The 144,179-nt window shown below is 42.3% G+C and overlaps 3 protein-coding genes across 3 annotated transcripts; 1 reads left to right on the top strand and 2 right to left on the bottom strand.

Annotated features, from left to right (window-relative positions):
* Positions 1 to 30,749: 30,749 nt before the first annotated feature.
* arhgap35a (Rho GTPase activating protein 35a) lies at positions 30,750 to 94,007 on the bottom strand. The gene is made up of 7 exons (XM_080053605.1): positions 93,367 to 94,007; positions 50,093 to 53,942; positions 45,056 to 45,197; positions 38,894 to 38,971; positions 37,516 to 37,647; positions 35,752 to 35,857; positions 30,750 to 34,896 (listed from the first exon to the last, which is right to left on the bottom strand). The coding sequence occupies exons 2-7, from the start codon at positions 53,825 to 53,827 to the stop codon at positions 34,404 to 34,406; spliced, it is 4,686 nt and encodes a 1,561-aa protein (XP_079909731.1). The 5' UTR covers positions 53,828 to 53,942; positions 93,367 to 94,007; the 3' UTR covers positions 30,750 to 34,403.
* Positions 94,008 to 97,635: 3,628 nt separating this feature from the next.
* Positions 97,636 to 107,922, top strand: ap2s1 (adaptor related protein complex 2 subunit sigma 1). Its single transcript, XM_080053651.1, has 5 exons — positions 97,636 to 97,767; positions 98,484 to 98,633; positions 99,033 to 99,146; positions 105,849 to 105,908; positions 106,328 to 107,922. The coding sequence occupies exons 1-5, from the start codon at positions 97,765 to 97,767 to the stop codon at positions 106,427 to 106,429; spliced, it is 429 nt and encodes a 142-aa protein (XP_079909777.1). The 5' UTR covers positions 97,636 to 97,764; the 3' UTR covers positions 106,430 to 107,922.
* Positions 107,923 to 108,606: 684 nt separating this feature from the next.
* Positions 108,607 to 118,348, bottom strand: rab4b (RAB4B, member RAS oncogene family). The gene is made up of 8 exons (XM_080053826.1): positions 118,187 to 118,348; positions 114,539 to 114,619; positions 113,620 to 113,734; positions 113,346 to 113,408; positions 111,725 to 111,879; positions 111,448 to 111,543; positions 111,084 to 111,264; positions 108,607 to 110,950 (listed from the first exon to the last, which is right to left on the bottom strand). The coding sequence occupies exons 1-7, from the start codon at positions 118,200 to 118,202 to the stop codon at positions 111,146 to 111,148; spliced, it is 645 nt and encodes a 214-aa protein (XP_079909952.1). The 5' UTR covers positions 118,203 to 118,348; the 3' UTR covers positions 108,607 to 110,950; positions 111,084 to 111,145.
* Positions 118,349 to 144,179: the final 25,831 nt, after the last annotated feature.

The raw sequence follows: 144,179 nt of genomic DNA, 5'->3' as shown, positions 1-144,179 counted from the left end.
ACCAAATGCAGTAGGCTAATAAAAACTATATAAAAACGTCTTTCTTTGCACTGATGGTCTCGTTTGCTGTTAAAGGTAATTTATGATTATGAGAGGAAACATGAGGATGATTAAAAGATATTTAAATGTTACTCAGAGCTGCTTTAAGTGTAACAAGTTATAAATGGTTCCCACTTTACAATAAGGGTCACAAATAACATTAAGAAATGGTTAATTATGCTTAAAGGGATAGTTTGGAATTTTGGACATAGGGCCTGATTCCCAAGTTAGCCTGAGTGTTATTTATCATTGGAGACAGTTTTCAACACATTTCACTCAGTCCTTCTAGTTGCAGAGTTGGCTCGTGCTAGGCTAGCGCACGGGATTGGGGTCAAGCAGAGCTGCTACTAAAACAGTCTTACCCACTCCACAGTACACCCGAGGCTAATCAATTATAACGCTAGACTACAGATGTAAATGTCTGTGTTGATAGAATAATGTTAGAAATAAAAACAACCTCGCATTGCATGAATTGTCGCATTTTGAGGGACTACTTTCTCAGCAGAAGCGGAATTTTACTTTGCTATGTAACCGAATCACTACAGCAGAAAGTAAACAGAGCAGCATGGGACAGAAACTGAAACGAACGACTAGGCAACATGGTGCGTCAGTGTGCATCCAGGAATTGTACAAATAAACCCTACAGATGGACACCACAAATTTTCCACAAATTTCCAGTGCAAGATCCAGAAAGGACGCAACTGTGGCTTGTTGCTGCTGGCTTGGACATCAGTACACCGGCGGAAACTGTTCGCGAACAGTGTATTTGTAGCGATAATTTCAGACCGGACGACTTCGAGAAAATAACAATAAGAAATCCCTGAAAACGAATGCGGTGCCATATCCGTCTTTTCAAATGCACCAACAGGCACTGATGAACAGATAATAACTTTTGGTAGGCTACTCTAGCTAATAGCTTGCCCCTTTCATAATGTTAGCCCACTGATAGATTGATGATGACATGCATTTTGGAGAGTGACAACGTTAGCTAATGGTATAGCTACAGGTACCTGGCTGGGCTAATTGCAAACTCCCGTTGTTCTGTCCCGGTCCTCTACTGCAGCTCCAGCGGGGGCAGTCCGTCTCTAAAGACGCTCTTTCTCTTTCTGCCCTTTGAGCATCCATCTCTCTCAGTTCTTCATCAGTGTATTCCGGCTCGTACAGGTACGGTTTGGCGGATACAACAAATTCCTCATAATCATCTTCAAAAGCAGACGCATCGCTAAGTCCTCCAAACGTGGCCATATCTTGTTTATTGAATAGGCTAATAAAATTCCTTCGTGCACTGTAGGCTACTCTGCGTCTGTAGCAATGACAGCGGCAGGTGAAATACCTATTATAGATCCGGTAACCTAGGTATCAGTCCGCCGCTGCCGCATATAAACACTGCTGCTGAGACACACCAAGTCTCTCAAAATGCAATATGCAAGGTTGTTTTTATTTCTAACATTATTCTATCAACACAGACATTTACATCTGTAGTCTAGCGTTATAATTTATTAGCCTCGGGTGTACTGTGGAGAGGGTAAGACTGTTTTAGTAGCAGCTCTGCTTGACCCCAATCCCGTGCGCTAGCTAGCACGAGCAAACTCTGCAACTAGAAGGACTGAATGAAATGTGTTGAAAACTGTCTCCAATGATAAATTACACTCAGGCTAACTTGGGAATCAGGCCCTATGTCCAAAATTCCAAACTATCCCTTTAAGTGACGCTCAATCAGCACTAGTATGCCTTTATTAAGTGTTAATTCATGAGAAATGGTTCCCACTTTACAATAAGGGTCACAAAGTCCATTAATAAATGGTTAATTACACTTAAGTAATGCCTATTAAGGTTAATTATACTTCTGTAATGCTTATTCAGCACTGGTGTGCATTTATTAGGTGTCACTTAATGGATACATTGTTCCCACTTTACAATAAGGGTCACAAAGAGCATTAGTAAATGGTTAATTATGCTTAAGTAATGTTACAAAGATGACATTTGTTAACAGTTAATTAATGCTTATTATTATCTTAATCAACTTTTGGTTCATGCTCAAGTAATGTATTAACTAAGGTTAATATAGGATATTTATAAACATTAAATAATGTATTAATTAATACCTTAGTTAACATGAACACCATTAGTAAATGCTCACTACACACATTAGTTAACAGTTAACTAATGGTTAGTTTACCCTTATTAAGCATTAACTAACCATTAATTAATGTACCCTTATTGTAAAGTGTTACCGAGTTTTCTATACGCGATATGGAGTTTTGCTCGTACCACACATTTCACTAATCTACAGGTGGTAATATGTCACAAGATTGAGCAATGAGCCGACATAGGCAGGAAAGACAAAGACTGCAAGCAGGTAAACTTCTTAGACAAGGTTGTATAATGGGGCGCTTTTAGCCACTTGATGAGGGACCCCTAAAACATTAGCATAAAAAAAAGAGATTAAAAGAAGTCTGAGTTTAAAGCTTGGATCCTAGAATCGTCCCTGGTTGTATATTTACATTTTTAATGGGGAAGGGACTGCTTTCAACATGTTTGTTAGAGTGCAAGGATGCGCACAGTGGCCCTCATTTATCAACCTTGCATAGACCAGAAATGTGGGTGTACGCACATTTCCACGCAAACCTCGGCATTTATCAATATGGACGTGAGCGTAGGATACGCTCAAATCCCACGCCAGCTCTCAGCTCGTGTACGCAAGTTTGTAAACAGCATGGACTCGCAGTGCATGCTGTGCTGGGTAGCCGATTACTTTGTTGGACAATTATTAGAGGATAATACAAATGCAGTGTTTGCTCAGACCAAAATAAAGATATTAATCACTTAAAAATGTGCAGCTTATGGTGTGCAACTGAGTAGGAGCACTGATTCAATAGTGCACACACCGGCCACTTAGGAGCGCTGCATGGGACTGCGTAAGGGCAGTTGTCTCCGTCTGGAGCAGCTGGGGGGGGCACGGGGGCTGCATTCATTCAAAGTGTTAGTCTAAGTATTAAATATGTAGTAGGCCTACACTGCTCTTTATGATAAAAAATACACGGCACAACATTCAGCTTAACATTTTATTTATTTGACGCACTTTTTAGATAGTTCCTCTTTTAATGTGTCATTGATCGCTTAAGCGAGCGATTTATTTCCACCGTTAACCGGCACGTTTTTCCGATCTGCTGGTGGAGCAGGGCAGTGGGCGCTCTCACAGCTGATCGTTGCCGGGTCGGCTTGTGCAGCTGACCGCCATTTTGCGCTTTACCACTCGTGCGGTAAAGCGCAAAATGTGTTATTTTTTGTTTTTACAACCCTTTTGAGTAGGCTAGTGCTATCTAAAAGGGCCAATACATTCTAATCACTCAAATCTCTGCAGACCTGTATTTATTTTATGGGGACCATTACCGGACAGTTGGTGTGTCTGTTTCTCCTCTACCACTTATATTATGCCCGCACCCTCAGTTGGTTGCATTTCAGAACAGCAACACGCTTTTTTTAGTGGCGATTTTTGAGTCAGACCACTTTTTCTTCATCTATGTAAAGAATTGGCGACATATAATTGTATATGCTGTTTTATAGCATTTGAGCGATAGTAGCCTACTGAAATGCAAAATCCTCAGTTGGAGATCGTTTGTTGTCAACACCAACGCTGTTGACCGCAGCAGTTATTTCCTTCCTAACTGCTGCCTTCTGTCGTTCTTTGATGCCGCTTGTAATGCTCCGAAATTAAACTATTTTTTTTCTACTTTTGCTGTTATTCTGTCAATTTCTACTTCAGAGAAGTTCCTCTTCTATGCCGTAATGCGCATATCCATGTCGTAAAACCTTTGGGCGAGGCCTCTAAACTGAGAAAATATAGGGGCGTGATACGATCGTTTTCAGCCGCCGCATTTATCAATAATGGCCTGGTGTACGCTGAGATTGGCGAGATACGACTGTTTGATAAATCCCACGCGATACCTGGCGTAGGGAGGTATTTGAGCCAGAATCTGCACCAGTTTCCACGCAAGTTTGATAAATGAGGGCCAGTGTGTTTTTGGTGTGTGACACTGGATGTAAACATGACTTTTGCTTGTTGACAAGAAAACTCTACAGGGCACCTTGGCTCAGATGATAGTCCCAAAGTAGGTATATGGACTGAGCTGACAAATGCTTTTGGGAAACGGGGCCTAAATACAACCATTTGGCATGGCCAAGACCCGGGAACCACTAAAATGCTAGGAAACCTTTAGAGATCTTCTGATATTAACACATGATCTGCATCCTTTAATAAAGCCAAATTGGTAATATTTAATCCTACAAGGGAAAACGTTGGATAAATGTGGTCGGTAAACATTTGATTGCGAGAGGATTTTGTTGGAGGCAAATTTCCTGGGCACTCCTCTCACTACAGGATGACAAAAAAAATTACGTTTGTAATAGATGGAGGTCGGAGGCTATTATTCAATTAAAGGTCTAACATATTAAACAAGGGTTCTGTTGATAAGTGTTTGAAAAAGCAGAGTCAAAATGAAATATTTGAAGGAAAGCACCTCAAAATTGTACCAGAGTTCAGCGCGTCCGTAAATGTGCCTACTAGTTACATTCTTGTGTGAACAACCTATAGTCAACACGTGCTCAGACCCACCATCACATACACAGTGGCAAACCAACGCATACAATCCAACACACACATGCACACGCACAAGCACACGCAAGCATATACATGAACAAATAATCACACTCAGAGACTCACTCAAGTACTCTCTCCCAGCAATCTCCCTCCCTCCTTCCCCCCTTCCTTCTCTCCTCTGTTCGTTCCCCTTGCCCTCAAACACTACTCAGAATATTGATACATCACCCCCTCCTCCTTTCTCTCTCTTTCCCTCTCTCTCTCTCCATCTCTCTCTCTCTCCATCACTCACTTTCTCTACTGAATACTGATAGGCTGTCTACTCCGTGGTCTGAGTTTCAAATCTCAGCCCTCCCCTTCTTGCTCCCTCCGCCGCTGCACCCGCCGCTACACACACAAAAAAAACAGCAACATAAAGGAGGAAATAGCAGAAGTTAATGCACTGAGGTAGACATAAATTCACTTAAGTACCATTCCAGATTATGTCAAGCTAAAAATGGGCTTAACATTGTGGAAAGACGGGGGAGAGGGGTGACAGTGGAGGAGGGGGGGAGGAGGGCGAGGAGGAAAAAGTGCTGTTTTGGTTGGCTGTCTCGTCGCCAGCGGAAACTGGCCGGGCGGCTCGCAGCAGCACTGTATAGGGAACGGCCGGCCGGCAACAAAAGGAAAAAGACATGTGAAAAGTTCAGGCAAATGAAGACGCATTCAGTGTTTTTTTCTTGTCCCACTCCCACCCTCCCCGCCTCATTGTTGGGCATGTCGGCTGTGGCGCGTCCGAGGGGGAGAAGAAGGCAGTGAATGAGGTCGTCAAAGAGTCCCAGTGACCCCCCCCCCCCGCCCCTCTCCACTTCACATAGACACACATCTACACACATACTCAATAGCTTGAAACAGCTGAGAGCAGGAGAGGGTGCAACAATAAAAGAGACAGCACAGACAAAAATGTCCCTGGTTTTCTCGCTCATGGATGGGAAGGTGGCAGGGCCTTTCGGGGGTATTTTTGTGTGTGTTGAGTGTGTATGTGTGTAAGGTGAGTGTGTGTCTGCGCGGGAGCGAGTTTATGAGCACCGAGTCTCTTTGGAGGAGGCTTTCTGTCTGCATTAAAAGTGCAGCGCATCTGAGACACTGGGAGAGGGAGTGTGTGATTTTGTCCTCCAAGTCTTCCCCAGGCGTCCTTGAAGGAGACTGGCAGGGAATATCTGACTCCGCGTGCGAGTGTGAGTGTGTGTATGTGTCAGTATGTGTGTGTGTGTGTGTGTGCGTGCGTGCGTGCGTGTGTGTGTGTGTCAGTGAGTGTTTGAGCCCTCATAAGCTTTAGTACCGGAGGCTTGCCTCACGGAGCAGTATTACAGGTGTTCTCTTCACAAATCTGGGTGCTCCTGGAAGTAAATTACAACCGCAGGCTGGAGAATTAACCACAGGCCTGATGAATGAGAAACATAATTCAATCGAGTGGGTAAATATCCTTAGCGTGTGTGTGTGTGTGTGTGTGTGTGTGTGTGTGTGTGTGTGTGTGTGTGTGTGTGTGTGTGTGTGTGTGTGTGTGTGTGGATTAGCGTGACGACTGTTGAAGTCAGCAAGACCGTCACACCCATGTCTGGCCTTGTTTCTCTGCCTGTCTACACATGCTATTTACCGGTGGTCAGTTCATCATAGTGACAGAAAACTGCAGTTTTCAGAAACGCAGTGCAAGCAGGCCAGTGATAGAAGACACATTTAGAGCCATTACTTCAACTAAGTAGCAAAATATTTATGCAAAATAATATAAAATATTATATATAGGGGAGAGTGGCCTAAGTTGTGCAACTTTTCACTCAAAGTGACTTTAAAGTAAGGCCTTGACAGTAAAGTCTCCAACTCAAATATGTACATATATTTCAGGGTGTTGTGCATCCCTGGCAATAACAACTTTGGATCTGGAATAAACTGTTGAAGAAATACAGCTTTCGGAAAAAAAGTTGTCTTGATGCACAACTTGCCCCCGGTGTGGTGTAAGTTGTGCGGTTGGAGAGAATACCATGGGGTGAATTGTGCCATTGATATATATCTCATAAACTGTAATGCAAGATCCATTAGACTATCACTTATTTAAGGTGTATTTAAAGTAAATAAAGTAAATAGTTGACAAAGATTGAAGGACAATTTTCTTAAACGAGGCCTAGCAGATCTAATGGTTTTACCTGCAAAGCTCACAATGACAAAGTCACCATCATCATCTTTTTGGCCATCTGAACTCTCATCAGTGGTGTCGTTATGTGGAATTGAGATGTCACTCTCTTCTGAGCTACTGTAGACAATCACTTTCTTTTGGTGACCAGCGTATACAGCCATGCCACTGGCACAACTCTCAGAAATGTGCTTTGCACTAGTTGCTCCGTGCTTGTGGAACCAACTGCCACCTGACAAATGTGATTCCCCTACATTTCTGCCTTTAAATCAAGGCTCAAAACCCATCTGTACACCCTGGTGTTTCCTCCCCATTAACTATCTTACCCCTACACTACTATCTGTGTTTATGTGGATGTATGGGCTTTACGTCTTTTATTTTGGTTATTGTTATTTTACCTTCATTGTTTACCTACTGAATGCACTATGTACAGCACTTTGGACAGTGCAAACTGTCATAAATGTGCTTTAATAAATACATTTTACTTACTTACTTACTTACTTATAACTCACCCAGGCCCTTTGGCACAAATCACCCCAATCCCAGAAATTTGGATAATAAGCATGATGCAGCAATTTAGGGCTGACATCGTGCTAACTAGACTCAAAATGTAGCATACCAAAGCACTAAAACATGTGTCAAATGTTTTCAAACTTGTCTATAATTGTTCAGACACAATAATCAAAAAACCTTGATCATGGAAATTTTACTTTGAAAGGCAAAACACAGTTTTTTGAGCTTAAGTGTGCTTATATCTTATTCCGTGTGTCTCCCTTCTTTACAGGATGAGTCAAATGGATGGCTCTTCTTAAATATGTGGTCACATTTCCAATTTCTTCCACGGTTTTCTAGAAACAAGGGGTGGCACAACTTCCAAAATGCACAACTTAGGCCACTCTCCCCTACTATATAAAATATAAGTCCTCTGTTCAAAATATTAAGTGCAAGCATATGGGAGAACGGGGGAATGTGAGCCATCGGGTAATGTGAGACACTACCTATTATCCCCTGATATATGTTTTTCTCATTTCCCCTTGGCCATGAAAGAGAGGACCTCATGGTGATGTTGTAAGCATGTTTTTTTCACAAAAATGTATTTTTTGCATGTAAAGTAAATTTTCTTGCTGTCAACTTAATCGATTGTTGTGCCTAATCAAATTGATTCAGGTAGAAAAACTTCTATCACACATGTTGATGAACTACCAACATATGAAACCATGTGATAATGATAACTGAAGATTAGCCTGAATTGCTGAGAGAGGTAGTTTTGTCTCAAATTGTGGCAGTGGGGTAAAGTGAGACAGTGTCTGTGCCCTCTTTTAATGAATCTATTATATTTTAGGTAGCAAGGAGACTAGTTTGAAAAGACAAAAGACAATGTGGGCTGGAGGTGGGGGTTGATGGTTGAAGGGGTGTCAGCAAGGGCATGGTTTGGCACATATGGGGGACAAGAGAGTGACATTTAACATCAATAGACTCTGTAGAAATATGTCTTTATTCAATGAATGATCCCAATAAAACAAATGCAGAAGAAAAGACTCAAAAGATAAAGAAAAAGATAGCAGGGTCTAGTCCTGTGTTCTGAGTCCCAGGCGTTCTAGCTGGTTCTGATTGTCCTTTGCTCTGACCCCCAGACACTAGCTGGCTCTAAGGGTCCTGTGTTCTGACCCCCAGACTGTGTTTTAATCTAACTGGTTATATCTGTCATTTGAATGGTAATTATTAAATATGAATGATATGTTGTATTTGATAAGAGTTACTTTCAAGTGTTTAGAAAAATGTTTTGCTTAATTGACCAAACCCCATGATTATTTTACTAGTAAGACATTAGTTTTGTAATATTTGGTTTTCAAGCTAGCTGTCAGGATTCTAACTGTTACAATTTGTGTTGTTATGGTAGTTTCAGAGTGGAAAAAGTAAGTGGATCGCTTTACCCCCTTGATTTTTCTGGTCTGTCTCAGTTTACCCCACAGATGGGGTAAAGTGAGACACATGACAACTTTTTTTAAAACAATCATATTTTCACTGCCCTTTGTCTTGAATAAATTCTGCTAATGCCCATTTCTGGGAAACATCCTGAATTAATGGGAAATGTGTAAATTTGAGTGATAAATCATTTTAGCTCGCTTAGAGGGGAGCAAATGTAAAAAGTGTCTCAGATTACCTCGTTCTCCCCTATAAGTAAAACCATAAAAAAATTATTTATCAATAAGTAGAAAAACTGATTCTGCTTTATGGCCATTTTTAGTAGGCCTATGAATTAATTTTGTTGATTTATTGATGCACTTTTAAGTAGTTTATCTGTATAGAACATGCACAGCGTTTTAGAGGATTATCACATGTTTTTGTATAATAGTAATATATTGTCTATAAGTACAGTAAAGTAATACATATAATATTTCCCTCTGAGATGTGGTGAGGCAGTGATGGATTTACTTAAAGTAAGTAAAAGTAGCTCTTCATTGTACTAAATTATAACATATTCATAGAATGAAAATTACATGTTTTCTCAACTGGACAGTTATTGTTTTAGTTTTTTCTATGTAGTAAGTTTTATGTCCGAGAATAGAGATTGATCCGATTTAATATGTTTATTTCGAACCGTCACACAATACTCTCTGTTTTCGTAGGAAGTAAACAGAGTGAAAACTGGCAGACCCTTTACAGCTCAAACACACCGGTTATGTGCGCTGAATGAAAATGAAGTTGCTTTGCTGAAAGACTTCCAAAAATAAACCAGGCTGCATCGGACATAAACACGTCGAAATGTGATTTTCCAAAATACATATAACCAAAAAAACATACAGTACAAAAATATCTTTATTTTTTTATTTTGGAAAACATCAGTGAGTTAATACTGAATAAAATGATACACCACATGTTACCGTGTTATGATTGCCTCAAGTTTAAATTTAAATTGGTCCTAATCTAATTTATTACGAGATGATCGGTTATTGATGGTCAAATAGGAATTGGGATTTGGAAAGAGGCAATTTAAAGAAAATCCCAAAAATTCTACCATTTGTTTTTATAACAATCTGTTAAATAGTCTTTGGAAGTTATCATGTTGCATTACCAGAAGTGTAGGGTCCAGTATGATTTAAGCTTGACCCTATACTAGTTAGTTAAAGTAAGTATAGACTGAAATACCCTAAAATTAGTAGGATGTGTAACCTCAATAAAAACGCTTTTCTGTCCAGAAACAAAATGCTTCTCCACATTCCGTCAGTGAGTATTTAAGTCTATTATCATTTAGCGTATCAGAACAAAACATTTTCTTCACCTTCCCCTCAGCAGCGCACATGGATGATACGCATAAACTGCGGTTTAAAGATAACAGCCGTAGAGAAGATAATATTCCAAATCTATCAGACAATAATTATTTGAGGGCGTGTGGCCATTAAGGAGCCATTTCGCCTTTTGTTGAGTGTGCTCCTCCATATTTCATTGAGATGCGTATCTGCCTTTCACAGTGTCTGCCTGCTCCGCTATTCTCTATTCAACAGTGACCCATTGCTCCCTGCCATACAATCCTTCACCTTTCCGGGCTTAAAAGTAATTACCACTTTAATTTGCTGTCCGCTTTTGTGCATGCCTGAGTGTATCTGTAGCTGGCTGGAGTGCTTCCAGTGTGTGTGTGTGTGTGTGTGTGTGTGTGTGTGTGTGTGTGTGTGTGTGTGTGTGTGTACATGTATGCAGAAACTAAACAATGAAGCGATGGCATTTATATAAAAGTGAATGAGATTGAAACAATGACTTGATCATTTATTAGATAGACAGAAAATGAACTGACCACAATCCATTTCTGATATCTGATTAATTATTAAAGATTTTTATTAACCAAATACAAAGTATCCCAAATGTGAGGATTCCCTGCTTTTATCACTTACATCATGACATAAATTAGATATCTTTTAGTTTTGGACTTTTGGTCTGACTAAACAACTTATCCGAGGATGTCACATATGAGTCTAGGAACATGTGATTTTTTTTCAATTTCCTTTCATTTTACATACTTAACATTTCCATTAATTGGGAAAATGATAGACAAATGAACCTAAAATGAAAATATCAATTAGTTGCAGCCCCAAAACGTGAGCATATGGAGCTTTTGTGTGTACCCATTTAGAGTTTGTGTTTGTCCACACATTGATAAAACAAAAGGCATCTGCATATTTATCATTCACTTACACACATAACAATATATACATATAAAATGATATACAAATGTGTATCCATGTTATTAAGTTTATAGTAATATATTTGATTGTGTCGTGTGCATATAAATGTGTACATGTGTGTGTACTTAAAAGTGCATATAAACATGTGAGTTTTTGTATATATATAATTTTTTTTAAATGTGTGTGTGTGTGTGTGTGTGTGTGTGCATTTATGGTTTTGCCTCCCATTGGCCCAATTACTCCAGAACCAAAAACCCCTCTGCTCCCTTGCTTCCCCCTGTAAAATCCCTCACCCGTCTCACCTCACAGTCCCAGCGGTGGACCCCCGCAAACACCCCCCCCCCCTCCCCCCCTGTGTGGCCAGATTGTCCATCACAATACACCCAGCCCCTCACAGGGACCGTTTCCCACCAACCTTCCACTGTATACCTCCTGCTCCCCTCATCACCACAAGTCCCTCTAAATCACTCTTAATTTTTAACCCCCCCCCCTCTCCTCCTCCCATGTCTCCCCCCCCTCCCTCACACACTCCTCTATTCTTTCCCCTTCTGCCCTCCCTTAAGTCCCAGGTGAGCTGACGACACAAGGAGAGCAGAAACACTAGGCGAATATTAATGGTTTGATCTGAATATTAATAAACCATGCATCTTAATGATCTTTAGGGAGAGAGAGAAAAAAATAAAACAAAGAGCCACAGTCAAGCACTATGTATACTGCCCGACACACACACACACACACACACACACACACACACACACACACAAAGGCATACGCTGAAAGGCCAATGCAAACATATGCACACACTGAGCTGAACTATCTGTCCTGCCGCGCTGTGTAGATTAGTTAAAACAGTAAAGGGCCTTATCCTCCAACCTGCTGTTAAAAATGCCAGGCATCACGCTCAAGACAAATGTGTTGTCTTCTTTCCCCCACCCCCCTCCGCTCACAGTAAATGAAGACACCTCTCCTTTCCCACGTCCTTCTCCTCTATCTCCTCCTGTTGCTCTCTTCATTTTCTTTTTATCTCCTTTCTACTCGTTTAGTTCAGGCAGCAAACCCCCCCTCCCCCTGCCTTCCCCTCCCTACATCTCACACAGTTGCCCCATTTCACCCCCCTCCCTCCCTTTTCCCCTTCTACCTAACTCTTTCCTCCCCACTATCTCACCCTTTCTCACTCTATCATATCACTTTCTCACTAGATTACCCCCCCCCCCCCCCCCCTCTCTCTCTCCCTACTCCCAGCCTCACCTACTCGATATTCCAGCCTTGTTCTCCTGCAGTCTCCAGCAACACAACTTTCTGACCCACTTCCTCTCTCCTCCCTGGCCCCCTGATCAAAGCCTGCAGGACGGCATCGCCTTGGGCAGAGGAGAGGGAGAGCGCGAGATGGGGGGATGAAGGGATCGGCGCTGAGAGAAAAGAGGAAGAGACAGATAGAGCGCGGATAGAGCGGCACGAGAGAGAGGGAACAGAGAGATCACAAGGACGGGAAGAGGAGCCAGGTGCCCTCTCAGCCCAAGGACAAAAGCTCTTCCTGGCTGATCACACACACACGCACGCGCGCACACGCTGAGTCCTGTCAGGGCCGTCATTTTTGGTCATGTACGTCATGTGTAAAGATGCTGTTGACATTAATGTGGTGTGATAAAGCAAAAGAAAATATATATATTTTCTCTTTTTCAAAACCCCCGAACTCTGCTTTATGAGCGATGGCCATTAAAATTCAACAGGATGTTTAATAAATTACACTTTCAGATGACATGTTGTCCTATCTTGTTATTCTGTTTTGCATTCAGGCGTTGCTCAGGTGAGCACACTCACTGACAATGTGTATCTGTATCTCAGCAGGTGTCAGTCAGGGTAATATCTCTCAATTATTAAAGCCTTTCTTTACTTAAAGCTTTGTTTTCTTGAAAGTTATATATGTTTTAAATCTGCCAGTGGGGTAGTATTTTCCGTAATCATGTTGTATTTTTCTTAATTTTGATGAAATGAAAATGTGTGATCCTTCCTTTGCTTTAAGATAGGGACGCTCACTCCTAGAAAAATGACTTTGTTGATAATGCAGAGATTTATTTTAAATGTGTTTGCAGTGCACAGCCTTCTCCTCTGAGTTGTCTATGTCTGGGTTTTTGCAGTGTAAGGTCCGTCCCATCCCAGTGGCCGTGTCGGATGGGCGAGCGGAAAGCATGGAGGAACACCAGCCCCCATTTGTACCCAGAGCGAGGTGGCGTGTACTTTTAACATTCCCCACGCATCCCGACAAAGAGCACTAATTATAAATAAATTAGGGACACGACACGGTGTGCCACAGGGGGACCAGCCAGAGCAGTCACAGAATAGAGAGACTGATAGAGAGAGAAGAGGGTGTGTAAAAGAAACAAGGGAGAGAGAGAGAGAGAGGTAGGTAGGAGGGAGGGAGAGAGAGGAGAAGACAGAGAGAAGAGCAGACAGGAGAGATTTGGCAATGACATAGAGGAGCAAGTAGGAGAAGAAAGTAGATAAGAAAATAGAGGAATGAAGCACGGGGAGGCCTGGGGATAGAGGGAGTGGAGTGTAAGCGAAGCGGGGATACAAGGCCTGAATCCTCAAAATATAGCTTGAACATACATCCGCTGCCAACTACTGACAAGATTCTCTCTAGATGACGGAGGCAGCGCAATATGTTCGAACAGAGATAGAAAAAAGGTGGCAGGGAAATTAACAACCAAAATGAAACAGAGGGTGGCAGGCAGCATTTCCCCCCCAAAAGAAATATTGATCGGATACAAGATGAAGTCTGGGAAGAGCAAAATGAAAAAAAAAAATTTGGGGCCGTATTTGTGAAAATTGGATCGCCGATGTTTAAGAAATAGACAATACACATCTGGTTAAGTAAATTCTATACAATAATCATACGGTGGGAGTATCTGTGTGTTCTACACACACTGGTAGTCAACACTCCCAACCTGTCACTCAAGCTTATCTGAGATGACTTGTCAACCAAGCAAGTGCATGTCAAGAGACTGCTCTTGCTCATACGTGTGTGTGTGTGTGTGTGTGTGTGTGTGTGTGTGTGTGTGTGTGTGTGTGTGTGTGTGTGTGTGTGTGTGTGTGTGTGTGTGTGCGTGTGTGTGTGTGTGTGTTTGGGGAAAGATAGATTTGTTTCTGTTGCTTTGTGTCAGTGTGCATGCAGGTTTGTGTGTTTTGCGAGCGTGCACATGCTCACACCTGCGTTTTCCATGTTGCCCGGTGTGTGTTTAGCTCAAGTGTGCATGCAATGGTGCGTGTGCGCGGGGAGAAGAACCCTCGCCACTATCTAAATGGATCACAATTCAGAGAGGGTGCTGCCATTTCTCAGAAGCTGCCATCTCTGTGCAGACAGACAGATGCACAGGGAGACAGACTCGGGGGCGGTGTGTGTGTGTGTGTGTGGTGTGTGTGGGGAGGGGGCTGCGCTGTTTTGCACCACTCAAGGTTATGTCCTGCCTGAAGTTGAGAACTGATGACAGTCAACCACAGCAGGAAGATGTGCGGGAGCGCAACAGGAAAATAGCCGTTGGTCCTGACTTGCGGGCATTCCTCTGATGTGACGTGAATGTCTCCCAATGATGGAGGTGAACAACCTGCGCTGGACGATAAAGCCAGGAGACATTTATCGTCGGCGAAACAACTGCTTTGTGTCTCTCTGTTGGCCCGTGGGTCACAGGTCAGCCCACTGCGACACAGACAGAGAGGTCGAACTGACGCTGACCTACCATTGGCCACTGACATGTCGACCCCCCACTGACACCGCAGTAGCCATGGCTACTGAGCTGCAGACAAACATGATGTCAGTATAACTTGGGGGTGGTGGGGAGAGAGGTCACATAATAACTCATCTACGATTTCCCTAAACACACTCAGTCACACACAAAAATAATCTGCCATTAAAATAATCACTTTTCCCGTCGAGGAGACCTGCAAAGTGCAATATAATACAAAAGCGGTTGGCGTCTCCATTATCAAAGTGTATGCCTGTGTCTACAGCCTCTAAACTTTCGGCACAGAGGAGAGTTAAAGAAAGAAGAAAGGTAAAGAAGGGAGGGAAGACAAGAGGGGAGCAGCTTGTTGCATTAGCATTCCGCCAGCAGAGAGGCTGTCTGTTTGCCTCTGGCAGCAGCCGAGAGAGGGGGACACTCTCTGCATCCTCACACAGCTCGTCTATCTCTCCCTCTGTCACTGTCTATCTCTCGCTCTGTCTGTCTCTGCCTGTCTCTCTCTCACCCGGTCTGTCTGTAACATTTCTCCCTCCACTCCGCCACTGCCTGTCACCCTTTTTCTCCACTCTAGACCATTTTCCCAAGAAGTCTTCTCGTATTTCCCCATCACTCTATCTCATGCTGTCATCTTTCTGTTTGGCGTTCTCTCTGTTAATTTTCTATTTTGCCCCCTTTTTTTCTTCACCTTATTTTCATTTATCTGCATTCAGCATCCTGTGCCCCCCATCGCCGCCTGTAGAAAATTCATAACATTCGCTATTAGAGCGTATCAAGCCGAAAATGGATCAGACTGTATTGTGATATTGGCAGGTGTGTGTGTGTGTGTGTGTGTGTTGTTTTTCTTAAGCATCTGATCTATCAATAATGGTAGACATACATACATTAAATAAACACATATTTACTCATGCTCATTTTGATCAGAACGCACCCTCCAGAGACACACACACGCTGTTCCCCAATTCATTTCTGTAGTAATCACCTCATTAGATCATTCCATTAGAAAGCTTCATGCTATGCAGACAAATGGTTACGGTTAATCTGAATTGGAATTTAAATGTATGTTACAACGTGCAGTCGGATAGGTCTAAACACAGTCTTACTGGGTCAGTAACACAGGACGCCTATAGGTGAACTCCCTCCTTGTTGCCATGGCTACTTTAATAAACACAAGCCTTGACCATTCCACGCATGCAGATACATAAAAAGCGATTCATTAAATAGCGGCATGTTCATTTTCAATTATTCATTGAATGTATTAAAGGGTGCATTTTTGCATTAATTATTAATTTGAATTCCTTCTGTAAATGAACACAAGGAGGAAAAAGGGAAGAGCGTAGTCAAACCAAAGCATGAAATGTCATCTTCTTCCCTCACACTTTCTGAAGAAGATGTTCTTTTACCACCGTTCCCTCGCTTTTCATTATCAAACGATCGGCAGCAGGTTACCCAATATATTGTGTAGCACATAAGCGGTATAGGGCAGTGATTTTTAGGGACTTTACTCCCAGAAATCGGATTTCAAATGAGGCTCAAGTTCTGACCTTTACAACAGTCTTCGAATTGTAACCGCTTTCATACATAGACAAGGAAACCGTGGAGTGTTTCGGGCAAACAGTGAAATGTTATTGATCGACAAAGTCAACCCACTTGCCTAAATCTAGACGGAAAGACGAAAAGCCACCAAACAAACACCAACTGAGTTAAGTGAGGTTCATAATGGATGATACAAAGTGTCTGTAAAGTTCAATGGGTTGTTGTTGACTGCGATGGTTCGAACACCAAATACACTCAACGATTTCATTCATGCACTAGTGACTAGCCTATATCATGTAGGATTAGCTCTGTTCCCTATTTAGCAACTGCGTATAAAATTGGCTATAGTTGTTACCCTCTCCATCTGACATGAATGTAAACACTCAAGTAACACACTCAATTAAAGCTAAAAGCAGCTTTAATTAGATCGGAATTGTTTCATTTAATATCTAATTTGCTGGATTAAGTAAATATGTAAGTTTAATACAGCACCTAGGCTAAACAGTTGTCAAAAGGGTGGGTTCAAAATAATAGATAAAAGTGGCAGAGATAGAACTCAGAAAAATAAAAAAATAAAAACATGTGCAGAGCCAAAACAACAACATCGTGTCTGCTACTCACGGACTTAACTGTTTGTACTATAAACCCGTTTGACTGGGTTTTCTAAGAAGAGGGAAAAGTGCTTCTCGAATTGTCAAGATCAAGTCCGTCTTCTTTGACATGAAAGAGAATCAAACATTTAGAGAATTCAACTTTTGTCAGCGGTTTTCTTTCTGGGCCCGCCTTCTGAATACATCCAGCACAGTTTACTGTTTGCCTCTCGTGGTAAACAACAAACATTAGCTCTGCTATCAACCAAAGCCAGCGTAAAACATATTAAATAACAAAATTAAAATAAAAACTCTTAATGAAAACATTCAATCACGAAGGAACACAATTACCATATCAGTACAATGAGTACTCCCCGCATTACTCTGCTTTATCAAATTTAATTAGATTATTATACTAAGAAGGCTTAGCCTCCAAAATAGCTGCGGGTAAGTAAATCTTGTGCCGTTCAGGAGCCGAAGCTAAAGCCAAGCCAACTCTTGTGCTGCAGCCAGCGAGACAAAATGCATTCAAACAAATTAATAGTCCATTAAACAAAAGCAAAAGTCTGCCGTCTAATAGTGCCTTTAAAGCATATTAGCATTGGAACTACCGAGACACTCATTTGTCTCGTAAGGGAGTATTTTAAGCAGTGAGAAATTCGGGGATGAGCAAGCAGCCTTGTGACTCTTTTTCTTTACATACGTGAGGCATCTGGTGGAGGTCTTTATCCCTATACCGTGGCTGTGAGTGATGCGTCGCCCTAACCCGGACGTGATCAATTCTTTTTTTTTTTACCTCCCCCTTTTTCCTTTTTCTACATTGTCACTGAAACTCATCCTTCTCATTTAAAAGGTACTGTATCTCCCTTGTCTCAATTAATCTCACTCTCTCCCTCTGTTTGCCCTTCCGCTTTTACACTGCCCGCATCCCTGCATCCATCTCCCCCTTCCCCCAGGTCCAGCCACCACTCTGGTATTCCCAAAGTCATCTGCAATCAGACATCTTCAATGGATTAATTACACTGTCCTCACACTGCTTGATTGAGCATCTAACATCTACAGCCCTACCTCCTCAGACCCTGGGTGCTCCCTCCCTCACCTCCACCCACTTACAGACCTCGAATGCCTTCTTCTCGTTTCTTCCCACTTCTCATCCCTCTCTCCTTCCCTTCCGTTTTATCATTATCATATCGTTTTATCACTCTCTAAAGCTTTTTCTTTTCAACTCCAACCCCCGAAAGAATGACCACAACCTCTTCTCTGGGCTAAGGGAGCCCTGCTAATTGGACATCGATTGGCCTGGGCCCCCCCTCCATGATCTCCCCGGAATATCGGGATCACACTAATTGAAGAATTAACTTAGGTGAGACTTGAACCTGGAAAAAGCAAGGAGGGAGAAAGGCAAAGGGAGACAAAATGCCTCTTAACTTAGCTTAAAGAAATACAATAACACACACACACACACACACTCACACTGAGGTGAGTGCAGCCATCCAGGCGCATGCACAGGGAATCGCGGTCAAAATGGGGGAGAATACGTGAGGGCGATCAAAGCTCCTTTAAAAGATAAATAGGTATGGACATTTTGCCACATGGTAGGATTCACATAATATCTGATTTTGAGTAGCTTTTAATCAGTGGAGCCACCCATTAACTTCCTTAACAAAAGAGAAGAGGGGGGAAATTAAACAAACTTCATCTTGGGGGAAAAGTTGCCTACTTGTGTTTAGCACACACAGTGTCTTTTTTCTCATTCCTCCCTCCCAACAAGTACATGCACCTCACATCAATCATGGGTCCCACACCATAACCCCAGAAGAAGAGTGCTGCTTTGAGCCATTCTAAAATCATGATGGATGACAACTTCCCCAAGCAATCCCTCTGTGTGCCAGCATCATTTAACTAAAGGCATCAAGCTGCCCCGGCCAATACCACTCCCTCTGTTTCCACGGCCGGCAGAGCCCTGGACCTCAGCCGCTCAAAAAAAAAATAAAAGACTGTATGAAGTCTGCCGCAGAAGAATGAGCTTCACCAGAGTTTGTGATTTCGAGAGTCTGTATTGTTTTCCAACCTTTCACCAGCGCTATAGAAGACGAGAGAGGAGAGATATAGCGAAGAGGTTAAGCTGACCTCAGGCATCGCGCTTTGGAGCTGCTGGCTTACCCTGGAGTGCCAGATGACAAAACATTTAGCCCGATCTCACTCGCAGCTCACTGACAGGCTGAAACAAAAGAAACGCCCCGGAGGAATTGAGAATCATCGGAAGAATGTCAATTAATTTCACAGGACGGAGTTTGAATTGATTAGAATATAAAACAATCTTTCTTGAAAGCAAAAGGGAATTGATGTCCAAGGCCTTTCAAACAACGAGAGTGGGAAGACAGAAAAATGACAAAATGAAAGAAAGACAGATGATTTTGTGTGTGTGTGTGTGTGTGTGTGTGTGCGCACATGCAAATAACAGCGTATGTGCCCAGGTGCATGTTTGTGTGTGTGTGTGTATGTGTGTGTGAGCTCAGCAGTTGTGTTGCACGCTTGGCTGGCGGGGTGTGTGTAAAGTAATTAACATGATAGCCTCCCTCTCAGCCTGATAGCCTGTTCCCTGCAGCGAGGTCGTTCAGCAGACACCAACAGACACCTGAGCTGCATCTCAGACACAACCCTGGAACGCATCTCTAATACAAACACACACACACACACACACACACACACACACACACAAAAAAAAACATGTTCAACCCACATATGCCTGGTACCAACAAATACCGGGAACATACAGAGCTACCAGCAGAAATGACATGTTACATGTATACCTGTCAGCAGCACATTGTATGATGGCTGACAACTGTTTATTCAAAATAAACTGACATTCATTAATTCACCTTGACAATCGTATAGAGAAAATGTAAAACAAATATTTAAGAGACAAGGCTAAGAGACAAGAAGCTAGACAGAGATAACAACAACAAACTGTGTGTGTGTGGGGGGGGGGGGGGGGTTCATTCATAAGGTGTTGCCCTGAAAAAAATATTAATATGCAAAGACGTTATTGGGTGTACCTGGATCTGAACTACACAAGACATTCTGAAATATATCTTTCTTTAAAGAGGCATATGATCAGGTGACGGAACAGTTAAGTTATAAGTTAAATGAGTTTATGGGTGGTAGGATGGGCTAGAGGTAAGGGGGCCGACTCATAACCATAAGATGGCTGGTTAGATCACCAGCACCGGACAGGAAGGAAACACTAGGGCGGCTGGTGTTGCGTGTACAGTGCCCACCATCTCTACCATGTGTCCTTGAGCATGACACTTAAGCCCAAACTGCTCCAGGGGTGTGGCCCTGCTGCAGATCTTCGTCTAAAGTCCCTGAGTGATGATCCCCTATATGTAGAACTGCATGTGTGTGTTAGAAATGTAGGAGGGGTGTTCTGAATGTAATTTTGATTGCCATATGTGTGACTCACCTTGCTCTTAATGACAACATTAAGACTAAACTTAACTTAATCGCAAATCCTGATGAATCTACAGGAAATTATTACAAGAAATTGCCGCCGCCCTCTGCTTTATGGAGCTTCATAACACGTTTTAAACTCATTGTTTTGCTGTCTGGCCCACAACTTTCCCGTGGCTGTGCTCTCAATTCATGATGTTGTTTTCAGCTGCAGCAGGCAGCTGTTTTCAATGAAAAGCCCCAAGAACCAACTCAATACTACTGGCACAGCGTCAAACAGCAGACAATTAGCAATTAGCTGGTAAACATAGTGGAGCAGTTAGCAGCTTAAGAGAAAGATCTTTCCCAACTATAAGTGTGATTATTGGACTTAAATTTCATTTCCCTGAGTGTCCAGAAACCGCTCCCCAAATGAATGATAAAGTAAATATGTTACTGCTGGATAAGTAAATAAGCAACATGTCAATAGAGTTCAAAACTTCCGCTGCTCGCAAGGCCAAACAAAATCAGTTATTTTAAGTTCAAAACAATGCCAAGCTTGAGTCGTTTACCGTCAGTTGAGGCTGCCTAAAAGTATTCCCAGTGGTTAAATTTGGTTGCAAATGGCCGATGCGTTCAGGATTAAGGGCGGCTAGTTTACTTTAGCCATTTTCTTTTTAAAGGACATTCTAGCAATGCCATAGAAATGTGTTGATTAGATTTTGATCCTGCTAAAAGACAAACACACACAGGCATGGAAAACACGGTGGCGGTAATGAAACATCCCATATGACGACTGGTGGCCAACACAATGCTGACAATATCCTTCCCTTTTCTTCCAGTAGAATCTATTGTTTGCCTTTTCTTCATCCCTCATAACCCCATAACCTTCACTGTGGTCCTCTAATCCTAAAACTGTGGCTTGGCGCAGACCCCCAAACACCCCCTTCAGCCCCACACAGCCCTCATTTGCTAAAGGATTAGAGTGAGGGCAGCAGGGTCAAAGTGAGGCCACCACCAGAGACCCTAAAAAAAAGAAGAAATGCACACACACAGGGGACGACAGGCCCACGAATACACACACACACACACACACACACACACACACACATTGTGTATGACTGCTCTAAAGCACACCCAGTCTGAGGAGAATAATAGCATTATGTATTCACATAGGTGTTTCCTCCTCCCCAGACACGCACACCAAACACAGACACAAATTTGCATGAGCATGTGCAAAACTAAATGAATTGACCTTAACTCTCTAACAAAAAAAAACACGAATACACATTTGTGTGACTTTAAAAAAAACCCAGGGTCAAATAACATTTTCAGGGAGAGAGGAGGGCTGTTGATAAATCCTAACAGCTCCGGCGGCGAGGAGCCCACCTCCGAAAGAAGTGGAAGTGAGAGAGAAAGACAGGAGGGAGAGTCAGCAAGAGAAGGAAAGTGATTGTCAGGGAGAGAAGAAACATCACTCTGAAAACTTCTAAAGAGGGCCCTGCTCTGGGTTTTAAACGCTCTCCACCCTCTATCACTCCCTCTATCACTCCCTCTCTCTTCCCACTTTCCTCTCATCCCTTTCATGAATTAAAAGCACGGCCGGTCTGTGGGGAGAAGCATAGTTAATTCCGATCAGATCTTCTCCTCCCCCCTCTCCGCCTTACCCCACCCTCCTCCTCTCCTCCCTGGGCGACGGTTGCCGTGCAGTCTGACAGACGGAGATGGGATCTGACAGTAAACAGGCGTGTGGATGCCCGACGCGTGATTGACACGTAGGCAGGTCGACGGGGGCCCGCCCCCCTCCTAATCCTGCCCTGTCAGCTCTAATTGGGGAGGTGGGGCTCTGTGTCACCAAGGTGACTGATTGACAGGACCCCAGCTTTGCATAGATATGAGGGAAAGGTGGGAAGGTTCACGCATGGCATAACACTGTTAACACTACTATACTGCTAATAGAGATATGTGTGTGTGTGTGTGTGTGTGTGTGTGTGTGTGTGTGTGTGTGTGTGTGTGTGTGTGTGTGTGTACGTGCATGCGTGCACGTGCATGCGTGCGTATGTTTGTGTGGTTGCACATTCGCAGACGCCCAGATGCAGGTGAACATAACCAAGAACATGTCTCAGCACACAAATAGGCCCACAACATTAACCATGAACAAAATCCACATACATATAGGATGTCTGAATGCATCTGCAACACACACACACACACACACACACACACACACACACACACACACACACACACACACACACACACACACAAACACTTTGACATGCAGTGATGAAGAGCAGTGTTTGAAAATGCTACAAGTGCTGCGATATAGAACGCAGGGAGGAGTAATTCAGAGGTCTTCACTATGTCGAGGCCAACAAATGACATGGCAGGGGTTACACACTTCAACCTGTGGACACGCAAACATACAATGTGCTCATGTGTTAAATGAACTGTCTGTGTGTTGGGGTGATGCCTTCTCCACACATTTGATGTTGTGTACGGAAGTGGTTCACATCTTGGGGTCAGGACCCCCCTACAGGGTCGCAATATGATTAACAAGATAGTAAAGAAGAAACGAGCCATGCTAGCATGGCAGTGAGGCACAGCTATGCTTTGAGATAAGTGGGGGTCAGCCCAAAGACAAAGTTCCCACATTTTCTAAGATATAGATTTATTTTTTTCAAAATAAGGCCATATGTTCCCACAGCCCTATGTTCTAAGATAATTATTTTTTTCTTTTTAAAATTAGGCCCCATGTTAATGAAATTGGCAATTAGGTTCAGGCATCACAGCTGGGTGGTTAGGGTAAGGGGAGAGGTTAGAATAGAAGTGAGACCGACACACACACATACACCTTTCTCTATTATACTGTATAGTTTGATTACTTAGAAATGTGGGAACATAGGGCTGTGGGAAAATTGTAGATATACTGAGAGGTGATTTTAATAAATAGTTTTTCCCACACTGTCCAACTGTTTGCCCGTTTTATATTAAAGAGGGTCTCCTTTCCTAGAGTGTATTTCCACTAATAAATATTCAGTACTTTTATTTATTATTTTTTTTACTACTTTTTAGTCTAATATTTGCTTTTTTGTAGTGATATCCAAGACAGTTCATCCTCGGGCCTCTAAGAATTATGGATAAAAATATTTCTGAGAAGGCTTAATAACTCTGGATAAGCTGCTCACAATCTCACAGACTGTGATGAGGTCTTGCATGTTAACTAAACTAAAAAAAAGGTTGGGAGCCACCTCTGCTATAAGAGATTGTAAAAGTATGCGCTCCAAAGGACCTGAATTATACATTGTTAATTGTAATACAATATAGCTCATATCTTTGTAATGTGATTTTATTTTAGCAACAGTGTGTGTGAGTGCATGTGCGCACGAGCCTGTATATGTGCATGCGTACGTGTGTGTTTTTGATTGACAGCTGCCACTGACCTGTGCCAGTCAGAGTGCCATGCTGAAGGGCGGCGGGGTCGATCGCAACGGAGACGACCTTCGCCCTCATCTGCATCCTGCCTTCATTAGCAGAGCCAGGCATGGAGAATAACAACCCAATAAATTAATAAAGAGAAAGAGGGAGGGAGGGAGGAAGGAGAGAGAGAGAGAGAGGGAGGGAGAGCAGACAAGAGGAGAGAGCAAGGGTAAAAAAAATGTAAGGAGAGAGAGAGGAAAGGGCAGTGCAGGAGACAGTATGAGAGGAAAGAGCAGTGCACTGAAGTATAGAGAGCCGGGAGCGAGGCGATGGAGGGAAAAGCTAAAAAAAAAAAGTCTATTTGTATTGCTTGAAGGCAAAGGCTATGCGGACAGCTCAGGTAGAAAAAATTAAGCTAATGAATGCAAAATGAGTGGCAGAAGGAAATGGCCAGAGAAAGCTAAAAGATGCACAAGTGATATAATTTATCCCTGGCAATAAAATCTAGATGTTTGTGTGCAGTATATTGTGATAAACAACGAGTCAACCGAATTTGTGAGTTTACCCAAGGAGGACTGAAAAACAGCTTTTGCCAAAAACAATACCTCCGGGGCTGATTTAGAAATGTGGCTCCGGGCCCCGTTTAAACAGAGTATTGATACATAACCATCTGCACTGGTTTCTTAAATGCCAGTGAAGATAGAGATGCCCTAACTGGTCCACAGAGCAACATTTTGACAGGGCCAAATGTTCCATCTCCAAACCCCCTACCCCTCCTCTCTCTCGTTGGGATGAATTTGGCATGCTAACCACACAGCAAAATGTGTTAATAAAGTATGAGGTTTAATAATCTACTATTGTACTGGATACATTGCTTTGCTGGTCTTGTTCACAAGCAGACAGAGACCGAGGGGAAATACCTTTCCAAGACCTCCACACTTGTGGTAAAACCATAGATAGTATAATAAAGGGTAAAACCCACAGCAGAGTCCAGGGGAAGCTCGGCTTGTAAATAAATGATGACCAAGTATGTTACACACGGGATAGACTGTTGGTTGGGAGCTTACCCAGGGGGACTCTAGTAGGGATGCTTTCTCATCTTGTATAGCATGTTGTAGCCTATAGCACGCACCAACTTCCATTACTCTGTCTACGTCAGCATGATGGATGGAAACTCGACCTATCCTTATGCCAGGAGATCCATGTTTGAAGTTTCTCAGAGAGGAGGTGTTTTCAACAATGAACTGTGTATTTCAAACATACCAGGTGTTCTACATAGAGTAGAGAGGTGGTGGCTCTCCCCTGCTTTTTTGTCTGATGTAATCCAACAGCCCTACCAGAAACGCCAGTCTGAACTCATTTTAAGCTTGAAGTCATTTAACACTTCTGATTATATACAAAATATTGTAACAATTATTGTTTAGGCCGCTTTGGTCGAGCTGGAACATGACCATCTGGTCCTTAAAATGATTTTAACTGTAAATCCACTCCTTTGAGTTGACTGTTTAACCATTTTCCATTACTTTTCTCAAACTATGTAAACCATGTATCCATTACTTTGGGATAATGCTTTTATTTTTTTATTTTTACCATTTAGCCATTACTTTAAAGTAACAATTTTAACCATTAAACCATTACTTTGACCTTGAGTGCTTTGAAAGGCGCCTATAAATACATACATTATTATTATTATTATTATTATTATTATTATTATTATTATTATTATTATTATTATTATTATTATTATTATTACTTTGAGTTAAATATCTAATCATTTATCTATTGCTTTAAGCTAACTATTGAAACCATGTCTTCATTACCTATATCTGACTTGAAACTTCTCTGCTTCCTTGCTAACTAGTTTTCACATGCTCCTAACCACAACACGCGGTGCATTTTTCAATTATAGTTGAGCTACTCTGCAGCCTTTCCGTGGCCGCTGGCAACAGCAGAAGTACCTCCTTGGGTACAAGAACCCCTGGTTTGAGGACACATGCAATGGCAAAGAGATCTAACCAAGTTCCTGACTGGCTTGGGTTAGACAGTTTTAAAACACAGATGTTCATCGAGCCGACCGCAAGCCAAGTCTCACCAAATTTGGAGAGGGCAACAAACACAAGCGCTCTCGGGAGCAATGTGCAGACTGCTATAACCACCTAATAAACACATCGCGTCAACAAGATCCCATCTGTTGCAAGAGGCACAGGTAATGTGTGTGCCTGACCTTATTTTTCTCTTGTCTCTCTCGCTTAAAAAGTGCTGGCTGTTCAGGTTCGAGGAGTGTGAGCGGCACGCGGAGCAGGGCCTGCTGTGCTGGGGGAGAAAATTCTCAGGGCGATCGATGCTAAGGATTAAGTCCGGCTTTGGGGCTCAGAGGCCTGGATCTGAGCAGTATTCTCAGTGGGGCCCCTGGGAGAGCTGCAGAGGCAAGCTGGAGGGGAGAGAAGAGGAGGGCCAGGGGAAAGAGAGGAGAGAGAGGGGCTAACCTGGAACTGTCAGAAGGCTGAGAGAGGGTTGGCCAGACGGGGAATAGAAGAGCAGTCACGAAGATGGTCGCCACTTGACATTATGAATGTCTCTGAAACTGTCCGCCACCCGGTCCAATACACACACACCACCGGCCAATCTGATACGGACACACTGCAGAGCAAATCAGAGGGAAGATGAGATTTCACGTAACAAGAGAGAGAAAACACAAGACGATATCTGTAATTTAGCCTTTTACACTCAATCTATTAATTGTCTTTAGTTAAGTTACTTTATTGTCAATGAACACAAGGCTGCATTGAAATATGTCTTTCTTTTGCACATCCCCCTCTCAAGGCAACACACTCCAGAGAGGGTCCTCGCTCAGGGTCAGCCATAGTATAGCTGCACCTGGAGCAGTGCTGGGGTTAAGTGCATTGCTCAAGGACACAATGGTATAGATGGTGGGCACCATAGTTGTTATACCTTTAGGCCAAATTAGTCAGTTGTCTTCTAACTTGCAGAGTGTGGCACACCACCACAAAAGGCTCTCCCTCCATGTGTCTGCGTGTCTGCCTGTGATGCTCATGATTGGTCAGCCCGTTCGCCAGCTCGCCGCTCTCCCCCGGGTACTGACGGTTGGATCCATGATTCATTTTGCAACGAGGAGAGAAAAAAAGGGGGAGAGAGCGAGAGGGAGAGAGCGCATGAGAGAGAAGAAACAGCCAAGACCACTGGGAAATTATACGGCGGAGCGGTGTGGTGGATCTGGAATTAAACGGCATAATTAATCAAGCAAAAAAACAAGCACGTTGCTCATACATTTATTATTTGCATGTTTTCCACTTCAGGAGATGTAATCAGCAGATATACGTCCCCCCTGCCCCCCCGTCCACCCTCCATTCATGTCAAAGGGTCCTGGAGGCCTAGCGCCCATTTAGACCACTGACCCTAAAAGTGGGATCAGTTCTGCAATGTGCTTTATTTTTTACTCACTGACTATCATCTCCTCACAATGCCCTCTGCCTCCAAAGTAATCTACACAACAAGCAGAACAAATCCCACACAATCCTCTTTTTGTCTCACTGTCCTTTAAATTAAGGTGTCTGACAAAAAAAAAATTGGGTTCACAGCTATGGGTCTCTCAGTGGAGTTGTTTTGCATTATGCACTTGACCCCATGGAGAAAGAACTAGACACTTTCAGAAAGGTGGTATGGAAATATCACATCAATATTATGATCACTCATATAGCAGTAATGGGATGAGAAAACCGTGTAAAAACAAACCATATTAAAATACGTAAATCCCCCATGCCAAAGCAGCCACAATGATCACATTAGGCTGCATTGCCAATTAGCAGCACTTGCTTAACATCTGAATTGTAGGCTATGTCCATCATATTGCATTTTTTTTTACGCTTAACAGTTTGCAATTTCCTTAACGATACACCTGCAAGTTTGGCACAGATGATTTGGCTTAATTGAGGCTCCATGAGTGGTCTCCCTTACCAAAGGACTGATTGACAAATGATTCTGCCTAATATACATTTCTTACATGTTTTTAATGGTGATGTAGTTATTTAAAAGTGTGTGACTAATCGTGTGGTCATTTCTTTCTTTTTTAAACACAATTAACTTCACACATGTTGCAATATGATCAGTTCAACAAGAGTTAGGTTCCCCTTCTTAGATTGATTCCATTTAACAGTCTCTGGACTCCTGAAGATGAAAAAACTCTTCAGTAATAAATGAAATAATTATATAAATTAATAATATACAGGCGAGCCTAAAGTTGTTAAAATAAGTGTAAAATATATAATATAATATAATAGCCTATAATATAATATGTATATTATCATCATAGCTAAATAAGAGCATAAAAAGGAATGGTAAACAAGCCCAATAGGCTAAGCACAATGCCACTATCATACGCCTATAAACCAGTAGACTCAATCGGCTAAGATAACAGGTTGTTGTTATGGTAGCAATATTGACGTTTAATTTTCTTCACGGGATCACATCATGCTCCTCCATCTTTAACCCACATCTCCCGTGCTTCCAGCACAACGTGCAGCCATCTAACCCTCATCATGTCCATTATGCCCAAATACATCCGCCCAACACTTTGAAACGTTTCACTTTGCTGCTGGTCAATACCGGCCTGCTCCTGGAGCGCCGTCATCAATCGAGGTATCAATATGGAAATACCAGTGTGACCCAGACATTAATCAATGGGCTCCTCGGGGAGGACAGGGGTTGGGCCGGGGCACCTAAAATCATCAATGAGACGGATCGGCCCGCAGTCAGGCTCGGACAGTCCGTATTGATAAGAGCATTTCCACCTGTGGCGGCCGCAGCGGGGAGAGAGAGAGAGAGAGAGAGAGAGAGAGAGAGACGGCGGGCAGAATCTGAATTCAATACCCGCCGCCACAGCTGCGAGCTCGAAGCCCAGAAAGACACGGTTGAGCGGGGATACGTGCCTCGACTCATCATAAGACCCCAGTCTCTCCATATATGTCCCCCCTTTCCTTCTCCTCTGTCTACCTCAGGAACTTTTTTTTCATGCACTCGCACTAAAGAAGCACATCACGCTTCTAATAGAGAGCAACAATGACTCCAAATTAAGTTCTTTTGTCTTTATTCCGCGGCTCACTTTGCCGAGCTCCCCCTCCCCTCCCCTCCCTTCCCCTCTATAGCTACATTCTCTGGAGTTTACTCGAACATATTTCCTTCCTCCTCCCAACTTCAAGGGGGAAGCGGGGCTCGACTTCAATGAGAAAAGTCCTCCGACGCTCGTCTCACGCATTCATCACTCAACGTGAAGCGGCGGGGATTAAAACGTCGTCTCTACTGTTGACATCCCAACCTTGACCCAATCAATTAGGTCCTATGCTCGGCCCGGTTTGCCTCCTTTACCCGGATACAGCAGAGCGGTGGCTGATAGGTAGCACGGGACAAGTCAGCCTCCTAGTGGCGGGCTCGCGCACGCACAAGAGGAAGCAGCATTATGGTTTACTTTGCTTTGTTTTTGTGTGGTGCATGGTGTTGTGATAGTGAGAGACATTTTATTCAAGAAAACAGGTCGCTTTGGTTTAACAGCTTCATCTTTATGTGATATAATGGCGTTTTAGATGATTGTGATTTAGTTAAATGGCTCAATGAGCACATTAGAAATCTAATAGGCCTAGATGTATTCACTTTTCAAATTCCCCTCACCCTTGTGACTCATCCTGGCATTACTGACAACCAAGAGCGGTTACATCCCTACATCAGAGAGTCAAGCAATGTTGACGATCCCCCATATTTGACTTCCAATCGAATCCCACACCCCTCTCTCCCTCATGACACTTATCAAAGGTTAGAGTTCAAGGGTTGCGTGTCCTGTGTGCACACGGGCCTGCCCTTTTCATTCCAAATCAGCCGCTCTCTCTCTCTCTCTCTCTCTCAATTTTTTTCTTCCTGTGCCAGAGCGGGGAGAGATGCACCACAAAGGTCATGGACATGGATTTCCTTTGGTTTGACTCAATGAAAAGGTCAGATGAGGGCACCATTAAATGGCAGTGAGGCCTTCACATCGCCCTCGCAGGGACCGGAGTCCTCACATCGCTGGTAAATGGCACAGGCCAAGCTCTTCTAGGGCTGCTCCCACAAGAACCAATGTGTGTGTGTGTGTGTGTGTGTGTGTGTGTGTTTGTGTTGGGGCTGGGGGATTCTCCTGTGGGCCCTTGTGCCCCTATCTGGTCCCCCGTGGCTTTGGTGTGACCCTTTAACAGTGTGCAGAGGGATCAGAGCTACTAACTGTGTTGGCACAAAGACTGTCACGTCTGGGAAAAACTTTTTAGAACAGTGGGAAGAAACTACATTACACACACCTTCATATGATAGTAAATACTTTAAGCTATTCTTATTTAGTAGGCTATTATTCACTAACGTTACACAAACTGAACTGCGAAGTTCCAATTCAACAGTTGATTATGATAAAGTAAGTAGGGTAACTATCTGTGAAAAAATAGATCAGAGTTACTGTGTGTTTTGCTGCTCCACGTACAATGAACATCTAGAGCTCCTGTATCTTTATTGCTAGGGCAGATTGGTTAATAATTGAGTTTTTTTAAGCACCCCAGGTTCCTCCAGTCCATTACATGGAGCCCCAAACTTAGTTATCCCACTTCTGACATAACACTTCCAAAATGAACGTAATCTTTATCTCACATTGGTGACTCAGCATGGAGCTATGTACAAGAGTAAACAGTGAAAAAACTGCTCATGGCCTATTTCTGTGCTGCTTAGGGAAACTGGCTCAGCCTGTCGACTAATGCAGCCACTGACGATGGGTAAAATGTCATAAACTAAAAAGTTTGGGAACCACAGGTGCATTTATTTGATTTCGAAAATTGCTTTGGTAAATTTGGATAAGTGTTTTCTTATTAGAGAAAGTGCTCAGCGATAACTGCAGTGTGTGTGTCCCAGAATGTTGATCAGAATGACCTCTTCCAGGAGTCATTAACTACTCATGCGTAACAAAGAGACAAGAGGCAGAAGTTTTACAAGATTTGATTTATTAACTATGATACAGATCACATAAGGCCTTGCTGTATACACCATTCCCATTGAGACAAATTACCATACTCAGCAAATAATGACAGTTTTTTTTGTTTGATGTTATTTTTTCACTTTACAGTACTTTTTTTTTAATCATCATTTCCCCCCCTCCCATTATTTCTTAATATTTTTTTTATCATCTCTTAAATAGTGAGAGTGGTGTAGCCCTCTTCCTTGGTCGGGAAGAAATCATGCACTATACTGGGCTTATCTCTCCATCGTTCACAAAGAAATTGTTAAAAAAAAAATGCTTCGTCTTTTTTTTAACTAAAATAAAACATTAAAAGAAACTTTATTTTTCTATCACCACTGACTAAAGGGCAAACGTGTTAGACCCCCTAACATACCAATAAACAACCATTTGAATATACTTTTGCTTGTTTCTCATTTTAACTTAACAGACATCTGTCACCATTGTTGCAAAAAAAAGAAAAAAAAGAAAAGCAATGCAGCAACATATTATCGTTGAAACAAAGTCACATTTTTTTAATTCAATTGTTCTTCTAAACTGTCACTTTGCTTCCCATCTCTCCCTCGACCCTTTTTTCCACAGTCTTTGGCTGCCTCACAGTCAGTTCAGTATTAACACATTGATATACACAGGCAACGCCACTGGCCGGCGTTCACACACAAGTACCAGTGGTCACCCCTCCTTCCTCCCTCCGTCTCCCAAATAATGATCCCATTCACCCGTTGGCTGTCTTTCTCCCCTCCCCACTGCTCTCCCCCCCATCTCTCTCACACTTTCTCTGAGGATCAGTGTGTGTAATCTGGACGAGCTAACAGGGTTACACAGCGGGCTAATGACCGCAAGGAGATCTGCATTCCTCTTCTTCACGTTTGTTTGGATCACGCTGGTGTTTGGCCGTCTGCCAAGCACAGCTTGCGAGCATGTTAGCTCAAACCCACCCAACCAAACACACACTTAAATCCTCCATCTCAAACATACACACACACACACACACACACACACACACACACATACACCCACACAAGGTAAATAGGTAGTGTAGACTGATAAAAGCTCCTTTAAAAGTTCAGTGGTTGGTTAAAAGGCTTCCCCTCCTCCCTTTTGGGCAGAGAGGAGTCTGGGGAGACATGCAGAGATGCAATTCAGTGTCAAACAGAATAAGTGACCTTGGTGAGCATCTGCTTAACATTAACACGCATAAGTTCACATGCGCACACTCTTTTCTCCAGCTCACACAAACACAGAGACATGTATGTGTGTGCACACACACACACACACACACACACTTCAAAATGCTGTTTCGTTCTCCGTGAGCCCCATCTCGCTGGTTTCTACGGTAACAGCAGGCTAGGCCTCAGGAATTCAGTGATGCTCCATTCCAGTCATGCAGACGGATGAATGGACTGTCTGTTCTGTCCGCTGTCTCTCCCAGACCCAACTGTCTCCCTTTGGACAGAGGATGACTAGGGGATGTGGTGTCATTAACAGTGACAGCAGCGGGTCTCTAGTGTAGCGGGTACACTCTTGCACATTGTATTACGTGTCCACCGAGAGCAGGTCTGGGTTTCCCTTCCAGAGGCATACCACAGAGTCCTAAAAGGGCAGCGTGCTGGGGCCTGGAGCAGTGGTTACCAATTATTTCCAAGGATAAAAAGCCTCCCGCGCCTGTCAAAGCTTGGGTCTCACTTCCAGCTCTTACTTCCTGGCCTGCAATGCTACATTGTGCCTCAATCTACTAAATCTTCATTAACCTCCACGCACATATGGCGCCTGGAAAGTGGCATGTACTCCTCAACAAAGGGCTGAGTGCTTTAGTGAAGTGGAAACTGCAAAACAACAGCAATACATTCACTGCATGTCTAATCAACTGCAATGTATCCACATGCTTAGTTGACACAGCCTGAATCTATATAATCTCAATTGGTTTGTGCCAGATTTAAAACCATTGTGGTTGAGCTCTAACATTATGATGATGAAACATCTTGACAATTGCAACGATGAGAGAATGACGCTACAAATAAAACACAGTAGGAAAATGGTGCTACGCCCATGCAGTAGTGGGGGTGAGGTTATGGCTGCATTATCCATTTATTCCTCTAGATGTCAGTGGTGTTCCCAGAGATAGAGAGAGTGGACTGACAATAAAGTGAATGGTGGCTTCCATGTCATGGCAGCTCCAATTAAAAATGTGCCTTCAAAGTGCCCAGAAAAGTGCTTTTTTTCTTTCTTTTTTAGAACAAGGTCCTTACTGTAAAAACCTCAGCACCGAACTCGCTTATGAAACCAGCGCGGCATGAATGAAGCAACATGACAGGTGAAGGTCCAAACCTGGAATTATTCCCACTATCTATCTAATACAGGGAAATTCAGGTAAAACAAAAAGGCATGGATACATGCACACGCAGACAGATAAGACAGTCACACAGACACTTACACACAAGGCCACTCATTGAGTGATAGGCCTGGGCTTCTCAGTGTTTTTTTGTTTGTTTTAGTCAAATGAAGAACAGAAGTAGTAAAACATCACACTGAGACAGTAGGAATGTGAATGTAATATCAAGATTTAGACCACTTTCTTCATGTGTTTACAAATGCAGGGCAAGAGGTTGAAGTTCAAACCATGTTATAGAGAAAGCAAACAGGAGACTGAGAGGAGCCTTCCCAGAATGCCAAGGGTGTGAGAGCCCCCATAATCCTTTGCTCCAATTTGCTGCCAAGCAGATCCGGTCGGTCTAGATTTTTTTTTCTGTGCTTGGCACACTGCCATGACTAAAACTGAATTATTCTGCGTGCGCGCACGTGAGGAGTTGACGGAGGGGAATGTGTGAGTTGCAGAGGACAGAACATCCTGTCGGGTGAGTAGTAACACACGTTTCTTGCCTAGTCCTTTGAATAGTGATGAAATAAACAAACAAGTTCAGGACTTGCTCTGTGCACCACTTTGTCCCAGCCACGGCCTCCAGGTAGCTACAGCAGGTGCTTTTGCTTTGCAAGAAAAAAAAAGAAGAAAAAGAAAAAAGATGCGCCGGCCACCAAAATCCCCAGAAGAGTTAGAGGCTAAGGGATTGAGGAGAACAGTTGTCGGAGGCACACTGGCCATTGTGTGTTTGTGTCTGTTTGTGTGTGTGCTAAAGCAATCCCAATGTAACAAAGTTCACATTACCCCTGCACTTGACTTCCGAGTCCCTCCCTGAGCCCCTTTAACAGTTACTGGCAACATCTCACTCGACATGTGTGTGTGAAGCTTGTCTATAAGGCAAGGAGGGCAAGTCTAGATGGAGTGAGACTGAGAGATGAAGGGCTAAAGTGACGAGGAGGGAGAAAGATCATACTACCAGTCCAGAGGTTCTTCAGTGTCCCCTTTTTTCTATCTTGTGTGTGTCCATTTTTCTTTTTCTTTTTCAAAAAGCAACGGAGGCTCAAAGGTCCCCCTTCTTCTCCCAAACATGTAGGTTTCTCCCTGTACATACTGCATCTCACTCAATCTCTCCCAACTTCTCTTCCTACCTACTGTTTCTCATTTCAATGAAATTTTCTTCAAAACGTTCCCAAACTTAAAAATCTCTTATTCTGAACCTTTAAAAATCTCTCTGAATCCCGTAATCCGTCTTCTTCAGTTTTTATTTTATATTTTTATCCCCTTTTTCCCTTGATCATGTGGTTCACAGCGTGTGTTGTTCCGTAGGAGGGTGACGGGGGTGGAGGGAGGGCGGCAGCAGGGCTGGGATGGGGGACTGGGGGGTAGCGGGTGGAGAGTGGGGAGGGGACTGATGCTGCAGGAGGTGGTGGTGGTGGTGGTGATGGTGGATAGGGGGGCCGTAGTGTGGAATGACAGGAGGGGTGGCAGGGAGGACGTAGGGAGTTGGGGACGGAGCCGGCGTGGAGGTAGAGTAGCCTCCAGCCATGCAGGAGTAGGCTGATGTCCCTCCCCCGGATGAGAGCGTGGAGGTGGGGGAGCCCGGGTGGCCGTCGGCCGGGGGCTGATTGTAGAAGAAGTACGAGCACTGGTGGATGAAGCTCTCGATGATTGTCTGGTAGGTGCGCGTGGCGGTCAGGGCGTCCATGGTGGTGAAGTCTGGTCTCATCAGTGTGGGCCAGAAACAGATGGACAGGTTCTCGCTGGTCATCAGGTTCAACTTGTTGCTCTGGCTCACCCTGGGGCAACACAAAGACAAAGAAACCACAAAATGAAATCAGTTGGCCTACAATTACTTCCTTATTTCTTTACGTCCACAAAGCACTTCCTTATTCTTTAACAAAACATTTTTAAATGAAAGGGAAAACATTAGCTGCTTATTAAAACTAATGATCTCGCGATCACATTAGCTGAAGCTATTCGAAAAGACAAAGTGTTACAGTTGTTTTGTTTTTTATCCTAAACTTGCACGAATTAGGCAACAAAAACCAGAGGGTGACTATGTTTACTAAAAAGTTTAGATAAAACAATCGACTCAGGCGTATACTGCTATGTGTTCTATGGTCATTATGGATTACTCTTCCAAAGATTTCCCAGGTGGTATCATCAAATGTCTTGTTTGTCAGTCAAGAGTTTTGAGTGAAGAGCGGAAAATCTTGGAAACTGGAACTAGCAAATGATGCTATGATAATCCCAGTAGTAGAAACTGATTTATTGCCTGGCAACCAACTTATCGATTAATCGGCTGTTTACAACAGAGTCTACCATCATGCTCACAGCTGTGTGAAGCTACACTTGGGCAGAGTGGCACCAATGCTACTGCTAACATGCTCTTAATGTTAGCTTGCTGATATTTGAAAGTGTAATGTTTAAGCAAGTAATTATCTTAGTTGAGCTATCCATTCATTCCCATCCACGTAAAAAGATATAAAAATAACTGCATAAGCTAAGATCATGACTCAACCCATGTAAAACCTCTATTCCGTCACTGTGTTAAGTTCTGCTGATGTCGCCGTTAGGTCACTTGACTTGGTGCCCAGCAGTGTAGTCAGCACGGCTGTCAGAGGCCGTCTCTGACCCCGTCACTCACTCACTTGTTCAAGTGGCTGGTGACATATTTGAAGACTTCGTAATTCTCCTTGGGGAATCGGTGCAGAATGTCCTTCATCGTCTGGAAGCGCTGCTCCCTATCGCTGATCTCTGGATGGTGAGAGACAGAGAGATTTTAGAGGACGTAGGAAAGTGGCTGAAAGAATGAGAGATTAGAGCTGTTGTGGTGGCACAAGGGAAACGATGCGGAGGGGGGGGGGGGGTTACAATGGAGAAGAGGGGTGTTTGAAGAGCATACTGAAAGCGATTGGATTCAGCTCTCAAAACAAAATTGGTAAGCCAAAGTGATTTCATCCTACAACAGCACGAGTTTCACACATCCCAGTGATGTAAAAAACAGAGATTATTCAAAAAGGACTCCATTCTACAGTTCTCAGAAAAAAAATACTGGACAAAAGACCACACACATTCCAGAATAAAAAAACATACCACGCATACACCCATCACATTGTCCTACAGATTACTGCAAGTAACACACACACACACACACACACACACACACACACACACACACACACACACACACACACACACACACACACACACACACACACACACACACACACACACACACACACACACACACACACACACACACACACACACACACACACACACACACACACACACACACACACACACACACACACACACACACACACACACACACACAGGGTGTGTTCAGGCTGATGGCAGCGAGGAGTGAGTCAGAGAAGCTGACGTCACCAGCTAACACAGTCCATCCTGTGTGTTTGTGGGAGCGAGCGAGGCAGAGCGCAGCAGCGAGAACAGCAGATGTTCTCCTCCGCTTCACAAACGTGATTAACAATCAAGAGAATTTGGGTTTGTATTCCCTCAATGAGGTCAGTGTGCGGATCAAAAACAGATTTGAGGCATAACGACTTTATACGGCCCCAAAGTTCCTCCTGCTGTATATCCATCACCAGTTATCAAACTTAACTAACTACAGTACATACAGACGTATATAAAGCAACGTCACCATGACGATATGCAATCAAATCCACCCAACCGGTTCTTTTATAAATATATACGTTATTTTCCCCATCTGGTAAGAGCAAAGAAAGAAAGAAAAGCACAATTTCAGTCCACGCTAAGCAAATCTGCTATTTTCGACCGAAGGAAGGCTTTTTCTCGTCTCTAACTCCACCTCACTCCCTTTCCTCTATTGTGACACAGACTGCAGCAGCTTTATCAGGTCTCTGTCACGGCTCAAGGGTCTCGCTTGGGCCGTAAAAAAAACACACACACACGCACGCACGCACGCACGCACGCAGAGCTTGGTGAGTGACAGCCGTCTGGCGGGGGTAAATCTCTCCGGCACGATGCAAGACTAAGCTACGCCTTAAATCTCCATACCGACAGATTACAGGACACAAAGAGAGGAGGTGCAGAGCGCAGGAGCCCGCTTATTTATCAAACATATGACCGTTTTTCTCATGCCTTCGTCCGGACCCAGTTATCCATAGTGCTCCCGCAACCCTCCATCATGTGCAATCATCACCACATCATCCGTCCCCTGAAGCCTTGAATATTCTTTCCTCCATCCCCGTTCTCTCCTTCGCTCCCCTAGTTCTTCACCGAGTGGCAAATCTAATTCTCTCCATGGATGGATTTGGATTGCAAGAGTTGCGCTTGTTAGTTTAAAGAAAAAGTTACAATGAAGGGGAAAGGATTTAGGGCAGAATCCAATCCACCTCGGAACTCTTCCTCACATCCCTGTGACTTACTGAAGGCGTCCACCAGCTCTCCCTGCAAACCGTAGGGCACCAGAGGCTCAGGCAGCTCAGAGAAGAAGGCCTTCATGGCTCCGGCCACTGTGTTTATGGTGAAGTCTTTTACCACCAGGTCCAGGTTGCGGTCTGGAAACAGAATTACAAACAGACAGAAGACATGTAAAGAACAAACCACACATATCATGTTGGAGTTTCACATGCATACAATTAATAAGAGAGTTGGTCAAAATAGAAATAAGTTATAAAGTGCTGCTGTATCTAAATATAAAGTAGAAAGCAGAATAAAGTTAAATAAAATGTGGACGAAATAGAAAACTATACATGGAAATAAAAAATAAAAGTAATAATAACTGTAGTGAAATTGGATACTGTACATGTAATAGAAGTATGTTAAATATAATAATAAAAAAAAATGTATAGGCAAAATGGTCAGGTTAACATTATAAATATGAGCAGCATGGACAACGAGGCTCAAGCAGTAAAAGCACTACATTGGCGCTCTAGAGAGAGCTTGTGTGTGAGAGCGAGAGACTTCATTAAAAAAAGCTATTTTCTGATAACTTTTTAGTTTTTACATTTCATCTACTTCACTACAAAAAGAGGTATTTGTCGAAAGAAAAGAAAAAAACAACAGATATTGTGATCCAGTTCCTCAACAGTCTGAGGAGAGCTCCCAGTTTGAAGAGTGTTCCAAGTGCAGTGCTTCTCATGCTGCTTTCTCCTGTAATGAGTTGAGCTGAATCTTCTTGGAGCTGATGAAGTGCCATCTTCACTATGACAGTGAGACACCCACAATGTAGTTTCGCCTGTAATTGTCTTGTCCCATTGGCCCCAGGCTCAGAATGATTCAACACGGGGCTTCAACTCTGATTACCTGAGCTGGATTTAACCCCAGCCGGGCATGGACACAGATGTACACAGACGTACACACACACACACACACACACACACACACACACACACACACACACCATCTTGCTCTGCTACCTATCTCGGCAGCGACATGCTTCATTAACCAAACCAATCTGGAGGTAATTAACTGCCCACACAAGATAGACACACGCATGCGAGACACACACCGAAAGCACTTGTACGTGCACACGAGTGAACGCGCGCACGCACACAGGAGCAGGTAGAAGATTGAAGAGGCTGCTCTACAGTTTGAAAGGAAGCGAAGGCCAATTCTGTCAGTAGAATGAATGTACCCTGGTAAATTAAGGGGATCCAGGCTTTTTAAAGATGGAAGTTACACACAGACGCACACACACATGCACACATCTCCTTGGCCTTTTCTTAACAGCCAGCCTGTAAGTGTTATGCTGAAACAAGAATGAGAATGCGTACTAATATATTTGTGGTTGTGCTTACAAACCTTGGTCAAATTGCCGCTGCATGCTCTCCATCTCTGCCTTGTTCCCGCTGACCCTGTAGATGCCCTCTGTGGTTAACCCTAGTGGAGGCAGAGAGAGATGAATGTTATTAGAACAGTGTTTCATGTGTGTAATTTGCAAAAAGTATCAAGTATTTATACATCATTATGCGGGGTACAGATGAACTCAGAAAAGGCTGATAAAAGGAGAGCTATTGCAGGCTGCTCTAATGGTCCCCATGTCCCCTTCAATCCAAACACACCATTAGCACTATTTATTAAAGCCATAAAGCACTCCTGCAGGCCTGCTAAGAGCCCACTGGACAAGCTGAGGCTGCCCTGCTGCCGCACACTTTTAAATGACTTGAGGACGCCATGTACTTTTCCTCACACGCCCAGCTCAGGCCATGGGCGATATTTAAAATCAGGGTTTGTGGCCTGTTCTAGACACTTAATATTAAAATTGTATTCATATTTACTATATGGCCGCACAAATGTTAATGTGCTAGAAAAAAAAGATCAAGCGTTTAAGATTAAGCCCTTGTAATATTTCTTTAAAGCCATTTCTATTCAGAGTAGCAAAATACACACATGGGCCAAATGCAGCAGAGACAACAGTTTGTGAAAAACAGTACTGAACACACCAGTCAAGAAGGTTATACACAACTTCAGTTCATCATTTATGGCAGCGAATGCAAAGATTCATATAGAGTAAGGTGACTTACTCTCACGCAAACAACATGAGATAAAAGAGCAGGCATGCAACTGTCTGCCATTCCTCATACAATCATGCCTATCTGTTTCTCTTGTCTTCTGCTTGAACATGTATTTTTCCAGACATTGGAATGGTTTCGCAGCAGGTGCATTCTAGTGCGGTATGACTGAAGCAGTTAAATAAATACTTCTAAAGAAAGCCTGTGTGGATGTTATAACAAGATCATTTCACTGACTAAGTAAGTAAATATTTCCACATCAACATCTTGCGGTGGGACAAAAAAAAAATTAAAATCTCACCTTCAGCTGCAGAATAGCACAAATCATGTCTTCAACATCCCAGAATCAGTTTGTGTTTAGCATATCATATCATAACACTTACATTTTCTTAGTAGAGTGCCCTACATTGAATAAATGTAATTGTGTTCAAGAATCACCTTTAGTCTTCTATATTAGCAATACACCCATGTACCGGTACTAGTCAAAAACCCAGTCAAATCAGGACAGTCACAGAAAGGAAAGGCACATGGACAGCTGGTGTGAAAGAATGGTTGCTTCATTTTCTTTCAAGGTTTCACCTCCCCACCCTTGAAATTCTCCCTTCGTTCACACTTTGGGTGGTGATTCAGGGAGACAAAGAGCAAATCCGGAGGGAGCGAGGGAGATAGGGAGTGGCAGAAAAAGTGTAGAAGATGGAGAGAGGCAGGGAGGAAATGAGAGAGCTCTCAGTCAAGGCATACAGCATCGATCTACTCCTTCAACCAATCAATTATCCACAAAGGAACAAACACTAGGAAAACAGGGATGGGAGGAGAGATAGGGAGTAGTGTAGCAGCGGTTGGGGAGAGGGAGAGATAGGGGACAAATAGGACCAGCACTCAAGTAAGAGAAAGATAAGTCGGGCAGTGTGAGGACACGTGGGAATGAGGGACGGACTGATGAAAGAGAAAATGAGAAAACATAAAGAGATTAAGATAAGGAGGCATATATAGAGGTGTATGAAATGTGTTTGAAACAACAAAAAAGACAATAAGAAAATAAGAAGGGAATTGAAGCAGAGCAGGTGGAGGGGAGGAAAATTCGGTGAATAAAAACAGTTTTGCAGTGATAGCCTGGAAAGTTAAAAAGACAGACAACAGCATCCTCTTCCTCTATCGCTCTAGCACCAACGCTTCCTTTGGTCAATGTAAATAAATATCAACCCTTCCTGTGGCCAACAAATGTTTTACCTGCATCATCTGACATTAGCCCAGGTAATTCATTGCTTTTAGAAGCTTTTGTTGCCTAGGTCCTCATTCAAAACACACACACAAACAAACAGGAGGACAAACTCAAATTAAAATAAATAAAAAATTTACATTGATGGTGACAGCTTTCAACAGCACTCAAGTGGCCAAACAGATGCCTGCTGACCTGCACTCACACAAACTCTGAGAGTATGATGAATGCATCTGCAGTTAGTGGCTGTGCTCCTGCAGCATGTAACTGTCTGACAAGACTCCAGCTGATCCCACATCAGCCCAGACACCAGCGTCTCTCTCTCTCTCTCTCTCTGGGTTCAGCAGCCCCACAGGCTGACTTCATAGTTCACCATGAAAACAGCTAGTCGCTGGGTGCTGCCCTTTACGTCGCTATGGAGGCTCCTAAGGCAGATATGCCAGCAGACCCTAACACACATTCATCACCTCGGCACCAATGAGCACAAGACACTGCGCCTACCACGCTGGGAGAAAGCCAGAGCTGAGGAGAGATAACGACAGTCACTCTGGATTGATTTTATATAGTGGCTTTTCTACGAGAACGCACAAAAATAACACAGAACTCCACATCCAGCACCCCTATTATTCCCAGGGACAATGGGAGAGAGCTTTGAAGCACAATTAAGGAAAGCAACAAAAGAACTAAGACGTGTGAATAGAAATATATACAAAGAGAAAAAAGAAAATAAGTGTTTTTTTTTACTACATCATGTACTTCCAAAAATATGAACCACTGAAGCACGCTCGATAAAATATTATTTTTGTTTCCATAACTTTAAAAATCAAGAATTTTGCTGTGTCTGAGGGTTACAGAATGAAACCAAGCTTGTCATTCTCTTAAAAAATATGAATACAAGACTGAGAGAAGTTAAGAATAACGGCAGGAATGATGATGGGTTTTCGTTTATGCTGTCCGTGAGCATTTTCGAGAAAGGTCCAGGGTCGGCCTCACAACGTCAGTCATTTTTAGCTCAAACTATAGTGTCAAACAGTGTCAGCACTGTATGGTCATTTCCTGCGAGTGCCATTATACGCACCGATCGCAGACATAGATAGGGGATAAGTAAAGTCTGACTTAACGCAGCTACAATCAAAAACCAAATAGCACATTAACTAATTTCCCCTTCCAGTCGCAGTAGTTCTCTGTGTGGGTGTGCCATTGTGTACTGCATGTGTTGTATGTATGCATACAACTGCAATATTCCTGTCTGTGTGCATTTTCTTATTGCTTCGTGAGGCTACATTTCTCATGCATATACACAGAAATAACACAGGAGTAAGCTAAAAGACACAGAAAAGAGCTGAGCCAACGTTCTTCCAATTTCCTACCTTGTGATATTGATCGAACAGAGGGAGTGATGGAGCAGAACATTACCTGGCAACCCCCAAGCTAAAGCACAAACCGGTACGCACGCACACACACACACACACACACACGGTAGGAGAAAACGCAATGAATGGTGGGAAAAGAGATGGAGGGGATAGCAGGAGAGAGAAAAATGCAGTGAATTGTGAGATGTGGCAATAAGACACAGGGATATAGAAATAAGGGTTAGGAAAAGGATGAAAGAAATCAAATCTGACAAGTGAAGGTACACGGAAAAACGGAGGAAGAATGATGGCTGGACCAAGGAAAAGAAGTAGAGATAGAGGAGCGGAGGAGGGGGAGGATAAAGAGAGCTATGCATTCACCCTCAAGTATGCAAAGATCGGTGTGTATGTACAGTATGTAAACACGTCAACCAGTTTTTCTCCTTCATCCAGAACCAAGTGCTGTGACCACTTCAGTTCACACATGAACAGGGTAAAGTGGAATCTCACATGATGCCTTTTTATCTCGAGCTTTGCCCCTGTAGAAAAGCCGCAGTAATCCACAAATAAAAAGTCGAGACAGATTACAGTTTGGCATGTCGGTAAGCAACAGCAGTGGTTTGGCTTTAAGAAATGAGTGTGCACAGTGTCATTATATTTTACTTAGATGTACAGTACATTAAAGTTACCTCACCCACATTAGGTTGGCTATAAGCCAAACATTCATAGTCAAGTATAAGGACAGTAATTAAAGTTAAAGTTATGACCTATGAATTTGTTTTGTGAAAATAAAAATTTTGTGAGGCAGGTCTTTTAGGTAGACATTAGTAGTTAGTTGTGTTGTGTTTTACAATCTACAGATTTTCAGCAACATTTAAAAAGGAACGTTTCTTAAATACAATTTGAGAAAATAACAATTTAACAGCCAAATAAATACATGATGTATGAAAAATCGAGGTTAATAAAAAAATGTTAGGAGGCTAACTGACTTTAGTATCTTAAACCTGGCCAGGGCCCAGCCAAGGATATAGAGACGAGTGCAAATATATCCATACATATGCATCAACCCTGCTCTAAGTCGCCTCAGGTTTAGTGTAACAGCTGGTGGCAGACTGAGAGGCAAGCTGGCGGTCCTAGGGCAGTGGGGCACCAGAACAGCCTGGTAGGGGGTTTGGCATCTGGGCAACAGGGTGGCATGGTTAGAGGAGGCTATCTACTGTAAGCTAGGGTTGCCGGACGGGTCCCGGGATTTCGGGATTCCCGCAAAATGAGTCAGTCCGGGAGTACCGGAAATTGGCCACGGGACCCGTCCTCCCGTTGTTTTATTTTTTTCATTCTTTTAATTCATTAATAGTGGCCTTTACTAAGAAAATATACTCTCGCCATCATGGCCTTTTCATAAGGGAGGCTTTTGTCGTGTCTGGTAATACATTTTCAATGACATGCGAGTGGAGAGGGACGCACTACCGTTCTACAGACGTGGCGACAAGCGGCCGCACTAAACTGTTGTTACGTCTGTAACGCAGCTATTGACATGCGAGTGGAGAGAGAGAGAGTCCGCAGTTCTACAGACGGAGCGACAAGCGGCCGCACAGCTAAACTGTCACGTCTGTGCTCCTCTCTCTCTCTCTCTCTCTCTCTCTCACACACACACACACACACACACACACACACACACGCGCTGGCAGCCTGACACAGCTGAACAGTGTTTTACTTTTCTCTCCTCAATGAGATGGTGATATTCACCATTCTTCTGTATTCAAGTCAAGATTGTATGATGAACATAAAGCAGCCTGTTTCTTTTTCTGCTTTCTCTTGTAGCGACATGAATCTAATGAGATGAAACAGCTGGAGCATCGCTGTTCGCCCCGTTCCTTCCACCAAACACTAAAGTGAAACCTAGACCTAATCCACAAAGTAGACATTTAAACCAAACCAAACTGAATAACTAATCCACTTATTAACTAAACAAATGTTAACAATATGAGTAGATATTTAACAGCAGCGACACAGGGTTGTAAACAAAAGTTGTTTCCATGGTTACCGCACGGCGTTTCCTCGCGTCTCCACTGGTCCATGTCGAGTGCACAGACAGTCTCCTCCCGTCTGAAAACGCCTTTAGATGACTTAACTTTTAATGCCCTTAGTTCATTCTAGAGCTAGCATCCAGTCTGCCCTGGGCTTATGAGGCTATAACGTGCCCAATAAACCACTCAGCCGAGTACGTGGGTACAAAATAAAGTATTAAAAAGGCACTTCCGGTTTAATGGGAATTCCCGGGATCTCCCGGGAGGAGGCTCTTTTTTCCCGGGAATTGAAAAGGGTCAATTCCGGGAATTTTCGGCAACCCTACTGTAAGCACATTTCTGCTCCCGGAGGAGAGAGGAGCATAACCCACAGATATTATCACACTTGCCTTTTTGTTTTATTTCTTATCAGACCACTATATAATGTTGTCAAAAGGTACGTTAACAACACTGTAGCTTCTCTCATATCCCTGGGGGTTGCACACCTCTAAGGCCTACAGCTCAGCCAAGGGCTACCATTGACCATGAGGGAGCCACAAAAGAAAGCTCAGACGCACACATGCCCATAGACACAAAGGCTGCGTGAGACTTAGTGAGGACGGGAAAAAATCACTCTTAGTGGTGAAGACCTGACTATGTAAAACAATACCACCAGGGAGGAGGATTAAGATAAAGAAACAATGTATGACAAATCAAAGGAGGCAGGTATAGCACACACAGAGGCAGAATGGTCCTTTGAAATCATTTTACGTGTGAAACGTGTAATTCTTAAGATGATTGAATGAAAACATTAATTGATTCAATTAACAGCTGTGCTCTTTATAACAAAAGTAAAAGTAAAACTAGATTCTTACCTGTCGTTTCAATGAAATGGATGCACTTCTCAATGAAGACTGGGATCGGCTTCTCAGGAGTGACGACGGTGGCCAGTTGCATACCAAAGTAGTTGCTTTCGATGGGTTTTGAGATGGAATGCCGAGGTTTGGCTCGTGGTTTCTGGGGGGGGGGGGAGTTTTTGAGTAGAAAGAGCAGATTTGTGGGTGCACTTAAGAGAAAACACTCAACATGTATTTAAGCCTGACTGACATTGACACTGCTGACACAGGAAAACGTTTCCAAAATGACACTGAGCCGAGAGGCATAATTCTAGAAATGACTTCCTTTACATGGAAAAGAACATGACCTTATTTTAAAGTGACTGCGTTTTTTATGTTTGCATCTTTTTGAGCAAGAAGACACACGCGCACACACACACACATTCCTAAAAACCTTAAGCCGATAAGTAATCACACATTCCTGACTTGAACCCTGTTTTGTGCAATAGTGTGAGAGATACACATCGGTTCCCTCATCACTGTGGTCTCTTCTTCCTTTCCCTCCTCTCTTCTCTCCTGCACTGCAGTTCTAAGATAATTAAACTCACTCATTCATTGTTTAATTACTTTTGAAGTCCTGTCATTTTCCTATAAAGAGGCCTCTAATACACCCTCTGCAACATTCTCCTGCCGTTGTACAACTGAGGCATCAGCAGTAATTGTTTGGCGCTTTAATTGTGTTCGGTGGGAATGTTTTGAAGGCCCCTGAGGCCTGGATCTCTAGTATGGCTGTCAGGCCCCTGAGGGCTGTGTGCTGGCAGGCAGGGATGCATGGTTGGCTGGGCACACAGACTGTGGAAGCAGACCAGGCCTGACAGACAAGACACAGGAAAGGAGAGGTGCTCATTAGAGAGAGGGAGCCCGGCGTGCCCTCTGCTCCAGATACTGGCCTCATTGCACTCCACCAACCATGTTCGATACCACATATATACACACATTCACTCACAACAGTAGGCCAGGCCCACGCTAATTAAGACTGAGCACATCAACAGAGGCTCACCTGGCTATTTTTCTGTTTGAACTTTAAGTTGATGACATTATTCTGTTGTAAGTGTACGCTTTCTATCAGCTGCCTCTATAATGCCAAGTCACCATCTTTAATTAGGCTTCCACCCAAAACAGCCTGACCAATACATCTGTGTGCCAATAATACTGGCTGATATATGTGGTAGTAAAACAAATCATTATCAGCCAGTATGTCAGGAGATACCCACAGCATTTATATGTAACTTTTCTCTTACATTGTTCCCAATTCAAGCTTATTACAGTTTAATTGACTGTATATTTCCTTTTATCTTATTTATGTTTACCGTTCAACTTCGAACTGCCATGGGAAGCTATAAAAACATTTCTTCAACTACAGAATATCTTTAAACTGATCTTCACAAGACGATTATGGTAAAAATTATAATATGTCAATATGTTATTGTGTTGTTCTCAACTATCAATGACGATATGGTTCTCAAAGATCAAGTATCATTCAGGCTCCTCTATCTTAGGTGTTTATCTTTAATAAATTGCAAGGAAAAGGGCACGTTGCTTCACCAGTCAAATTGTCGAGCAAGTGTCAGAAACACAAAACACAACTCAGCAAAAACTGGCTGGCTTCCTGGCAGGGTCTGCACTTCATTGGTTTTAGCAAGGCCCCTGAGATGCTGATGAAGGCTGTGGCTGAAACACATCTAGGTTAAATCACCGCAGCATTTTCCAGCAAGTCAGGAACTGCTGCCCAGTTATCTTTCTAGTGTAAGCTCCACATGGGCTGATGCCTAACAGGAATTCCTTGACTTATCACTCCCAGCCCCCTCCCTGCTGCTGCCTTGCCCGATCCCTTCTGTGACATTTCTGTCAACATACAGACATCTACGTGTGACGTAAGTTAAGTGTGTATTCATGTGTTCACAAAAAAACAAATGAGGTTCTAATTGAATTAAAGGGGCAGCAACAATAGACGTGATGCTACAAAACAACAGCATCTGTGGTAGCAGGGAGCTATGCTGTCATAACTTAGTGCCAGCTTAGTTTTGTTTGCGCCAAGTAGCAGCTCATAATTTATTTGTGTTCTATCACAGTGACAGTGTTGTATATGTGCCCTATCTCAGTTCAGCAGACTGTCTCTATACTCTCCCCCTCCTCTCCTATGCCCACTTTTCTCTCACACCGTTGTCTCCCCCTGCAGTTTTGCCTTCTGGCCACTCCTTGTAGCTGCTGACTGAGACAGGATATGTTGCCAGCGCTGAGAGGACAAAACAGGCCTACCACTAAAGACAAACAAAACATATCCGTAATAATAACATACAGACACCATGGTGAGCGTCTACATAAACAGCACGCTGAAAGCCTAAGCGGTAATACAAAAAAACAAAACATTACTCGTATTTCTCCCTGGTTCCATTTCATTTTCTTTCTGGGGTTGGGTTTTCTCCTTCCTTTTGATTTTTCTCCCTCCCTTTTATTTCTTGTGCCAGGACACTAGACTGTAACTAGGTGACTGAGGAATTTGAAACATTCCTCTTACTGGCTGAGGAGGTTTGACAAAAGCTGCAGGAGAGAGAGAGAGAGGAAACGTTTCCGGCCCTTTCGCTAAGGGAGGGAGGGCGGGCTTGACGGAGACACAGTTGGTCATTGCCTGAGGTAAAAAAAAAAATTAGCAAACAGAGTCCAGTTTCAATTATTTTTTCCGACCCATGACTCCCAGTGGTGGACAAGCACCCTAAGGCTCCGACAATGAAAGTAGTTACACTGGCTAAACCCAAAGCTCCAACCTGAAACCAACTGAGAATCTGACTTTGAGTTAACCCTGACAAGCAACAAACAGGATGGGCGAGTTCTAGAACAGTCCTGAGTCCCTGCCACAACACATCTCTCCCTGCGATGACCAAATAACTCAATATCATGTCAGTTATCCTGGGGGGATTTCAGGCTGCAGCCCAATGAATATGGACTCTGATCTTTGAGACAGCTGCCATAATGGCCTGTAATGTGGATATTCAGATCCCAAAAATTCTGTAGGGTACAAATCAGAGGTATAACAGATATAATGACAATACCAATTTAAAGTCTGCTGGCTTATATCTTCTTGGATATTTGTTTTGAAACATGTAGGTTTGCAATGTGTCATGTGATACTTTATTGATCCCACTTGCCGCCTTACCCTGTCCCTCACCGCCACCTCCCACCCACTACAAGGGCAGGGCCAGAGCACAGGGTCGGCTAGAATTTAGAGCTACTGGCGTTTGCATACTTGCCAACGTCGGTCTGTCTGATTTATTGGTACTCTATCCATACACACTGTTTCATTAGGACAAATGGTATTGCATACACAGCAAGCTAAGTCAGTTGGTGAATAAAATAAGTGCTATTGGCATTTAAGAGCTGTGCAAGAAGCCAGCCTTCATGCAGGTACTCGGACATCACAGTTGAGTGTGTGAAAACATTAATCATCCCCCTAATGTTCAATACACTACTGATAGCCATGGTAATTATCATTGACACAGAAGCACTGTAACTCCTATTTAGTCGACACTTCTGCTCCAAGCCATGTGTGTGTTTGAACAGCATTCCAGTCTGATAAGCCTAACAGTGGAAGGTCAAAAGTATCGTCACAACACGTGTTAGAGATATGCACACCAATGACCGACAGAGGGGCAAACAGAGGTGGACAAACCAAATTAAATGAAGGAGGAGATTCCTGCTTGTGCAATAAAACCTCCAGCAGAAAAATGGAGCTGAAAGAGAGATATGAGGACAATATAACAGGGAGAGAGGAAGAGAAAGAGTTGTGACAGGAATGTGAGAAGCAGAAAGTATGAATCAGCAAATAAATAAGACAAGCACTGTGAATATGAGAGAATGAAGAGAATGAAGAAATGAAATCCAAGCTGACAGCGAAGGAGTTGTAGGAGCACGTTGACTGGTCTTGGCACTATACTTCACTGCAGTTCCACAACAGTGATTAGGAACACTGCATTGACTAGATGATGCTGATGTCAATGGCTAGATCAGTAATGAATGCATCCTTTGGCAACCAAGTTGTTAACAAAACGTAGCCATTCTACAAATATGAATGAAAGCAAGAGGATTTCATCATCAGCTTTTGTAAATTATTAGTTAAGAGTAGATGTTTTATTTCTGAACGAAAGACCAAGACTGTTGACATTACCTCGTATTTGTCATGCTTGTTCAGGCCTATTGTTGCCTGACCAGCTTTGATGAACATTAGTTTTATTTTCTCTTTGTGTACTGCTGTAGTGAGAATTTTAAGATGCTAAAAAATCTTTATGACATGAATGTCAAACATTACTACACCAGCTATCATATACTAGGAAGCACGATGCAACCAAGCAGACATATACATGTGCATGAACAGATAAATCAGCACAGCACACATACTGTGGCTCTGTCCCTATTCATTAATAGTTTCTGCCTTGTGGTGTAGAAGTTAAAGACCTACTTCACTGGTGGGAATATGAAGGTGTATTGAACTCTGAGATCCTATTTAGTATAAATGTGCAAAAGAAAATTGAAATTGGTTCATCCTAGCCTGAGAAAAGGCAGAAAGAGTGTTTTATGGTCTCACTGTCTAACCCTACATTTTTCTTACTGTGACATCACAGTAAGAAAAATGTAGGGTTAGGATTAACAGGACAGCTGGGCTAAGGGAAGACTGAGGGAAGAAAAACCTCATTCATTATATTATAATAGTGATTTTATTGTGTATGTTGTGTTTTCCACTGAGCTAAATTTGCAAAAAGTAGAGAGATTATACCTTAAGTCATTAGTTGTTCCCTGACTTTTATGATAAGAGTTATTCACCAGCCAATAACTAATTATAATTGGTATTGTGGACATTTTATACATTCTGTAAATAAACAAATGCGCTTTTATGTACTGCAAAGAAATTTGTGGAATAGTTCAATCAACTAAAAATTCAAATTCAAGATTTAACTTTTTCCTCACTCATATTTAACCCGTATGTCACTGGTATTTAAAACAGATGGATACACAAACACTAACCTTTGTATTTCTGCGGAGGCTCTTAAGAATATTTCTCCTTTTGGGGTCCTCAATCTCCTCAATGGAGTTGTCCTTTTGGGCTCCTACGTCATCCTGGCTAGCCTTGGGTGGACCGCTCATCTCGTCATCACTGCCTATGGAGAAGCTTGTCCTGAAACTGCTGAACTTGCCAAGCCGTTTGGATCTGTCTCTGTAAAGTTTAGGCTTTACCCCGATGGCGGACAACTTTCTCCTGCGTTCCAATGAGCTGCTATCAGCCTCACTGTCTGACCCATTCCCACCAGCACTCCCGTTGGCGTGACCTTTGTTGGCGTTGCGGATGGTGATAATCTTGCCCTGTGTGCTGTCATGGGGGACAGAGTAAATAGTCTCTTCTTCTGTGGGTCGAGGTTTGCTCACAGCATCCATTGGCTCAGCGTAGTCTGAGGGGTCATAACCACCATCACTACCAGGAGCCCAGGTAACAGCTTGGGGCAAAGAGCGGCGGTTTGTGCCACCCTGCTGGTCCATGTAGGGGCCGAGGTTGACCTTACGGACAGGCTTGGGCTTCACTTGTGGAGGAACCTTGTTGTTCAGCTTGCTCTCAAAGGTGCTAAGCTCAGAAATGACAGAGAAGGTATCACTTGAATCCAGATCTGGCAGTTTGAAGCCAGCCAGGTGGGAACTGAGACTACCATCCTCCCTCAGGGTAGGGTAAGGTGATGAGGGGTCAATATCATCCTCTGAGTCCATAAGAATGTTAACTGGGCTAGGAGAGCCACAGCGAGGGCTGATGCTCTCATTGGTACACGCTTCAGCCACATTATCATACATGTGTGTGGCCTCAACAATAGTACGCTTCTCTACCACCTCTTTGAGGAAGGGTTGGAAAAGGTCTATCTTATGAAGCCCCCCTACCACCCCACCATGTCCACATATTACTGTGTTGAACCTGGCTTCTAATTCATGGGCCAGTTCCTCGCCCTGACTGACCTGTTCCTTAGCTGACTCTGAGTCTGACAGCTCCATCTGGCTCTCCCCTACTGCAAGCAACTGGACCGGGATGATGTCTTGGACCTCACACAGGAAAGCACATAATGTCTCCATAGAGGCCTTGCGGCGGGCAGAGTAAACAGCAATGAAGCCGTGGACCAGCTTAGTCTTGCGGAGTGAGAATGAAGAATGGAAGGAGAGCAGTGACAGCTCAATATTCTGTCTCTGGCCTCCTACACCGACATCCAGCAAAACTGACGTGCCACTGCTGAGGCTGGAGGCAGGACGACAATACTGGGGCAAAACGAAGGGAGCAAGGAGCTGGTCTATGTCGTACGTGTCTCCACACATCAGGCACATGACTATCCTTAGGTCTGCCTCTAGAGTTGGCTGGGACTGAGCATCTCTGAAGGCAGAAGATGGAGGGGGTAAGGGAGGGGAGCTGCTCCCTTTGCTTCTCCGTGACTCTAAGAGGCCCTTAAGGAACAGATTGATAGGCTTTTCATTGCAATTGCGCCCGTAGCCCACGCCCGGAGAGGCAGGGTCTAGGTAAGTGCACAGCAGCTTTCCAGCCACCTGCTGCCCTTGTTGGATAAGAGTCTGAGCGGTTTCCCCCCCAATATCAGCTATGGAGCCCACCCCTCGCTTGGTTACAAGAAGCAGGGACAGTGGGAGTTGGGCTAAGCAGTTTTCCCTTTCCCTTCTGCTTATTGTTGACTCCCTAAGCTTCTCTAAACTTTCAACAACATAGGAGAGGGATTCTTTTGTGTTGTACAAACACAGGCAACCATGGGGTGTAAAGGTTGGTGTGTGGAATGAATTGACCGGCAGACGTACGTTGCCCTCAATGGGACGAAGGGCTAACTCATACAACCTTCCATCTAACACGTACCGGTCATCACTGGTGCACAAGGCCCTTATCTCATTTGCCATCTCTCTGGCAAGCCCATCTTTCCCTAAGATGACAAGATTTATCCGTTCAGCCCTTCCCCCATCCAGTCTTGAACTGTCTGATGATGGATAGCGGGTAGGAAATCTGGAGGCCAGTATCTGCTCTATCTTACTGTCCACACAGTGAGGGCTATTGGGACAGGTGTCCTTTGTGGGATGGTAGACAAAGTGGATATGTTTCAATACCAGGGCATCCCTTTCTGCCTGTAGCTTCTGCAGAGCTTTAAACCTTTGTTCCTCACCCAACACCTCCTGAATAGCTCCCATTTTCTCTTTACTTGGCTTTGCATCTACTTCCAGCTCATAAAACAGCTCAGAGTATTCAAGAAGCAGCTCCTGAAAGTCCTCTTTTGCGCGGTCAATGATTTCCTTCTGGTGTTTGTTGTAGATATCCAGATATTCAGCCTCATCCAACCAATGGTAGAAGTCTTCATTCATTATGAAGCTACGGGCCTCCTCCCAGGGTTTCCCTGGTGTTATGAAAGGAGATACACTTAACTTCTCCTTGAACTCCCATCTCATCTCAGCCCGTTTGCGATCATTCCTCAGCTGCTCCAGGTGGGTCTCATAGATAGCTTCAGCTGGAGGGGTCTCCAGGAGGTCCTGGGGGATTCGATCATCCTCCATTTTATCAATATGCGGTGTGGTCTCCCAAGGGGTGTCATCTAGCACTACAAACCATTGGGAGAAATCTCTCTTTGTCTCCAGAACTTTCTGAACTCCTGACCAACTCAGGTGGTCAATCACATCCAACTGTGGTAGCAGTACAGACAGGGCTTGTGGCAGTGTGCTTAGATAAAACTTCCGACGTTTCTCTATATGCTCTTGTTTAAGTCTATGCACATGCTGCTGGAAGAGCTTCTTGGATTTAGCTGTCCCCTCAAGAAAAACATAGTCCTTGTATTCGGGGGCAGTCTGCATGCGGCGACTGACATTTGGCCATGTCTCATTGTGGTTCTTTACAATTCGGTTGACCAGCCACTCATAGCGGTCTTTGGCTGAGGCAATCTGTTGACTCTGCTGTTTCAATGCCTCAAAGTAAGGGATAATTTTGGGTTTTCCCCTACCCTTGTCTATTAGCTGAACAAGTGTCAGAAATGCTAGGTCAACATTAACATTAGAGCGTGCTGATGTTTCTACTACCTGTAGGTTCTTCTTAGCTAGAGCAAAGGTGTGCGAGTCTTTAATATAGCGCTCAACTCCTTCATCACATTTGGTGAGAACCAGTACCACAGGTTTCTTTGTTTTGGCTAGCTGGTTGTACAGGTTGGTAACAAACTTCATCTGGTCCTCAAAGCTACGGTTCATACCCCTGCTTACATCCACACAGAGTAAGTAGCCATCCACCATCAGTTTGCCTTCAGGCATTTGTTTTTGCTCAAAGTCCTGCTCTAGCCCCAGCTGATCTGTGCAAAAGTACATCAGCTTCTCAGCCGAAGCCAGCTTGGTGGAAGCTGCCCTTTTGATGTAAGGCTGGAGGGCCGTGCTTCGGTGGGGCTGGAACGTCTGATCATCAATGAACTCTGTCTGCTCTACCACATTCATACGACATTCTGGCCCCTCCTCCACCGTCCGCCCAGCCTCTCCCCAGAACAGGAAGTGGTCATTGTTTACCACACGGCCTCCAAAGTCACTGGTGCTGAGAACAGAGGTGTGGTCTAGGTAGAAGTCATCTGCACTTGGCCGGACAAAGCGGTTACACAGGCAGGACTTGCCCACACCACATTGGCCTTTCTCCTTCTCCGTGCCGGACAGGCCAACCACGACCAGGTTGTAGGTGGGTGCCCGCACATCTTGCTTTTTGGCCATCATTATCGCTGGCAGAGGCTCATCCTGCCATGCTGGCCACTAGGTCTAGGGAGAGGAGAAGGTTGCCAAGGAAGCAGGGTTTCCATGCAAGAGGATCTCACTGGGTTGGGGTCTGGCCCTGCATATGTGAGAGAGAGAAAGAGAAAAATTAGGATATGATTAATCCAGAAAAATACACAAAAAAGAAATATTCCAATGACAGGATTTATTATTGGAGAGCAATTGTGTTGCTCATCTAAATTCCCTCAGTGTGCCTGTGTGCTGTTAATAATGTTTAATCTGTGATCCTATTTCTCCACTGAATGTTTCCTGAAAAGATTGAGGTCAGTGGCAAAGCTGCTGGAAAGCTGAACATTACTTAACGCTGATGTAGCTCAGTATGGCAATTTTTCTCGATTTAACTCATCTAATGTTGATACTGACAGGAATATATTGCCTTCCACGTTACATTCCTGAGACTCGATATGTGTTTTGGCTTATTATCTGACATCTAACAGTAATGTTGGTCGTCTCACTGCCAGCAGCAGTACAGTAAGTAATGTGGTGTTTTCACTGTTGCAGAAAACAGACACATAGATGTGCACACGCACGCACCATCACACACTTGTGAAAACAGGCCCACTAAGCTCTCTGCCCCCCAAATGAAAGACACACACAAGAAGATGAAAGAAGATAAGTGTTCCAGAGCTAAAATTACTAATTGGCCAACTAGGGAAAGCCATCTGCATTTTAAAAAGGCTGCACTGTGTTGTTCGACTAATCCCCATCAAAAACATGTTTTCACACAATGATTTCACACCAAACAGCATTCTGCAAACAGATCAGAGTTTGCTGATGCACTTTCACTAATGACGGAACATATTTACGGTACATACAGTAGATACAAAAAATAGATTGCTGTGCTGTTAGGAAATAGCACATACACCTGGAGATTTAGTTGACTGACCAATCCTGTGTAATTTTCATGTAAGTAGCTCAGGACGTGAGGACGAGGGATTGGAAATGCATTTCATGGATTGGCCCTATTTGACAACACAAAATTGTCAAAGACAACCAGCATACCAAGTTGCAGTAGAAGACCACCCCCTCTGTGTCATAAGTGAGGCATAATTGCAGTAAAACAGACATTAAAACCACTATTAATCATGAATAGCTGTTTTGACAGATAGCACAAAACAGACAAAGCCTTTATGGCTGCAGAATAGAATCTGTCAGACAACAGAGAACTGTGTATGCGCAAAGATAAACTTCAAAGTCCTACACTGCTACACCAGAGGTGTAGAAAATGACAAGAAAAAGGGTAGGAGGGGTAAGAAACTCACTACCGTGAAATACACTGTAGATAAAAAGCAATTTCAAACACACCTTGTATACTGTACATGTCTTTATCTGAAAAAGCTGTGCCACTAATCGAAGTTCAAAGCTGACAGTAGTGGCAAAGCCTGGGTTTCACTGAAGCAAATTCCAATCAGGTTGTGAATTACATCACAGAGGCAAGACCTGTCCAGTCTTTCACTAGGTGTGCAAGTTCCAGCAGAAAAATAAAAAACTATCAAAAAGAATGTCTTGTGTTTTGATATTTGTAGAGAAACAGGCATGAAAAATGTATCAAGGAACCCAGAGATGGACCACGTCTGTGTACAATAAGGTGTGGTGTGTGTGTGTGAGAATTATAAATATATGACCTGCCAGAAATTATGGTTAATTCATGGTTTTTCTCTTTTTGGTGTTGAGTCTGTGAACAAATTAAGACAGAAAACAGTGCAGTATACAGCCTTGACTAGATGAGAATAACTGCAGGTGTGGTATCCATAGAGCTTGAGTCAGCAGGTTAAAAGCGCACCTGTGTCATGACCTAATCATGTTCACATTACAGAGCGGACAGCTTCGACTACAATCAGCCACAAAAAATGTCCTGCTGCCCCTGGATATGGTTTGCTGGATGATTGAACACAACATGTATCCTACTCATATATTTTTTTCTTCCCTAGTAATTTCTAACATTTTAATTTAGTGCTATTACAATTATGAAGGGCAGATGTCATGTTCTACATATTCAATTGTATAGGTTTCCTTTCGGAGGCGAACCAAAGGGGATTTTATTTCAGGCAGGTGTGAGCTCTGCTACTCCAAAGGTTGCTGTGAGTGTGAACTGCATGTCTAAACTGTTTTGACATTCTTGAAGTATCTGCCTACTGAGATGACAGAGGGTGTTACATAAAGATAAGTTTGGAAGCCCTGCTGAAGACCTACATTAGCACAAATGACCTATTTGAGCACATGCATAAAGGGCGCATGCAGACTACTTTTTTATCCCGGTGATCATCGTGTCATGTGTGAAATAGGTCACGCTTGCGACCAGTTATGAGACTCTCTGCATTAAATTAAGTCAAGCACTCCTTAAGTCCCATATGGACCTGGAGGCAAGCCAAGCTCAACACTCTCACAGATACATTGCTAACATCTGCTTCACTGACCCCAGCTATCTCTTTATCTCTCTCTCTCTCTCCTATATATGCACAGTGTATGTGAATATACAAGATAATACACATTTTGTGACAGTCAGTCACTGCAGCAAAGTGCAGGTTAGGTTTGTGAGTGTGACAAGGAGCTGTGGTCATTTTGAAATCAAATCAAAAGGAATGGCAGAATTGGGAATCTGTTTTTCTTCTGGTCTTTCCGGGTGACTTGTCAGTGCCATTAGAAGCTGGCCAATCGGAATCCAGTCTTAACTGACTTAAGGATGCAATTGTTTAGAACATAGCTGAAGATTTTTACGAAAGAAAATACAATGCAGCATTGGCCGCCATGCCCAAGCAAAACTGACAGAAACATAGAATATACGGTAAATTAAATTACAAATGCAGAAGTACACCATTTCATAAACACACTGGTCATGTAGGGAGTATGTGTCCTCTTCCCACAGACCTATGAAGATGTACAGCTAGCCTTAGTGCAGCAGTCCAGTTATAGAGTAGTAAGGCAGCCAGTCTACGAGTTCACCCTGAGGCCTGGTGTCTGGTGCGCATGTCCAGCCACATACCACTGTCTCGGGGCCTATAGGCTGTTTAGGGCTGAGAGATAGGTTAGGGGCCTGCGTTGCATCTGCCTCTGACCCTAAAGCATGAGGGTAATCAAAACAAGGAGAGGGAGAGAGTATAGGAGAAGGTGCAAAAGCTACACAGGAAGGAGTGGAAGGCATTGGGGGAGGAGACAAGAGGGTGGGAAGTTAGTGCACATGGAGAGGATGGGGCTGTATAGAGAAGAATGGGCATGAGGGCAAGGCGAGAGAGGTCAGTGGCCTGGGTCATGTGAGCTTCACATTGGAATCCCCTCAGGGAAGAGGGGCAGGGCGTGGTGAGGCCTGGATGAGTTAAGGGTCAGGGTCTGAACTGTCACCCACTCCCCCCGCTGCCCAATCACAAACAAGCATTACAAGCTGAACATACACAAATAATCTCTTAAAAAGGTCTCTCCAGTCTATTGGTTTAAAACAGTCATAACACAGTAAAACAGCAATCTCGCCTTGACTGGGCCGGCCCTTTCAAGGTCACGGACTGTCTCAAGGACACGAGAAGCAGTGGAAGATAACCTGAATCTGTAGGGTGTTTGGAGTGCAGCCTGAAGCCAATGCTAGGGCGGCAGGGCGTGAGGTTGGCGATAACACGTGCTACAAAGGGCAGCGGGGAAGAGGCTGTGTTCACTGCCCATGAGGAGAGACCATGTAGCCTTCACAGGGTGGCTGCTTTCCAGTCATTACAGAGCACAGCAGAAGAGGCATGGGAGTATCGCCCAGGAGTTTGAAGTAATTGTCAGTCAGGCCTGTTTTGTTACAACAAAAGATCCTTTGACATGTTAGCCCTTAATGGAGAGAGCACATGGAAGAACCAGGCATGTAACGCCGGAAACACACTGGACGCAGAAGCCCCTGGAAGTGCATTTCCACTTTGGTGCCCCTGTAAACAGATCTGACCGGCCACACCAGACCAGCCACGCCGAGCAGCACATATGGTTTTGGCGTCTGCTCCATTTTTTTCCGTGAGCGAATCGGACAGAAACTGCATTAAAAAAAACATTAAACCGGATAAACAAACACGTTATGAGGTTTTTATGTGTGGATTGAGGCAGGGGGGCGCTCTTTCTCTCCTCCAACTCACACTGGGAAACTGTGAGAAAATGGAAGGAAATAGGAAATAAATCATTATATGTGGTGTTTAGAGATATCACAGTGATCTTCTCCAAGTTATTGCCTAACAAACAATCACAAAGCGATGACATATCTCTAACCAAATGCAACACAGCTCATATTGAAAACTGTGGAAGATGGAAAACAAGTAAGCCTGCTAGCATGGTTTCCCAGCAAGCCCTCTGGTCGTACAGTATTAAACACTCAGGAAGGCTGGGAGTTGACAAGACACAAAAGTCATGAAATAGTCATGAAGCAGTGTGATGGTGATGATGATGATGACAGGGAAAAACTCTCTCTTTCTCTCTCTCCCTCCCTTTATTCTATGATACAAGGCTCGCTGGCTGGCAGGCCCTGCCTTTCCTTCGGCCAAAAAAATGTTTACCCTCTCTTTTTCACTCCTTCTGCATGACGTAAGCCTACAACCAGTTACACTTTTGCTCTCCTCCCTCTAGTATTTTTCCTCCATTTTCTCTCATGCTCTCACCCAAAACATTATCCTCATGTTATAGATTTCCAATCTCCATATGTCAGAATTTTTTTCATCTCTCCGACTCTGACTCCATTACTCATTTCCACACTCCCCCCACTGCCCTTCTTGTATCCCTCTCCGGAGACTTGTTGTCCATTAGTAAGAAACCATGGGCTGTGAGTGGGTAGTGGGTGTGACTACTATCTGGGGTATTAACACACATATGTAGGCTACAGAGTTACAAGGGGGTAGGTATATATTAAATGAACAATGCTGATGAAGACAGGCTAAAAACAACATACAAATGCTAAAATCTGACTCCACACACCACACTCGCCCTGTGGTGCAGTGTAATCCCTGTATCCATCAAGACAGAAGTCATTTGTTTCTTTTACAAATGTGACACATCCATTTATCACTTTCAAAACAGAAAATACAGTACATGGAAAGAGTGGGGAAATGTGGATGTGTGCATGCACCATCACAAAAGCATAAACACTGCAAACAGCACCATTGCTAATGTATTACACATGTGGCCAGGCGAACAAAGTACATCAAGCAAACCACACGAGCAAATGCAACAGTAATGAATTATTGCTTTAAGATGCGAACACTTAAAGACAAACCACTGAAGCTCAACTCAGCCTGAATCAATAGACCTAACAGTGCCATAAAACGACATATCTGCACTCAAACGCGTAGGAATATAGATGCAGCAACCAACCAGCCATCACATAGTCAGTTGTGACTGGGATTATTGGACATGTTGGATTAGCCAAAGCTATTTTTGCTTTTTATTCCATTTGGGGGATCATCAATGACGCTGTCTGTGCATGAGCACTATCTGAAACAAACAACAAAAACACTAAACACAGACTTAATCCCAATGCACCATTTGCGTACTGATACATGTGCACAGGCGTACTGATATTAAACACATATGCGCAATGCATACAGTTAATGATGCAATCTATGTTATTAATTCAACACCCTTCCATTATGTTCCAGATTATCTGGGTAGTATAATTATAGTAACTAGTAACTAAACTATGAGTACACTTCCACTTCCCCGCTCTGACTGGCACTGCACAGAGCCAGTGAGTAATAGACCCCCTGAGGAGAGAGGTGGAAAGACAGACAGAGGCAGGAAGGATGTAGGATAAGAGCAGAAATGAGGCTAAGAACACAGACCATAAACAAACACCAAGATGAGGAGCGAGAAAGCAGGATATGGGCAAGAAGACAGCAGGAAGAGAGCAGCGAGGACCGTATTCACACCGCCTAATCTGAAATCCCACGACATGTACTTTAACTGAACAGTTCAAGGGGCAGAGAACGGTAAAGGAGCTAGGTTTAAGTCGGATGAAAAAAAGAAACTCGCAAGAGTGGGCAGCCTATTTAGAGAGTCGAAGGGCAAGAAGGGCAGAGAATGTGTGTCACTGTGGTTTAACCTCTTCAACTGCAACAGAAGGCTTCCCTGATAGCACAGCTAAATATAATGTGCTGGAAACATGGACAATGGCAGCTTTAAAATTTCAAACTTGCAAACACTTTAATCTGCTCTTACAAACACACACACACTCACACACAGAAACATGCACTTTCAAGTCCTCACTGTGAGATCCCCTCGAAGATGTCAGTGAGCAAGTTAAAATTGAGAGGCACTGTTTCTACAGCAACAACTGCAGCACTAGTTATTCGACCTTCAGATGAGTTTGCTGTAATATTTTCTCTGATTTTGACTTTATAATCATTATTCTAAAATTATCCCTATTTATTCAACTTTCACCTGAGATAATGAGGAATATTTCAATAGTGCTGACAAAGCTGGAAACCTTTAGTCAATTGTTTTGTTGAACCAAAAAAAAAAAACACAAGAAATAAAGAATTAAGTCTGTATTTTGCTGAATTCATCCTTTATGTAACTATAAATTCAATATCTTTGGGCGTTGGGGTGCTGGTCGCACAAAACATGCAATGTGAATTGGTCATCTTGTGCTTGGGAAACTAAATTGATAGTATAATCCACCCACCCCCAACATGTTTGTGTATTATTTGTGATTTTCAAAATAATTGGAATAATCAATAAAGAAAATAATCATTAGTTGAGATGTTGCAAAATGCAGCATAACTGCCTGGGGTTTGGGGCACAAAACACTGAAAGCTGTGTACTCTGGTACATGGAGAGATTTGCCCCAGAAATTCCCTGTTAAACAGGCTACACAACATAAACAACAACAACAACTGTTGCTTTGCATGCGCAGTTAGAAAGACAGACAGACATGACTGTGTTTTCCCTTTGGCACATAAGCTTATTTGTGGGCCTCTACTCCCTCCCTCTTAATTCCCTCTGCCAGGCATGAACTGTCTTACTCCCCATTTCTTTGAACACCCCCTGGCCCTTGTCTAATTCTCCCTATATTTCCTGTTCTTATATTCCTCCGTCTGAGCATGTCTCTGCTCTCTCTCTCTCTTCTCCTGCAGTAGTACCTAACCTTGCAGCCCTGTCAGACAAGCAGACTGTCTGCCGGTGATATTAGCATACATCTGATCCCTTCTCCCGTGCTAGAGGGCTTGTCAGCATCACCACAACTGTATACACACATTCAGACATTCAATACAGCTCTCCTGTTATCCCAGCCAAACTCAATGGAACAGCACAAACAAACAGCTGCAACACAGACAAGATATAGACCGTAAGCAAATATGTCCAACACACTAAATAGGAAAGGGGGGGGGGGGTGCTGCTAATTCACACACAAACACATACCAGCTTTGTGTGCAAATATGACAGCATTTTGCTCTCTTCTTAGACGAGGGATGGTGGTCTTCAAACCCCCGCTGCTAAACTTCCACCTGAATCTGTCTCCTATTTCAACTGCCGATGTACAGTATAATTGGCTTGACAGCAATGGTGTGTGCGTGTGTGTTTGTGTTGTGTGTAAATGTGTCTCATTTTAGAACTGGGTTCCCTTAGTCTTTAAATACAAAAAGGGCTGGATATCATATCACCTAAACCTTTTTTTTTCCAAACAAAACATTATTTACACATGTGTCTGTGTAACTATATATGTTGTTCACGTCTTGGTGCATAAGTGTAAACTGAAAATTGCTTCCAGCACATCCTGTCTGTTTACAAATAAAATCAGACCGCATGCATTAAAGTTTTCCTCAACAAAAGAGCCCATAAACAAGAAAAAGGAGCTGTGTTGTGTTGTTGGTGCTTCTGAAGGAATAGCACAGCTGAACAGTTGCTAGAATAGAACTTTGTCCTCTTCATTTCCTTGATAAATGCATCCATAGTCTGACCGCTGGGTGGAAAGGCTTCATGTAGAAAGAGAATGTCTCCATAAAACAAATAATATGACTCTGCATTTCTTAGATTTTCAATAACTCGACTCAGTGAGTCACACTTATTCAAAACCACAATTCCTCTCCTGGGCAAAGAAAGCCATCCCCATAAAATACAATGATTTGTGAGCGACAGATCAGTGCTGACATTACCTTCAATTTAATTGTCATTATTAACCCATTTTCAGTGGAGCGCTCATCCTTAACCCGAGTGGGTGTTTAATAGATGTGTGGGGTGTGTTTTCCAGATGGTGAACGAGACGGGAAAGATGTGTTCCCTCACAGTACAATGCCGCTGCCACCAGAGCTCATTTTTAATCACTATATCTACTGCTGTGAAGATTGTGATTGCCAGATTACATTTGGGGGCAACAGTTACTTAGTTGCCTTCTTTTATTTGCTTTTATTTAAATGTTGCGTTTTAATTTGCTACACTACCAAATTCAATTAAATTATGATTTAGAACAATAAGCCATAGCATTTGTCCTTGCCATTACATAGTTATTTTTCAAATAGAGAGCCATTAGTAGGCCACCGCATTTGAAACTCATCGCCTGATACATTACAGTAACTACACCGGATTTACAATTAAAGCTACATTTGAACATTTATCACCTGGACGTTAGAGCAACCTGGACGTTAGAGCAACACAATAATTTGCTGTCTGATGAGCACTCAGAATATAAAAAGATAATGTCTTTCCATCTGGACTTTGAACCTGCAGGCTTTGCATATAATTAGGTGGTATGATTCCTACAGGGAGATCTTACATCCACCAGAGATCACAGTCTTACTGGGTGACAGATGGTCATCGTGCACACAAAAACAGCCACCCAACACCTACACCATATGCTCCAACGTTAGATACTCATCTCACACGGAAGCGTGCCCTCCAACTCCCCTGCTTTCTGCAAACGTTTAAATAAACTGTGCAATAAACTCTTTCTTTTTCCTTTTCTCCGCCAAGACAAATGTTTGGGGCGATGCAGAATCTTGAGACCAATTAAATTTGGAAATGACAGAAATGAAGGGTAGGCCGAAAGACACGGAAGATAGTATAAACCCATTTCTACAGAATGCAGGAAAGTGTAAGCTCGGTAACAACAGTGTCCATTTTGAAAACGCTGCACGCCAACAGCTATGGGAAATCAGTGTGATGGCGCAAATGCCACGCTGTTTGTGGTCTGTTCTTTTCATGTTATAATGTGTGGAGCCAAGGTGCTAATGGGGCTGGCCTGAGCAATAGTATCCCTTATATAGCATGATCTCACCCAGTAGCGCAACAAGACAAACTAGTCAATAGGTGCCACTTCCACTCGCATCACTCCCCTCAGTCCTACCCTGCTCTTTGGAAGGCTAATAAAGCAGCCAGCAGTAATAAGAGGTACGCCTGGAAACTGACTGCCAACTGGTTTTGACAGGCTCGCCAATAGTTAAGAGACAGAACCCGATTCAAACAATAGCTATGTCGAGAGAAGATCCCAATATTGGCTTTGTATGTGTAATTACTTTTTCATCGAACAAACTTATTGACTAGACTAGAGATGGCCGAGAGGAAAGGCTTGTTAGAATAAAACAAATTTGAAAACTAAAAATGTTTTTTGGAGGCCTGTATTGTTTATAAACAAAAGAGATGAGATAACATGTGCCAAAAGAAAAGCACGGAATGTGTGTTGGATGTGGATGCATTACGGAGGAGATGTGAGTGTCAATATCCTGAGTGTGAAAATTAAAAATATAAATATATAGATAAATAAATAAGTGAGGTAGGAATGAGAGAGTGTTAGCGTCGGGGGAGGAGAGGAAGAGGTTAACACGAGAAGCTTCTGGTAAGTGCTTAGCACTTGCGGTTTGCTAATGGTACACAGACAGGGCTACTTTACGATCGCTCATCTGCACTTCTTGCTGCCGTTGCCCTGACAAGCCTAAACATGAAAGAAATAAGCCCCTGTTGAAAAGGGATTGCAAACCACTTTCTCTGCCTCTTTGCCCTCCACCCGTTCTACAGTCCTCTCCGCTGCCATTCATTTTTTAGAGTATCTGTCATTTTCCTCTTTAAATTGGTTTCTCGTCACTTTTTTCTGGGTCTTTCATCGTATCATCCATCTACCCTCCGCACCGTCGAAAAAGTACAGTGGCATTCCTTGAGATGCACACACACCCTAAATCACTCACTGAAGCGGCTAAAAGAAAAATGTAACACGGCAAGCTAAAATAAAGGGTGACCCTTTTGGGAGGGGGGGGGGTGGAGAGGGAGTGCCAGAATGAAGTGGAGGACCACTACCAAAGATGGGTGAGTCACTGCAGTGAGAAAAACAGCTAATGATACAATAGAAAACACCTGAACCTGCCACAGTGTAAATTAAGATAATGACTTTTACAGGTTGCCACAGTAACTGTAGGCACAAAGGCAGATTGCTACAGAGGATTTTTCCCCCCCATAACGTTTCTCCCTCCCTTCACCTTTTTCTCTATCGCTTTCACTTTTTCCAAGGGATTTACTCTCTCTTTCTGCCTTCCTGCAGTGTGCAATCCATGCAGAAAAAAAGAGAATGTCAAACAAATAAAACATGTTTTAACAACCTCCCAACTAAAATGGCCCCTTGCTTCGTCTCCTCTGTGAAATGAACCAGATTTGGTCGCAGAGATGAATGAATGAGATGAGAGAAGTGGTGAGTAGGCTTAACTACAGTGTATCGCCCGCTGTGTAATGTAGCTTGTAAGCTCTAACGATCATGCATATGTAAACATCACTCACACATGCACTCTTAAAAGCAGTGTGTGCGCACGCACTTGAGGGAGTGTCACTCCTGAGCTCCTTCTGCAGTCTGAGTGGAGAAGGATGACAGGCTCTGGGGCTGCTTGTCCAGAGGTTACAGGGGTTACTGCTTGGTCATCCATTTTAAATCAGTCTCCAGACAGACACTGGAGCGCCATTACAGCTCAAAACGTTGCTGCTCTGCACTGATCTGCCTGCAGCTGCAGAAGTAGTATAGCCCAAGGCCGGCTCAGCCTGCCGAGACTCACTTAGTGGCGTTCACTGCGTAGTTGGTCCCGTATACTACTGCACAGTCAGAGGAATGCAGCCTTCCTGGGTAAGAGTCGGCATTTTAGCACAGTAAGATAAACACTTTGCAGGGTACAGGGTATTTTGTAATTGTGTCCTTGTGCATGTACAACAACAAACCAAAAACAGGTTTTTGCTCTATTGAATTTTAGTGTAGGATACATAGGAATACACTCACTCTCACATTTGTACTTATGTACTCTTGGTTTTTAGTTAGAAAAAAGTTATACACAACAATAAAACACAGTTGTTGTTACACTGCCAGTGGATGCATTTTATAACAATAGTTCTTAATGCAGTAACAGGATTTGTTTTTCATGTAACCTGAAATATTTGTTTTCCTTTTGAATTTGTATTCTTATTGTTGAGCTATAGCCATGGGGGCATTAAAATTAGCTTAGCGGGGGTAAACAGATGTTTGTGTACAGATTCAACAAACAAGATACAGTAAGGTAATCACTAGCTTTGTGCCAGTAAATGTATTTTCTAACTTTGGGTAAAACCAGGACTAGCTATGTTCCTGTCTTACCAGTCTGTATGCTAAGTTAAAATGAGTGATATCAATCTTCACATCTAACTCTTTGCAACAACAACAACAAAAAAATCGAGTAACCGTTTTTTCCAAAAGGTGAAAACAGTTTGCTTCTGAGCACAATAATAACATCATATTAATTCTATAAAGGGCAAAGATAAAACTAGCTAACAGTTACATGAAGTTCATGCTTCTAGTTCAGCCATGAGTCAACAGTTATTTCTTCTTGGGCTAGAGAGGGTCTGTCCCCTCCCATTAAAATGTCCCTGTGTTGAGAGTGGCAGCTGGAGGCTAGCAGCGGTCACAACAACAGTAGTCTGGACAAGGAGATTAAGACAGGTTGTGGCAGTGATTAGAGCTCCAGAAACTACAGACTATGAAGAGAAAGACTGAAGCTATACTCTGTCTGCCTTGCTATACATTTTTAATATGTGATAAATATACTGGCAGAACACAGAAAAAATAAATCAATCTTGACCTTTGTTGACTTCATCCTCCTCCTCATTTCTAAAAGTTAAATGTGTACTATATCAGATATTCTTCAAACTAGTTTCTATGCGTGTCTGCCATGTTCCCTCTCCAGGTCTGGAGGAGAAAAAATGTCTCAGGAAAAGGCAAGAGGCCAGCATTACACTATTCTCTCTCCTGAAACAGGAAACAGGTTGGATGTTAAAGCGGTTCTCTTGGCCCTAATCCAACTGTTAACCCCATACCTCCCATCCCATGAACACAAACACACACAATATTAAATTCCACTACTTAGCGATGATGCCAAGGCCTCTTTTCCACTATTCCCTTCCTCTATCCGCCCACCAACTCTCTCCCCTCTTATTGGCTCAGTTGCTGCTCACTACATATCCCAGGGTCCTCTTATTAGCCCTGGGGCCAATAAGGTAAAGCTGATACAGTTTCAAATTCTCTCTGACGTGACAGCATCATACTTAACTTAAAACTCAAAAAAATGCATAAAACATTGTACAACTTAAACTGTTCTGCCAAAAATTACATTATAGAGTAGAGTGCTATAAACAATTTACTAAATATTTGAATGTTGCTCTTGAATGCTTAATTTAAGCAACAAAAATTGGAACATAAGACAATCCTGTTTTAAAGGTTTTGACGACCCCGTGAGACCATCATGACTTGAAAATATGAAAGCAAAGAACACTGTATGTTTCAGTTTCTAGAACATCCCACTCACACCATTGGGGCCAATATCACCACCTCAGACTCTGTACTACGACCAGTCTCGTTTTAGTAGTGACGTGTGACCGTAGATAAGGCTAAACTCACAACAAAAAAACACACACACACACTCAGCTAGGCGTGCCATCTTTAAGCCTTTCTAATCCTTGATCTTAAACAAAGGAGGGGGCTGCAGTGCTCGTACAGATACACACTGTTTCACACATATCCCACCTGTCCCCCTGAAGATGGCAAGGCTTTCTATTGATAAGCGCAGGCAAAGGTCATTACCACGACTGTCGTGTGAAGGTAAAAAATTATTTTTTTTGCCAGCGTCCACTCAACACACATTCACTCAACAACACACTTAAGGGTCCTCTCTTTAGTCTTTATCTCTCTCTCCTTTCTCTTACAATCTCTCCAGCTCACTTTGCGTCTTTCTCTGCTGTCTCCATGGGGATTTGAGCAGAGAGAAGAGGAATGGGGGGGATAGAACCAGTCAACAAGTTTATTTTTTCTTCTCTTTTTTTATAACAAGAGATAAAGGAAGTACATGTGAGAGGTGTGTGCAAAGCCTTGACGGGCAGTGACCAAATTACCTTCATGGGGCTGGTTCATAAAGCCAAGCTACATAGCTTAAACATCCAAACGTGAATAAATCCACTGGGGAAAAGGGTGGGGAGTGAAATAAAAAGGACCGGCGGAAAGAAAGGAATATACGAATGAAGCCAGATAAAGCCTTGTTCCTATTGAACTCTAGAGACTTGCTGCCATGGCGGTAGCGGTAGGAAGGGGAGAGAGGGAGAGAAAAGCCTCAAAAGGCTCTTTGAATTAAAAGAAAGGGAGAGTGGCGAGCTGAGTCACACCTATTCAAAACTTCATTGCACAGGAAAGTGTCATTTGAGAATGATCTATACGGCAACCAGAAACATTTCTCCAACGTCAAACCACACTGATTCAAACCAATGTACCTACGTCTTACTACCTAGTGTCCAATAACCTTTCAAATCCTTCAGGCATGGCAGCAGCAGCAACTGCTCTTTGCTCCTGTCTCACAATCCACTCTGATGTTTAGGTTTTCAAGTGAGGCTCTTGCCTCAGTAGAAACAACCTATAACCCCTTTTACACAGCCAGTGAAAGTCGGGAATATGCCGGAATTTCGGCCCTCCACCCTGCTGTATAAATGCGACCGTTGCGGAACGAGGGAAGAAAGGTGCGAGAGATTGTTCCGGGGATTTTACTACCTCGGGGGGTACTAAGATTCCCGACACAATCAGTTCCGCCTCTCTGTTTAAATGCGGCCAGCTTGTTGTTGCGGAACAGGGGGGCGTTTGACGTTCCATAGCCTACGTTCTAAACATGCGACCATGTTAGCAGTTGAAGGACGTGTGTTTAAGCTTAACCACGGCGGCCTGAAAGGGGCTACTGATGCGCCAGCAGGCCGGCGTTGCTTGGTTCTGTATAAATAACACAAAAGCAAGCAAAGCTGGCATATTGGAGTGATGTTGTTCCGTCAATATGCCGCAATCTCTGTGTAAAAGGGGCTTATGATAGAAGCTAAATCAAACTTTTGGCCTCAATCAGGGGAGTTTGAATGAAATGTAACTAGTTTTTTTTTTAAATAAAATGTCTTGGCAGGTCAAGGTACTGCCAGGGCAATTAAAACACAATCTGACGCTGTCCAAACCGGTAAATATTGCTTTGTTTAAATAAATCTGCTATTGTATTTTAAGCTGCCTATTAAACCCTATCCCTTTATCTCCCCATTAACAGGCCTGTCAGACTTTCTGTTTGCTGGGCTGCTCTATACAATGACATGTTTACCTCCGCTCCGATTCCCATTAAGATCCCCGAAGAAGCGCAGTGAGGTTAGAGTGTGTCTTTGAGTCTGACAATAACCTAAAGCCATGCTGTAATTTTGTTATCACCTGTGTCGATAAATGCTTTGGAAAAATAAACAGTGTAGTCAGTTAGCCTAGTCTGCCTTCTGTCTCTGACAAGAGTGTCATCCTTGAAAATGAACAAGGTACGGTGTAAACATGGGTATAATGGCATGTTTTGTAATGCGTTGTGTAGGTGTGCAGCGTTGACACAGGCCATGACAAACTGCATGAACAACGTGAATTTCCCTGCTCCACATGTACGAAGTTATCCTCCACCTGTGACAGTGACACCAGTCTTATCAAATCCAAGGCCATTAACAGCATATTGAAGAACCTGGACACGGAAAGCACACAAATCTTGGGATTTGGTGTTGTATGAATGCAGCAGTGCAGTGGAAAGCCTGCAAGCCTTTTCTGGCTTGTTTCATAGGCTTTCATTATCTTTGCTCTCCAACATCAACAAGGTGAAGCTGCAGTAAAGAAAAATATAGAGATAAACAGCTTAGGCATAGCTATTTCCAAATAAAATTTAGGCGGTGGCACAGACTTTCTATACATCATGTGCCATATGACAAGGAACAATCCTGCATCATATCACCCAACATGGAAGGACTGGTTGTTTCCAGTTCCAACACAAAATTTGTAAGACATATGCAGGTATAAGACATGAACTTATATTGATAAGGAGTTTCATTGAACTGGAATTAAAAACACATCTCAGAGTGATGCCTTCGGGAGTCATGCTTTACTTGCATTGACTGTCCTAGAAACCATGACACTTTACTGATACTCCTATACCGCTGTCCACATATGGGTAAGCGTCCCTCGAAATTTTTGTCAGGGGTCAACTGTATTGACTTGAATATGTGTAAAATTGGTCACAGTATGCTCAGTTATCACAATGTAACACCTGCAATCATAAGTGCTCGGTTGAAATAGGAATACAATAGGGAAGTTCAGTGTAGTCTGCTCACATTTCCGCCTTTGCGAGTGCCCTGCGCGCATTTTTTTTCTCTCATTCGCATCGGTTTAGCGGCCGTAAAGCGGCATAATGCATTAGTGGATGTGGCCCTTGGTCTTTTAAAATAATATCCCAGCAAGACTAGGATCCATGTAAACAAGAAGGGAAGAAAGGACCTCCATACTCCACCACAGGTTTTCTGATAAAGCAGATCATCTGTAAACCATACAGAAGGAACAATGTATGTTCAAACACACCATATATCTTGAAGACATCTTGAGGCAAATATTCAGATTCTGCTTTGACTGCATTTTCTTAGAGCCCACTGCTCTCACAGCGACATATCAACATGCTGGCACAGGACACGCTCTCTTACAGACACACACATACAGGGGATATGTCTATATAGCTCTACGCCTGATCCTGCGTGTTAACACCTTGGTCAGACACATAGGCAAGTGAACACGTTAACACCCTTTCACATAAGAATCTTCTCATTCGAAAACCCACCCACGCTTACTCTCCTCGACACATCGAACATGTGGCACGTGTGGTATAATAGGAGAACATACAGCATAAACAGACAGCACAAAGGCAGCTGGACCTCACTAGTGACAACACTCCTATTCATCCCTATGCCCCTGAGACTCTACATCCCTCGACAGTGACAGCAGTCAGTAAACCAAGAACACACACAGGTTACAAAGAGCACCAAGGCACAGCATACAACAGCCCATGTCAGCATCCCCACCAATCGGTTACTTGTGTGCTCTGTGTGTGCGTGCGTGTGTGTGTCCACATATATTATTCATCTGCATGCGAGCACATGAACAAAGTGTCTCTGGTAGGAGAGATAAGGGGCTTCTTTATTTCAGTCTCTCGCTTGTGCGTGAATGAATGTGTGCAAGTGTGTGTTCCTCCAATCGTGTGTTCCTCCAATCGTCTATCAAACAGACCATTTGTTAAAGGGAGGAGTGGAAACATACAGAGCATACAGGGATACCAATAAGGAAGGCAAGAGGCTTCCTAGGACAAGGAAATAATAAGAGGAGGTAGAAAAGCGGAATTGCATATTGGATAGACGAATAAGAGACATTGAGAAAAAGGCAAAAGTCAATTAAAGAGGAAGTGAGGCTTGAAGGCAGTTAAGAAGGCACTCAATAGGGCTTATTGTTGTCATATTTTAATTTTAGTGTACAACCTTGAATTCATTCAACAGAGTTTTGCGAGATTCAGACACATGCAGTGCAAGAGAACACTGCAGCAGTTTTACTTCCACATTCTAGCCCACTGTAAACTTCAGCCACCCCATCAGCAATAACAAGCAACTACTGTCAACACTCACAGTGGGCTCCATCCACCACAACGCTCAATGCTTTTGCAACAAAACAAAAAAACATATTATAGGCACAGGCATACTGAATTACACACATAACTAACAAAAACATCTTGGGAAGAAAGTAAAATCATCCCTTTTCATACTAAATAAAAAAATAATAAAACTTTTCTGGGCTCTCTCATCATAAAGCAGTAGTACTGACAATGCTGAAAAGCGCCTGGGGCTCATACAAGTATTTCTATTTGTACGTGCATCCACTGAAGTAACCTTTCATTTAGGGACTTTGAGGGGCAGTAGGGTAAGGCTGGATAATGAATTGATTTTATGTCAGAATCACGAATGAAATGAAAAGTGATTTTCCATACAACAAGAGCTGCTATATTTACTATATTTACATGCGACACAGGAAGACTTCTCTGTGAGTCTGTATTGGCGCTTTTCCACCGCAAATGTAGCTCGACTCGACTCGACTCAACTCGACTCGACTCAACTTGGTTTGGTAGCAGCACGGGTCGTTTTCCACCGCAAATAGTACCTGCTGAACGTGGGCGGGGTCGTCGTAAGGGGCTGAAAGCCTACTCCGGAGCAAAGTAGCAGAGCAGAAATTGCGAGCAGTTGTTGCACTATTAACTGAACCAACCGCCAAAAACACGGATGAAAAATGTTTAAGAAATACCCCCCTTGTATCTGTTTGCTAAAAGAAGTAGAAGAATATTGCTACGGGCCATTAAAAGGGATGGTTGTTGTCCCGATGGTGACTCTGCCACACAGTCAGCTGTAGGGATGCGTCACGTACATCCCTACCCTATGCACGTAAACACGGGCATGATAAAGTTGACTGTTTAGTGCTTGTTTCAGAATACGTGTTTTCAAATGCAAACCGTGTCTCAGCCTGAATATTTTATTGAGGTAATCAGTTCAGTCCAAGGCTTGTAATGTAATCGCTCGCTATCATGTCTGTCCCAGACTCCCAGCTGGCTACTATTAGCCTAGCTGCTAGCTGCCCTACGTCTCCTCTCGTATGATAAGTAACTTCCCCAACAACCAACACTGGGTGAGCTTAGCGAATATATGGAAAATAAATTCAGATCTGTGATGCAAATCAAATGAAAGAGAGCCAGAGAAGGCTGCACGCGGCGTAAATACACTCAAAAGTCCCGGTTGGGGAGAATAAACAACAGAATGAAGCCGGTAGTCTCTGGCCAATCAGTAGCCGGCCGTCTGCCGACGTCACCTTTTAGCATCGGCTCAGCTCGCTTGGAACCTAGAGCGAGGCGATACCAAAAAAGCAGCCGCTACGTGGTACCAGGTACCATGAAATTGCGGTGGAAAAGCCAAAAATGCGAGTTGAGTCGAGTCGAGCTGATACCATGCGGTGGAAAAGCGCCATATGTGTCTGTCATTTGAAAATCTAATTCATTCAATCGCCTTCATACTTGGCGGATATATTGCTGATGACCCAAGGGACTGCAGTGCAGCATGTGAAGTTGTTGGAATAAGCAGTTCTGTAGAAAGCTGTGAAGCCAAGTAGCTGTGCACCGCTACCGTAATAGTGCAAATAGACACACATCAAAATTGAAGAGACAGCAGCTGAAATGTATGCTTATTTGTGTGCTTGGGGAAAGGTTGTTTAAAAATAAAAATGTCAATGCATAATTTTGATGTTTTAAATAATAGCTAATCATAATCATAAAATACCTACACAGCAGCAAGTCTTTTTGTATATACTTTGTTAATTAATACTGCTAGAGTGAAAAGTAGCTAGCTCGGCAGCTGTCAAGGGTCAATTACATACAGCTGGTAAAGACAGTTGTAGGAATCTGCAAGTTGCAACGTTTAGTTTTAGGAACGCCTCATCTTCTTCTTAAGCTTTTCGCCTTATAGGTTGACCGGGATGCAAAGCCTTGATGCAGTGTCTCTCGTCAATCTATGAAGGTAATTCAAGATAATGCGCAGTAACATTTGTGTGTAGTAGGTAAGTATCAAGTAGATAAGGTTTAATTCATAGGAAATAAACACAATATTTGAAAACTTATTTTCTCAAATCTTTCAGCTGTATAATATGGTCAGTGCGGGTTGCTCTGCATCTTTAGCAACCACGCCCAGGACCAAGTGGAGAACTTGAAAAAGATCTGTGCTCCCAGGTTTACAGAGAGGCTGTATCTGCTGTAAAATACAGATGCTGCATGTATGTGCAGACAGACACTGGTGGGAGAATACAACTGTGCAGACCTCCTTCCATATTTTACAAGGCAAGCTATTAAAGCATGCTTGTATTAAAGTGGTGCAGTGCAGGGATTCTGGGATTTGTCGTGTCTGAGTGTTAACATATTTCCAGCACAAAACCTCCTGCTGCTTTCTTATGGGCTGAAACAATTTCTTTATAATCATGCATAATAATGTGTATGCACACACAAACCTCCACAGGCAAAAAAAGCACACAGAAGTCCACAAATACCCACAATAGAAAGTCGGTCAATGAATGGCAGGGGCAGGCAGACTAGCAGGTGCTGTGTTGGTAGAAGATATGGCTTTTGTCCACCTCAGCATTTTCTAAAACACACAGCTATCCTCCCTCTCCACAGGAGGAGAGGTCATTTATTTTTTTCCTTTTCTCCCCGTTTCTTTGTCCCTGGACAAGACACTGAACCCCAATTGAATACCGATGGTTAGCTTGCACCTTAAGTGATAGCTACTGCCATAAGTTAGTATGTGTGTGAATGGGATAATGAGAGGCAAAAATGTGGTAAGATCAAAAGCCTCAGGATTTCTGATGGCCAGCTGCGTCTCCATCAGTGCATGATTGTGTGTGTGAATGAGTGGTCAAGTACGACTAGGAAAAGCACTATATAAGTACAGTCCATACAACATTTACAGTGAATGTTATTGCTTAAGGTTCAGTCGGTGTACATTAACCTCTTCTAAATTCATGTAAATATATACTAGCACTACAAAAAATAGCGAAGAGATTGAGTGTGTCTACAAAAAGGCCGTAACCACCACAGGTGAAGAGGAAGCCGGGAGGAGGGCTAACGGACGGTATGGAGGAGAGGCAGAGAGATAGTGGGGTGAAGTCAATTCTCTGACAGGCCATCACCAGTGAGGCAGCGTGTTCATGACGATGATGAAACCAAACAATGGTCAGCTGCAATCTCCTCCTGGACAGAAGATGAGCGTTTACAGCAGGGCTGTACGCTTATTTTTTTAGGTGGTAGCACTGGTGCTAGCAAGCAAAAAAAATCAGTAGCACAAAAATAAATTCAGTAGCACACAAAGTATGATCGAAAACTTGCATAACCTTAACCCATGCATTTCGCTCTAATTACCTTTTAGCCTGTCATCTTGGTCTCATTTGAAATTCTCAATTAATGTCATATCCTAGTGTGTGCAGTAATAATTGTAGAAAAATTAATAGGGGTGCACTGATTGTAATTTAGACAAAATAATCTAACCTGCCTGCCAATTGCAATTTTTTTGCTGATTCAGAATTATTTCTCCCCATAAAATTAATATCTATATATTTTTTGTATATACATATCATTATTATATTCATAATAATAAAAAAAATTGGTAAATGTCCTTCTGTTAATTAAAACCTATCACTTTAAAACATATAGCCTATTAAATAAATAAGTATACATATTGGTACGATTTAGGATAAGTTAAATAGGTTGTTGTGAATGTGTTGGGAGTAGTTCTTCAGTGGCTTATCAGTTATTTCAAACTTTGTTTAAATAGACTACTGTTGTTGACTGCTCTCTGCAGCTGAAGCAGTTGATTTTCAAGCTAGCGCACGCAGGGCTGTGAAGCGCGAACTTCCTGTTCTTACCGGCTTCAGAAAAGTCAACTCACGTTTGGCTAGTAACATGCTTTTAATGTGAAGGCGCACAGGAAATGTTCTGTTTGCACACGCGCTAACTTAACTGCGTGCCGTCTCCTTCCGGTTATTACCGTTGGTGACTAGAATTGCCGCACAAGCACAGGTCCCGAGCACACTTCTTTCACCAGCCAAAGTGGAGGGTGGACTCAATAACTTACTTGCCTAAAGGTGAGAACACACCGGGCGCGTTGGGTGTGGTGGGCGCGTTGAAAAATCCTATTTTTGCATAGGGAACCATTGGTTTAGGCGCGAGGATCCGTTGGCCGCGGCAAAGCGTCGCTTTGGGCGCGTTACCAAAGCGTCAACGCGCCAGCAAAGCGTCAAAAAAAGATGAAAAAATTGAACTTTCAACGCTCCAGCGCGTGACGTTTAGCCGCGTTGGCCAATCAGCGGTGAGCTTGACCCGACACAGACATCGGCTCGGTGGGAGGACAACACAGAGGCTGAGAAACACCACCGAGTAGGAAATGTATTTGCGGCTGGCTGGTGATATGAAGCCGCTCGGGGTAGAAGACGTGGGGAAAGTGAGCCAGGAGAATGGGCTTCCTGGTGAATTCAGTGAATATGTGTGGCTGTGCTTAAGCCGATAAACCAAGTTAGCACCGGTCGGATAGCGTTAGCTAACTCACCCGGCTGTGTGCGGCCACCACCTCCATATAATGAACCCAAACATAAGTCCGGGAAACTTTCACAACGAGTACAGCGAAGCACCGGTGTTTATGCCTATATCTACGCCAGCCACGGTCCCGTCACAGCCAGGTAATGTAGGCTACTTGCCTTTATTTTCTACTGCCCTGCGCACAATGCTGCTGTAAATGTGTTTGGCATGGTGCTGCCTTGCTGTTTGTGTTCATTTCCGAGTGGCGTGAATCTGCAATGCTGTTTTAAGGCTATTTGTTCCGTTCACTTGCTGTTTATTTGTCTTTTGGCACAATTGTTGGCCGTGTTGTTGTTGTTTTTGTGTGGACATGAACGCTGTTGTGTCGGGTCGGATCTGATCGCAGCCATGGTTGATTAGGGGAATAAATATATCGGGGGAGACTAGCTGCGTAGCTCCGTTCCTCGGACTCCCACAAAAGATAGAGCGCAGCGATGGGGATTATCTCAGCCATGGTTGATCAGCAATAGAAAAAGCGGGGGGAAATAAGTTTCGGGCGGGCTCATCTACGTAGGCCATGACGTAGGCGCGTTGCTTTTGGGCGCGTTGGACAATTTTTTGACACAAAATGACCAAGCGCCAGATCGGGGGCGTTGGTCGCTTTGGCCCAAAGCGCCAACGCGCCCGGTGTGTTCTCAGCTTAAGACTACATTTACCCGAATTTGGAGAGTGTTAATGTAGAGCCCTCTAAGCAGTGTTGTGCAGCATTCCTCTGTGTCTCAAACTGACAGCATCTGCTCATTAGCACTCGTGCGAGTGTACTTGTATTCATCATCGCACGTGATAAATTTCAGTAGCAAATGCGATCAAAACTGTCGCACTGTACAGCCCTGTACAGGCTAACACGCCAGGCCGCTACTCTGTGATGGAGAAAAATAACTGCCGTCCGGCTTCAGGAAAAACTCAAAACAAGACAAAGAAGCTGGTCCCGCAAGATGCAGCAAATAGAGAAGATATGTAAACACGCCACAGCAACAACAGGGGGGCAACATCAAGGGCTGCTGTTTGAACAAAGCACATTGGAGTAAGGCTGGCAAAACAAGTTGGAATAAACTCATCCACATGCAGATAAAATATTCATAAACATTGGCAGGGCACAGATTTGCCCCATGGTGGGATTGGGGAATGGAAGTGTGTTACTGACACGTGAAATACATCTTACTGCTACAGAGGGATGAAAATGTGCTAAAAACACAGCAGACTTGTAAAAACTTTCAGCATTTCCCCCAAGCTCCCGGTGTAGTTTCACCATTTTGATTTTTGATCATAGCAGCCATTAGTGCCTAACCTCAGAGAGCCCTCAATATGATATTTTTGTTTTATGCTCTTAAAGAACTCAGTCACAGAACTGTGAGCTTAGATGTGCCTGATCCCTCCTCGGTCAAGCTAACATTGGATATAAAAGCATGGACCAGGCATGGTCTTTTCCTAAACTGCCTTCAACATATTAGGAGAAGATAGTATTGATCAAAGGGGTTCTGTGTGTATACCATTATACATCTTGAGTGTACATCATGAGGGACACAGCCATGGGGACTAACTGTAAGGCTAGACTTTGTAAAATGTTCAAGTAGTAATTTTACAAGTACTCTTAACAAATTAGATAAAACGTGTTTTAGTGCCAGCAGGCAGATTTTCTTTAACGTTGGACTGAGCACGACTACTTGATTCCCCGTTTACAGTCTTTGTGCTAAACTTCATATTCAATAGACACATCGAGTAGTAAGATCGATCTTCTCATCTAATTCTTGCAAGAAAAGCCAAAAGTGTAACTTTATTTTCCAACAAAACCTTTGTTGATATTGTATCGTAACAGCCCTTTGGATGAAAAGTGCAACAAAGTGAGTGCAAATTTGAATTGATACTGTTTATTCACCGATGCCCCCCTTAACACTCATCAGCACCAAGACAAGAGGCAACACAGTACCCAGTAGACTGCAACTCCAGTTTAAAATGTTTTGTAAAATGTTTGCAATGACATTTCAGGATTCAAGGAGCTACATTTTCATTTGTTCGCTGGTGCAATTCAGGAACATTTCACTGCTCTGGAGAAACACTTACACAGCAAACGGACTTATCAAAGTTGTACAAATTATTAACTGATAATAATATAGCTTTGGCTGTTTGCTGCAACAGTTTGAAGGTTGTACTGTAGGCATGACGGCACGTCTTGGCGCCATGGAAGACATTGGTAGTGATAAAGGAAAGTGTGGGATGGTAAGGAGGGAAAGAGGGCAGAGTGCTGGCGAGAAGTAGAGAGTGTGTGGGTACACAGCAGAGAGAAGAGCATGGAGGAAGAGTGATGGTGGGGAGGAAGAGTGTGATGCTAGGATGGGATTTGAGTCTTTTAACTTCATTAGTTCCGCCTTGGTCTGGGGTCTGTAGATTATGTCTAATTAAGCAGCTTAACATGGCTTAAATAGCACCACACAGAAAGCACAAGAGCCTTATCTGTCAACCTGCTCAAACGATTCTCCGCTTCTCCTTTTCTTCCTGTGGCGGACTAACATAAATTCCCTTTGCATTGGCCTTTATGTTAGAGAGATTATAGAGGCTCCGACATCGGTGGCGCGAGCTGGGTAGCTTGCAGCCGCAGCGATAGCTAGCAGAGCAGGCCGTGGAAGGAGAGGGAGCTAGCACGTGTGGCAAGCAGTGGGGCAGACAGATGCTTTCTTTCAGAGTTCGGGGAGAGAGTCGATAAAGAAGGGTGGGGCTCACCCAACACGAGTCCTGCTCTCGTTTTAATAAGTGGTGGTACACAAGCCAGAATAAAGCTCTACACAGTCTGATCATCATGAGAGAGTGTAACAATGCATCAGCATCCAGGAAAAAGCCCTACCAGACCTACCAAGGTAACAATCCAAAAGTACAGCTTTATAAAGGCAGAGAACAGCTTAATTCCCTGGAAAATATTCAGTGGGTTCACATGCACATTAGCATTCCAGTTATTATCGAGTTTTGGGGCAGTATTTTATTTATGTGTTGCACGTTTCACATTATATCCTGGTTTCAGGGCCCCGGATAAAAATCACCCTGGCTTTGACAAACGTGGATATGCTGGCTGCAGTACTTCGGCGCATTCTCAATTCTGATTATGTAGCCTAGAAATCTGATAATAAATTAACAATTGATGTATAAAACTTCAGTGTTTGCATTTCCAACAAAATAAAACATGTGAATATATCATTGGGTTTTGGAGAACTTCCTTTGGCACTTTTTATGGACATTCTCTAGACCAAACAGTTAACAGCTTTATCCAAACAGTAATCGGCAGTTTTAGTTGCCCCAATTATGTTTTAAATTGTAGTTTTGCTCTCATCCTCAAATTTAACTGATGATCGAGCAGAGGTCAAATGTAGCCAAGTAGGTTCATCCTCAACTGCTGAGGTTATCTCAGAATGTTTGAAATATCAAATAAAACTGCATCATCTCAGACAGATCCCTCTGTACTCACAGACATGAATAACCAGGTTTCCTTGATCCTACTTGTAATTGTCTTATCTAGAAACATGATCAAAAACCAGCATTTGACCAAAATCTGGGATACAAAACTGTTACAACAACAGCAACAAAAACCTCCACCAGACAGATATTTTCTGCTGGGTGGCTACTGTAAATCTTGTTTGGTGAGACATTTCATCACAATAGCTGAGAAATAAAACACACTTTAAACGAAAAGTTTGTGTGTGAGTTGCCTCTCTTTCTGACCTATACACCGCCTGCTAGTTACAGAACTGGCGTAGTGTTATGGCGACAACAGCCTTGTGAGAAAATAGGCTTTCCCTGCTGCCATATCTAAGCGTAGAGCGACATTGTTGTTTTACTCGATTGTGGAGGAGTTATGGAGGTTAGAAGACGCAGGAGGTCGATGGGAGTTTTCACCGCCTCAGGGCGAGAGTGCACCCAGAGACACAGTGAGTTAACAGGTAAGACCAAAAACACCCTCCCCTCTATTCTACAGGCATCTCACTCCTTAATCTTCTTCAATCCGGCCTGCTTTGAGTTATGCCTTGTGTGACATAGGTATGCTATGCTATAAACAAAAAGATTTGCAAAAAAGCAATTCCCAGTAATTCACAACACCATCTTCCAGGTATTGGGGCAGGGTGTACAGTAGTATCCCTTGCTTGGTTTCAGACATGGGCAAGGCAAGATGGCCGCACTCAAAAACAGATCCAATCTTGTTACCATGCATAAAAACCTCAGGGGTATAGAGGGAACTGTTCACACACACACACACACACACACACACACACAATGTGCCGATGTCTGTGAATAGCCTTAGAGCAAAAATCCCCAGAGTGTCTCTTTCTGACACCAACCCATCTCATTCACACCAGGTGCGTGGCCTCTAGGCAGAAAAAATCAGGCATACTGTGCACACAGTTAGGTGAGGTATTTAAATGACAACAAAAAGGAAGAAGGAGAAACAAAGAATCAGAGTAGAGAGGAGTAAAGCGACGAGGTAGCGATAAAGAGATAACGTCAAAGCCTGAGTGATGCAGTGAAGAGAAAGAGAATGTGGGACTTGGGATGCAGGCAGAGAGGAAGAGAGAGAGCTGCTATCTGGTAGAAGGGATTTGCCCTTCCCTGGAACAGTAATTTACTAAAGCCATTCTACAGAGGCCCATCAGAGGCGATCTGCTGGCAGATTAGACAACAAAACCTCAACTCCCCCCCACCCCCACCAAACAATCGGCCAATCAGCGCCATGCAACAAGCACAGGCAAGGGGGATGAAGAGAGGACAGAGGAGGGGGATGAAGGGAGGACAGAGGAGGGGAGGGGCAAAATGTACTGTCTCTGTCTGTTGAATTTAGGCAGGCCACATACACAAACACAGTCACACACATGTGCACAGAAGAACACATAAGGGAGATTTGGATTGGATTGGTCAGCGCTAATACTGTTGCATTTTCCCCACCCTTAGGATATGGCGGCTATCACTGTTTGGTTGTGAGAGCTGGGGATTTGTCATTTATAATCAGTTTTCTGCTCTTGTTTTTTTTGGAAGTTTTTTTGTATCCTGCCCCGAAGGCCCTGGCTGCATTCCTTCTGTTGTAGCGGTCCAGTTACTCCCCCCTTCTCCTCCCAATCCCTCTCTCTCTCCACACACTGCACAGGCTCGGCCAGTGTGCCCCAGCTGTGCAAGCAGTGGGAGCTGTGTACCGTGGTACATCATCAGGGAGCCTCCAGGAGCACCGCCCAACACACTCGCAGAGCTCTCACAACCTTTGCAAAAGTTTTTCGCACATGATGTTGGGCATAATAGAGCCTCTTTACGAGACAACAGCCCATCGTGCACTGAAACCTTCCGCTTAAAAAAGTGGCAAATAATCCCACAGAATAAAACGCAGACCTCAATTTACCCAATTCTTAAAAGAAAATCATACCGAATCGCAATATACTTTCAAATAATCTGTCGACCTCCCGGTGTAGAAAATGGTTCCAGTAGTTTATTGGTGTACACACATGAATGCACACACAGTTATGAATGAGCTCATCTTGGCGATAGAGACCTAACCACCGACATCCTGTGTCTCCCTCTTTTAGCACTGGCGTGTGAAAAAACAAACAAAGTACAACAACAGCGAGCTGTTCCTTCCCTCTCTGTGCCTTCACCACTTCCCGTCTTCCCCTTTGGAGACGCTGCCCAACCTCAAAAGACCTCTGAGGACCCCTGGGTCCCCTGAGCAGAGGGCTGACATCACCCACCCATGTCTCCTGTCAACTATGACCTCCGGAGGGAGCAGGGAAAGGAAGTGAGGAGAGGGCAAAGCCCAACATGTAAGCTCTGTGGTCTGAAAGCCGCATGTGGAAACGCTCAGAGTTGCATAATTTCCTAGAATCAGAACAATTATGGCCAAACGCTGAGAAACGGAGGGAGCGAAAGGGGATATATTTACATAATTGCGAAGCAAAAACTTAAACATTGTGGATGGGAGTCTCTAAAAAATACGAGTTTGTTGAAACCAGTTTGCTTTAGCTCTGAGAATAAGTGTGCTCCTGTGCAATACCTCGGTTCAAGTGCAGGTTAAACTTGTCTCAGGCATTTGTTTGGTTTCGTTGCACCATATCACACAAACAAGTTAGTGCCCGGCAAGGAAAACAGCACGACTCAACGATCCGACATGTTTGTGGCAACACCTAAGCTCTGATACCTTTTAGACCTTTTTCTGTACCTTCTTATTCAATGGAGTTATTCCAAATCATTTATTTCTTCCTTTCATTTCTTTGTCAACCGACACTCAAATACTTATTTTAACAATAAAGCCTACACACACAGCAGGTGGTGGAAATAATGGAAATGTCAACATTCCTATAATGGTAGTTTTCGTGTCGTCTCTGGCAGAAACATTTAAAGGAGAGGTAATTGCCAATTACTGCTATCACAGTGTTTTTTTACTGTTCATTTCCAAGGTAACAAGCAGAGTGGAAAACATCATTTGAATCATGTCATGACCCAGACATGGCCAGAATTATGCCTCGGCTCGCTTTGTTTAAAATCAAAACTTTGAAATTGATGGTTTTCTGTTGAAGAAAAAATTTAAAGATGTCTCAAAACTGACGTACAAAATACATACAGTGTAAGCAAAGCATTGCAGAGAATGGATTTCCACTTAACTCAAAGAACTTATCCTTCTTAAGCAACTTTACTGAACAAGACATGTGAACGCTTGACTGTAGACTACAAAACTGGAAATGCAAATAGCTCACAAGTTCCAAAATGGGTAATGCTGCATTTTGAATAAACTCTCTTTTTGTTCAATCAATCCGCTACTGTGATGAGTGAGGACCAATCCAGGGCAGGGAATCACGTTTTGTTGGTTTAAAAGCACATTCACTTCCTTATAAATTCCCATAGCATAATGTATCCTAAATTAAATGTCCGGATTGGAGGCAAAAACGTCCTGTAGGCCTCATGTGTTTTGGACGTTTTTTTATGATTGTCCAAAAATACTTGTGAATCAACATCTTCTAGTTAAAACTTGGCAGTTAATATCTTAATCAGCATCTACCACAATCACTACACGCCGTCAGTCATTGAGAGTCATTAGTGATGAACCGTTTTGCCCTTTAGGAGTAACTGCATGACTGAAAACAAAACAACAGGTATGAAAAAGACAGTAGCTTTGGACTAGTAGGCTATATGAGAGACAGCTTTCCCCTTTGTTAAGATAAATTATTGCCATGATTAAACAACATAATACTATAAAAATGCATGTGTCGTCTACATGTATTTTTTTTACATTTAATTTATTAATTGTCCACCACACAACACAGATATCTCTTTAAAAAGTTGCAGTGGATATCATTGGGAGAACTACACAGACCAGCTCGTAAAAACAGCTTTGTCAAGTCTGAGAAAATGACTTAAGTGGACTTGGACACTACTGAGTTGCACTGAAGGAAATGTAGGATCCAGCATTTTTGGAACTTGTCTATAGGGACAAAAGGTCAGTGCCTCTGTTGCAAAGATTGTTAGCATTTTTCCTCATTATGCCCACCAAAAGTGATCCCAACTGAACTGACACTGTAACTGAAATAAAAATTAACATCCAATAAGAAAATTATGACAATAAGCGAATACATAAACAGCCCACAGAAATGGTCTTCCACGGTCTGGTTATTCATGTTTCATCCCAAAATGAATCCGGTTGAGGTTCACCTTCTCCTCAGCTCATTTTCTTTCTGGCAGTCACATGGATTTAAGCTCCAAATGGCCCGGCTCGTCCTGACCTGACAAACTGCATTCCCAACGACCTTTTCCCTCATTGGGCAAAAAGGTCTGCATTCTCTTCTCTCCGATGACTGTGACTAATACGAGCCGTGGTGCGGTGAGGCCGTCCTCTCTCTCTGAGCAAGACTCAAACCAAAAACAACTCCTAGAAATGTTTACATTCTTCACCCATGTTCCTCTTTCTTTCGTCTTTCACGACCTAGGACATACGTGGGAGTTAGTGTGGCAACAAAAGGAGTCAGGACTCGTGCAGACGATTTACAACCAGCGATGATGTATTAGAGGTATTACTATTAGAAATGGAGACATCAGCAAAAAACTATTGAGACTGTCTTCATTTCACAATTTCGCAACTCTTCTACTAGGCCTAAGTGTGACCTCGACTGCGCTCAGAGTTAATTCACTGTAAGAATAAGTGAAGAGATTTGAAATATTTCCGAAATGTACTACTGCTTTCTTCATTCTGGACAACACTGATCCTAAATAACTGAACTATGTAGTACATGTTCAGAGTTAAAAAGTCACACTTGCAGCGGGTGTTGAGTTGACAAAATGGTGGATCCTCAGGAGCTGCTGGAGCACTGCAACAGGAAATGAACTCTGACATAAGAGCTATGGACCTTGGGGCCCCTACTGCATCCTGGGAAATTATGGCATTGAGAAAATAAATGACCCATGTCGCCCCCATGAAAACCAAACTGAGAGCTAAATCCATTTACAATCCACTAAAATGGCACAGATGATATACTGTATACCCGCATTCACAGCTGCCTTTTGTAATTGCCTCTAGATTCAAGCATTCAAGGTGATTCATCACCCAGGGTATTTTATAAGCACAAACAAATGTGCTGTTTGCCCAACAACAGTAACAATCAGGGTTACAGGTCAGAAAGAGGACAACACAGGGACTGGCATGCTGGCGGAAATAGTGGTCCATCTTACTTTCATGCAGATGGACCAACCAGCACCACAATTAAGACAGACAACTACAGAAAGAGGACGGAGGGGGTAGAGACAGCGAGTGCAAGCAGTAATAAGAATGACAGTACGATCCTCCTGTGATAGCGTAACATAGTTCCACTTGGCTCAGGCTGCTTTGGCTGTGCCTCCTTCATGGGTAAAAGATATCTTCTCTTCCGACGACGACGTTATTTGCCCGCTCTCTGTTTTATGGACATTCTCCCAGCTGTGAGACAATAGTATGGACATTATTAGCTAAGTGGTGGCTGGATGACAGGCGGTGGCGCTGCGATCAATTACGGGCATGCCCAGCCATCCGCAGGGTTGAGCAGTGCTTACTCATCAGCCCTGGGCTTGCATGAGACCTAACTTGGGCCAGAGAAACTGGGACTCTGCCAGATAAGGGATGTGGAGGTGTCAGAGGCCCAGTGCCTGTGATAACAAATGGCTATGAAGAGGCATCTTATCTTCTCACCTTAAAGAGGATATGATGTCCACTGTCACACAGCTGCCTAACATCCAGAACCGGTCTGACAGTTATGTTATGAGGGTGAGGAGGGGTCAGACACGGTCGGCCACAGTGTGTGTGTGCAAAGATGCGACCGAAAACAAGTTAGCCATTTCCAATGCCAAGTTCCAAACTTTCAAAGTTGAGTTCCATCAACTGTGAATACTAAACAATAAAGGCCACACTATGATTTGCAAATGTTAAAATGCCTGGGGCAAGCTCGAAGTTAAGAATATCAAATCAGAACATTGTCACAATAGGGTTTTGTGGGTCCTTGTATGTCTTGGAGAGAGTGTCAGCAAATGTTCACTGGGAGAGATGCCAAAGGCCACCAAAGTGATTACAAGATCCCCCTGAAGTGGCATTTGAAACAAACATCTCATGACAAGGTGGTGTCCTTCCTGTGTCCTTAACCCCAAGTCACAATAGTATTGCAATGTGCTGCTCCAAGGGCAGAAAGGTTGAGTCCTGGGGGGTGCCATGGAGACCGAAGTAAACAGAAACTTCCATTTTTTTGTGATAATATAAAAAGACCAGAAACATTTATAAAAAATAAAAAAGTATAGGGCAAGGAAGAACGATTGATAGGCCTGTAGATGAGTTTTAGAAAAGTAACGTAAGTAAGTGAACTTTTAAAATACCCGTTCTCCTTCCCTCCCCTTTTATTTCTACTTCCTACCCCTTGGTTCTTCTCTGATGCTTATCAGTCTGTGATTAAACCTGCCAACTTTAATTAGAATACGTTGGAAAGTAGAACACCTCCCTGCATCCCACTCTCCACCTCTCTCTTCATTCATCTCTGTGCTGCAGGTGTGAGAAGACACTTCCAATAAAGTTGTCAGAACGCTGGGCAGAAGTAGAACGTCAGAGGCATCATGATAAATAGACCACCAGCAGGCAAAAACACACCAACTAAACATTGTGTTCAGTGTTTCCCCCAGCGCTTTATAGTTAAGGCGGCCGCCTTAGCAAAACCGGCCCCCCGCCTTGACTACTGACCGACCAAAAAAAAAAAAAAAATTAAATCTTTATTTTTTTATTTTTAGTGCTGCACAATTAATGTACTAGCAAGCGCGATGTGTGATTTTTCATGGTCAGAAATGCGCGAAAGGCCGTGATTTGCGGTAAATAAATGTGCACATATGTCTCCAAGCGTTTCTCTCTGCTCAGACTATCAGCTGCTCTGTGTCGGGGGCTCTGCGCGCGCGACCGTCCCGCGCTGCGCGCGACTACGGCATGTACGCGGGAAACGAGCAGCAGCAAACCGACATTTAACCTGTGGCGATAATAAACGCAGTGCGGTTCTATGGGGATATTTAGCTGAACAGAAAGAAGTGCTCTGCAAAGCTAGACTAGTTTAAAACTCCACATCACCGTGGCAACACAACTTATCGGCTCATACAGCGCAGAGAAAAGTCTGATACATGCATGAGAGTGATGGCCCAGGCACCTTTCAGTAAGTTTACAGAAGTGCACACTGTAACTGTCTTTGAAATGCCTTTAGTCATTTTAAGGGGAAAACACTTTGTATTATTTCAATAATTGAATTATTTTTCAAACAGCATGCTTGTGTAGCCATACAAGATTTATTTTTCTGAATTTTAAATGCTGCTTTATTTTTATGTTTTAAATTTGGAAATACATGTTCCAAAACAACCAATAACCTCTGTATTTAAAAAGAAATCAAGCAAGTAGGCTAATAATAACCATATATGAATTAATCGCATCACAGTATGCCTATTGTCCACAATAATCTCACAACAGCCCCCCATCCAAAAAGGAACTTTAAAAAGCACTTTGATACACATGTTAAGTGTATGGTCCATTATTTGTATTTAGTGTGTCTGCATGGTATTGCACCAAAACAGTAGAACTTTTCTTTAATTGTATTTTGTACCGTCTGCATGTTTGCACAAAATGTGCACATAGCAAACAAAATTGCACAACTGTAAGGTCAGTGTCATTCAAATAAACAGAACCATTTCTTTAGGGCGCATTGGCATCTTTGAGCAAAATACCCCCAAAATTTTCGCCTCCTGTGCGGCTTGACAGTGACCACCTTGACTAAGACATTTCCTGGGGGAAACACTGGTGTTCCAGCATGAACAAACAGATATCTTAGAGTGGTTATATTGTGACGATAAGTGACAACTTAGTGGAGGTCCAGAGACTGTATTTGAAGTAGTAACACCACATTCTATCTTCCCGCATCTGCACAGTTTGCTATTTGTAAAAATGTAATAAAATAATTCCTGTGCCACATTTCATTTGACACATACTCCTTATGGCTAGAATGAAAAAGCAAATAGCTGTAATTGGTCACACACTCTATTGCTTTCAATTACAATGTCAGCAGAACAGTGTGAGTGGAGGATGCTAGTTGTGTTGTGTGAGTTGTCCTGCCCTGAATAAAACGACTGCACACGGTGTCCTGTTGACATGTTGTACTCTAGGTAACCGGAGCGAAATGTTCCACTCTATGAAATATCCTAAATCCTGCACTCCAGCTTTCTGTATTTTTGAAAAGGATGGGAAAAAGTCAGACGTGCATTGAGAGCTTAGCAACACTTTAGCTTGACAGCTTCCAACTGAACCAATATGTTGTATCAGCATCAGTGTTGGGAACGTTACTTTAAAAAAGTAATTAGTTATAGTTACTCACTACTTGTTCCAAAAAGTAACTGAGTTAGTAACTGAATTACTTTATAATAGATGTAACTAGTTACCAGGGAAAGTAACTATTTGCGTTAGCCTACTGTAAAAAAAAAAAAAAGTTGCTATAGCCTATGTCAACAAATTTGGATTTTTCTGGGCAGTTTTCACAAGTCAGTTGAAATGAGTAGAACAGACAGGTAGGCCTACTTGTAGGCTACATACCCTTCAATATGTATTGCACATCAACAGACAGCAAGAGGTTTATCCTGCACTTCAAGCATTTTGTTCTCAACAAAAGTAGTAGAGGAAACTGCTGAATGTACGGTGCTGATCTGCTATCACTGGATTCAATTCAGGGGTGTCGGCTAAAACACCACTTAAGGCCAAAAACGTCAGACTATGAAGCATGAGACGATGAGAGGAGGAGTAAGGATTTATCCGCTGTTTATTTCTTCTTTAACATGCACAGCAGCATACAGATCCCAGGAAAAGAACAATAGCAATATTCGGCTCGTGATGACAAGCTAAACAGCTGTTGCAACCGGCGAATCGCGGCCGTTTAATAACGTGCATAAATTATATTAGAGATCGGGAAACTCCATGCACTTACTCACAAGGGCTGGGCGATGCAAACAAACTCAGGGAGAGAGCACGTTTCAACCGTGGATTGATAGGTGGTTACTGCGGCAACGTGCACGCTCGCTCACACAACAGAGAGAGAAAGAAAAATAAACTTCACCAAACAGCGCTCCGGCTGACTGACGTGACGGCGCTAAATGACAGTTATGATGTAATCCACAACACAATTTAAAACACACCGGTCTCCTCACTAGCAGTTTGTGTATGGAGCCAGGGGTGCGTTCGGATTACACAGTTTATTCAATCAATGTAACGCACCGCATTTAACGTTCAGTAACGATAACGGCGGTGTAACGGCGGAAAAAGTAATTAGTTAGATTACCCCGTTACTGAAAAAAGAACGGCGTTACCTAACGCCGTTCTTTTAAACGGCGTTATTCCCAACACTGATCAGCATACACTGAACTAGAAAGGGTGGGCCAACCTTGGTATAGCAGTCCTTATTCTGAATGACAAGCATGTGTAGAAAGTAGAAACATTCATGCTAACTGAAGATAGCAATATGACAAACAATCATCTGCTTAAACAGAACTGGCTAGGTAATTCTGATTACCTAGGATACATGATTTCTGATTTGGCTATTATTTTGATTATTAGTAGAATCAAAAATGGTGCACTGTTGCAGTCCTCTTTATGTTCCCCTTTACTTTTGACCCTCAGCTCTTCTCCTCCACCCTATCCCTTTCTCCTGGCCTCCCATTTTCCTCTGCAACACAACCGGGCATCGTAGGTGGACTTCCTACAGGAAACCCAGGGGCGCCACAAGGGAGAATCTCCAGAGAGAAAAGTCAAACAATGACACACAGGGACTTCTCCTCATAAATCCAGCCCAATTTAGGCAATGACGCCTCGAGACTTGAGAGTAACAGGAGGGCAGGTCATCACGGCAGGTTAAGACAAAAAATGAGAAAAAGGTAAGTGGTGGGTTAATGTGGGAAATGTGTGAACGTGTGTTATGTGCACACAGACTACAAACACGCTCAAACATTATCCCTTAATACTTGTTTGGGTGGATTTCACGGCAGTCTTTCTTTGTTTTTGGAGGGTGAGAGGTTGTCAGGGTCTTAAGCCTTTCAAAATCCCAAGTAGAGTCAGTGCAAACACTGACTCACTCAAAAAACAACCAAAAGACTGTATTATCCTTAACATGGTAATGTAAAGTATGTGTGGATGACATGACTCTTTTTTAAGTCTGGTCCCCTAGAACCGTGTTGACACTGTATGTAGGTGGTGCAAACTGTTTTTGTGCGATTACAGCTGAAGTCCAACCTTTTGAACTCCGGGCAGTGGCCTCATTTCATTGGCAGTGACTCAATCATAACATCTTATCTACGGACATGCTGAGTCATGGAATTCAGCTGTGGCCAATAGCCAAGCAGCAGGGTTACTTATGGCTGTCATTGATTGGTTGATCCCTGAGCACAAAGCTGAAAGGGCACATACCAGGAACACAGCCTGAAGCAGAAACTGCCAGCAGTTTGCTCGCGCTTTCCTTTTCTCCCATTCTTGTAGCTTTTTCCCCTCCTCCTCAAACTGACTACCAACTTTGTTGTGTCACTCTCTCCCTGTTTCTCCCACTTCTCCCTTAATGTCCCCTATCAACAGCCTTTTCAAATTACCATAGCCCCATTACCCTCTGTGTTGTGTAATTGTATCTGGAATAGCAGAGCAGGGCAGCTCACGTCCAGAGGTCACCATTCCGCTGAAGCTTACATCCTGGTCCTACATCTCCATGGTCACCATGCTTCCAAACGGCTTCAATGTCTTTTTTCTCCCTCAAAAAAAAATATGAAAGCTATTTAAAACTATCTCAGCAGAGCCCTACAGCCACCATTCAAACCTTGAATCATATCTAATGTCCTTTCTTTCCACTAGCTTTCAACGATAATATCTTAATTGGTGTTTGAACGATGTGTAAAATTACATCGAAAAATACGTTTGTACTATACTTATACTGCTGAAACCTCAACCTCACTTCAACCCCCTCCTGCATCTCTGAAATCACCGCTGTGAATGTATTTTGCATCCCAGTGAATAAACCCGTTTTCAGGCTATGCACATGTAACATACTGGCCCGAACGTAGTATCCACGCTGCTTGTCCGTGCGTGTCTACGGACTCGGCCGGTGTTGTGCCGTTGTGTATTAAGCACCCTGCTGTGAAAACAGCGGTTTCCTTCATGCTGCAACAAAGCTCTGCGCCAGTCTTGGGGCTGATTATATACTAGAGCAGTGTTTCTCAACCCTCTCCTGGAGAACCTGTACATCAGCCTATAAACCACTTCTGACTCCAACAGACCATTCTAAATCCTCAGCTTGTTATCAAGCAGCTTCAGGAGTTTATAACCAGTTGATGATTTGAGTCAGCTGTTGGAACAGGAGGAATGGACATTATTTAAATTATTTAAATGTGACAATCAGGCCTTGTTCTGGTACATTGCAAATAATGAATAATGGAGATTATATATCACTCGTCATTCAATGTAGACCATCTTTAGAAATAAGAGTTTAAAAAAATTAAATAAGTTATCATGGCATAAAAAATGAAACTAGACTAGAGATTAGTGACACACCTACTAACATCTAATATACCAACAATAGCTAGCTATAACGGCTTAAATTCACAATTTTGAGGTTGTTTTTTACACATTTTTGGAGGATGCAAAATATTGTCAATTATTGTTATCGGCAAACTCCCCAAAAATATTGAGAGATTCACTTTTTTCAAAATCGCACACCCCTAATTTGTATTGGAAAAGCAATACCTAATTATAATATGGGCTTGGGATATAGAGCATATGCAATCTCTATATCGATTGAATAGAAATTATTTTCCTTTTTTCTTGGGTGAACGGTTGAACCATTTGCTACAAAAGGTCTGCTGCAACCGAATATTGGTGGTATGTCTTTTTCTTCTCTCAAAAAGAAAGCTGGAACAACTGCCATTGCTGATTTGGGGTCAGTTCCCTCATACATAATTCGGCCATTCAGGCTTTGAGTCAAACTGGCTCTAAAACCGAATAGGGGCACACTACAGAGGCCTTTATATCAAGCTGTCCCCATCTGCAAATCTGTAATGAGCGAGGGAACTGAAACAGTGGGGAGAGAAGGGAACCTCAGTTCAACTGAGGCAGGCACACTTCTAATGGAAATTCAGATACAATCATCCCAGAATGCACTTCTCTCTGCCTAATAATCGGCAACTAGAACAAGGCAGCCATTGAGGGGAGAGTGACTGTAATCTGGTCCACCAAACTCCAAAGCTGTCTGCTATAATTAGCTCATTTCTCCATCAAACACAGGCTTACACTGACTCACATGCAAACCTTTCCTGTAATACAAGAGAGAAAAGAGATGTTTTGGATGAGCGGGGGGTAAATGTTCTCATCATACGGAGCCACCCTGCACTGAAACTATGCTAGCTGTGAAATCTGCAAATGAGCAGGTGAGAGGCCACCGTTATAGTCGGCGGCACAGTGGTTTGTGGAAAAAAACCTTGGGACTTGACATGGAAATAATATGGTATGGGGCAAGATTTCAAATTGTGGTATTACATGCCTGAAACACAACGTTTCCCCATAATTATAATAGCTTGCTCACAGTTAGTCTCAATGATTTGAGCGTTTTTCACACTAAAGGTCTCAAGTACCTTCAATTACCTTTCCTATTTGATTGCCGGTCCAGTGTTGAGAAGTCAAGTGAGGACTATTAGAATTAGACGTGATGTAAGGGGAAGATATCCCTTAGCTGTCTCAGCTACACAACATGCCAAACCCTGTGTTTATCTGTCCACATAATATGGGACAGAATCCTCTCTTCCAGTGCCCTCATCATCCGCGTCTCTGGCCTACATCCTGTAGAACAAAGCCTGCCTTCCTATAATCCCAGGAACATGTTCTAGCCCAGGGACTCACAACGCGATCCGCTGCCTAGAGGCGGACAGACAGGGGCGAGTGGGTATTCTGGTAGCTAGCCTGCTGCCTGGGCAAATGGCACGGCTATTAGGGGATGAATAGGCTTCCTGGAGAGGTGTGACTGCACTGCAAAGGGCCCAATCAAGTCGAGAACAGAAGTGCTGACAGCTGCTAATGCATTTACCTGAGAGCAAAGACACCGGCCAACCAAGGAAAGTGCGTGTATGCGTGTTCACTTCCTGCATAGGACGGCCTCCCTCATAAACTTGATTTAGATCAAAGTGATAGAAACTGATCAAAAACAAGTTAGGAAAAAAGGCACTGTTTGCAAATGCATGGGTGATGAGTCACCTTTTTTTCCAGAAAAGGATGGGGAATCCACAACATAACACCATAGATCCATTATAAAATGACTAAGTTCCTGTTTTGAAAAAAAGATTTAAAAAATGTCCCACTTTATCTGCAAGTGACACAGCAGCACAGGCCATAGCCCTGTTCAAACATCATTGCAGACCTACACAGACATTTCACCCAATTATATCTCTGTGACATATTTTACCAGACATTTTTCAGAGGCAGTTAGAAAGGTCAACTTTAACATGACAAAAAGGGAGTGGCTGGCATGGCAATGACCACTTTGCAGTGGCAAAGAGAACAGGCCTTGACACCGGTGACTAGTTCTTGCACAAAAATAGACCATTAATTATAATAATTAGTTTTCCCTAATAATCAGTCTATATCTTATCTTAAATCATTACGGGGGAGAGGTTAAACCAGGGAGGCGAGATGGCCACCTGAGGTTTTTAATTGGTGGAAACATAGCTAGACATACAGTGAGAGTCAGTGGAGTTACCTCACACACTCACATTAGCTAACTGTGTCACCGGGAAGCCCTGCTGTACACGAAGCTTTGATGTTTGCAAAGTTAGTTGGGCATTTAACAAGAGAGGGAAATAATTACTCAGGACAAAAGTCTCTTTATCTCATAAAAAGCTTATGCATTATACTATGACCTAAAAGTGATGAGGGCACATGCTAAACATGCCCAAATAAGAAGTCCAGGCCATTGGACAACATTAAACTTCAGAAAAAAATACCTATTTACTATTCACGTAATTGTTTCTTTTTAACCAGGAGGCAAGGTGTGCATAATAAAAAGAGCAAAACGTGCAGACACCGCACCAAACAGTTGCTTTGACAGTCCTTATATTCAAAAAATCCTTATACCCATTAAAATAGTCTTTATATTCACCTCACGGGAACAAGGCATTCCAGGTGTTGTTCAAACTACTTTAATGTTTGGACAAGATCCATTTTCATGACCCCCCCCCCTTTCACACGCCCATGCATAGTCATTAGAATAATAATTGTTTATTATTTTTTAAATAAAGGGCTTGAAATCACACCAGCCCTTAGGGGGGAACTAGGGTTGACTCCCATTATCTTGTTATTCGTAGCACTTTAAATTCTAGCCCAAGCTGCAACGTATGGTAACAAGCAAAGGGAGGTAGGCTAAACGCCTTCAAATATCTTTCGACGTAGTTCAGCTCTTCACATTATATGTTTTATTGTTTTTTTAATGTTAAGAATAGTATCTGGTTGATAGTACGTACCATGGCATTCCTCCTCTCGTCCACTCCTTTCTTTATCCCTCTGCAACTCACAGCCGGTGAAAGACTTTCAAAAAACACAAGATAATAACACTTTCTACAAGCACTCACAGGGAATATTGTCCATTACTTCCCACATGAGGTGCTCATTTTGTTCAGTCGGAAGTTTTCAGATTCGAGATGCATGTATCTCTCGCTCTGTCTCTCACTGTGTCTGAGGAGAGGGAGAGAAAAAGGGGAGGAAAAACAACTAAATTCTAGTCAGGAAAAGAAAAAAAAATCTGTTCAAACTAGTCTTTTCACCGCGGCTGGATAAACGAGGAGAAAGGAAGAGGGGGTGGGTGCGTTGGAAAACCCTGTTCGGTATGTTTTCCTCCTTGGTTCAACCACCACGTTGTTTGGACCAATTATTATTTCCTTTGTTGTGTCAAAAATAAAAAGAGTCCGCAAGAAAACGCGACCACGAGCAGTGCCTTCATTAGACAAAGCTTCGCTTCTTCTTCTTGGTGTAGGTACAAAGAGCAAACGTCCGAAACCGTTTGTGTTTCCGTTTCTAGCGTTAAGCCTCTTACAGGCTAAATGTGTGGCGCTGAGTATTTGTCAATTTTTTTTCTCTCAGCTTCCCAATAATGGCGGACCTTCTGCCGAATCCAGCATCTCCCCTCCTGTTCACACAACTGAGAGTGAGAGAGAGAGTCTCGCCCAGCGGTTCATGGCCACAATTACAACACACGCGCACTGTTAATGAACAGCACTGAGTTCATCTCTGTAGCCTACTATGTTTACTGTGACTGATGTAGGCCTATAGATAGATAAATAGAAGAGATAGACCAAATAAAATACCATAAGTGTATTTTTCTTAAAACCTGTAATCAAAAAAAAAAAAAAATGGTAATAGTTTAGTTTAGTTTACAGTTTTGTTTTGTGCTGACAGCTGTGTATAGGCTACACTAACTTTATTAACACATGTATTTAAAGCATATGGTCGAAATATAACATAAAATCCATTATTTTTAGAATTTTTTCCCCAAGCCAGCATCAAAAATAGTATCATTATGAAAAAGCAAAAAAAAAAGCTCTGTTGCTTTAGATAGGCCACTTTTAGGTGTTTAGTGAAGTAGTATTGTTATTATTACTTTCAATGTTTTTTTTTTCATTTATCCTTTTCAACATTAAGATTTAGAACTATTCCGTATATGTGTTCCAACTTCTATGTTTGATTTATTACATTTAAAAAAAACCTGACCACTAACCCAATTGGCTGGGGCCCCATCAAACATGTGTGCCCTGGAGTATGTAACTTGAAGATTTAGGCCTAAAAATGTACATCAAGATTATTGGAAAGTAGGGACTTTTGGAATAATAAAGCACTAAAGAATGTATTTATTCATGTATGTTAAAACATACAACACCAAGAAAGTTAGGTACACGGTGTAAATGCAAAGGTTGGGAAGGCAGACCAGCGGCCATTTTCAATTTTGTCCATTTTTGTATTAGATCATATCTGAGTACAAGTAGGTGTGGTAGTTGTTTGAGGCCAGGAATCCTACAGATTTATTACGACTTTAATACAAATTCATAGTGCACAGAATACGTTACAAAACATAAAATCCAAACTGATTTAGGTTCAGTTGTTTAATGTATTGCGTAATTCCTTCTATTTGCCACTACTATCACTAATATTAAAATATTCTTAGAGTATTCCAGTCAGTTCTGTTGTAACAATGTTTCCGAGCTTAAAGGCCTACTTCACCGGTTTGAATATGAAGGTGTATTGAATTCTGAGATCCTATGTAGTATAAATGTGCAAAAAAAATTAAAATCGGTTCATCCTAGCCTGAGAAAAAGGCAGAAAGAGTGTTTTTTTTAACCCTATATTTCTCTTTCTCGTGACATCACAGAAAGAGAAATATAGGGTTAAAAAATGTTTTACTTTGTAAATATTACTGTGATGTCACAGTAAAAGACATCACAGTAATATTTACAAAGTAAGTTTTTTTTTAACCCTATATTTCTCTTTCTGTGATGTCACGAGAAAGAGAAATATAGGGTTAAAAAAACACTCTTTCTGCCTTTTCTCAGGCTAGGATGAACCGATTTTAATTTTTTTCGCACATTTATACTACATAGGATCTCAGAATTCAATACACCTTCATATTCAAACCGGTGAAGTAGGCCTTTAAGAGAGTAAAAAAGAAATCTTGTGTCAACTTGATGGTTATTAATTTACTTTATTTTTGGTCCATTTGCCCTCTTGGCCTGTGCCTCAAGCTGTGCACTTCCTTTCACAACTCTCCTTGTACATAATCTAGCATTTTTTTAACTCAAAAAGATTTTGATGTTCCTTGGCAACAGATTTGTTCCAGGGTTTGCAAATTGACTCCTAACCTTATCGAGCACAGAGGGAAACAAATATTTAATAGGCTACCTTTCCATAACCTCAAAGGTTGTTCTTAATTGTTTTTGATGTGCATTGAGTCATCCACTTGGTCAAATAGTTGCTGTGAAGTTATCAGCCCTCTGATGATTCCAGCCACTAAATTATATAAAATGTAAGCTTCAGGCAATTTGCTTCTTTAAGAAAAATGCAACTACTTCAGAATACAAGAAATGTCTTCAGTGTTGTACAAGACAACTGCACAACTCAAACAGATGTTAAGCGTCTCACACTGGGACTTTCTCCACGAGTTTTCCTCCCTCTCGCTGATAGTCCTTTATTGAACTTCCTCAAACATGCAATTCCAATCTGGTATATTTAAACGCTGTGTGTTATGAATACAAATACTAATAAAAATACATTTTGCTGATAAATTTGACAATATTTACAATTGAAACACCCTAATATGGATAATGTCAAGGCTTGTATTTTAGGTTAAAGCAGTTACATTGCTGAACAGCAGAATTTGAACACAAACCATCATAAGTAGTATAGAAGTTCTATTATTCATACGACGTGAGTTGTAGAACTTGCTTTGACAATATGAAATGTGACCCACAATCAAATACACAGTCAGGCAGGGTTCAATGTGCACTGCCCGCCATTTGAATAAGTCCACAAGCTTCTGTCCAATCACATTAGTCACTGTGTCCTCAGCAATATTTGCATGACCCCGATCACACAAAACAAGATTAGTAAGGGTCAAAGTTTCTGTTCAATAATCTGCCTATGTTGTACATCCTTTTGTCCTACAACCCTTTTTTCATAGTAGGCCAAGCCCTATTATAAAACTTTTGTTCATTTAACTATTAAATCATGACGCATGAGATTACTTGTGCTATTTCACTCCTGATCAAAAATGACCACGGTTGTTGTGCTTTTGTTAACACGGACACATCAGTATCAAAAACAATCTGTCATAGAAAAACTCTGTACTGTTTACTCGGTGGTTGCTTTAACCTTTAATTTTATTTATTTTTTCCAATTCCACCTCAACTCTTCTCTGCATCTGCAGCTGAAATGTTTCTGGGTCCCAAGGGCAAGCGCATTCCTTCACTCACAGTTGTGCAATCCCTGACAATCGCAGCAGTCCCCCCCTCCCATCCCCCTCTGACTCCCTTAAACGTCCAGAATGCTCAGAGGCAAGCTGTCCAAAGCTGTCTGGGCAATGTTCTGCGGTGAATTGGCTGCCCAGGCAGACCAGTAAACAAACTCTGAGCCCTGACTCTGCAGAAAACAACCACAAATGAGGTAACCTCAAGAGGGTGGAAATATATATTGCTGCTTTTTCATGCTGTATTGTATTTGAAAGCATATTCTGAGATGTGTCACAAATGTTGTGGACACACACAAATAACTGGACAAAATGCCTTTTTTAAAGACGGTGGCATATTATTTTTACATTTCCTGTGCTAAAATATTCCACTTAGTTTAATTTAAGTGTTGATGATACTGAAGTTGGACAATCTTGTTGGCCTATACTTTGTAAATACATTTAATCAAATGGGCTATATTCTTTATTATAACCTTCTTAATCTTTATACAATAATGTGATTGAGTGATTTTAAGTGTCACATTAAAATGTTTTACATTCATTTGGTTTAAATTCGTTTTTATGAGGCTATACATCAAAACGTTTCTGCTACATAAAATAACAGTAACTCAGATCATGCATTCACCTATGAGAGCTCATGTGATCCCAAAGTACGAATCGACAAGAGACTATGCGGAAGGGACGCTGGGTTTTGTAGTACCATCTCACGTTCAATGTATTCAAGACGTTGAAACAAAAACTACATTCCCCACCATGCAACGCTACTTAGAGTAGTTTGCACTTCCTGTTAGCGAGGAGAGATAGCGGACGAGCGGTCGAAGAAATTACCGATGTATATGTAAAATCGCAGCATAATTGTTCAGGAACGTGCTATTCTGGTGCCTATAAAGTCCATATCTACAAGACGACGATGGTAATTATGTCACAGATGAACGCTGTTGTATTTGTATTATCATAATTCACTGCTAGCTTGATCGCTAGATAACCGCTTCATTCAGTGAGAAGAAAACGTCAGCTAGTTAGTAAGCTGACTTACCACGGGAGGACAAGGCCACAGGTTTGAAGTCATGATATTTTACAAAGCAACATTCAACTCAAATAGATTGTATGGCATTGGCAATCGTTCTGAGTCATGTTAATGTCAAAATACATGGGTGTGGTTCGGCTAATGGCTTGCACAGTAGCTAACGCTAAAGCTACTACTGTTTATCTATATAGCTGCTACAGCTAAGTATTAATATCGTTATTATTAGCGAGATCCAATATGGAGACGTTGTGACATTTGAGTAAGCTATTATTATTATGTTTGGCTTTTTAGTTGTGTATTTTGAATTACCTGAAATAGTGACATATATTGTCATCTTCTTACTTATTCCTTGGACCAAAGAAGTCATGTTTGCAAAATTGTCCCCTTAACTCAAAGTAATTAATGTCATTTTTCTTTACAGGTTTGCTTTTTGTTAAACTTGTTCTTTCATTATAGAAATTGTCTTTAAAAAAAAAAAGCCTTAAACAGTTATGCTGCAGGGACTTCTACGACTTGTCTGTGTCTCAAATCATTCCTATTCCAGGACATTATTTTACCATCTAATTTTTGTCTCTATTTTATCTACTCATTTTATCCCATAGATCCGCTTCATCCTCATCCAGAACCGAGCAGGGAAGACGCGGCTGGCCAAATGGTACATGCAATTCGACGATGACGAGAAACAGAAGTTGATTGAGGAAGTGCACGCTGTGGTGACAGTCAGGGATGCCAAACACACCAACTTTGTTGAGGTATGGGATTAGTCGGTATATGCGTGCATGTAGGCTTGTAATGTTCTGCAACATGACCTGTTATGTTACTCTGTTAGTTCAACACAAACTTTTTTTTCTGAAACCTGTCAAGGACAAGGACTGCAGTGCAATGACTGATACCACACTGTTGTTGAAAATCGCTGTTGTGTCCAAAATAAGCTTTCTCTGCTACAAACTTAAACAAATCATTCTGCCCAGTCAATTTGAAAAAAAGATCCTTTAAACCTTTTTCATTACCTATACATTCCTGACATCTAGGATACTGGGAATCTTTTACCTGTGAGGCTGGGAAGCATGAGTCTAGGTAAAGCTGCTGTTGTTGTCATAACAGGAGAGACAAAGTAGCAAACAGGCTTTATCTGTGTTTTGTTCCCACAGTTCAGGAACTTCAAGATCATTTACCGGCGTTATGCTGGTCTGTACTTCTGCATTTGTGTGGACGTGACTGATAACAACTTGGCATACCTCGAGGGAATCCACAACTTCGTAGAGGTAACCCCCGCCCCCCCCCCCCCCCACACACACACACACACACACCACATGATATATAGGCTTTACAGGAGGATTACAATAATTATACGTCATGCGGAAGCTAGTCAGTTTGGAGTGAACACACATATATACCATCTATTTTTTTTTATTATTTATTTGTGGACAGTATCCTCACTTTCTGCTATATTGCCTGGCATTTCTCACTTTCTATAGTTAACAAGAACAAACAATAAGATTGATTGTGGATCCACACAGTATGACACTGCTTTGTGAGACCCAGGCCTGAGGAAAGGTCGGGATATTCTAAGTGTTGTATCTCACTCGCCCCCTTATAGCTCTGTTAAATCAAATCTCTGTTAGATTTAATCCTGGTGATCTGCGCCATAGACACAAATGGCTTTGGAAAACACAATAAATCTAAAACTAACTAGACTTAGTAGACTATGATGATGTTCTGCTCATGGTCTGATTGGTTTCAGGAATGTCTGTTAATGATTTCCTTCAAAAAATATCCTGTCAGCCGTCTACTGTCTTGTAGCTCCTTAATATCAAACCTGCATTCTTGTGGAAAGTATGGGCTGCAGTCAGGAGTGGAGGAAATTAAAAAGTAATTTTTCTGTACTCAAGTTTAAGGATGAGTTGCCCTACGTTATTAAAGTAAGGTCGTGTTCACGCCCAATAGTCCGCTTCTTCGGTGCGCACCAGTTGAGAGCGGAGACATTGTTTAGTTTTTTATATCGTTCAGTTCGCGTTCACAAAGGCAAAACTCAAATAGACTTTGTTGTAAACAAAAGCAAAGTGCGCGGAAATGCAGTCAGACAGTTTGGCCAGTAAAAATGCAAATTTTCTACCATTGCCTACATAACAGAGCATCAGTCGGGTTATTTTCATGCTTAATGTGGAGCACATATTGTAGCAGCCATAATCTATTAAATGTAGTGCTACTTTCCTCTGTAAGCCCACATTACAATATCAGCAGCAGTGTTTCCCCTACCATTGGACAGGCCTGGCGGGGCCGCCAGGCCAACGGGACCCCCCGCCAGGCCAACAGCAGCCTAACTTTAAAAAAAAATAATAATAAAAAAAAAAAAATTATTATCAATTTTTCATTGATTCCGTAATAATAATATGCGAGCGTCTGCGCGGCACTGTCGGTCTACCCCTCGTGTGCGCCTGTCTTTACAACCTCTCGTTTGATCCATGGACATATAAAGAAATGGACACCGTATTGAAACATGGCGCCCATTCATTCCTATGAAGCTGCTCATTGGCGCAGAGAAGCAACAAGGAAGCTGCCATACTGCTTTCATGTGAGCCTGGCACACCCCTAAAGCATGACGCGCAGGGTACGTTTCATTCTCGAGCAGTGTAACGTTATAATATGTCCGTGCATTAAGCTAAGCGGGACGGGCACAGTTGCATTGTTTATCGACCATGGAAGTATAAATTACTAATCCCCGATGATTCTCTGTATGTAATCTTTAAATTACACCCCGTCGTTGTAAAGTAATATAGTGATACACGAAGATTCCTTCCGCCATCGGAGGCCGGGCCGGCCGAAGCAACGGTTGTTTCACTACGGCTCCTTTTAGCGGCTACACGCCTAACGGCTAAAACTGAAAATAAAACGGCTATAAAACGCTTTCGGTGGCGTTTTGAAAAGCGAAAACTTTCATCCTATTAGTACATAGTCTAAAGAAAAGCATGAGCCTTTGATTGATATCCATAAAAATTTAGCGGAGATACATTCTTGTTTGACGAAATTGTATTGGGAATGAATGGGGCTGAGCTCATGTGATCGCCATTTTGATTTACGGACCCGTCCCAGACAGTCTAATGCGTGTTATACCAGGCGTGGCCACCTGTCCATGCTGGCTGCTCGGAAAAGGCACAATCCTGGGGGCCTGGTTTGATCATCCCATCAGCTGATCTGTGTGTCTGCGTGTGTGTATGTGTGTCTGCGCGCGGCGCGATGCACGTGTGTATTCGGTGCGGGTGCGCACTTGTTAAAACACGGAAGCCAATGAGCAGGAGCATGACTAGCAAGCAAACGTTGAACTAGTGGCGAAAATAAAACCAGCGCCTGCTCTATGGAGATACTAAGGACTCAGTAACAGGGACGTTGAACAGGAAAAAGTGCTGCGCAAAGTTTAGAAAGTTAAAATCGCTACGTCGCCGTGGCAACACAACCAATCTGTATCAACAGCTGAGACAGCGCTGAAAAAAACGGCATGCACTCGTTTCAGTAAGTTTACAAAAGTGCCACACTGCTACTGCCTTTGACATTCTTCTCAGAAAAGCATTCATTTATTTACAAGGGACATATTAATTTATTTATTGTTTTAACTGTCAAGTTATCTTGAAAACAGCAGGCTATTGTAGGCCTACAAGCTTTATGTTTTTGTATTTTCAATGCTACTTTATTTGTATGTTTTAAATTGAGAAATATAGGCTAGATGAAATATAATGGTCGGAATAGGGAATTTGCCTTATGTAGCACACATGTTGATAGGCTAATCATGATGTGTAGCCTATGTTAATTCATTTATTTTCAACAAGGCTATTTGCATTAAAAAAAAATAAAGAACATTTTTCAATAGGCTAGCTTCAAGGTGAGGTGATTCAGATTATTCCAGAAATGAGTCTAAACAGGACCTGTCTACATTAGATCTTAGTGTTTATTGTTTTTTTATTGAAATCCATGTGTTTTTCTTCAATAGTTTACGTGGCTTGTGTCTCCAAATTATTACAGAAAATAGTTATAGGCAGGGCATATGTTGTTTACAGAGCACAGAATTAATCAGATTTCGCCTCTCAAAGTGCACCAGATTGATGCATTTAACTTTAAAAAGGATAAGGTTTCTTCTGCAGGGGCATGCCCCCAGACCCCCCTAGAATGTCCATTCTCACCCAGCAGGATCTAAAAATCCTGTGAGAAACACCACATGTACAAACGTACTGAATGTGAAAGCATAACCCTATGCCCTCATTTTTAACAGGCTGTCAAAAGAGGCTCATCCCAAATGGGGTTCGTTTTGGTCAATTTCTTCTAGAAATTTGGTACGCACGCGGCACGCATACTCTTTATCAGCTCTTACCACCGGGCCTAAAAAAAATTCTAGGGGAAACACTGAGCAGACTGTAGCGGGCGTATGGGCGTACGCTCTGACAACGTGCGCTCCCCAACATATCCGTGACTCTGAGTCCCTCACCATCTTCCAATCCCACCTCAAAACCCATCTCTTCTCCTCTGCCTACCCCTAGATCAACCACCAACCCAAGCCCCATCAACTTTTCATTTTGCTTTTGTTTGTTTATGTAAACGCTTTGAGTGCGAGAAAAGCGCTATATAAATTAAATATATTATTATTATGATTATTATAATTGAATAACTTAATAACACGTGCATTTAATGAAAGACATTGTGCAGAAGACGGCGAAATGATGCATAAATACTCCGCTTCCTGTAATAAGTGTGGATGGGCTCCACACCAGATGATGCGCTCCAGAGTTCACTTTCAAACGGCCCGAGACCACCTCTTTTAAGTGGAGCAGAGTCGGGTTGTTTAGTGCGCACTAGAGTCCCGGACTCCGTTCAAACCAACCCTAATGAACCGCATCAAGGGCTTCAACGGCCGGAATAAACAAAGCTGTTGTGAACACGTCCTTAAAAGTTGTTGTACGATTTCGCAATGGTTTCTAAACCACTGTGACGACTACCCCTTTAAGTTATCTCCTGCAGAAAATGGATTATCAGATTGTCACAAGGAAAACAAATGAGTCACAGAGTTTAACCCCTAGCACAACAGTCTATTTCAGTCCAGTTTCCAAATGCCTTTTACGTAATTATGACCAGGGTGTGTATTTATTGACTTGAATCAGCATTAGATAATGCCAAGTTTAGTGCTGCTGGAAATAAGCCCTCAGCAATAAAATAACAAATTGACCACTAAACACTAATTACAAACTGAGTCTGATTGCATATGACTGTACAAACACAGACATTGGTAATAACAGCTGCTTGCAAAAACAATAAAGACGGATGATACAGTAATGACAGATTGGGGAGGGAGTTAATGAGCAAGCATTTTGTTCAGATTTTGCTGTTCTAATAATTACTATGCCAGCTACTGTATTTCTTCTTTTAGCACAGTTGCTTCCTCTTAGCCCTCGTGTTGGCCCATAAAGTGCCGCGGCAGCAAAAACAGCAAACTGAATAACTGCATTCCAGATTTTTTTTTGCTATTTGCTACTCATCATTTAAAATGTTGCCGTACAGCAGATTTACCAATAATTTAATTGGATTCTCTTGGCCTTTTTTTATTTTTATTTTTTTTCTGTATTAGTTACATATCCAGCATTTAATAAAACTGTTTTTCAAAAGTCTGTTCATCAGTGGATGGCAATTAGGAAAGAATAGTCCCGGTGTATTTAATTGTGAAACACTATTCCCTATACCCCGTAATGGATTAAATGTTTCCTTGATACAGTAAAATACTTAGAGTTGTAAATCTCAGTGAAGTGAATCAGTCAATCTGCTTTCGAAAGAAGTGCCAGAAAAAGTGTTTCTATAATTTATCTTGAATTAAACATTTACGTCAAGCAACTAAGTGAATGAAAGTTACATGATGTGCTTATGTAACAAATGCTGTGGCCCACATTTCGACCCAGGACATTTTTTTTTTACCAGTCGCAATGCTAAATGATTTAGTCCTTGCCAAAAACTATGCTAGTGGGGTTTTGATGTTCTCTATCCAGGAGCCATAGTGTGACCTGCTGTAACACATCCTGTATTGATCGTTGCGTCAGTCATCATTTGTCCTTCATGTAACTGCAGTGTATCAATACCTGCAGCCACCATAGTAAATTGTGTAATGTTGACGGGACGTAAATAATATCACCATGCCGGCTGGCATTTGTGTCTCTATCAGAGTTTTTACGAACGCCATATATCCAATATAGAAAAGGAGATACTTGCACAACAAGTTTCCCCCTACAGAGCCGATCATTTTGATGCACTTGCTGCATAAACCTCCCAGATTACTTTGGTGAGACAAGAAATGTCTCAAAGATTTCATTCCAGATATATAGAATCTATCATTTTGTAATATTTCTTTGTCAGGAAGTAGTTGAATATAGTATCACAAAAATAAGGCTGCCTTCAAAGACTTTAATGCTAGCATAGGATAGCTGGGGTCAAAGGTTCTCATTTGAAATTATACTTTGTAATTGGATAACTATTGTACTATTTAATCAGTGACCTAATCAGCGTAACTTGCAGTGCTTATTCTAAAAGTTGGTGATTATGTGGAGGCGTGAGACAACTCGAGTGCAACTTGTTATATCGTTTTCCTATTTCATTTTTCTACAGTTTTGCTTTATTGCTAAGTAACACATTTTTGTTTTTCATATTTATTCTGAAACTAAAACGTCACAAGGCAAGTGACACTGTCAAAGATTAAGGTACAGTCTACAGTTTGTTTTAATCCATTGATGACTATGGCGATCTAGGATGCATGTCCTTAATGCCTGAGGGTTTTCTGAAAAAATTGTACGAATTGTCAAGTCTACCAAAACCTTAATATCTAAGCCTATGTAGCACATAGAAACATGAAATAAAATACATTTAAAAGTTAAGGTTCACAGGTTTTATTTAAACATGCTCCCTTAGCGCTTACAAACCAACGAATATTTCTAAAAATCGTCAAAATTAGATGAATTAGAAAATTATTAAATATTGTTAATAAATAGATGCAATGTGTTGTGTGATTTTCGTCAGTAGTCTATAGTAGACCTTGATTCTGCGCACCAAACGCCACTAACTGTTCTGTCGCTGACATAGCCGGCGTATTTTTTTTATTATTTTGTTTAATTTTTAAATTTTAAATTTTTTTGATTGACGTGATTTTCGGCAAACCACACAACTTTTGGGTGGTCACGTGGTCTTAAAAAAATCAACAAAACCCACCTCATGTGTAATTGAACCAATGACAGTGCATTCTATGCTGGGAATGCCATGAAAATTAGATAAAGTAATAATGCTGCGCGACGCAGCATCAGGCAGGAGAGCCAATGTGGCATCGCGCAGCAGCCGTCATCAATGGGTTAAGCTAAGACAAACAGTCAACCATTTTCCATCCAGAGCCATCAGGAGTGAAGGTCATTTAGTGTAATGTTTGACTTTGATGGAATGCATGTAAGTGTATTCTGAAAAGTCTACAGTTGCACTTTCAAAGCTTGTTGTTGTACATGGCCACATTGCTAAAGGAAAAATAACTGACTTTAAATGGTAACGGTAAATGTTTTTCACTTTTTATTCACTGTATCCGATAGTCATTTGAAGATTTATCAAGCTGAAAGGCAGCCCACAGAAGCACTTCATGGTGCTCATTCAACATTCACGTTAACAAATTCTTAGCAAGGGGGCTCAGTAATTCAGTAATTCGGCCAAAGATGGTGACACGATATCAGTACACTCCAAAAGGATCACTTATTGAAACAAGATAAGACGACAACCACATTCATTTTAATTTGGCGTATCTTTTGGTGAAAATCAGCTTATTACATGGTCGTTAAGTGGATTTCTGCTGTTACTACGACCAGAGTTTTATTTCTGCAATACTGCCGCACATCGAGACAAAAAATATTATACATCTTTATCTCTTATATTTTGTTTTCTATCTGATTTCCTTTTCCCTGAAGGTGCTGAACGAGTATTTTCACAACGTGTGTGAGTTGGACCTGGTGTTCAACTTCTACAAGGTATGTTCATCACAAGATACATTTGTCCCTGTGATATTTTCATATTGATTTATATGCACCTTGATCATACAAAGAAAGCAGAGGAGCACTAAAGGGAGATTAATCTTATTACCTTTATTTTTCAAGGTTATGGTCTTCAATATTTATTTATCCGGTTTGTTATTTTAACCTTCTGAGACAGGCTAGATGATGGCTTTTCACCACATAGGGCAGATTTTTTCTCGGAAACCTAACCGTTTCATATGTGAGCGAGGAGATTTTTTTTTCCTTTTGATTTCACGTCCAACAATGCTACGTGTGGTTTGTGGTATTTGTACTACATTTTAGTCCTTAAATTGCCTGAATCTGCTCATTCCTTTGGACACAACGTTGGGGCCATGTCTGCCCTCTAATGCAATCCCTTGTGTCTACCCTTTAAGGTGTACACCGTGGTGGATGAGATGTTCCTTGCCGGAGAGATAAGGGAGACCAGTCAAACCAAGGTCCTCAAGCAGCTCCTCATGCTCCAGTCGCTTGAGTAGAAAACAGACAACCCTCTGCCTACCTGCCCCACTTATCTACCCCCCTGGCACCTAATCCCAACCTACTCCCTGTTTTCTTCACTCTGGACAGAATCCCCCTCTTTTCATTTCCCAGCCTCCACTGAGCAGACTTCCCTCCTTTTACAGAACATAAGGAGCGCGGGTGTTAAGAAATAGAAATACACAATATTGTTTACATAGGGATATGTAATATGGGAATTCAATTAACCTGTTTTGTCATAGCAGCCCTATATGTATCTATTGTGCTTCTTGGGAAGTCGTTCAGGTTAAAGGCATTTCACATACCGGACAAGTCACAATCGATTTCATATTCCGTTGACTTTTTTCCCTCCAAAGCCAGAGGCTGCAGAAATGAGTTATTTTCAGGTAGTAACCCAGTTAGTCTATGCGTTTATCTGTGCGCAGTATAAAAGAGTTATGTAGATCCACCAGTGACACTGCTCCCTCCTCCTCCCTCCATTAACCTTAACATTCATTTAATGGCACTACCGTAACTAACGAGCACCACGTATAAAGACAGAGCGCCTATAATGATCCTGTGAGCATCGAGCAGCCTTGCAGCCACTTCTATAAATCCAATGTAAGGAAAGACCTTGACGGCGATGTATTGGACTCGTCAAGCCTTCTGCTCTTTTTATATCCGAAATCAGAGTACGAGCAAACTACGGCTAGAAAGCCCTTCAGAGCAATTGACCCGCTACGGCAAGTTCATAATTGAATGGAGTGTACTTAGCCTGAGTGCCATTTTGACGGTGTGTTATTGCAACCTATGCTGTGTCAGAAACCCAGCATGACGTTGGATGATAAACAGTGTAGGTTAAGTTTTGCTCAGGTGGCTGCGCGCTGGATGTTGGAATGGGTTTTTGTGGCCTTTCAAAGTATCCAGATCATTTGCTGCAACTTGTTACAGTAACGTGGGGCTTGTTGGTCACTCTCAAGAACACTTAGAACACAAATGCACTCAGACAGCTAAAGACCCTGGACAAAAAGTATATTTTACATGAAGCAGTACTGTGAAGTGTGCTTATATAGTATGGTGTGTACATACAGTGTATCTCGTGTATGTTGAATATTGAATTTAATGAAATTAACCCATCCATTCCAGAAAAGTAGTTGCTGTGTGTAAATTCCGTTTGGTGTTGAATAGATCGGCTTTTAAAGTCCTCCTTCATGAACATTGAAAAAATAAGTCCTTTTATTAAGTTCTTTGCTGGACTTTCATGATGATGAAATGACTCTAATTTTAACCATATCCAGTCACAAAGGTGTCAAAGGTGGTTTCAAATGTTACTATTGTTTAACTTTTGTATGTTTTTTTGTATGATTATGCAATAGTGAAATATGTAACTGCTTCCCTTCTTGTCCACCTGTGTTTGTTGATGGAAGATGTGTGTGTATATGTATTACTGTCTGCAATTCAAGTACCCACATTAATATTTCTCATTATATGTAAATAAACTGATGAAGTGATACCTAAGCATCAACCGTTTCTAATGTATTCATCTTCTGTGAAACCTTCAAAAATTAGATCTTGACATTTCCCAAATGTTCTTGAACAATCTCTTAAATTATTAAGGTAATAAATATTTTCTTCCTTAATATATTATGTATCAAATTTTAATAAGACTAAAAGATGAACACCTAAACCTCATAACTGTTCAGGGCAATACAACCTTATACATAATAAAGGAAATGGAGATTTTTCTGTCAAATATTTTAGCACCACCTAGTGGTGTAAAAGCGGACCCACTTGGTTATGAGGTCACCCTGACAGCCTGTGTAGGATCAATAAATCAGTCAATATATCCACTTCAGCTACATTAAACCACTTTTGTCGTAACTCCATTGACCCAAGAACATAAATCCAGACAATTGGACACAGAGGGCATTAACTCTTCATCGTAGAATAGTCTTTGATATCCCTGAGAGTAATTGTTCGACTGCAGAATGAAAAAATTAGTCCGATAAATCATGTACTTGGATTCTTTTGTTTAAAATTTCAGCTTCTGTTAAGTCAGCTGCCTATAAAGCCGTGTATTGATTATATCATCCGGATGTGGTGTTTAACTGGAACATTGAAGCTTAGAGACACAGATATTAACATCCAGGAGAACGGTGAAAGGTTTTAACTGAAAAAACAAGCAGTTTACTGGGAATTGCATAATGCTTACAATCAATGAGTAACAACCACCCTCAATAGACAAATCTTATTTACAGCATTAATGTTATATTTAAGATGTACAGTAGAATTAATGTCAATTATATAACATTAATTACTAAGCAACAACTGAGTTGGATTGCCTTCATGACTTGATTGAAACCGGACTGGGAGAAAGAGAAAAAAATTATCATATGGCTTTTTTCGATGAGAGCTAACAATTAACTGTACAATAAATACAAAAGGCATAAAATGCTAACTAACTGATGGAGCTCTGATTCGAGCCGCTGCAACAGCTCGCCAATGTGAGTGATGAGAGTTGCTGTTGACGGCCTCCTACAGCTCAGGAAGTCAACATCCTTTCATCAGCACCTTCCAAGTCAGCGGTGGGCAATAAACAACCTCACACTGCAAGGAGTTTATCAGCACAATAACAGTGTTCGCCTCGTGGCAGCAGAAAGAAAAAAAGAAGGAAATCAAAGAAAGAATCTCAGTTGTTGTTCAGTAAGAAATGATCACATCTACAATTAAAATCTTTATTACAGTGTACTGTTCAAGTAAAACAAAATGTACAATTCTATAGTTGCAGCATATAAACAAAACAAAAAAACATGAAAACTCAAAAAGTAAAAGTGCACTTGCAGAAGGAGACAAAAAACTATCACGCTATGCAAATATTCCATGAAAACTACACCATTTTCTTCAGACCATCTGTCTGTCTCTGATATCCTACACGATCTTGAATGTTTGCACAGCTCCCCATCCCTCTTCCCTTAAGTGTGCTGACTCACGTGAGCTCAATACACATATGGTTCGTTTGGGAGATGAGTTTAGCAGGCGTTTTATTTTATTTTGTATTCTCCTCTTGGCCGGGTCAGTGTGACCTGCTCTCAGTGGATTAGACAGACACAGTGCCTTTGACTAAACAGTAGGGCGGGCGAGTTTGGGATGGTTCTATTATAAGTTATTCACTCCCAACCATATTTCTCCTCCAGCAGCACCGCAAACCATGCTGTCATTGTTATATACGGAAAGAGGAAACCATGTTCAAGTGGAAATCCCCCTGCTTCTTACTGGGGGCAGCACAGGGTCATTTTCTGGGGGAGAAAACATCTGGGTCGGCTCGGCACACTTTTTACGCAGAGTGGATATGCTTATGTGCTTGACAAAAGGGAAGGGAAATCTACTTGGATGGTTCAAATGAGAAACCTGACTTTTATCAAGGCGCATTTACATCCATATAAAATAAAATACGATAAAAGCCTCTGGAGGGAACTAGGTGGGCAGTATGGAAGTTTCCACAAACATGGCACTGACTTAAAACCAACTGTGGTTTCCTGGGACGTCCCTTATACAGTAAATCTGATAAAGCTGATCTACAGACTTTGGAGTAAAATAAAAGAGCAACATTTCTTTTTTTGTGCTTTAAAAACCTGACTCACAAGTATCCAGTATGTGGATTTGAAGTGGAGTGATTGGACCAATGCCATTTAACAGTTAAGTGACTGGTAAGAATAATATACTGTACATCCACAATATCCGGTATATAAAGGCCAACACTCCCATATCACAATAGTGCAATTTAATGCAAACCAAAAATGTCAAATTACTTAATGTAAAACACATCTCATGGCGAGGAAAGTAACTGGGCTCTTCATTTGGGCCTGTATGCCTACAAATACTCAACTAAACATTAACTCAGTGAGTAGCTGCTTCCATTTGGATTGGGGGAAAAGTTACAACTGCTCAAACCTTAACAAGATTGTATTTGGTTTTCCGTATATCTACAGTAATTGCACACAAAAATCTGTGCATGTTTTTTTTGTTTAAACGTTTAATAAAATACATTTGGACTGTTTATCACTTAGTCACTGTCAATGACAGGCTGAACTTTTGGGAAGTAAAGTTAACTTCAATAAAATAATAAAAAGCAAAACATCGGCGGGTGCCTTTTTCGAGCGCTAAAACTCAAAAAGCGCTGACCAAAGTAATTGATGAATATTTACGCAAAGCAGTTTTCCAATAATAATTTACAAACGATGATGTGCAAAGCATGGAGGTGTTACTGAAACCAGAATGAAAGCACAGAGATTAAACAACAGCAGGGCAGCCCATACACACAACCCTTGACTTGTTCGTCTGGTAAGAAATTGTGAAACCACTTTTTAAGATAAGGAACACCTCTTCTTTATAATCCCAGTGTGCTCACACTGAGGGGTTTCCCTGGCCAGACGCAGAGGCAAAAAGGGGTTGCAGTGATCTCCATGACCACCCCTCCAGGGGATCCAAGGTGTGTCAGACTGCAGAGACAAGGGTCCCACACACCAAAAATACACCTGGAGCTGAGATGTCGGAAGAGGAAGGAGATGAGAAAGTGATCACTGACATGTCCGTATCAACACTGAGGCAGGTAAGAGAGAGATTTTAGGTGAAGAGTCGTAAATAAAAGTGCTGAGCTGATGTCATGCCACTGACCTGTAGGGGGCGTCCTGTCTGTGTGGGCCTGTGGGCTGAGGTGAGGGTGGGGCCCCCAGTCCCTAGCAATTACACAGCTGCTTATTCTGTGTGGTGGTGGTGCCTCTGGGCTGTCGCAGCTGCCTCAACGAAGCATCTCCATACTGGATACCTGAACCCATCCTCTCCGGGTCCAACTCTCCTTTTAAATGAATGAACCGTGTTGATAAAATGTCAGCAGCAGTGCAGATTTATATAACTACACTATAGGCAGATGATCCACATGAGAGCACAGACATCGTATTTAAATACACGCAAACATCTACAGTACACTTCTGTAAAAAAATAAAAAATAAAAAAGAGGAAATGAAGAGAGGAAGTGTACCTGAATCTATCTTGGAGAGGATGGTGCGAGCACACTTCAGGAAGCCCTCCTCTACATTCTCCCCTGTCAGAGCACTGGTCTCCAGGAACATCAGCTCTGCGTAGGCGTCAAAGCACACATTCAAGGTGGAAAGAAAAAATACAAACAGAAGACAGGACAGGGTAGCACAAGTTATGAAAAGCAAGCACATAGAATAATAGATAACATAAATCATAATAGAATAACAAGGGAACAGAGACACAAAATGTGAGACAATGTAGATGCAACATCAAGTTACCGTTCTCCTGAGCAAAGCGTGACGCCTCCAGGAAGGTCACCTCTCTGTCTGCATCCAGGTCTTTCTTGTTGCCACACAGGATAATTACGATGTTGGGGCTGGCCAGAGTCCGTGCATCTGTCAGCCAGTTGGTTAGGGCGTTATACGTCTCCCTACTGTGAGACAGGACAGATGGACACACGTAGTGGGACGCAGGTTAGCGTATTGCTGGGGGTCAAAGTATCTGTGACATGTTCAGCTCAGATGATTGTGCATTGCCTCAAGGGTCCACGTGACAAATAGTGTGTGGTGTGTGTGTGAACATGTCCACCTGTGTTAAGGCTCTGTGTGGGTAATTATGAATTTTAAACCATCACAATTTATTATATTAGTCTACTGAATAGATTAATTATATTTTAATACATTCTTAAATATGCTACTTTAACTTTACTTCCTCAAATAGTGTCTCTTCCTATAAAAACACATGACAACCCTAGTTGCAGCAGGTTATTTTCACAAAAGGACAAACTACTATCCATCAGCTGGCCAAATCAAAAGTACTATGACTTTGAAAAAGGGTCAACTATGAAGTAATGGATTCGGGTTGTTATAGGGCTTTAAGATTTCTTCTTCAACTTTAAGCAGAAGATTCTGTAGAGCGTTCATATTCTTTCTGTCACTACTCAGATGACTGGATTAGGATGAGTTACAATGTAAAGCAGTCTCTTGGGCAGTGAAGAACATTCATGTAAAACTTCTCTGGGTTGAAGCCACCGGGCGGTCACCATGGAGACAGGACACTGGTGTCCATGGTAACATGAGGCCGGTGTGGGTCAGGAAAATAATGTTTAAGAGCTGCTTTCACAAACAGCCAAAGAAAGACGTCACCACCACACATCCACAATGCTAATGGAGCTGAGCGGTTCAGCTAAAATCAGATTGTCATACTCTCTTTCTCTCTGTCTGCCTTTCAGCTACTTTTCCTGTCCATCTTCCAGCTAACCTTTTCACTGTTGTTTAAAAGTGAGAGATGTCTCCATCACCCACTCACTCACTCTCTTATTTTTCCATCTCCGCTTTTCTTCCCCCCCCCTGCAGTGTTCTCCCTCCGCCTCCCCCTGTTTTTCCCTCGGACGACATTTCTCTATGATGGACTTTTGCTTTAGCGACTGCTGCTGCCTGCCAGAGAAAGCCTCTATATTACAGCTCCTGCTCTCCATCTCTTTTCTCCGCCCTAGCCCATACATTCATACAAACACAAACTGTAATACATTCCTGTCCCTCTTCATTACTGCATTCACTCCATCTTGATTTCAAAACCTTTTCTATGGCAGCACAAAGCTTATGAAATACAGGCCTGCTGTGACTGGGTTCTGGGATATTCACATCTCAATCTATGGGTCCAACTGCATAGTTATTAAATTGTACAATTTCTGGAGGGGGTATCGACACACTATAGTTCTTTAAAAAAAAAATTTTTACACAACATTGACTGAAACCAAAAGTTAGGTATTCATAAACAAAGGGTCTTAGGAAAGTGAAATACGACTTACAGTTAAGCAATTACATTTCAATTTTCAGTCACGACATATCAAATTTGAACAGTTCAAAATAGTATTGCTGAGTGCAGCCATTGTTTTACCTGGTAATATCATAGACGAGGAGCGCTCCAGCTGCTCCTCTGTAGTAGCTGCGTGTGACAGAACTGTGGAGATAAGGCAGAAAACTTAGGTTAAGATAACTCATTCACACTATCAATATCAGCTGGTGATATTTGGCTACGAAAAGTGAATGAGAAATGTTGTGCCTATGAGCTTTGAGACTTCTGTATCCACATGGGACTGTATATATATATATATATATATAATTTTGAAAAATTTGCCAAACCCTTAAAAGGAAATATAGTAGGCCCTTACCGGAATCGCTCCTGCCCAGCAGTGTCCCAGATCTGCAGTTTGACTGTCTTTCCACCAACGTTGACCACCCGCGAACCAAACTCCACGCCAATAGTGTGATTGGAGTCCTGTTTAACTGCAACATGGACACAAGGACAAGTGTAAGAGAAAAGCAGAAAGCTTGAGATAAAAGCACACAAGAATGTAGTTATACCATTATGCATTTTTTCCAGGCAACTGTTTAAAGAGAGCCCTTCGGTTTGACCAATAGCTATGCCATAATGTAAAGTTTTAAATCCCTCAGTTATCTTCAAATGACTCATATCCACATGACTAGATTAACACCGTCAACATGCCCTCCCTTTCACTCTTCAGTGACAGCACAGGGAATTAACACATCTTTAATTAAAATAAGCATGCTGTGTGTGTGTGTGTGTGTGTGTGTGTGTGTGTGTGTGTGTGTGTGTGTGTGTGTGTTTTGTGTGTTAAGCAAACGTGTGTGTGTGTGTGTGTGTGTGTGTGTGTGTGTGTGTGTGTGTGTGTGTGTGTGTGTGTGTGTGTGTGTGTGTGTGTGTGTGTGTGTGTGTGTGTGTGTGTGTGTGTGTGTGTGTGTGCTAATTTGTATTCCATAAACTACCTGCCGGTTAAAACAAACATGTTCTAGATCATATCACTTAAGTTATCAACATCTTCAGTTTTGAAGTTTATTAATATAGTTTAAATTTTCAGTTATTACTGAAACATTGACTTACAGGTTTTTTAGGGAGACTTGGGCACAATTCAATGCATTCCGACAGCCCTGCAATTAATCTCTTGACATTGTGTAGCGTAACCATGTCGATTTCTGTGTGTCCGTGTAACATTACAATGTACATTATGTTTTCACTCTTCTCCAAACCTGATGTGACTAATATAGGCCTCAATGGAGGGAGAAACTTACACTTGTTCTCAATGAATTGGTGGAGGAGGCAGGATTTCCCCGTGCCCGCACTGCCAATCACCAGGAATTTAAACAGGAAGTCTGAAAGCAGAGGAGGGAGATCATTGCAACAACACCGACGTCAGGGCAAGACATTCAACCTGCTGCTCTGTCCTCCACACAGACAACCCTTTAGATTTCCCTTTTAATCCTGTTTGAGCTTCTGCTTTCACAGTATACATCCCCAAATTAGCCTCCTAATCACAAATCCTTGTGTGTGTCAGCACAGTAAAACCTCCTACTTATGATTCTAATTTAATATGGTTTTATGTTTGTCTGAGGTGACAAATGACAGACCAGCACTAGATTACACGTGTCATTATAAAAAAAACGACCAAAGCCAGCTAATTGTACAGATGTGTTTTTGTGGAGAGTGGGCCCTTGCAGAGAAGGCATGGCATAGGCTGGTATCCAATTTCTAAGTATTTGAAAAGTCAAGGTTTCAAAACTAATAATTAATAATAATTAAATTGTTTATTGTATTATGTTATCGTACACATTTATCAAAAAGGAGAAGTAATTGTATTTTTTTGGTTAAAATACGTGTGAAATCACTATATTCATATAACAATCACTTAAACAGTATGCGCAGTTCATAACACAGGTCTCTGAGTCATTGAGCTTTGCAGTAAATTGCCAGATAAAATTTAGAGTATCTCGCTAGTTTTTAATCAATCAGGAGACAGAGCGCTATAAAGAGGCGGGTCTCTGTGCCTGTGAATGATGACTCGCTGCTCTCCATCGCGGCACTATCTGACTAAGACGACTGCGCGTTCATGTGGTGGTGACGTAGGGACGTGGGAGGGGACTGCTAACTGCAGTCTGACAGGAAGTTAGCTAAAATGACCATTTCACTTACTTTGCCTTTAATGTTCTGATTCAAAATATTCTATTTGTTGTTAGAAATTTAAAAAATTGTGTTAAGCCGAATATAAAATTGTTGTTGTTTACCTCGATATATCAAAACAACACATCTGAGAGCTGTAATCGCAACACCGTGATAACAGTCTTGGTATCTTGCTTAAGGTTATCATACTGTCAGATTATCACACCGGCCCATGCCGAATCCAGAGAACAAATGACTGCAAGGCCGTCTACACTACAGACAGTGAGCTTTTGTGTGCTGTGACCAAAGATAAAGCCGGGGCCATTTACATACGCAGGCCATGCTGCTGCCCACAACTACACAAAAAGTGTATCTGCGTGAGAATCATAAGGGAGTCTGTGTGTGTGTGTGTGTGTGTGTGTAATGCACTGAGAGGTTGTAACAGAACAACAGGAAACCCGAGAGTGATGGTGGTGTGTTGAGCGCATAATGATCGCAAGCTACAGCTTTTCTCCTGAGAGCGTGCTTCAGTTGGTATTTGAAGCACTGGCTATGTATGTAGGCAGAAGTGCTGGCAAATGATTAGCAACTACTGCTGATATTTCCAACCAGGTGAACCTCCTTTGAGTACCCAGCTCCACACACAAGGTCAACAGAAACAGTACAGTTTAGAAAAACAAAAAGAGGGAGAGGAGAGAGTATAATCTTTAGTTCCTGTGTGACATTAAAAGTTGTTATGATAGTGCTCTTGGAGCCACCTCCAGCAGCCAGCCAGCTCAGTCTAGTTTACAGTGCACCTTTGTTTGTTGAAGCGGGTGTTGTTTTCTCAAGCAACACAAGCTGGAGGTCGAATTCACTGTAACAGAACGGCTAAAGCGAAGCAAAGGAGCCCTACAAGCTCTAAGGTGCTGTACACTGACTACTTTAAAGTTTTCTTCTGCAACAGCATTCAGTGTTACATCTCAACCACATGTTGTCAATGGTCGAGGCAGCAGAACTGAAAGAATCAAAAGCTAACAGCTGTCTCTTAAAAGCTTGGCTCAGCGTTTTGCCGTCTTCCCAGACATCACATATTCCCCTGCAATATTCTGCATACAACGATCAAGCTGTCAATATGTCAAAGCAAATGGGGAGAGAGGAATGCAGTGTTGCCCTCTTAGCAGCAGCCTTTCAGGCTATTGTATTCTTTATACATCAATATTAAATAACCCCAGGGAACAGACCAACACTGTTATCTGCATTCACTTCCACTGTGACAACACTTAAAACACTCAGGCCCATAGCCACTGAAGGGTTACATGTCCTAGGTGAATTCTTAGCTATTGACATCACAAGTTACAGGAACTGTTAATATTATTACATAAGTTCATAATGCAGCGTGAGACCGAAAGTAAATATGTAAAATAGATTCATTTGATTGAATTTCACTGCAATAAATTATGTAAATAAATAATAAAAATGTATAAATAATCATTAGTTTTAGCCCCAGTATCTATTAACATATTGCCTAAATGGGGCAGTTTGGACTATAAAAATACGATTTTTGTTCTCCCGTAATACAAGTAGGAGTAGTATCTTATTTTGGAAAAACTCCCAATATGTTGCTATTAAAAACTGACAGAACATAATAGTATCTATTTTATTCCATAGACTACATTATGTTACTCTGCAAGATAAACTTATAACTTAAAATTATATAAAAAAAAAAACATGTAATGAATTCCATTTGGGACCATTCAACCGGGCCATGTGCTTATAGTATTATTCATAAAGCTCTCTTTGCCAGTTCCACTACTGGCCCTTCAGGAGAGGAATAGACAGCACAGGAGGATACTGAGACATAAATCAATAAAATGCTATTACAGCTACCATTAGTGCAGGCACTTTTACATGAATACTGCTCACTGAGATAAAGTTTCATACAAGGAATGAGGGAGACAGGTTAGGAGAGGCAGGGAGAGATTTTGAGACAGTGCAACAACAACTAAATAATAATAGTTTGACATTTCAATACAACTATATTGAGTGTGTCAAGCTGTGTCATGTTAAATAAATGTATGCAGAATAGTAATACCTTTCTGTCAGTAGTACGGTCTGACTGTCATAATGTCAACGCTCACTGACAGGTGTGGCTATGTCTTTTTACCAGCATTAAGATGTAGATGGTTGTACAGACAGCAGTGGAGTTCCTCGGTTTCATGATGGGAACATATGTGGTAGAGTCAGACCACAGACAGATCTGCTGCTTTACAGGTAACCGCTGTAAGATAAGCCATAGCTATCTAACTTCCTCGTACAGGCCTAGCAGCAGCTACCTCTCGAGAAGAAAACAACACACAGCACCTGGGTGACCAAATACAACACTCTGGCTGTTTGCAAGGTCACACAATCTGCCTGAGATCCTAGCTCAAATTACCCCAGCGTAATTCTTGGTGTATTGACATGAAACCCGGAGCTTTAAAGCCTCGAGTTAAGGCAACTTTTACCTGGAAATGTCACACCATCTGTTTGCTCGTTTATGGAAGCGATGTATATGCCAGTTGGTTATTACACACACGAAGCATTTTCACCATACCGGTGTCTTTAAATGAAATTCCAGCATCAAACCTTTGTCATCACTATTAAAAAAAACAGCAGTCATGCTGAGTTCGGATAGTCTCATCGTGTAGCTAGCTACCTAGCATCGCTGCTAAGAGCCAGTGTGTCAGATCTCACAACAGAGCAGTGGGTATGTAACAGCTAGCAAGCCCGAAATGACAGTCTGCCGCCAAGCGCAAACATACCGTATGTCTCAGACATGTTGACCCTCGCTGTATGAAGGACTCAACCGGACCCTTTGACTGTTCTCTCGGTATTGGGACAGCTGTGTGCTCGCTGTGTTCACACCTCTTTACAAGGTGTTTATCTACGATGCTGGAGGTTTCCTTGATCCCTTCCTAGCTCTTTTTTTTGTTGCTCCGACCACAGCTGCGTGCTACGTCATTCGTCGTCGAGTGTGGCCTTCACGTGTTCATGGCCACGTAGGAATGTTGAATTAAGCAAACATGACTGACTCGACAAAGTTGTCGAAAAGAAGCTACGTAAATTGGGGTTTCTTTGGAATAACAGAAATGTTATGAGTTCTGGTTCGTACTTGCCTCACATTTTGACCAGACCTCGGAAATCCTGTTAGTATCCCGTTTAATAGAATAATTAGATCAAATATGCTCATTTGTCATTAGGGTAAGATTACATTGTTACATTTTTCAAACTTGTTCTCGTTCATTTTAAAATAAAGCGGAACACACCAAAAGGCGATTTCTCTTGTTTTCCATTTTTATTTATTTTCAGTAGGCCTACTTCATTTAAATCAGTGCCCACCTTTTTCAGTGCTGAGAAGAAAAGGACTCACAGACAGGACTCAGAGAACCCGAAGGCAGCATTGGATCTCAAGTCTAATTTAGGCAAATGATTTGCTATTTGCATTTCTGATAGTCAATCAGTACAGTTATATTCAGTAAATCCTAGTCAAATACAAATAATTTGGATATTTCTGTTACTGTCTAAAATGACACATTAGTGATTACTATTTTCTGTAATTATACTTTTGTAGGGACAACAGGAGACCACAAGGTGGCAGGCAAAGATTAGACTTTTGGTTGGCATTTTCTAGACGCAGCAAAGAGTAGTCTGGTCAAATACTGAAGCCTAAACATGATATGACATATTTAGTTCAGTTGATCTTTTTTTCTCTCCTAATGTTATTACTATTGCCTATTCTGCTTGTAGCCTACCAACCCCAACAACTTGGCCTGAACTAACAAACAAAAAATAGTGCCTTTATAAACATGTAGTGTCAAAATCTGTGGGCAAGCAGACGACTTCTCTCCCCCTGGAAATAATTGCTCAAACCAATGTCTTTTGAGGTTTTTGAGAAATGTCTGTTTATCTTGTGCTTCGCTTCATTCATCACCTTTCAATACCTGCAGTGCACACACACACACACACACACGCACACACACACACGCGCGCGCACACACACACACACACACACACACACACACACACACACACACACACACACACACACACACACACACACACAGCCCAGGGTTTAGGGTGCAGGGCCGCCCAAGGGCAACAGGTGATAAATTACAGAGCCTACCACTCGGCTACTATCTCTCCTATTTCCTCCCTGCCTTTGTTCTGCTTTGGCACATCCACTCATCCTCCCCAGCCTTGTTAAAAGCTCTTTTCACTAAGATTAAAGACAGAGGCAAACACAAGGCTCAGCGTCGTGTGGGGGCACGGATGTTTTCCTAAGGTGGGCTACAAGAAAGGCTGGCCCTCAAAGGTGTGCAGCAGGCAGAAAGAAAATAGGGAGGTTTTTGCTTCCGTTGTATGCTCCGCTTACCTTTGAGGGTGTCTTAGTGCTTATTGTGTCTTTGTCTCTTTTGTCCTGCTTTCTTGTCCTGTTGTCCATTGCAGGTTTCATCAACAGAGTAGACATTTGTTTGGACTGGAGTGCAAAGAAGCTGTGTGTGTGTGTGTGTGTGTGTGTGTGTGTGTGTGTGTGTGTGTGTGTGTGTGTGTGTGTGTGTGTGTGTGTGTGTGTGTGTGTGTGTGTGTGTGTGTGTGCCGTTGTGTGTGTGTGTGTGTGTGTGTGTCTGTGTGTGTGTGTGTGTGTGTGTGTGTGTGTGTGTGTGTGTGTGTGTGTGTGTGTGTGTGTGTGGCCGTGTGTGGGTTTTTGGGGGGATTTTGACCTTGGATTATCCCACCACGAACACTAAGAGCTGAGAGGCCTGGTGGATTCTTGTTTTTAGGAAGACATGTCAAGCAGAAAATAGCTATGACGGGAAGGAGGGGGCACAGAAAAAAATTAGACCCTTTCAATCAAAGATCAAACACATATTCATGATGAGAACAGTGGGGAAGCCCCCAAAAGAACCCAACAACGTCCACAATGTATACATCAAACAACTGGTGATTTTCCAGACAATAATTTGAGTGAATCACTTTTAGAGACAGGTGAGGACGGCGGTTGGCTGGCATCACTGCAAATATAATAGGCATTTGTCACATCATGAGTCATCAACTATACAGTAAACACAAAGGAATGGCTGACTGCCTGCTGTTTAATATACAGGAACAAAGGTATCATATGAGGTAAGGGCTCTTAAGACTCAGTGGTGTAAAAATACCCATAAGGTGTGAATGTTTTAATGAGTTGAAACAAGTACAAGAATTCTGTTAAGGGAGAAGGTATATTTACTTGAGCCGACGGAGGCGCTGTGGCTGCAGCAAGTTTGAAGAAATCACATATTTAAACCCCAACTATCAAAAACCGACCAAGGCTCTGAGACAGACCGTTATGTGTGTGTTTGGATGGAGAAGGAACAGTGCGGCTCTGATTCAGAATCAGGGGGTGTATTTATTTGCATACCTTCTCCGCACAGTGGTGCTTGCACAACTGTCTGATTGAACGCCAGGGCATCCAATGCAGTTTTATATCCCGCCTCACTAGACTTCGCCCCGCACAGCCTAAAGTCAGTAACCCCCTGCTAGGTTGTCACACATTAGAGCAAAGAAAACCCTCAGGCTATTTGAATGACTGTAAGTAAAGGGATGGGGAGCCACACATTAACAAAGGGGGGACTGACTAGTACAGGGTGACACATAAAGGAGAAAATGATGGCGTATCGAGTTGTATTTTTACAAGAGAGATGTAAGGCGGTGGACGCCCTACAGTCAGCTATACATAGTCTATACAGCCTCTGGTCTGCAGTTTATCTACTAAAATAAAATCAGAATGGGATTATTTTCCATCACAAGAGTTCAGTGTTGGTTAAGTGTGGAAGCTTTGCATGTGTTTACAGTGGTTTCACAATAACGAGTCATTTTGACATAAAGGTTAAATGTAAGGAGACTTCCTCCTTGAATGCCACAGGGGGACACATGGGTGTTGTGGAGAGTTGATCTGAAATAGAATGAAGGCATAACAACCTACCCGGAGACACAGACACAAGCGTCTTTTTGCTTTGCATACATTTTTAACTTATAAAATAGATTCAGGGAAGCATTAAGCTTATCTTCCAATCCACTTATTGGTGGCCATGATGACTAAAACAGGCATTCAAGTTGTATTGCTACATATACATATATACTATATATTCAACACACCCTTTGCAATAAGGTGGCCTTTTTAAGTTGTCCAACACTCTTTTGATCACCAATGAAAAGTCTGATAATATGATTTCAACATCTTTAACAAGGTATAATCATTTTAGTGCCCTCCATATAAAGCTGTCCGACAATTTACTCCAAAGCGCTCAGTTTTTGTTAATTCTTGCAGATAAGAAGGAAATCATAAGTTCTATTGGCTCTGTCAAATTGGTGTCTGCATGTTTGGCAATATCACTATTTATCTTCACTCCAAATGTCCTCTGAGCTTGTTGTATTCTCAAAGGAAGTGACGAGGTAAGAACCCCATGATAAATATCAGCTATACTCGCACAGTAAATCCACTTCACATGAGTGACTGGAATAAGGAATTGTGACCCTTTTATAGTCAGAATCACAGTTCACGCTTCAGGTTTATTAGGTTCAAATAACAAAAAACTAATGTAGCCTATAACAAATCAGCCCCAGGGCTATATGTCAATCTGTTGTTAAGGAGGTGTTTACTTAACTTCCTTATAATTTTGTTATGCTAATATAGTTGGTGGTGCTGTTGAACTGTGTTGTTTCTCAGTGAGAAAGAGGTCATCTTGAGTCGGAGGTGTGGTGGATGGAGATCAGAGGTTAAGAACATGGACTGGAGAGGTTGTGTTAGTGGAAAGAATCCCACAGACCTCCCTCCAGTGGCTAGATTGTTATCTAAACCCCCCGGAAGCCTCTTTAACCATACATCTTCTCTTATCAGTGCACAAACTCACCTCTTTTCACCTCCACACTACCACTTCTGCTCTCCTTCCGCCTTTCACACCGTCTCACACCGCAGCCTCGGGGAGAGAAAGGAGAGCAGCTGCTGTGGTCAGGTGTTTGGAGCCAGCACGAGGTTTGTTTTGTCCATTTAAACTTTTTTTTTGGTTACGGCGGGTATACATATTTAAACTAAATTCCACCTAAATCAAAGGTATTTGTCATAAAGCACGTTCTAACATTTCACAGTGAAAACTAGAAGACTTAAGCTGCTGTGTTGGAATGATTTGCTCGGGGAAGAAGAGGGAACAATGAAGAAAAAGTGAATGCGGCATACATCCTGAAAAAGGACAAAGTAGCATTGTCATATGGGAATGGGACACAGCAGGTTCCATGTTGTTCAACACATGCATTCTCCTTAGAGGCTCACACGCACACAGATTTGAGTTCTTTTCACATGTTGCACATTCGGGTTGCCTAAAAAGCTTGGAATCCTCAGCCAAATGTTTGTGATGAAATCATGAGGGGGTGGGGGGGAACTTACTCCATGAAATACAAATCGGAAACATGCCCTGATGTGTTTGTGTCTTCTTCTTGGCCCCCATTAAGAGAATCAATCACAGTCTTTTTGCTTGGTGTTATGACAGATGGAAGGTTTTATCATCAGGCTCCCATTGCATGCATGCTGGATGTAACTTGTTAAGGAATCTCAGCATGATGTCATTCCCAATGTGTGGAATTCATAAAGATCTGTGAAGATCGTCTTGCAAAATTCCCTCCCGTGGTAAAAAGAAGTGAAGGGGTAGCCAGAGGCACCACATCTCCCCCCTCTTCTGTAGCTGACTGTCAGTGATTGTTCTCTTTCCAGCTCTGGCAATGCAAACAAGGAGAACTCATATTTCTTCATTTAGGGGTATTATTCTGCACAATGTGACCACCAGTTATTCTCTCAACACACGCTTAAACTGCAAAGAACATCAAGGAGCATGCCCGACTGCACACACCAACCCACACACACAAAGGCTGATGCTTTCCTTTACATTGTATCTCTCTCTCCCTGTGTGTGTGTGTGTGTGTGTGTGTGTGTGTGTGTGTGTGTGTGTGTGTGTGTGTGTGTGTGTGTGTGTGTGTGTGTGTGTGTGTGTGTGTGTGTGTGTGTGTGTGTGTGTGCAGAGGAAGGAGGAAATCCCTGCAGCCCACAAAGCCTCATTACCTACTACAATCTGTCATTCCTGAATGCATATATAGTATCCATGTAGCACAGAAACAAATATCAGAGCCTAATTATTAGTTACTCAATCTGTGCCTTTGATGTTATCTCTTTCCTTTTTCTGAATTGCTTTCTCTGCCACTAACGCTCCTATCTTAGAGGTTATCTCTCCAGTTCTCATAGAGTCACCATGGGCTCATATACCTCCCTCAGGCACAAACATAAGCCAAACCCTTCCCGATCCATCCCCTTCCACTTACACGGAAGAAACCCCGATAATTGATATTCTTAATACATAATTATTCAATTCTTTCACTTTGTTACGTCAACAAAACTTCTCATCTTAGTCTATGAATACCTACTATAAGTGCCAAGTTTGTAAAAAAGGAAACAGAAATGCCTGCATGAGGGGATGATTTTGTGGTGACATCTAAATGAGTGTTTGTTGCTAAAACCGATCCCAAACTAAAGATAATAGAAACACAATAAAAGTCATGTCAACAGGCACAATCTAGGTCAAAGAAACTTGTCTGTAATGAAATCTGCAAGTGTGTATGTGTGTGTGTGTGTGTGTGTGTGTGTGTGTGTGTGTGTGTGTGTGTTTGCGAAACAGGAGCCCCTTCTCCAACTTTGGATGTTCATTTGTGCTCCCTTGCAAGTTCCTGCGTGCGCTTGGCTGGCCCCGGAGCCAAGTGTCAGTGAGAGAAAACAGTCATCCCCTAGGGATGATGTCAGGGGCCATGATAGATGACATCACTGACCACAACATGCACACATCCACAAATCAGGGGGATGTCTGTGCACATCCTCTCTGCGTCCCAAAGGACGGAATAATCGTACAGGAATTACTCACCAGAGAAGTGTTCCTGACTCAATTTCTGACTCTTTGTTGGCATTGTAATTCCAAAGCAGTGCACAAATAATATGGTTACCATGCTATAAAAACAGTTATTTTGTTTTGCAGTGCTTCAAAAAATAATCAAATCAAACACAGCGTAACATGTAGACTTTATCGATATATGATGTAGTTATAGTCAAGGCTGAAACGAGAATAGAAAAGTTGATTAGTGAGCATAAAACAGTTTGTGCCAGCTTTTTAAATGTGAGATTTGTATCATGTAATTCAAATTAATTTAATATTTTCTTCCTTTTATTCAGACAAAACTATCGTTGTGTTTGTGACAAATTTGAGGGGTATTTTACACTTTTCTTAACCTTTTCAGACTAAATGATATAAAGATAGATTAAACAAAGAGAAAAAAGCAGAACAATTGACATAAGTCTCAGCCCTAGATGTCATACATGTGTACTTAAAAGAGGCTCTGTCAAAAGCCTGAGGTGCTGTCAGAAGCCTGAACCTGCCTAATGTGTTCTAATTCCACCTCACAAAATCCCCTCTCTATTTGTAACAGGAGAGAGGGTCATTGACCTCAGTGAGGTGGGTTAATCTATTTGGCTAATGGGGAAACCAAAATGGCCCAGGTGTGCAACACCTGTGCTTTGGTCAGACCTGCTCATGCAGGTGAGTGTGGCTCTGTCCCCTCCTCACCACTCCGCTCCCCTTTGCCTGGCTCCTTTAATTGTCCTCTTATCCCACATCCCCTGGAAAAGCCCCAACCACAAACTGTTCTCTTTCTTTTACTGTTTTACTTTCTTGCCCCCTAGAGGAATGTTTACCTAGTCAGTGTGTGTACCTGGAATATTACTGTGCGGTATTCTTGCCAATGGACCTATCAGATGAATAGATGAGTAGTACAATGAAGTGTGGGGCTATTTTCTATTCTTTCATTATGTGCTTCACTCTTTCGCAAGTACAAAGGGAACACAATGACTGGATTTTACAGAACAGTACAGATATAAAATAATAAAAACAACCAAGTAAAAGCAAGATAAATCTAAAAATGTAATTTATTTTTATTATTATTATAACTTTGTTTATGTGATTTATCAAATCACACTCCCAAAGGACATTTGAGGACATTTGAATATTTTTATTCAAACCTTCGATAACATTTTTTTTGGGGAGGCCTGCAATAACAACACTGATATAAATATATTTCAAAATTCTTAGCAAAACGGTTGCAATTAACACAAACAGTTTAATTGTATTTTAATGTGTCATGCTATGAAAGTCCCTTGCTATGAAACGTAGATTAACTCTGAAACTTGATTCTAAATATTAGTCATATGGTTGTGACTTCTACGACTTTTGTGTTTTGAAAGGGCTAAACAAAATGATACAGTAACAATGGATGACTTCTCCAAGGTCAGCCTATAGGATAAAAGCCATTTGCTGTGGTGAGGTGGTGATGATAAGTCTGTCCTCTGCATCCAGCTGCAGCTCTGTCCTTATGTCCTTTTGCTTCCAGTCGCTGTTCACCTCAAATGACGGGGTCGGAGCAAACAAAACCAGCCTCTAATTTTCCAGCAGGAGTGTGCCTGTGTGTGTTTGGTGAAACACCTCTCTTTAACCTCTTTTGTCTCTCTCTCTCTCTCTCTCTCTCTCTCTCTCTCTCTCTCTTTACCTCATGCCCCCCTCTGCAAACATTAGCCACACATTTGTGTCATCTCTGCCTTAATTAAAAGGCTAAACTTGGCAAAACTTGTCCATCCCTGCTTCCCACTACGTCTTTAGCCACTCTGTCACCATTTTGATGAATAACTTCAATTTCGAGACTTGTTTCCTTGAAGGGGTCAGGGCTGACTCAACTGCTTCAAAGGACTCTCAGTTAATAAAGTTAAACCCTGGTCCAACACTATAGGCCCCTTAGAAGCCTCTGGTTAAATTAGCTGGCTGCCCCGCTCTGAGTGGTTCGCCTCCAGGGGCCTGAATGGTGACTGAACAGGACACAATGGAGCATGAGGATTATCTATTGTAGAGGTGACAAGTTTTGAGGCTGGGTGAGATGGGGTTCAGGAGTTTTGAGCTCACACGGGAGAGTGGCAATTTAGCCGATCCCTTCTTTAGTTAATATGACAAATGTGTCTCATTGACCCCCCCCCCCCCCCCCCACCACACACACACACACACACGCAAGTGTAAACATGCATCACGTTATAATCCAAGGATTTTACCTTTTCTGCACTTCTTTGCTCTACTTTTCTCCCAGGGGAGCACATAATTTTTCAACCTGCTCACCATTTCAGACTAAAGCAAACCTTTTAGTCTAAGACAGCCTCTCTGCAGGGACCCCACCCCATCGCACACACACACACACACACACACACACACACACACACACACACACACACACACACACACACACACACACACACACACACACACACACACACACACACACACACACACACACACACACACACACACACACAAACACCCACTCCCCATTCCCCATTCCACCCCTCAAGGCAGAAACAAATAACCTCCACTGGGATTTTCTCAGCAGGGGAGTTGACAGCACTGCAGAGCTGCTGATCACGTTCCCGTGTCCGACAGCTGAAGACATGGGAACCTTTTGGTTTGGTTCCTCGGCTCAGAGTGTGACTTTACCTTACAGTAAACACTGTGAGAACATATGGACAACATGTGGAGCGTACCCCACAATCTGCCTGCCCGCTTTGTCCTCCCTCTGCGTCAAAGGTTTTCAATGAAAGCACAATTACTGTCCCATGTTAATGTGGTAAATGTGGCATTGATTACATGCCAAGCCAAATATCGCTGTGATGTTGTGATTGCGCCGGTGAGACCGTGCAGGACCTTCTCTTTGATCACCACACATGTTACTAATAGCAACTGAGTTCACCGCACATGGAGTGAATTAATCTTCGTACAATGCTCAGGTGGAAAATGTATGACTTTGGGTGGAGACTCTCAGGCGAAATTAAACTGTCATCAATGAAAGATTAAATTAAAGTCTTACGGGAAAGTCAGGTGGAGACAGCATCTTTCTTGGCCTGTGGATGAATGGATGTATAAGGAGGAGGAGGCTTATTTTGGGTTTGTTTTCCTGTAGCCATGCTGAATCAGCTTCCTCCAGTCTTGATCTGTAAGTGGCTGCTGGCCTGGACAGGCGACCCATGTGACCTAACTTCCTTTACCTTCTAGACACACACTGACTCACAAACTCACTCACACACCCACACACAGACACACAAAACTACCAATTCTTTCTAGACATCCATACACACTAAAGGGCTGGTTAGTTATTGCATGTGTCCATGGGTATGCATGTGTGTTTTTGTGTGTGGTTGTCTTTTTGTGTGTGAAGGTCTTTCATTTCCTCTGTAATCTTTTAATCATAGAGCCCTCCTGGGGGCTGAAGCCTCTGTTTGCACAGCAATCACTTTCCATGATGTCACTTCCCCTCTCAGGCTCCAAACAAACACACACACACACACACACACACACACACACACACACACACACACACACACACACACACACACACACACACACACACACACACACACACACACACACACACACACACACACACACACACACACACACACACACATGCACCTCATACCTGCAGTTCCGACATAAACAGACACAACTATAAGTTTATCTACTTAAAAATCTCCACTCAAACGTTTTTCTTTCACTTTCAAACTTTCTTGCAGTGTGTTCTGTTTGGTGAGATTTTTTGTCCACTTGGCGCTTAACCTTTCAACTGGAAAGAGTACTGCAATTTTGTTGAAGTCATTGCTATTATTGCTAATTTTAAGACTTTATTGTTGTGAGTTCCAACAGAGAAGAAAAAAAAGAACCTCAGGAAGTTCGCCCTGGGTTTCAACAGATTTGTACTGTCTCTGAGGTTTGACCTTGATTCTTTTCAACAAGACAATCATTCATAAGAATTGAGCAAATGTGGAGGGCCAGAAGAGGGATGCAAAAAGTTAGAAACAATTTTTTTAATCGGTACAATTGTGTTACAGGAAGTGTATTTGGGTATCTCCAGAGTTTATTGGCACGACGTCTTTCATTGTGACTTCTGGTGAAACATTGAAGTAAATGTTGTTTCAGGAAGATACAGACTCATTTCAGAAACCAAAGCGCTAAACTGAACATTTTCTTTCTGCCCTCAACCTTTTAATGTGTAACTAAACTGTAAACATCTGTTTCACTTTTATTGGTTTACTGCAAGTTTTTTTCTCAGTATCAACAATTTGGATACATCACCTCATCAACATGATCACATGAGTTTGTATATTCGGTTTAAAAACAGCACTCCTTTCAACACAAAGCCAATCACTGACATGTTAGCATGAAGTGATAAAGTACAACAAATGACTAGTTTAACTGGAGGGCTGTTCCCCATGTAAACAAACCGGCAGAACTGTGTGCTTATAAGCGTGTGCTTGTGTGGGCGTGTGTGAAACAAAAGCACAAATCTATCAGCACATTGGGATGTTAAATGAGGGCATGTGTTATGCAATAATAGGTATGTTTATAGTTGTATGTGCAACTTTATATGTGTGTGTACGAGGTTGAGTGTGCACACACACACACACACACACACACCTGCATAGAGAGACACTTTTCTGAAGTTTCATTCACTGCTAGAGGGGAAAAAGTATAGACTCCCAAAACAATAGCGCACCAAGATATACAACAGCAACATATCACGTTTTTATAGGTGACTTGTTGACAACAAACCTGCCCACGCTGCCTGTAAGACGGAACAACATCAGTGTGCTGTGTTACCATTCCTTTTCTTACCGGATGTGAAAAACAACTCTGGTTGTAGCTGCACTTACTTCAGAGACCAATATCTGTCTTTTCCCCTATAGCTTAAAGTTACTGAGGATGGTTGCAAAAGAATTAAAGTAGCTCAACTGCATTGACCAGAAAGCCAAGGCAATGATCTAAAGAGGGTTGCAATCAGCACAGAGCTGAACATGGTTATAATTGACCTTTTAACATGATAGGGAGTCATGTTATTCATACTATATATTCATATCCTTGATTGAACTTTAAATACTGTATACACATCTTTGCCTTTTGAAAAATTAAGACGACACTTTATAATAATATGTGCAGTATGTTTGCAATTGTATAATTTTTGGTTCAGCACTGGAATGCAAACACGCAGCACTTGAAAGTCACAGTGTAAATATACACCACATTCCCATATCTGAGACACAATTAGTGTCTCATAGTATTATTTGATGAATGGTGAAAACCTCCAGTACACTGTTTTGTGTACTGCTGGTGTGTTAACAATGTTTATCAGGTGTTCGATATGACTTGTGAGCCGACATTGGTGGCATGGTATAATATATGCAACACTTTGAATTCAACATTTGGAAAATGAATGGGAGACATTATATATTCCTAAAACCTTCAAAGTGTGTCCATAAAGTTTTTTTCTGCTACATCTACTTTATTAAATGATCTATATTATTTGATATATATTTTTTTTAACTAAAACAACAACTAATTTCCTACTCATTCATGGCTTTGAATGTTGGTAATTGTGTGTCAGTTTAGGTGGGATACAAAAACTTGACATTTGTCCCTTCAGCTTGAGTCTATTTGTGTTTTCCTTTAAGAAATATTTCATAGGTGGCCTCATATCATCTCAGTTAACTGTCCGTTTCTGTTATTATCATCATTTCCATGTGTAGCCCCGGTATTGCCTGCCAGACCGGCTTGTTATCCTCCATTGGAGAGAATCAAGGCCATCATTTCTCAAATACACAGCAATTTGCCAGTAAAATAACCAGCTTCCACTAGCCATTCAAATAAATCACTTAAGCTGCTTCGACACAGCACCGACTAGACTGTTCCTAATAAATGCTTCCAGTTAACCCACACTCAGTGAGGGATCTAGGTTGCCACGCACACATATATAGACTTTGGACAAGTTTATACACATAAGCACACAAACAGAGACGAGTACACATAAAATCCCCCCCCCCCCCCCCCACACCCTCATCCTGTATGGGACGGCGTCGCTCTTGATCCCCCTAGCCTAAGCCAGTCTGCTCTGCCTTCCCTAGTCTCAACCCAAACAAGCTCGAATTTGGAGTAGAAATTGGTCCAATAAATCAAAACTGTAACTAACACCATCACCACGCCTGTGTTTCTCTGTCCTGCTGACCTCAGGAGCCCCATCCACCAGCTGTAGTAGTATAGGGTACTATAGGGAGGAAACAGGGCTGCTTATACTTCTTCCTCCCTTCCCTGCCTGGTCTAGCGCAGCACACGGCACAGCACGTTTCCCACACACTGTCGGGGTTCACCTCTGACTTCTGACCCTGCAGAGGGGGGGGCTGCTTTGGGCTAAAGAGGGGGGGGACCACCCAGTCAGGCTCTTAGGGGACCCCCTGGGGATGGGACGGCTGAAGGGGGTTTGGGGCTAATACTTGAGGGAACAGCATCGTGACAGGTTAGGGGATGGGAAGAAGATCAAAGACAAGTTATTTGATGAAGATGGGGGATAAAAAACAGTGACGGATGAGTGAAAGGGTCTTTAAACTTAGAGAATGTGTGGGGGTCACTAAGTGCATCGTTAAAGGACTATAGGACAGACTGAGACACAATCACATCTGGGAAAAGGTTCATCCTGGTGCGTGTATCTCTCTAAAGGTGAAGTGAGCGATCCTGGAGAATGCTTTTTGTCAAAATCAGTTTTTGTAATATTTATATATAGTCTGTTCTGTGTGTGCGTTTAAAAAAAAATCTTTAAAAAAAGTGTTTGGCTCTGTAAATGGGCCTGTTGCTACATAGCTACTGTGAACACACAGTACAGACAGGTAGTGGATCGTGAGGAGATATTAACTGATTTTGAGAAAAAAGTGATTTTGACAACAAGCGTTCTCCAAAATCCCTGTCTCCACCTTTAACACACCTCAGGATGAGGCCTTATACTTGATTTATGTGTTTAAGCCACTCTGTATATGAGCCATGAAGAACTTCGCTGATGGAAGTCAATAGCAACTGGTGCTAGAAGGGTGAAGTGATAACATTAAAGTCGGAGTGAGTAGGACTGATGGAGTGGAGATAGACTGTTTCTGTCCATGGGTTGTAAATCTCCCTTTATCACCAACCAAATAGTCCTGGGGTATTCACTCAGGCAGGAAGGCGCCCCCTATAAAGCTGCCAGATTGTGCCGGCACATCATCAGGCTGAGTAAAGCTTCACTGTTGTAACAGGATGGTTACTGTAGCCACAGTCATTCACATGTCCCCATTAAGTCTTTGTCAGAGTTACGCTCCTATAGCGAGTTGTAAAAGTGTGAGCAGGTTCTCTTGGTATCTGAGATTTGTGAGGGAGCAACCATTTCATCAATGGAATCTTGATTTGTCATTCAATCTTTTTCTTGGCATCATTGTTTTTTTTCCCTTTATCACTAGGCAGCAAAAAAAACAACCAAAACAATACTGTAACTTTGACTAACAAATACCTATTTCTAATATTTCTGAAAATCTTCATGCCCTGTTGAAATAAATGAAAGCCAGTGGCAGCCAAACAAGTATAAAATCAACGTAAAAACAAATCATACAACATATGTTTGCAGCATTAATGTTTTGGAAATAGTGACTTAAATGTAAAGCAACACAACTTGTCCTCAATGGGCTAAAACCTTCAAAGACCACACCAACAGCTGTTGGAATTTAATTGATATAATAAGGCTGCTCATAAAAAAAAAGTAATTTCCTAAAAGAGATTTGCATTTCAACAAATTTACTCAAACAATATCAAAAAGTGCATTTGTATGGGTACTCTTATCAGCTGTGGAAATAAACAATTAATAAACAACTGGTGCTAAGTAATTGGAGCAGCAGATATTATTTTGTATTTTAAGAGCTTTTGTTTTAATTGAAAATGTATGTTTTTCAGCCTAAATTGAATGCACAAATGTTATTATTTGAAAATGTAATTTAGGATTTTCCACTCCCAAAAACCAGATGGCATGGGTTGGTCATAAATTGTACAACCCTTTCAGGCCTGAAACATATGTTGTACAACCAAATATAAGAGTCTTATGATGCACTATATTGATCCTATTTTGATTGGAGCCTGCTTAAGGCATTCAGACACGTTGCCCGACCGTGTGTTATGTTGTGTTAGTTGCAGGTCAGCGGTGGTCAGAGCGTAACAGATAACACAGAGGAGGAAAAAAAATAAAAAGAGGAATAGGCAAAGAGGGTAATAAAGAAAGAGATACAGAGCAACAAAGAGCATGAACACAAAGAGATTTGACAGGGCCGCAGCAGGTATGTGCCGTGCAGGGGCCCAGGAAGCAGAGAGACATGGGAAAACATGGAGGGGTGGCAAAAGCACCAGTGTGTGTGTGTGTGTGTATGTGTGTGTGTGTGTGTGTGTGTGTGTGTGTGTGTGTGTGTGTGTGTGTGTGTGTGTGTGTGTGTGTGTGCGTGCGTGCGTAGCTGCATTCAGAGGTGTGGTGTAGCAAAGCTCAGGGGTAGATCGGTTAACCAAGCACCGCTTACCTGCTCAGCACAGTGCTCACACAGGGAGCAGGCCTCAAAGGGTATCGCCTCAATGGCCGGCGTTCATATTAGCACATGAGTGTATGTATGTATGTGTACGTGTGCTACAGATGTTACCCCATGATTAATTGATGCAAAGATAAGGCTTTCAGACTTTTGTCAGTTTCGTTCTAAAATAAACACCAGCGTTTGAACTGCCTGCATCGTTTCCATGAACTTTGGGTAAATAACTCCGTCAAATGAGCTGCACTAACACCTTTTTATGGCAACACTACAGAGAGAAGATTACGCAAGGTCGTGTTGTGGAGTTTGTCATCACACACACACCATGACATCTCATTTAGAGTGCAGTTAATGGTGATGATTATTTACAGGAATAAATGAAAATATACTATAACATTGTTACATGTCACATCCCCGTAAGCCATTTGGTTTCAATTAATTGAGAGGAGGAGCCATTGGTGTTGTTTTTGAAGGGGATTTTCTTGGATAAACAAGGGGGGTTTTGGCGAACAGCAGAGAGAGAGATCATGTTTCTTATATTTTTCTCTGTCATTTTGAAAAGGCTGAGTTGATTGAGAGCTTCTTGTGCAAGGATGGCTTGTGCTAGATACATATATCAAGTCTGAACAAATGTTTTGGCCCCTTTGTGACTTCTAGGCCTTAAGTCTCGAAAAACACACACGGTGGGTTTCATATTTCATCTTCACAATCACACTGGAACAATAACAAAATCAAATACAGTACTTAAGGACAGTGCTGATGAGGTACTTTTTGTTGAAGCATATCCATTTTATGTTACTTTTTTTGCTCTCCAATTTAAATCTGACAGCTATCAGGATTAAAAAATTCTTCTTCTTAGACATGATGGATTGCTACAAATGTCATAAAGGACTGAAATGATCTATAATGAATACATATTTTTTGTAATAAATAATTGCCTCCATTTCTACTGGCTACATTAAAATACTGCTTAAGCATAAATGCATCAATAAAAATAATCTTTGGGTTTCATGTTCTTTTGGTAATTTTTTCGTGGATACTTTTATTTAAAGGCTGAGTCAGCTATTCTTGTTGCAAACCCGCTTTTTGTCATTTCCCTTCAGTACCAGTCTGGGTCTACAGTATATTCACGGGTTTTCTCCGCAATGTTTTTGGTGGTCCAATCAACGAACAGAGGGAGTGGCTAAGAACAATGACGTTGAGGTTGTGCGCCAGTTTCAGTTGATACGTCACGACCAAACGTTATGTGAGTGGTTATGGCAGATCCAGAGCTGCACTGGGCTGGTCCAATAGTTTTTAACTCCAGCAGACACCCGCCTTCAAGTGAGTTAACCTTTGTCAATTGAGTGATTCCGGACCTCATGTACAAATGAAATGAAGTAGGATGGTCTGGTAGGACCAGGCTACGCTGACTCCACCTATAAGATAAAATGTGATGCTCGAACTAGTAAAAGAAAGTGTATACTACTTTTAATTGACCAAAGGGTCTGAATTGACTGGGACTAATTGACAATACTGTGTGTGTGTGTGTGTGTGTGTGTGTGTGTGTGTGTGTGTGTGTGTGTGTGTGTGTGTGTGTGTGTGTGTGTGTGTGTGTGTGTGTGTGTGTGTGTGTGTGAGTGAGTGAGTGAAAGAGAGAGAGAGAGAGAGAGAGAGAGAGAGGTAGAAAAGGGGAAAGATGTGGCAGATGTTGGAGTGTAACCTGAGACAATCTTTTTCTCCCAAGCGACAGAAGTGGCAAGGGATCACAGTGACACAAACAAGTGACCCACAGCAGCTGGGGCAGGGGGACATGGTATGTGTGTGTTTTTTCATATGTGTGCATATGTTATGTATGTTGCATACATGTGTGACACATGATAGTGCACAGGGCAGATGCCTGAAGCAGAGATAGCCAGTTGTCAGGGGATCCCACGCTAAAGCTGGGAGGAGGATGGACCAGAGATCAAGCCTCAAGTCCATGGAATGAGGTGCAAGTGAATCTAACTCCACGAAATCTGAAAGTCATTCTCACAAACAAATAATCGATCCACCAATGTTATGAATATTAACCAAACAGTGGATAATAATAACAGGGACATGGAGGGGAGACAGATAATGATGTAGAGAGATAATTTAGAGTGAAAAAACACAAATATTGAATTACCCCCGTGCATCTCTAATCTTTCTCCCTGTTTGTGTGTGCAACTGTCAACACGTGCCAGTGTTTCTGTCTTCCCATGAATGCGAAGCCTGTGTGTCCTGTGAGAGGAGGTCACGTTGCAAACAGGAAGGTGCTGACAACATCTTTACTTTCCAAACAGCTTTGGCATTATTTGTTTTGAGAGGATAAGGGACACAGCAGGACAGGGAATGGTAGTATGGACAAAAGGAGAAAAATGAATAGCCAACATATTTTCAAGCTAAATCCTGAACATTGTATGGGCACCATATCTTTCATCAGTCAAAACATAATTATCAAACATTTGTTTATGTGTCCTATAACATCCCTCTATTGATATTCAGTGAACTCAACCCATCTTTGCAACTGAGCCACTGTTTTGGCCCCTATCCTGCACATGTCAGTGTTGATGCCAAACATCTGACTGAAGGCTATGTTGGGCATAGGGGATTTTACACTGAAATTATTTAGTAAACACTAAATAAAGCTTAAAATGTTCAGAATTTGAGCTATCGTGACTCTGTATAGAGGTTCTTAAGAACCAGGGCTAGTTGATATGAAGTCACCTAGCTGGCACTGATATTTGGACTCCAAAAAGTAAAACAATAAGAAAGGTTGAGAGCTGAGAATAAAAATGTTCTCAGCCCAATGCCCTATATAGATTTAAAATCTGATATTTGGCATGTAGACTGATATGTGGTTTAAAGCCCTGAGCTGTGGGATAAACCCCAGAAATTGGGCTTAAAGGGGCTCTGCTCTCAGCAGTGTGACATGCCCATCATGTGCCCTCAATGGCCCAGCAGGGGGGTGTAATCTCTCTCCTCTCTACAGCCCTCCTTGCCCATTCTCTTCTGGGAGCAGGGGGGGGGGGTGAAAGAGTGGTACCCAACAAATGTTTGGTGTACCAAATGTTTGTAAATCCACGTTCAGACTAAGAGGGTTAAATTCGAACACACATATTTGTGTGTCTCAGCCTGCAAGCTTTTTTAAAAATGGTCCCTAGAGTGGGTACATTGGAAAAAGCCAGAAGTGCTGTTGAGAGGCAAATTTAAGACAATTTATGAAATGGTAATATGCAATAATATTTCTTATTCTGACCCAGGATCAGTCAGTTTTAATGTCAGATTACTTTGTGATCATAAAATATGATTTGATCATCTCAGATTACAGATCACAATTAGATCCTTATTTTCAGCTTTCTCAGTTGCCTGACAACAGAAACAACAACAACATTTTGGTTGGGATGTGTAGTTTTATTTTCAGCTAAAATCGAATGAAGGAGAGATTTAAAAATGTTCTTTCTATTTTGGTGATTTCAGCGGAGACAGGAGACATCCTAGTCATCCTAGTCATCCTGTTTTCACACTGAAATGCTTGAGGGCTCAATATGCTTCAAACGACTTAGATCGTTTCACATGCGATTGAACCACATCCAAAGGTAAACGTATTAATACCTGCCTCTTAATAAAGAACTCTCTGTCTTTTATATGTCTTTGCAGTTATGCAGATGAATCACACAAACTGGAAAGGGAGTGCACACGTTAACTCATACTCATACACCACAAAAAGTGACTAAAGCAGTTTTGTGAAGAATCCAAAAAGAGAGCTCAGAGAAATTCCAACCTGCTATGACTCCTCCACACATACACACCTGGACGATTGTTGCATAAAGCAGGCGTGATTGTCTGATTATCTGTTCAAAATTTAAAAAATTGGGAAACAGGGATACAAACACTTTTAGGCAATTTAATAAGCGCTTCATTTAAACCTATAAAAATCCACTGCACACTATATATATGCACATACACACATGCATGGGGCAGGTCAAATTGAATTGGGTCACCACACAAGATGGTCCTCTGTGCTCAGGTGTGTATGTGTGTGTGTGTGTGTGTGTGTGTGTGTGTGTGTGTGTGTGTTTTCTATTTGCTTAAATAAACAAATGGTCATTGACCGGCATTACAGAGCTGTTTTTATCCCATGATCATTCAGACACACAGACCACTTTGGTTTTAACTATAGCACTGGAAGGGACTCTCTCTGTGCTATGGGAGAACAAAGTGCACTAGTTTCACCATAATGACCCTTCAAAGAGAAAGAGAGAGAGTTTGTGTGTGTGTGTGTGTGTGTGTGTGTGTGTGTGTGTGTGTGTGTGTGTGTGTGTGTGTGTGTGTGTGTGTGTGCGTGTGTGCGTGCGCGCACGTGTGTGTGTGTGTGTGTGTGTGTGTGTGTGTGTTTGCTTGACCTCCAGTAAATGCCCTCAGAGCTTTTTGCAGCAGAAGCCATAGGGTAAGCAGGTGTCCTTTGTTAGTCCTTATCCTCACAAACCTCTTTCAAAACCGGCTTGATATTTACTTTTCTCCCTCTTTACTGAGAGACTCTGACGTCAGTGCCGTCAGAGATACGGACAAGGCTGAAGTGCTTGTTTCACAGCAATTCATTCTGGGGACAGTTTTTACTGCCTGTGTCTGCTACCCTAACAGGAGATGTATGTCAGTAGTGTCCCCCCCCCCTTACTCTTCTCCTTCTTCTTCTCAACTCTCTCCGCACTTTTATTTTTTAAAACCCCCAATCTCTCCTCCCACCTCCTCAACTGTCCTTCTGCCCCTTCTCGTCTGCATCCCTTCCACCTCCAATCCTCCTCTATCTCCTTTCTTTTAACTCCCCCTTTTCCCCTCCAGCTCAGGATGTCTTTTCCAGGAGTTGCAACCACCATTGTGTCCATCATTTACTTTTCCTACATCCCCAAGTTACCTCATACCCCCCCTGTCTGCAGCCCTGAGGCTTCTGTCAATCAAGAGGCCGTAAAACTGCGCTCATCCAACCCTGCCCACTTTCCACTAGACGAATAGAGTCGTGTCACTATGCACTATGCTGTTTTACTTTGACATATATTCTATTTTTATTTTAGTAGTAAGTTGCTGTAGCAGCACGTCTAATTCCAAATGTAGAGACAAGACTGCATTCGCATTAGCCAGCAGTCTTAAAATTGGCCCTGGGCTTTATATAACACAGCCAACCTCATCCAACAGCTTGTCGGGGTCTGTTTATCTTTCTATATTTATGTTACTGGGTGTTTCTAGTGTCTGATCCGCTCCACAGTCGGCAGGGTCTGAAGCAGCTGGGAGTGCTGTAACTGTATTGGATAAATGTCATGAGCGAAGTATCAAGTGAATACATTTAGACTGAATAACACTGAACACGTATGAAATGATGTGCAAATGCTACTGAAAATACATACAGTGAGTACGGGTCTGCTTCTGTATGCAAAAGCTTGTGGGTTGTTTTTCTGCCTGTCCATTGGTGTGTGTGTGTGTGTGTGTGTGTGTTTTAGTGTGTGTGTTTTAGTGTGTGTGTGTGTGTGTGTGTGTGAGTGTGTGCTTGGGGCGGGTTGTGTAATGGGTGGTGTTGATGGAAGAACGGAATAACACGTATGGGCGGACATACAGCACACTGTCTCTCCATGCTGTTGTTTGATGAGATAAGAGAATGCCTCCACTTGTTTATCTGCCTCTGTGCTCCACGGCTCGTCAATAAGGCTCTTTGACACAGACACAGATACACTGTATGCCATTCGTCGACCTGCCGCTCACTCCCACCCGCTGACCCCTGAAACCCCCTCAGTGCTCTCAACTGCCTCCCACCCCCCGTTTACAACAACATAACTTACATTCAAAAACCCAAACACACAAGTATAATATTTTTATAAATAGGATCCCACCCATGTTTGTTAAATAGCATGTAGGATGCATATCTGTTTTTCTTTGGTTTTCTGTTCCACAAATGATTATGTGCTCACTGTCAGCTGCTTGTATCGCTTTAGATAAGAGACTATGGACTAGTTTGGTACAATAAAAACACTTTGTTATTCACACAGACCCAGGTGGAACAGCAGACATTTGCCCTGGCAATGACAACACAGTTTAAACAGATGTCAGGTGTCACTTAGACTCAGGTTTTCCAAGGCGAACAGAATGCCAGCTCAGCTTTAACTCACCCAGCGGCAACGTGATACTCATAACAACCATCAGGTTACTACGGCATTTGATGTACAACAATGTCAAACCTGATTTTATGGATTTTACTTTGACTGGGCAGTACAGTTACAAGATACAATGCAGTTATATTTATCAGGTGTCAGGCCATGTAAGCATGCACTCATACATGCTCTTTGAGTGGTGTGATATGCATTGCATTGTCTCAAATCTGTCTTGATATTGCTGACCAATTGTACCACATTTCCAAAGTGTTTGTTGTGTGTTAGTGCCTGTGTGTGTGTGTGTGTGTGTGTGTGTGTGTGTGTGTGTGTGTGTGTGTGCGTGTGTGTGTGTGTGTGTGTGTGTGTGTGTGTGTGTGTGTGTGTGTGTGTGTGTGTGTGTGTGTGTGTGTGTGTGTGTTAGTATCTGATTTTTGCACAGCGATTGGCCTGCCAGTCTAGAATGTTTCTATCTTTAGGCCTACGGAGACATCTGCACTCACCGGGCTCATTTTAGGCAACAGACAGCTACACTGCATGACAGGTTGTCCAAATGAGAGAGGGAAAAGACAGATGTAATACTGTGTGTGGAGAAGGATAACCTACTGTTAAGGCAAACAGGGGACTGGAAATGAGTATGAGATACTGTATATAATTAGCTGCTTACATAATGCATTATAATAAAATAAAAAATGCTCAGTCAAACAAACTCACATTGTTTAATAAAGTAGTCATTTGGTAGACATACAGTATCTTGTTCTCATCATTGTAACCACAGACTTTCCTCGAACCCCCAACTGTTTTGGTGTGTAATAAATCCTTCCCCTCTGGAAAATAATATTGACAATGAATATAATCTAGGCAGCAAATATGTTTCCCTCAAAACATAAGTGGCAAAATATATATAATAATTATAACAACATTTAAACTGAAAGAAAATACAATTTCAATGTCAATCCAGTAGAAGTAATCAGATTTGAGTCACATCAAATTCACCACAACTATGTCCAAGGACGAAAGAAAATGGGAGGTTGGCTGAGAAGACAGAACCACTGAAACTCAGGGAAAGCCAGAAGGGGGTTGAGAAAATGAAAGAGAGGGAGGAAGAGATCGTAAAGATGGATGGATTTTGTAATCTAAAAGAATGTGTGCTGTTACAGAGCAGTTGTTCATGCTGGGCTGAGTATGAGACACCACGACATTAACTGGCCTGAGGGACTTTTCCCTGCTCTTCACTCAAGCAAGGGACAGGCCTTCACTGTGCTAGACAGCAGAGAAAAACACAGTAACATTGCACCATGCACGCATAATGTGCATTCTTGTGCTTTATTTCACTGAAATATAAGAAAGTACACGTAACAGGTCCAAGCATGGTGTGTAAGCAGCTATTAGCATCAGTCAATCTGGGAAATTGAGTGACAGACACATAGTGTTGCTGCTGGCTGTCTGATCCAACTCTAAACCCCCATGAGCCCCACTGGAGTATCCATATTCAGAAGGAAACTGAACATGGAAATAGGCTCTGTGTTTGTGGACCAGATTTACGTTAGACGAATCAGCACTAACTCCCACACATGACCTGGTCTTTTCTTGCGGCACACAGACGAGCACTTAGAAACACAGTAGAATACAGATTACGCCCATCCACATATATGCAAGCTCGAGTCGCACACAGAGGCAGGCACTTATTGACAGAGAGAGAGTGTATTGTTCCTCCAAGTCCTCCTTCGGCCCGGCAGCTCCGAGACGCCATGGGTTCTATATTTCAAAGGCCAAGGTCAGAGCGGCCTCCATTCACCAGGAAGTTGCACAGTAATGAGACCAATTAGGAGGCTGCCGCAAGGAGGTATTCAATCTCTCTCTCCTTCTCTTTCTCTCCCCCTACTCTGTCTCCATCCCACAAGGAATAAAAGCCTCACTTTGTCCTCGAAAATGATCCCAATTTTTACTAACAACCTTTAAGAACAATAAATACAGCTTCTCCTTGAATTTTGGCTGCAGCTGTCATATGACTCTTTTCCCAAAGCCGGGCAAAATGGCACCGCTTCTTTGATTCGCCCTCCTCATTTCCACTCACATCACACTCCCTCACTGTCTGCCCTGTCTCTCTCCCAGACATTCTGTATCTCATTCTGTCCTTCCCTCCCTCTCTCCCTTCTTGCCTCTCTATGGCTCACTCCCATCAGCCCAGTGTCCCATATGAAAGATCACACACAACATACACACACATGCACACACACGCACACACACACACACACACACACACACACACACACACACACACACACACAGACGCACACGCACACACACACACACACACACACACACACACACACACACACACACACACACACACACACACACACACACACAGACACACACAAGAATCCATGGTTTGATTCCCATAGTTGCCAGTATGTGTCCATTAACAAGCATGTGTGCTGTTCAACCTTGACTGAGACAAACTTCACTATTTACTCACTTCGTCAAACATTGACGGTAAAAGGCAAATTCTAGTCGTAAAGTAGCGCTTAGTAGTCACAGGTTTTGGGTATTTTATTCAAACGTTTATGTTAGGCAAAAAAAAACACAGTTTAAAAGTAAAGTATTAATTTTGCAGCAGAAAGGCCTCTGTCGGTGCTATAATATTTGATATATGATGCATTAACATTTACTGTAAAGAGGCACATCTGAGAAATTATATGTGAAGTTCACTTTACACATCACGAAGTGTACATCTCAACATGTGAAATAAGCAGTATGATGTATTTTGTGGCACAGGAGGTAGTCTTTAAACGTTTTTAACCCCTAATAACTCCTCGGTGTGGACTTGAGACTTAAAAATTAAAAGAAATTCTGCTTTACAAATGGTGGGTTTTGGAGCATGCCTGGGTCTAGGGCTGAGGATATCGTAGACTCTTCTGCTTTGATTACAGTATAACCATTCTTTTAACTTGTGATCACGTTATGAAAGGACAATACTAGATTGGGGGAGTACCAGTTTACAGTAAACACTCGTTTTAATGTTGTAGCAAATTATAGTGAAGCTTAGACAAGTTTAATTTACTGCATACAAATGCACTGGAGGTAGATAAACAGAGCAGAGAAGTTTGTAACTTGAACAATGTGTTTTATTGGTGGTAACTGTTAAGGAAGTTCTGTTAAGGTTGGAGGTCACCTCAGGCGGAAGAATATTTCAGGAGACTTGGATGAATTATGAAGCAATATTTATTACAGACTTGGCCAAGGAGAACCGGACTGCAACTCTCGTGACTTGCACTTCAATTCTGCCAAACTCATGCTTAGAGATGTGTTTTAACCTCTCGCTATCTCTATCACCTCCCCGGCTCGGGCACCAAGCGTACCAATGTTTTGGTTCAGAGGTGAACACAGTGAACCATGACATTCTGGAGTAGAAGGAGATGAGACTGTATCTATACAACTGACCTAAGTGTCTCCTAACAGGCTCCAAGGCTGACTTAGAGTATGTGAGACAGACACAGAAGATAGGCATATATGACCTATTAATCTTTACTATTAATATTGCAACTAAAGACCCAAAATTCCCTCACAGTAACAAGATGAGCATAAACACAAAAGACATGCATTCACAGAGAATATCCCAAAACTTGCTCTCTGCAATCACTGGTTGATTGTTCAATTGTAAATTGTCAAAGGAAATGTGGTGAGACCAAGGTGAAATTGAATTGAAAAGTAAAAAATTAAACTGTCCGCCTATTTCATTTTCAACTTTCCTATTCTTATTGTCCCATGGATCATCTTACTTGAGGAATATTTTGACCACCTCTCCAATTTTGCCAATATTTGATGTCATTGCAGACAGTCTATGCAGCTTTGTAAGCCCTCAACTACCCCATCCTCACCAGTGTCCCTCAAGGCTCTCTAGGGGGATCTCTGATTGGCTGCTATGTACAGTAAAATGCTCTGTCCCTATACATTCATCCAATTGACAGGGTAACACCCAAGTCTTTAAATAAAGCTTCTGCATGCATGTTAACTTGTGCCTTTTCTAATTTAAGTAGCTATAACTGGCAATAATGTAATTAAGTAAAAAGTATACATCCACCTAAGTAGAGTAGCGTAAGGAACATCATCAGAGTATATGTACTTAAGTGCTACCACCAACTAACCTGGAGGGTCATCTGCAGAACATTTATAAAGCGGATGTTCAAACTGCACCCAGACCAGAGTGAACTAGGGAAAACTGTCAACTTGCATGACATTTAATGATGAAAACTGCTGCACCCAACCAAACCAATCAACACTTAATTTTTCATTTAACAAAACAACACTCATATTATTAAACTGTAGGTACTTAGTGAAATCCTGCTGCAGGTCTTTGTTCTCATTCTTCTGGTGGTGAAAGCAGCTTTGCCTCTGACACACACCAGACGTCATGACCCCATTCCAAACGAGTCCAAACCCTCTCCCTGTTCTTAACCACTCAGCTCTTCCTGATGTTTTGTTGGCTGACGCTCAGCAGCCAAACAAAGAAAAAGAATCAATAGTCCAAACTGAAAAGGAATCGGACAAAAACACCTCAACCAAAAGCATCAAAGCCAGTTTCAGAATTGAATAGAAAAGCTAAGATGGTGGTTTGACTACCTTTCAGTGGTGCACTCTGAGAAAAAGCCTTAGCTAAATACAGAGACAAAAGCAAATGGATGGGGTGGATTCACAATGCCTGGTGGAATCACAAAGAGAGTTGGTTCTTATAAACTTTACTTGCAGTGACTGGTTACTTTCATAATGTCAATGGGAGGATGGGAAAGGGCAAACAAAAATGGTTGTAGAGGACTCTGGGAGTTTTTTTTTTTTTTTTACCTTTATTTATACAGGTATATCCCATTGAGTCCGAAAACTCTTTTGCAAGGAATATACCTTAATGTGTTAAGACGTGGAAATAAGTGAAGACATTTCTCCTAACAAAACTCTAGTACTGTAGTAAATCAATGCTGGATAGACAGGTATATAAACATAGTCGAAGCAACAAATCCCACTCTAGTTACCATTTTTCTTCATACCACAGTCTGTTAGATGTTACACAAATCTACTTGCAGTCACTTGAAACCAGCTTGAGATCAG

This window comes from Ammodytes marinus, assembly GCF_949987685.1.
Source record: "Ammodytes marinus genome assembly, chromosome: 3".
NCBI lineage: Eukaryota > Metazoa > Chordata > Actinopteri > Uranoscopiformes > Ammodytidae > Ammodytes > Ammodytes marinus.
Note: the sequence above shows the minus strand (reverse complement) of the source record. Positions and strands in the feature narration are given on the sequence as shown.

What these genes read in the sequence shown, in the direction of transcription:
- arhgap35a (XM_080053605.1), bottom strand. Translation starts at nt 53,827, where the DNA reads ATGATGGCCAAAAAGCAAGATGTGCGGGCACCCACCTACAACCTGGTC. An exon ending in GCAGCGGCAATTTGACCAAG is followed by an intron (nt 37,648 to 38,893) that starts GTTTGTAAGCAC and finishes TTCTGTTTCCAG; the next exon opens with ACCGCAACCTGGACCTGGTG. An exon ending in AGAGCTGGTGGACGCCTTCA is followed by an intron (nt 35,858 to 37,515) that starts GTAAGTCACAGG and finishes CTCACCATCCAG; the next exon opens with AGATCAGCGATAGGGAGCAG.
- ap2s1 (XM_080053651.1), top strand. An exon ending in AACACACCAACTTTGTTGAG is followed by an intron (nt 98,634 to 99,032) that starts GTATGGGATTAG and finishes TTGTTCCCACAG; the next exon opens with TTCAGGAACTTCAAGATCAT. An exon ending in TGGTGTTCAACTTCTACAAG is followed by an intron (nt 105,909 to 106,327) that starts GTATGTTCATCA and finishes CTACCCTTTAAG; the next exon opens with GTGTACACCGTGGTGGATGA.
- rab4b (XM_080053826.1), bottom strand. An exon ending in ACGCTTTGCTCAGGAGAACG is followed by an intron (nt 111,544 to 111,724) that starts GTAACTTGATGT and finishes ACGCCTACGCAG; the next exon opens with AGCTGATGTTCCTGGAGACC. An exon ending in CCTCTCCAAGATAGATTCAG is followed by an intron (nt 111,265 to 111,447) that starts GTACACTTCCTC and finishes TTCATTTAAAAG; the next exon opens with GAGAGTTGGACCCGGAGAGG.